The 144,179-nt window shown below is 37.1% G+C and overlaps 1 pseudogene; it reads left to right on the top strand.

Annotated features, from left to right (window-relative positions):
* The first annotated feature begins 100,921 nt into the window (after positions 1-100,921).
* Positions 100,922-102,438, top strand: LOC150068475 (S-phase kinase-associated protein 1-like; annotated as a pseudogene).
* The last annotated feature ends 41,741 nt before the right edge of the window (positions 102,439-144,179 follow it).

Raw genomic sequence — 144,179 nt, 5'->3', positions numbered from 1 at the left:
GAATAAAAATTATTCATTTATTGCTTCTTTGACTCTAACTTATTATTCAATAAGTTAGGTATGTAGCAAAACAAAGACCAGGACAATATAGTATTCCAAATCAGAAATGGCAAGAGAGATTTGCCAAGGATATAGAATACATTGAAAGAAGTTGGATGGGGCTGGGAGAGGGGAGGAGAATAAAGAGGTAACATTAATCAAAATGCATTGTCCTTACTATCTGACTTGTAGAATTGAAACCATTTTGTAAAACTATTTAAAGATAATAAAAGTTATTTACCCAATCATCCAGAAACAAGGACATACTAAATCCACTAGTACAACGATGTTCATTGCAGCACCATTTACCATAGCAAAGATATGGAACCAACCCAGTTGATGAATGGATCAATAAGATGTGGTATTTGTACACAATGGAATTCTATGCTGCTGTCAGAAAGAATGATATCCCCCCATTTGTAAGGAAAGACTTAGGAAAAAATCATATTAAGTGAAATAAGCCAGACTCAAAGGAACATAGGCTCAATGATTTCCCTCATTTGTCATAATCAGTAGAAAACTTGGGCTTTCCTAGCAGAGATTTACAATAGAGTAAAACCTCGATGGATAAGGCCATATGGTCTGACAATAAATGAAAGGACCTCCAGGATAGAGAAACAAAAGCCATATAACGAGTGATTGTTGTCCTTAATGTACTATGTTATCTCTCATCTCTTTTGCTATCCCTTGGTTATCTCATATTTTTATAGTATTTTACCTTATTATCTGATATATTGGATATATGCTTATTTGGTTATTTGAAATAGGATAGGGAAGGGGGAAAACAAGATGAGGGGCAGGGATGGGGAGAGGGAAATGGGGACCAAGACAGGAGAAAGGGTATCAATGTTTGTGAAGTAATGCACCCTCTATCTGGTGAATATAATGTAACCCTTCTATTAATTACAATAAATATATATGAAAAAAAGGAAACAAAAATATATCAACAAAATCCGTTCAAGTGGACATGAAGAAAAATACTCTCGTAAGAAGAACCTCCAATCACTTCCTTCAGAGTTCATTATGCATCTTTACAAATCACACTGAACTTTCTCCAGCAACTAAACAATGATAATTGACTGAAACCACATGTGAGCCTTGGCTCCACCCAGGGGCCCTGGAAGCAAAGACAAACCCTTGCATTTTAGATTTGCAGAAATTTGTGCCACAATTCTTCCCAGCGTGTAAAGTGTGTCAATAATCTCACAACTAGGTAAGCACATGTGGTCTTAAACTTAATCTTGAGACTAAGAGCTTTATCCTCTGATGCTTTGTGATATGGTAAACTTCCTGCCTTTTTTTTTAACGTTGCTACTTCTTTTAACCTTAATCTGTTAAAAATGTATCTGTTTTCAAAATGCTTTCCGAAATTTTATCTCCATGTGTCTTGACATCCCAGTGAGGTAGCCGGAAGCCTTGGATCTGTGATTTCTCTTTTACTCAGGTAAAAATACACTCAAAAGAAAAAAAAACACTGTAGATTTTTTTTCCCTATCCAAGAATTTACCTGACTGTTTTTCCCTTCACATCAATCAATTTTGAGATTACTATGTCCTTCTCCTTGGTAGCTTCTTGGCTCTTAATGTGGTATTCTTGATACCTCCAGCCTGACCAACAAATACATCACATGTCTTTCATATTATGTGCCCCTTTTTATCCAGAAAATGATTGACTTACAAGTGCTTTCCAAAATTCCCAATCATTTTTTTCTGGTCCTGGGCCTTGACCTCAGAGCCGGAGCACCGTCCTTGGGCTTTCTCAAGACTAGAGCTCTTCCACTTGAGCCACAGTACCACTTCCAGTTGTTTCTATATATGTGGAAATGAGGCATCAGAGCTGTGTCCTCGTGCTTGCCTAGCAAAGTAGTAGACCAAACTCCCAGCCCATCAAAATTCCCAATCATTTTAAATAGAGATAAACTGAATCCTTATTATAAGCCTTCCAATAAAGTCATAATGCCTGTATTAGTTCTTCATTTCACATTTTATTCTCTGAATGAATTTGAGTCAGAACAGACTCTGAGGTGGGAGAGAGAGAGAGAGAAGAGAGAGAGAGAGAGAGAGAGAGAGAGAGAGAGAGAGAGAGAGAGAGAGAGAGAGAGAGAGAGAGAGAGAGGAGAAGCAGACATAGAAACAGGCAGAGAGACATACAGAAATAATGGGGGGGAAAGAAGTAAAACATTACCTAAAGTAGTTCTCATACCAGAAGCTTGTGGCTCACACCTGTAATCCTAGTTACTCAGGAAGCTGAGACGTGAGGATTGTGGTTCAAAGCCAGCCCAGGCATGAAAGTCAGGGAGACTCTTATCTCCAGTTAACCACTAGAAAACCAGAAGTGGTGCTGTGGCTCAAAGCTCAAAATTGTAGAGTGCTAGCCTTATGCTGGGTGCTCAGGGACAGCACCCAGGTCGAGTTTAAACCTGATGACTCCTCTCTCTCTCTCTCTCTCTTTCTCTCTCTCTCTCTCTCTCTCTCACACACACACACACACACACACACACACACACACACAACCCCTAAACTTGTGTGCCCCCCTGCAAGAGAAACCACCTTAGGCAGGGAGATTATGCATTTAAAAGCATGTAAAACATTTATATTCATGTAATGAGGATAGAATTTTCTGGAGCTCTTCCAGGAAGAAGCATTGAGCTGGTCCAGTTCAACATCAAGGAACTGTTTGTACTCTGCACTGCTGCAGAGGAAGATATTGTCTCTGGGAAAGGATCATCAGCAGGTGCACCCCAACAGCGGCACCTCAAATCCTCAAATGCCCTGGAACTGGAAAGACGGAGGACTGGAATGAAGTCCTACCTTCTAGACAATGCGTGAGTGACACAGAGGCTACTGTGCTTGTGCTGCTCCCAAAATGCAATTCTCACTTTAAAAAAAAAGGAGGGGCCGGGTGTTTGGCCTAGTAGCCTAGTGGTAAAATGCTTGCCTAGCATACACAAAGACCAGGGTTTGATTCCTGGGTACCATATACATAGAGAAAAGCTGGAAGTGGTTCTGTGACTCAAATGGTAGAGCTCTAGCCTTGAGAAAGCCCAAGGACAGTGCTCAGACCCTGAGTTCAAGCCAGGACTGGCAAAAATAAGGAAAGATAAAGCAACTATTCCTTGAAGACTTGGGTGGGTGAGACTACCAACTAAAATGTACGTGAAGATCCCTGGATGAGAGTTGGGGTGGTTGATAGAAAAAAAAACACACTGAGTAGTTTGGGGACTGCAAAGATTCTAATTTCATACATGAAAAGCTATTAGTGGAAAATCATTTCTAGTAGTTAACGCAAAAATGACAGATCACAAAGGGCCCCTGGTGCTAGGAAATAACATCTCAGCAGGGGCCTGACAAAATTGGATGCATCCTTTATGAAGATTACTTGAACAGGAGAGTGTATGGTGGATGAGAGGGATTCGATAGACAAGTTATGAAGTTCTTGCAATAAAGAAGCTAAGAGTTAATGAGAACAGAATCTAGGGCAATTGCTGTAAGAATGACAAGACAAAGCCATGTATGAGAGATCTGCCAGACTTGGGCCCAGTGGTTATTGCAGCAACTTCAGATCCTTATAACCAAACTCCCTACATTACAAAGGAGAGAACATGAGTTTCTTATCTAAATATCTCTGAGTAATCTTTACTATTTAATCTAGCTATATTAGAGATCTCGCAGGTCTATTGCTGTGCTCTTCAGCTTCTAAGTTCAGCAATTGTCATGTCTCCATCACTTCAGGTACCTATTAAATAATGGACCCTTTATTGAAAAAAAGCTGAACATTTTTAAGTACTATGCACATTGCTGGGCTTTAAAGCCAGAAAATATTCCTTTGTTCCTCCACATAGCTTAGTATTATGTGAAATATAGAGAATATTTATATACATATAAAACAAAATTCATGTTCAGATAAAATAAAATCCACAGAAGGACAATCATAATAAGAATAATGGAAAAATTACTAGGGAGGTGGACACATAAGGTACAGCATATGGGAAGTGGCAATTTTAACTGTAGCACTGGGACTTGAACCCAGGATGTCACACTTGGTAGATAAGCACTTTGCCACCGAGCTATATCCCAGTCTGAAATCTCAGTTTTATCTGGGGTATTTAAGGACATCACACTAAAGATAATCCTCAAGTCTAACTCTAGACAAGAAAGGGAAGACTCTTGACTTGGGAGGCAGGAGCGTGTTGAAGAGGTGAAGATGGAGAAGAAGTGTGGAGGAGCAACGCCGACCAGGAAGCATTGTACACATGTTGACTCAGAACTCCTATTTAAGTCAAATGAATAAATAAAAGAACAGATGAGGAAAAGTTTAAATAAAACAGTCAGTACAAAGGCTCTAAGATAGAAGTGGGCCAAGCTCCTTCAGACTACTGTGGGGAGAAATGGTTGATGGGAAAATTGTTGTTTGATGTTGATAGGGAACCGTTAATGACATAAAGTTCCACTTTAATTTTGTTGAAGAAGAGATTGCACAGAGGGAGATTACACAGGAATGGTACAATCTGATTCCCATCCATGTCATGTGGAGGACATTGGACTGCAGGAAAATCCTTGGATGCTTTGTGAAGCTCCAGTAATAAGGACTCCCTTGCTCTAGATGTGAAGGGGATGCTCAGAAATGGTCAAGGTCTTAATCCCTGTTAAATAGGTAAAATTCCCATACTCATAGTTCTTCATGAAGAAAACTTCTGTAGGCCAGCTAGGTATAATGATGCACATGTCTGCTTTAAAGTGAATTGAAATTTAAAAACAAATGAAACTGGACTCCCCTGGGTTCAGTCTTCAAAACGTACAATTTGCCCCCTAGGTACAATCTAGGCCTGAATAAGCTTTACAGTTGGATGTAGACAATTACAATTATAGGCAGGAAAACCATCCAAAATTCTTCTTCCACTGTAATCTCTTCTATTTTCCTATTCATGCAATTCTGACATCTCCCAGCAAGGTCATACCATACCTTTAGATGTCTTTTGTCCATCTTTCTCCTCCAGTACAGGTGCAGTTAATTGAATTATGTAAAGAAGATGATCAGCTATCTGGCATCTAGAGGAATGGTGCCTGTTTGAAAATGCAAAGTCAACTTTTAATTTAAAATAAAGCTTGCCAATGGCATTGAAATGAGCAGCATGTTGTGATTAATGACATGCAGGCAGCATACTTAAAGAGACAAACAGTGCTGGACCATTTCTAAGTGAATCTGGGGAAAGATTCAAGGAAAAATGCATATTCATGAGGCTAATTTCCAAGTGTCTTATTTACATAGACGTATTCTTATAAAAGTAGAAATCGATTAGTATATAAATTTTCATTGACTTCAGTCAATTGCTGGTTGGAACCGCTAAGGAAGGCAGTCTAGTGTTAATAGAAAATGTACTCACTGGATACTCTGTGGAAAATGAACTGTTCATCTTGTGGGGGAGAGGGGATGGGAGGAAAAACATGGAGGAGAGCAAGGGAAGAGAGACCCGTTCAAGAAGTATTGCACTCAATACCTGACTCATGTAACTGTAGCCCCAGTATATTATCTCTACTGTAACAGTAACACATATAGAGTCTTACAACAAATTTACTAAGCATAGTTTGTATATAAAATACAGTTATTAGAATGGATATGCTTTATCATGTTCCTCCCATCTGACTGCAAGGATAAAACCTAGTTCCTAGCTGAGAGCTTTGAGTATTCAAGAGCTGGTAGATCTGGGGAAAAATAGCAACGTCTAGGAACCAGTGGTGAGTGTAATCAATTTTAGTTGTAATGTTAACTCTGTGAAACCCAACACTTGTAAGTAGGCTCTGTTATGGAGAAAGTTCTAGTAGACATATCTTAGTTGGGGATCCAGGCACTCTTTTAGATGCAGTGGTAGCCTATTTGCACTCTATCGGAAAAAATTCACGCATTTTCCTTTCTAGTCAGAAAAGTGTGGCTTCACAAATATAAGAAGAATCATCTTTTGTGATTTTTCTCTTGCTGTTCTGCCTTGGCTCCAGCTGTGGATAAAAACATAACTTATGTGCCAGAGTGAAGAAAAGCCAAAGCTTTGTAACCACTAGGCCAAATAGGAAATCTAAGACAGGGAGGACTTAGGACCTTGCAAACAAGGAAGCAGAAAACAAACATACAAACGTATTTATAAAAATCCTAGTCTTCGTTCCCAGTGAACTCTAGGAATTCTTGTGCATGTGTAGATCTAACACTATTCAACAATCTAAATAAGACTTGAACTCTGGGCCTGGGCGTTGTTCATGAGCTCTTCAGCTCAAGGCTGCCACCCTACCTCTTGGTTTTCTAGTGATTAATTGGAGATGCGAGTCACAGTCTTTAGTGCCCAGGCTATCTTGGAATCACAGTCTTCGATCTCAGCCTCCTGAGTAGCTAGGATTACAGGCATGGCACTGTGCCCGGCTTGGATAAAATCTTAATAGCTCTGCACAGATTTTTTCCTTGAAATAACATTAAATCCCAGCTATTGTTCCATCTCTCCCCAGCATCAAATATCAAATTAATGCTTTAATGTTTACTTGTTTAAATGGAAAATTTTCTCCTTATATTTGTAGCATAATGTAAGTTCAGTGACTGCAATAGCAAAGATTATTTGGCATGGTTTTTCTCAATAAATATAGTCTTTTGCATAATGTAACCTCTTAATTATTTGTTTTAATTAAGTATACTTTTTTAAGAATGCACTTACTGATAGACAAATTATGCATTTCTCTGTTTGATTCCAGTCTTAGTACATTTCCTGTTTTCCCCATGTTTTGAATAATGTCTAGCACAAGATAGTCTGTAGGTAATGTCTGAATATTTTTATTTTAATGCAGTATATGCAAGAGATTGCCTATAGGTTGTTGCTATATGCCAAACAATGAAAGGAGTATTTGGGGCAAATATTTCTCATATTCACTCATATGTCTCGTGTTTATTAGCCAATGAAGTATAATTGAAATGTAATGAAATCCACATAAATATATAGCTTCCTATGTTTTAACTCCCTGTAAACCATTTCACAATCAAGGCACATCATCCCCAAAGCATGTCTACATTGCTGTATCCTCTTCTTCTCCCCCTTTTTCTATGTAACCAGCCATCTGGAACTATGAATGAGTTCACATTTTCTGCAGTCTACATACATCTTACATATCTCATTTGTACTTAGGGTGAAATACAATCTCAAATTCCCAGGTAAGTTATGGATATTATCAATTTGCTTTTGAAATGTCCAGGTAAACTCACACATTCAAGCAGCAAGTATAAGGTAAGTTCATTTTTGCAACACCTTTGCCAAAATGGCTTTATTCAATTTATTGATTTTGTCTAAAAGGAAGAAGTAACTTGTGGCTATGTTTGCTTGTTTATATTTTATATTTACTATTTTATCTTTACTACTAAAATAATTTTTGTGAAAACATTTCTGTTCTTGTCCTTTGGTTAATTTTTCATGCCATTCATTTTTTAATCAATTGAAGCACATTTTGTTATTGTTTTATTGTAATGTATAGAGGAGTTGCATTTACATTTGCCAGATAGTAAGTGCATTACTTCTCACACATTGATACCCCTTCTCATGTTTTTGTCCCCATTTCCCTCCTCCACCCCCTCCCAATCATCTTGTTTTCCCCCTTCCCTTTCCTATTTCAAATAATCAAATAAGCATATATGCAATATACCAGGTAAAAAAGTCAGATACAGTAACAATATTAGATTAACCAAAGAGAAGAGAAATAACATAGTACAGTCACGCAAGGTAAAGCTCTTGTTTTCCTATCCTGGAGAGCCTTTCCACATTTTATTTTATACAATTGAACTGCTTTCTGTTCTCCCATTTGGGGCAAATAATCTAAAGTCTCAGGCACCATAGGGCCAAATATAGCATAATATTTGGAAAATGAAGGGAATGAAGATTGTACATGGCTCGAAATTACTTCATTGTTTTTCTTTCATTTTTATCTTTAGGCATTTAAATTTTATCTTTAAGTAATTCTACAGTGTATGCATGCACACATTTTGATCATTGTTAAGCTTTGCATCATCTACACCAAGCCCACTCTATAATTTTTTAATCAACATCAATTAGTTGTACAAGGCAGTTTTATTTTTTTTAATCACACATCTTTATATAAAATGCTTCTTGGTCATAATCACCCCCCTATCATTCTCCACTCTTCTCCCCACCTCACCCTACCCCCCCACGCTTCTCCTCCTCTTCTCAAACTATCTCATCAAGTTCCTTGTTCTATTGCACACATGGACATGATTGAAGTATTTTGACTCTCTCTCTTCCTCATTTTTCTGCCCCCCTTTACTAATTTCTAGACCTCAGACAAAACATGTCTCAATTCCTTTGTAAATGCCACACTGACCAGTTTCTTCTAACACAAGTATGAAAGTATGACATCAGATCAAATGCTTACAATAATTCTATATATAATAATAAGTATGATACTATATCACTGAGGCAACATATCTTTTATAAGTGGTTTCAGGGCAATTGACAAACATGGCAAATAAATTCTTAAATACATGGGGAAAAGTCACTTGACAACTTCATGATGTCAATGAAAATAAAACCAAAAACACCAAAAATTTAAAAGAAATATCCCAGAGTGCTGGTAAAATACCAATTTATATGCTTATAATCATGAAATAAAAGTTTTATCTAAGAGAAACTCAAAACACATAGGTCATATGTAAACCTCGTGCTTATGTAAATATAAATATTCCTATTTCCCAAAATAATTATTATCTTTAAATGGTGAAAAGCTGCATTATTTGGCTAGGTAAGCATATTCATTAATTCATATGCATACCCATATATGGCTTTTTACATTTTGGGGGTTCTACTTCTGTGTGAATACATTTAAATAGGTCTTACCAGCAATGCTGAAATAATATATTTATTTAGAAACAATATATTTATTCAGAATATATTTACTCTGAAAAGTAAATAGTGATTTATCTTCCAGTAAGAACAAATTATTGGAGCTTAAAAAAATCATATTTTAACCAGAGAAAGTTGATAATTCACCTATCTTCAAAAACACTTACAAAGCATTTTGTACTATGCAGGAGGAGCAGTTTTCTAAGGAATATATATATATATATATATATAAAACAAATTAAGAAGTGAGAAGGTTCAACTAATATTTAATCAAAGATGATGTATTAGCAAATATATGCAGTACATTGTAAATATTCCAAGAGTTAGCTTCAGATGTCCAATTTATTAAAATTTTTATCTTTGTATTCTTTCACAAGCAAAAAATAGAATCAATTTTAAATTAGAATATTACATTAAATTTTAATTTTCAAACTACCTAATACATTGAATTGTATTTCACTTAAAAATGACCAGTGTCTGAATCATCTGGTTGAGAATAACATGAATATTCCAAGTTATTCTAGTAACCATATATCTTCGAATATTATAAGTAATAGTTGAAGTGAACAAACTTGGTACATTTGGCCAGGAAAGTCTAGCTAATCAAAGTAATGTTACTTTTATCACTTCTTTAAAAACATTAACATCTTATTTGGTCTGCAGGGCTAAGAGGGACAAAAATGTTTAAATTAATATCATAATTAATGTGAAGATCTTTGGAGGTAGTTTAGTTATCATTGAGCCAGGCCTATACTCTGGAAATCACTGAAGTAATTACATTTGTCCGTGTTAAGTGAAGAAAGTAGGACATAGTGCTCTCAAAATTCCTTGAGAATTCCGGCCGGGAGTTTAGCCTAGTGGTGGAGTGCTTGCATAGCATGCATAAAGACCCGGGTTTGATTCCTCAGTACCACATACATAGAAAAAGCTGAAAGTGGTGAAGTGGCTCAAGTGGCAGGGTGCTAACCTTGATGGAGCCCAGTGCTGATGGCTCACACCTGAAATGCAATTCGAGCTAGCAGGGGATCTGAAGGTTATGGCTCACAGACAGCCTGGAAAAGAAAGTCTATGAGATTCTTATCTCCAATTAACCCCCTAAATGCTAGAAATGGAGCTGTGGCTCAAGTAGTAGAGCACTAGACTTGAAGCCCCAGGACAGATTTAAACAAAAAAAAAAGGAAAGAAAAGAAAAAGAAAGCCAACAGTTCTCAAAAGCCTTTTAAAATTGTAATTGTCTCATCCCTAACCAGGCAAAAATGATTCTTCTCATTAAGCAAATAATAGTTATTTCTTGAAAGTTTTTAAATATATATTTTTATATGTTTCCAAGTCCTGCCTGTGAGCTCTCCTTTGGGAATGAGACAGTTCTTGCCTTCTCTCAACTTTAATAATCTCTTCAGTAAGCCTCAAGAAATATCTACGTATGAACAACTACTGTGTGTAATTCAGACAAGGATTTCACTCAGGAGAAGTTGGTGAACAGATCTGTGGCACGCATACTGACCTGGCATCATTTAATGAAAAATCTTAAAATGATTGAGTTCATTCCTTATCATATAGATAACCAAAGGAGAAACCAGAAAAAGTAGGGAAAGCACAAGTTGTGAGAACACACAAGACACCACAGAATAACCATCAGTGACTTCAAATGCTGAAATTAACATTTCACTTTGGGTATTAAGAATGACACTTCGTTTTTATTGCTATTTTCTTTTTTTCCATATATTTTTATTGTAATTAATAGAAGGGTTACATTACATTCACCAGATCCAAGGTTTCTACTGATTATGGCAAATGAGGGAAACCATTGAGCCTATGCTTTTCAAGGGACTGAAAAATAATACAAATTTAAAGAAATTTAAACAATAAAGTATGAGTATTGAAGAAAAAAAGAATTCCATTGTATATAAATACCACATCTTGGTATTTGTACACAATGGAATTCTATGCAGCTGTCAGAAAGAATGACATCTCCCCATTTGTTAGGAAATGGAAAGACTTAGAAAAAATCATATTAAGTGAAGTAAGCCAGACTCAAAGGAACATAGGCTCAATGGTTGCCCTCATTTGTCATAATAAGTAGGGACCTTGGGCTCTCCTAGCAGAGACTTGCAATACAGCAAAACCTAGAAACATAATGCCATATAGTATGATGCCAAATGAAAGGACCTCTAGGATATAGAAACAAAAGCCATATAATGAGTGATTGTTGTCCTTAATGTACTGTTATCTCTCATCTCTTTTGCTGTCCCTTGGTTATCTCATATTGTTACAATATCTCACTTTGTTATCTGATATATTGGATATATTTGTATTTGGTTATTGGAAATTGGATAGGGAAGGGGGAAAACAAGATGAGCGGTAGGGGTGGGGGAAGGGAAATGGGGACCAAGACATGAGAAAGGGTATCAATGTATGTGAAGTAATGTACCTTCTATCTGGCAAATATAATGTAACCCTTCTATTAATTACAATAAAAAATATATGAAAAAAAAGAATGACACTTTGCAGGCCCACATTTTGGTGGGCCTGAGTTTGTTGAGTTCCTCAGTAGTTCTGGAAGGACCTCGCTATGAACCTGCATTCTGGAGGCCAAGATGACAAACCTGAATCCAGTTCCCAGCCAGCTGTCTTTCATATGAGGACTGCTCATATTAGATCAGTTGCATAGGATACTCCATGCTACATATGGATTGCCGACTGACATATTAAACTAATCTGGTGTAGTTGAACACTTATCCATCCATTTAGAAAAAAGGAAAGTCCTTTCCTCTCTTATCACTTGCAGTTACTTTCCATGGTAAAGTGTATGTGCAATTTAAAAAGGGAAGCAAGAAGAAAAGAAGGCACCTCCATGAATTGGAAAAGATGTTCATATGTAAGTGAACATTTCCAAAACCTTTATCTACGTCAGCAGTAGGCTTTCTACTTAACGATAGTTAACTCTAATTAACTCTAGATAATTTCTGGGGTTACATAATTTTCTTTGCTGTAAAGATGACCTTGCTATTCTTTATGGAATTGTTTAACCTCCATATAACTCACCAGAGGTGAGAATTGATGGAAAGGATTGAAAATTGGGTCTTCCATGCCTGGATGTGTTATTTTATTTTACAGTCTAGGAGTTAAATCAGTAAAGGAATTGACCTGAAGGGGGCCTTGTTTTACACTTGCACTTCCATTATAAAACCTTTGGGAGATTATTTAATGTTGCCTTTAAAATTTATGTAAGTAGAAAGCAGATAAAGGTTTTCTTTTAGAGTTTTTGGTTTATAATAGAAAAAATGGTTTGTACCATATTATTTTGAATTGGCCAATTAATATTTCTTTTGTATATGTTTTTATTTAGAAATACACACAAAATGATATTTAAAAGTATCCATGCAGTAAAGAATTGTGATGCATTTCAGTTTTACAAATGATTCTGATCATTTAGAGATGATATCCTGCTTTTATTTTCCAGAAAGTCATATTGAGTTACCTAAAAATATTATTATTGGTAGACTGGCTTACAGTAAAGCAAAGAAAGTCCATAGAAGAAAGAAATCCAACATCTAAAGTTATTATCCTAAATTGGGTAATTCTAAAAGTAGATATACTTAAATATAGAAATACAAACTTTGAAAGAAATTTAGACATAGTTCTTAACTCCTTTCAGCCTTCTTTCCACTATAGATAAGTTAATGTGCTGACAATAACTCTGCAAAAAACATAATTGTTATATCTACCTGCATATGTTTATTAGGAAATGGAAATGGACAGTTGATAGGTGAAAATAGTGCATTGGCTCTAGATATTACGTTCTGACTTTGAAAACTCTGTAGGAATGTATTGAACTTAACTCACATATCTAGTACAAAGAACGTTAGTATTAAATGAAGTGATTGACACAGAAAGTCTGATATATTGAAAATAAATCTATTATTTTGGCACTGTGTACCTTGTCAAGATGGATGTTTATGTTAATTAAAATTTTAAATAACTAAAAAAATGAGTAAAGTTCAAAAAGAGTGTGCAGTTGCTTTGCTTGATATTTAAGGCAAGACCTCAGAATATCATGACTGTTTCAGGATCTGTAACTTCCTCTTCTCAACTTCCAGCCCCCAGTACTACATTGCTTTCAGCCAGAAATAACCACTTTACTATCAGATTCCCATGGACCAACCGACTGTAGTATATCTGGTCACAAATGACAGAAAGGAATTCAGGCACATGTTCACTCTTCATCTGTAATCCAAGTTGTGTTGTTCTAATTTTATGACAACTAAACAAACTCACATAAAATTATATCATCATTTAATTTAGGATAAGAAATACCAAACAAAGCTTAAAGTGCCTTTTTAAAAGGGCATGCATTATAAATTGCTTTTATATATATATATATATATATATATATATATATATATATATATATATATATATATATACAGAGAGAGAGAGAGAGAGAGAGAGAGAGAGAGAGAGAGAGAGAGAGAGAGAGAGAGAGAGAGAGAGAGAGAGAGAGAGAGATTTTTTTCCCTGTTCCTAGGCCTTGAACTCTAGGCCTGGGTCATGACATGGAGCTTCTTTTGTTCAAGCTTTAGCACTCTTACCATTTGAGCCACAGCACCACTTCTGGCTTTTTCTGAGTAGTTTATTAGAGATAAGTTTCCTGCCTGGGTTGGTTTTGAACTGTGATCCTCAGACCTCAGCCTCCTGAGTAGCTAGGATTACAGACATGAGCCACTGGTACCCAGTTTTCTACAAAATTTCTGAAACTGAAATCTTAGCCTGTTCTCCCTGCATTGCAGAGACAGTAGCCAGGAACAGCTGAACCTATTTGAGTAGCTCTTGTAGTGAGCCTTCAAATTATAGCATATAAAAATGTTGACGTTCCCACTCCAGGGCAGCTCAATTCTCTTCCATCCTCAGAAAGAGAGGAAAAGTAGAGTCTTTCTAGGGTACTTAAGCTTAGAGCAGTGTGAAGAGAAATTGAGGAGAGAATGAAACAAAATAAAGAACAAAGCTTTTCTAGGCTTTTGAGTCAAGGGTCACCATGCCTGAAATTTCTATTTCATATATTGCTCTGGTTCGTAAGTGACCGGATTTTCAACCACTTCAAAGTATCTCCCAGCATTGCCTCTAGGCACATTATCCTAAAGGTAAGATGTAAGTAGCAAGGGAAGCTTATCCCTCCAATTTCTTTCCCATATGTCGCTCTAGTTTGTGAGCTACTTGATTTCAAGTCCATTTGTCATATCTCCTTCTCGGTGCTACCTCTTGGACCATTAGCCTAATGTCACCTTTAGGCACATGGCAAAGAAAATGGGAGCCCAATTCCAGTGATCCCACTGTTCTAATAACAGCACTGAGCCCCAGCTAAAAGGAAATCAAGCATGATTCTTTGCAAGCTGCATAGGTTTCTATTCATGCAATGAACAGGAACGAGAAGGAAATTTCATCATCTCTATTTTAAGCACAGAATGTGAAAGCTGTTATCTGACCAAGTTGTTTTCAGAGCTGCTGTAATTTGCCTCCCTCACGGGATAGTTGTGAAAATTAAAAAGCATATAAGGAAGCTTTGGGCAACTCTGAAATGCTTTATAAATAAGAGGCACTCTCGGTAGCAACAAAAGTATGCCACCAGTGAAAATGCACAAATGTCTCTCAAAGGCCTTACGTCATCTATGAAGTACATAATAAAATTCCCCTTAGATAGCCACCATATCTTTTTAATAAATTCGTAGAGTTGGGAGCCTTCAGATTTTAAACGCTTGGCTAGACATGATGTCACTATTGAAGGAAATCTGGGATACGTATCTGTCTTAGTTGGAATGAAAAGGAGACTAAGATGCCTGGGTGTGTATTAGAAGTTTTAAGAAATGCAGTTACACTTAGTTAAGTCAATCAATAAAGGAAAGAGCCATACTTCCTCCTTGGGGTAGCTTTTAACAAGATAACTGGGTGTGCTAATAATACTTTTTTTCAAATGATGGGAGAAAATGCCATCCACCCGCAATTGAAGGATGATTCCTTGAGTTCTATGGGGCTCTGTAAACCGAATGGAGGGAGTTGCTCCCCATTAGTATTTTCTAACCACTGTGGATAAATTGAGTGAGGACCTCCCCTACATGGCACAGTCCCTCCTTCTCCCTTCCAGATGATTTCCTTTTATCACAGGAGAAAGGAGGAAGACATTTGCAAAGAAGGGCTCTTAGTTTATGGAAATAAGCCTTTAAAACCTTGGGAAGTCTGATCTCTACACTGAAAAGGCAAATATTTAGAAGTCAATGACATAGTCTTGCTTTATATATCCAAGTTTTTTTTAATAAGACATTCATCATTATTAGCTTTAACTCTTTTCGCCTATGTTGTATGGACCTTGAAGCTGATCCCGATCTGAGTGGTTAGCTCAGTGTCTCAGGCCCCACAAAGGACACCTTTTTATATAGCTGAGGCTCTCATTCCCTCTAGTGTAAAATGTTGTCTTCATCTGCTTACAAAAGAATAATTTATATCCCATTCATGGTAGAGCTTTTGTTGCTGTGTCAAACAGAGGAACCTGAGGATTTATTTGGGGCCACAGGTTCTGATGTGGCAGTCTATGGATGGTTCCAGGGCTTTTTTGGCCCTTGACTCTGCAGAGGTAGATGGAGACATGTCATGTGGACAGGCCCTGTTCAGGTAAGCATTTGACTTCAAGGAAGACAAAGGGTGAGAGAGAATAGAGGAAGAGGCCCTGGTTGATATAGATCTTCAAAGTCAAGATCTCAGGAACTGAATATCCATACCTCACCCCACCTTCTCATGTCCCATTCATTCTCACAGCCTCTTGATGGATTATTCTACTGAGGAAGTTAAAATCCTCACTGTTGACTATCTAAGAACAGGCCCACAACATTTGGGCATTTTAATGGGGTCACTTTATATCTAAACAATAGACCTACAGACAACTACTTCCTAACACAATAACCCTGTCAGGAAACCGTCAAATTTTCCTTCCTAACCTCTTTCAACATGTCAGGGAACATCTCCCCTGAGTGAGCTAAAATGGAACAGAATGGCTCTGAATTATGTCCATGCATGGATTTCATGTACTCAGGCTTGATCTTGTCAGAGAAAAATATGCCAGAATTCAAACTTCTTTAAAACAGGTTTTAATTTTTATTTGTTTTGCTAGTTTAATAAAGAAAAACAATACATAAAGCCAGGCACTGGTAGCTCATGCCTATAATCCTAGATACTCAGGAGACTGAGATCTGAAGATCTCTGTACAACGTCATCTGGAGCAAGAAAGTCTGTGAGACACTTATTACCAATTGACCACCAGAAAACGTGAATGTGAAATGGCACTATGGCTCGAAGTGGTAGAGCACTAGTCTTGAGCAAAAGAGCTTAGGCACAGCACCCAGGCCCTGAGTGCAAGGCCTAGAACTAACAATAAAACAAAATAAAATGAAAACTTAAATTAAATGGTAAGAAAATGTAAGTCTTAACGATGTCAGATAACATGTTCAAGGTAGGAATGCTGACTTGAGTTTTACTGCTAGCAATGAAATATGGATGTAACATTAGTCACTTATTTACTCAGCAACTTGCTTTTCTAAAAACGAACACTCATCATTGAATACTTTCCAGGATGTCTCATGTACACATGCATACATCATTCCTTTCGCATTTATTACATTCCTGGTAGAAATAAGAAGCCAATGAGAAAGAAATTATCTTTGCTTTGATATCATGACTGGACTTTATACATAGTATATGCCATTCCAGTACACAAGGATGAGTCAATGCCTCAAGTTTATCTCAGAGGAATAAGGTATCCATTATATTTTCTGTAGGCTATGTGTATTTCTTTATACTCTTTCCAGATACTCTCCATTTCATCTCATGGTCACAATCAGATATAAGCAATGTGGTCACCCACCTATGAAGTAAGGTAGCTGCATTGTGACCAGTCTTCAAGAATCTCTTATGCTTTTCTCAGTGGAGACCTCACATTTTGTCCACACACTGGTGATCCCTTTTCTGAACTTCACTGTCATTGCACTGTCATCATGCACAGACAATGTATTCTCACACTCACACACCCAATGCAATGACAACACACAGGCACACACACACAAATTGTAAGAGAGCTTATTCAGACAGAAATGAGAACAATGTAGACATGAAATAGCAATGATTTCCCCAAACGCTTCACCTTTTACAAGTAATCATTCTGTGCTTAAGTACTTTGAAACAATATAATTTTTGACGTAGCCATTTTGATACAGTCATTTTAATGTAGTGAGAAAGAAATAATCTCACTCAAATATTACATTTAAATCTTGAATTTTGTTATGAAAAATGTCTCTTAGAGGCTGGGAGTTTGGCCTACTGGTAGAGTGCTTGCCTAGCAAAGCAAGAAGACCCGGGTTTGATTCCTCAAGCCAGAAATGGTACTGTGGCTCAAGTGGTAGAGCTCTAGCCTTGAGAAAGCCCAAGGACAGTGCTCAGGCCCTGAGCTCTAAGCCCTGGGACTGGCAAAAAAATGTCTTTTAAAGTCATCTCTATTCCAGACCTCGATTGCAAGTGCCTTCTAGTTTAGATATAACTTGTGAATGTCCATGAGTAGCAGTTGTCACCATGAAGCAACAAATCTAAGGCATTTGTTAAGATTGTGAAAATTGTCCCTCTGAGGGTGACAACAAGACTACCTCCAAAATATTCAGCTTAAAGAACCTTCACAATGCATATAGTTAGGACATTGGGGCCTCACAGTGAGAAATGTAATTTAAAACTGCATATTCTAGGCAAATTGGAATGACAGTACATTACAAGGATGATTTTCCCCTGAATCTATAGGAAATGTGAATCAGAATTTGTGCTAAGGTAGTGATGAATATAGGTAAGTACAGAGAATTAGTATTTGGTTATATTGACAATAACTATTACCTTACAATATATAAAAGAGGTGTAAATGTATCATCTTTTAATTTCGTCAGTTTCCCTAACCATATTCCGAAGAGGCACCATTCATTCTCTCCCTAACACTTCCCTACTTCACAAATTCTATATCATCCTCTACCTTCCCTGAATAGTGAGGTCAACTCAGAGACAAGGTGAAGTGGATACTAATGAGAAGGGAGCACTCCTTAGTTTCTTTATAAAAATCATGTCAAAAATAGCCCGTTTCAAAGTTGCACATCAAGGTGGCATGTCGAAATCTCTTGGCATCAAAATGTATTTGTCAAGAAATTACAGAGTTCAAAAGAATCCTATCAAAATGTCATATCCATACCTCACTCTTCACAGCCTACTCACAAAAGAAGAGCGGACTTCCTGAGATCAACTGCAAATTCATCCATTCAGTGGATCCGGAGTCCAGGGCAGACAGAGCACTGAAAGAATGAAGTACAAACCTCACAAACAATCCCTTGATCACTCTTTTACCAGATTTGTTCGAACATTCTTCCATAACTGACTGCAAGTGTGATCAAAATTTCTATTTTAGTGTTTCCAACAAGTAAGTTTAGTCGCTGGATAGCATGGATAAGGCTTTTTCCAACTGTCTTAAAATATGGCTTTTCCCCAACACAGCAATTCCATGCACATCAACCATTGAACTAAAGTGCTTAGTAAGGATGCAACATAATGCAATTTTCTGCTAAAGACCAAATCTCATTTTAAAAGAATCTTAATGGTCATAGGGATAATTTTATTTTTTCAGTTTATAGCTTGTAAGTAGTTCAATTGGAAGAAAGGGCAATGAAGACCCTCATTGGCCTCATGCTGCATGAGTCAAGAAATCTTTCTCATTTCTAATCTTGGTCTCTCACAACAGAAAACACTCCTGCTACTGAATTACAACTGGATTTTATTTTTGTTTTAAATTCCACTAGAATGCCTTATTATAGCTATTATGGGGTGGCAAGATATTGGACAGTGGAATAAGATACATCCTATGACTCTAGGAAGGGAATATATGATTTTCTGAGGTTGACATGGAGTAGCTGAATTCTTTGAATAAATTATAACATTAAAAGGTAAAGCAGGGAACAGTAGTTCATGCCTGTAAGCCCAGCTGCTCAGGAGGCTGAGATCTGAGGATCATGGTTCCAAGCCAGCCTGGACACAAAAGGACCTGACACTCTTCTCCAATTAACCTCTAGAAAACGAGAAGTGGGGCTTAGCCCCAGGGTAGGGCGGTAGCCTTGAAATGAAGAGCTCAGGAACAGAACCCAGGCTCAGAGTTCAAGCCCCATGTCCCCCCCCCACACACACAAAGCTAAAAAGGATTAATTAACATATACAGTCCTACAATGAGCATTCCATATACATCTCATCTTTTAAAATACTTATGCAATTTCCCATTCGCCTTTGAAAATTTTGCAGCAGAATTCCAGCATAAGTAGACACATCATCTTTACTTTTCAAGGACATCTAAGTTTCATCCTTATTCTCATCACTAAGTAGGACAGGGATGCTGGAATTGTTGTCATTCTGAAGGGCGTGATTTTATTTTATGTTTGCTATACTTTTTCTGAGTCCTTCCATTTTACTAGTTACTCATTTCTAATTTTAATTCTAGTCACCCTGCATAACAGTTTGTATTAATGGGATGAATTACATAATATTGTTATAAAGAGCTAATTTTATAATATTTGATCGAGCAATGTATAAACATTAAGAAACCTGTTAGTTATGATTCTGAATTGCATATTTCTTCTACAGAAGAGTTTGAGTATATGACAAAATCTAAAAGCAAATTATGTAGATAAATGGGGCTCAATATTTATTCCAGAACATATATATGCCCCCACCACACCGAAGCACCACTTGTGTAAATACATCAAAACACAAATATATAACCCATCCACAAAGTTGCACATACTTGTACTGGAATACATTTCAGGATAAGTGTTTCCATTTTCTTACAAATGGAACGATGTCATTCTTTCTGATAGCAGCATAGAATTCCATTGTGTATAAATACCATGTCTTGTTGATCCATTCATCAACTGAGGGGCATCTGGGTTGGTTCCATATCCTTGCTATAGTAAATAGTGCTGCAGTGAGCATCGTTGTGCTAGTAGCTTTAGTATGTCCTTCTTTGTGGATGATTGGGTAAATGCCAAGTAGCGGAATTACTGGGTCATAGAGGAGTGCTATGTTTAGTATTTTGAGGAACTGCCATAGTGCAATCATATTAAGTGAAGTAAGCCAGACTCAAAGGAACATAGGCTCAATGGTTTCCCTCACTTGTCATAATCAGTAGAAACCTTGGGCTCTCCGAGCAAAACCTACATACATAAGGCCATATAGTGTGACAATAAATGAAAGGATCTCCAGGATATAGACACAAAAGCCATATAATGAGTGATGTCTTTAATGTACTATGCTGTCTCTCACCTCTTTTGCTGTCCCTTGGTTATCTCATATAATTACAGTATTTCACCTTGTTATCTGATATATTGTATATATGCTTATTTGGTTATTTGAAATAGAATAGGGAAGGGATGAAAACAAGAGGAGGGGAGGGGAGGGAGGGAAATAGGGATCAAGATATGAGAGAGAATATCAATGTTTGTGAAGTAATGCACCTTCTATCTGGGAATATAATGTAATCCTTCTATTAATTACAATAAAACATATATGAATAAAAGAATACATTTCAGAATAATAATGATGATTAACACAGAGCTCATATTACACAAAGATAGGTTACTTACTTTGAGGAGAATTGGATCTGGATTTTTACAAAATTAAGCTTGTATTTACATTTATCATGTCAAGATTATTTTAATTATTTTTCTTTTTAAAAATTATTTCTCTGGGGCCCGGGAGTTTGGCCTAGTGGTTAAAGTGCTTGCCTAGCATGCATGAGGACCCTGGTTCAATTCCTCGGTACCACATACATAGAAAAAAGCCGGAAGTGGTGCTGAGGCTCAAGTGGTAGAGCTCTAGCCTTGAGAAAGTCCAAGGACAGTGCTCAGGCCCTGAGCTCAAGCCCAGGACTGGCAAAAAAAAAATTATTTCTCTGATCAAGTTACAGTTATTTATAATTAGAATTTTATTTAGCTCTTTCACATTGTACCCAGTCCACATTTCTCCTCATTTTATACCTGTAAAGCACAAAAATGTCAGAGGTTTTGGGATAATGACCTAAGTGGTCCCTGGTAGACACAGGAGTCTTGACTGGGCAACTTTAGTCCATTTTAGTTAAAAAATATACTCCTTCTTTAGTATTTACTCATTAAAATATAGACTTTAATTACCTTGTACAGTATGCAAAGCAACAAATTCTCCAAACTCAGCTCCGTTCAATTAATTAAGCCTTGGATTTAAAATATAGCTTTCAATTTCACTTTTACCTTGAGATATAGACAGGCGATTTTTGTTAATTTGTTTCTATTCTGTTTCACAGGTTATATCTTTAGTTGGTTTATAATTTCACCAATACTATCATTTTTAAAAACAATATTGCTGACTTTGTTACTGAGATTAAAATGTTCAGTATTAAAAGCTTACTTCAACCCAGGAACTGGTTGCTCATCCCTGTAATCCCAGCTGCTTGCGAGACTACATTTGGGAGGATTATGAATGAAGCCCAGGCCAGTGAGCAAAGTTCCCAGGACACCTATTCACAGAGAGCTGGCCATGGTGGTGTGAGCTTGTTATCCTTGCAAGCTGGGGAGCCCAACATATGAGGAACCATCCAGGCGTGGCATGGAGCAGCAAACCCAGAAATCAGTGCACAAACGCAGAGAGAGAGGCAGTCTGACTCTGGTCCCATGCATGAGAAGCTTACCGCGGTGTGACAGCTTATAGTCCATGCAAGTCTATCATCTTCAAGTGTACCAGATGATTCATTTTTTTTGGCTTTCTTTGTTTCATACATTTTACAAGTTCATATAGTAACTTTGATCAAATGGCTCCTGGTCATTGAAGTAGGAAAAATGTAAGTGCATAATATATATTATATACTATGTAGATTGCATTATATATTATATTATTAATATGTATACTATACTATATGATGTGTGATATTATATGTAATATTATATAACATAAACCATGTAAATATATTGATATTCATATATATAATATGAAACAGACACACTGCTTTACAGCATTATATGTGAGGTAATGCTAGAATCTCAGCCACCACTTCAGTTTCAAACTTCTCCTCTCCTACCCAGCATATTAACCCAGTTCAGCTCATCCTTATTATTTGTACATGTGCTTTTAGATCTATGCCTAGATGGTCATTTTACTAAAGATATTTTTATTTCCTTTCTAAAATGGCTTTTAGCTCCCTGATTTCTTTACTCAATATAATAACACGACAGATAACAAAAACTCCCATCATACAAACAAACAAACAAAAAGCCTCAAATAAAATGGCTATTTTTCCTGAGTAGATTTGTTTTATTCATGGAGGAAAAAATAATTTTAATATTAAACATTCAACTTGTTCACAGGATAATCAAATAAAAAGCCAAGATACAAGATTAAGTTCTGTTAAACTTTCTACCAACTTAAGAATTGAAGGGAAGCTTATTGATGAGCCCAAAGATACCACTTATTAACAATAAATGTAAAAAAGAAGAGTAAACTTCTTAAAACTAAAAGCTTAAAGCCCTCTTTTGTGAAATCTAAACAGAGGGGAAAGAATATCACTACTTATATCTCAGTTCAGAATTTTCTGCAATTTTTTTGTTTAGCATTTTTGTTAGCAAAGGAGAGTTGTACTAGGGAACTTCACTTTAGCATTCCGTTTGGGTGCAATGCAACTTGAACAGAATCACCCTTCTCGCCTTCTCTCTCCTCCTCATGTACATTACCTGATCACTCCCATCCAGTGTCCTTGGGATTTGCAAATGTGAAGCAGGGAAACAGTACAACAGAAACATAGGATTTGTACCTAAGGTACTGACACCCTTTTAAAACATTAATGTTTTTTATTGCTATTATAAAGGGGATGTACAGAGGTATTCCAATTCCATGGGTCAGGTAATAAGTGCATTTCCTTTGGTACAGTGTCTTCTGTCCCCTCACTGTCTCCCAGTCCCTCCCTCCATCTCCACCCATGGGTTGTGGAGGTGACTTTCATTATCATCCAGTGAGCCTCACTGCTGCACTTTTTCCATCCTCTTCCCCTGGCGTTCTGTGCCCTCCCCACACTCAGGAAGATATACACATGAATACACCATACATAGGGCAAAGAACATCTTTGTGACATCTTTATTAGTGAAGTGGTAATGTCACCTGGTGCTCTGATTTTATCTGCTTATTCTCTTCACATATCATATCCTGTAAAAAGATTATGTCAGCCTGAACACTAATTTGTAATCGAAACAGCTTTATTTCCCATTTCTCAGTGATAACAGTTATCTCTATAAAAATGCATATGTGTTAGAGTGAAGTAATTCTGAATTTTTCATTTTAACTTGTTGGCTCAATATTAACAGAGTTGACAGTGTTAAAAGATTCAGTGTCTGAACACTCTGACATGAATCAGAATGAGAATTTGTATAGTTAGTATGGGAAAAATTGCTTTTCATTAGCAAAATATTAATATATAAAATAGAGGTCACGGATACTTCCTAAGAAACAAACAGAATAACAATGCAGACCCTACAGAGACTGCATATTAGTACAACTACACGTAAGTGTACACTGGCTGTTTTCCCAAACATGATTCAGATTCCAGATGATGTGGTGCTGTCATTCTTGGTTGCCATGGCAATGATATGGCCTCCATCACCACAGTGTGAGAAAAACTTCATGCAAAGTAAATAAGACTTTACAGACAGGCTAGGCCAGATATGGGAAGAAGAGGTACGAATTTCGAGATGGGAGGCCAGGAGTTTGGCCCAGAGGTAGAATGCTTGCCTAGTAAGCACGAAGACCCTGGTTCAATTCCTTGGTACCACACACATAGACAACGCTGGAAGTAGTCTAGTGTTAGAGCTCTAGTCTTGAGAAAATAAAAACCTAAGGACAGTTCTCAAGGCCTGAGTTCAAGCCCCAGGACTGGCAAAAGAAAGAATTTTGAGATGGGTTTCATCATAGAAAATAATTAAGGATATGAGCATATCAATGTGAAATAGTTATGAAAAGGCTAGCAAATTAGGTTCATTCAATATGCTAAGATATTCCACAGAATCCCATCATGCATTTTTTCTCTCTTTCATAGTGGACTAGGTGAGTGTTGGCCTCTTGCTCTGTGGTTGAACGTCCATCCTGTGAGCTTCCTACCAATGAAAAATAACAATGCTTAAATTACAGCTTTTCTCATTCCAAAATAACTAAGCCTGGGCTTTGAACTAAGATACTTCAGTGACCAATTTCTCTTTTGATGAAGCAACTTTTACCTTTTGGATTCATATCAATGTCCTCACTAGAATTATCCCACTGTTCATTTTCATAAAAAAAAACTAACAGATTCCATAAAATACTTGACTTTAAAACATTCTTATGAGATCATTTCCCACATTCCTGTTTAGCAGGAACCATAGTTTTCTCTGATTTTTTTTCCCTCTAATGGAATGTGCAGAAGATAGTACAATAAAACAAAACCCTGATATCAGTAAGAGGCACAAGGACCAACCGAAAAAAAAATTCCCAATATCCAGAACTGACAAAACAATTTGAGTAAAATTAAACAGACACAGTGACTTAACAAGGAAACTGCAACAGTAATTATAGAACACAAATTTCTACATCTGCGTAGTCAACTCTATTGCCAGTGCATAAACAGATACCTATACAACTTCACTGATTGAATTAATGAGTCAATGAAGCTGAAGGGCAAATTCCCCTTAAAGTGGAGACCTGATGAGAAACCCTGCCAATCACAGCCTCAGCCCTTCAGTGTCAGCAGCAGCACATCATCCTCACAGCATACATCTAGGATAGGATGGAAATGAAATTTACCCCTCTTCCTTCTTCCTAATGTAACCATGAGAAAAACACCATAATATTGTCACCAGAAAAATCTTCAAAATCCTTTAGTAAATTAGCAACATCATCAACATCATCAAAAGCAAGTGTGAGAAGCAGTGATAGCCAAAAGGAGTTCAAGAAATGGAACAAATAAATGATTACATTTACTGTCCTCATCATTTTCCTGAACTGCGGGGGGGGGGGGGATGTGGAGGAAGGGCAGAGGTGTGTGTGGTGGTAATAACCCCAGACATTTCCTGAGTCATAACATTTCTGGATTGGTTGATAAGTTGATGTTTTCCAATTGGAACAGCAAGGTGTATAGACACCACACAGGAAAAGTGAAATGGTTCAAAAAGAAATGTACACATTACCTGACTTATGTAACTGTAATTTCTCTATACATCACCTTTGCAATACATTTTTAAAAGATACACAGGAAGTCCTTGTATTATCTGTCCAGCTTTCCTGTAAATCAAAAGTGCTCTTTTTAAAAGGTTTATTTCTTTTTTAAATTGAGTAGGATTTAGCTAAGCAATGATAGACTGACCAGGATGGTAGGTTCAGAAGACAATAGGCAAAAAGAATGCAAGGAGTGAGAAACATGCCCATTTAAAAAGTTCGGAGCTGGCTCATGTACTGTTTGGATCTAATAGCCACATATTAAGGATACCATGTGCCTTTGTTCCTTTGGTCTTGACTTGTCTCACTCAACATGATTCACTCTAGATTCATCTACTTCCCTGCAGATGCCATTATTTTATCTTGTCTGTTGGCTATGTAGTATTCCATTGTGTGTGTGTGTGTGTATATATATATATATATATATCATATTTTTTGTGTCCATTCATCTGCAGTAGGGCATCTATATTGTTTCCATCACCTGGATATTGTGAATAGTGCAGAGATAAACATAGGAATGGGCAATATAAACACAACCACATAGACATAAAAACATATGACTCTATAAACATAATGTTTTATTACATAGATTAATATATGTCTATGATATACAAACCCTTAGCCTAATTTTGATTGTGTTCTAAAAAATAAGTGCCAGTGATTGTATGTAGCGATTCTCATGTTGAATACTTGTTTGTTAAACACATCATTTGAAATATGATGTAAAAATCAATGTTAGAAGGAAGATGGCGCCGAGACAATAGGGACGCTGCTTAGCTTTCTCTGACAAAAAGAGAGAACCAGGGAGTCCCACGAGCCAACTTTCTAAAGAAATCCACGACAACAAACTCAAAAAGCAACGGAGAAGGACTCAAACCGGAAAAGAAATCCAGATAAAGCTCACATCCAACTTTCTCAAAGAATTCGGAACGCGAGGACCCCTCCCCCACCTCTCGCCCAGCCCAAAGCCGCGGAAAGCCGCACCAGACCAAGCTGCAAAAAGCGGCTTGAGCGGCACCGGCTCCACGCGGGGAAAGTGGGGGCGGGCACGGGCTCTAATCCACGAAAAGCGGCGGCAGTGGAGGGCGCCAGGCTGGGAGCCCAACGGCTGCAGAAACCAGCACAGAACCGGGCCAGCAAACGGCGGAAGCAGCGGAACCCAGACGCAGAACCAGACAGCAAGCAGCGGGACCCAGACGCAGAACACAGGCGGGGCGGAGACCCGAGGGGAGTGAAAGACTCCCCACCACCTAGGAACACCCGCAGACGGACGCACAGCGCGTCCCCAAACACAACGGGAAAGCGGAGCGGGTGCCAAGCAATAGAACTTAACTCAGACCCCAACACCCCGCCCCGAGAAAGACTGGCGGGAGCAGGGGGGCAAGGAATTTAGAATCCTGTCCCTCTCCTCAACAGCCCCCTCCCTCAGGCCATTGACTGGAGATTGACAGGCGGGCTACCCATAAGACCCAGCACCCCATCAAGGGAGGCGGGGCTGTCCCAACTCCCACCCGCCCAACAGGCTCAACCCCCAGCCCTCTGACTGGAGACTGACAAGCGGGCGGACCCTAAGACTCAGCACCCCACCAGGGGAGGCGGAGCTGTCCCAGCTCCCACCCGCCCACCAGGCTCCTCACCCAGGCCACTGGATCTGGAGAGTGGAGGGCTTTGAGACCCTGCCTTACAAAAGCTGGTAGGGGGTGCGGGTAAATAGGAGCCAGCATCTGCCCCCCCTCAATTCTCGAGCGGGGCATCCTCCAGCTGGAAACCCTGAGCAAGACACCACCGAGGGCCGCCCCCACAGTCACAGACTCTGACAAAGCAGTGGAAACACAGCAGGGATCTGAAGGCCGCCCAGCAGCCAAGCTCCCCTTCTGAGAACCAAAAAGGCGAGCGGCCCTTGGAGCCCATGCCCCCAGCTGGGCCCTGCTCCTGGGAACAGAGGGGCCTCCTGCTGGTCCTGCTGAGAGGTCCTGAAACTCTCAATCCCCAGACCCTTGGCTTGGGGCCGCCCCTGGAAGCAGCACAGGAAAACGTCCACCAACCGCGCTCAGACAGAAGCTCGCAGATCCATCCCATGGTCCACAGTGAGGCCACTGGTTGGGCTAAGAGCTAGTCGCGCAGCAACACATAAGTTTTATTCTAATACTTTCCAAATACTCTACCTACTTACCCCCTGACCTCTCTCATTGTATTTTTCTATCTCTGGACCTCTGCTCCTCTTTCAACCCTTATACTGCATGGATCTACACTTGATGGCTGTTGAGCAACATTGTATATCTAGGTGTTTAATTATCCTCTAGGCTCAGAGGGACTTAAAGACAATAGAGATTGGATTGAGAGGCTTATTGTTTTGAATATAAATTGCATATCAGTGAAAAATTAGACTAGTCGGTAACTGCACGAAAAGTAAGAGTGATAACACCAATCAAAACTCGTGAACATCTAGAGTCTGCCAGCTACAGAGGTCTAGGTTGGTTATATCTGAAAAACTATAATCGTGTTTGGTATTAATCTTGCTCCCATTTTCAAATGGGCAGAACAAGAAACTCAAGAAAAATGTCAAATCAAGAAACAACACCTCCCACCTCCCCCACCCAATGTAAACAGCCAATGGAACAGTCACTGGCAAGCCTAGAGGACAGTCTTCCAAGTACTGTACAAATGCAATTGATAAACATCATTAATGAAAAATGTGAAAATATAAAGAAAGAGATAAGGGAGGAAGCCATAGCTGAACAAGAGGAAACCATAAACAAGATGATAAGTGAAAAAGAAGGAGCCATAAAGGAAGCCATAATAAAGGCTGTTCAAAGAAAGATGGATGAATTCATAGAATCCACAAATAAAAAGGTGACCGCACTCCAGCAAATGTTCAAAGAAAATAAAGCTACTGAGCTAACCACTCAAATGGAAATCAAGAAGCTAAAGAAATCCATACATGATCTAAAAGAAGAGATGCAAGGCATCAAAAATGAGCAATTAGTAGCAAGGGAGATGAAAAATAAAGTAGATAGCTTTGATAATAGGTTAGACAATGCAGAGGAGAGAATTTCCGGGGCTGAAGATAATTTAGTTATTATAGAGAAAGAACAGAAAATGAGTCAATCCAAATCTAGGAAAAATGAGAGAGCGCTTCAGGAGGTCCAAGATACAATTAGGAAGCCTAATTTAAGGCTAATTGGTATTGAGGAGGGTCTGGAGAAAGAGGTCAATGGTATTGGAAATATACTTCAGGGAATCATCTCAGAGAATTTCCCAAATATCCAGAAGGGCAGACCCATCCAGATACAAGAAGCTTTTAGAACCCCAAACAGACCTGACCAGAAAAGAACATCTCACCGCCACATCGTAATCCGAACTGGATCAGTAGAAACCAAAAAAAGGATCCTAAAGGCAGCCAGGGAAAAGGGTTCAGTAACCTATAAAGGAAAACCAATCAGAATCACCCCAGATTACTCAGCAGAGACCATGCAAGCAAGAAGTGACTGGAAGCATATATGTCATGCCCTTAAGTCAAACAACTACCAACCAAGAATACTGTACCCAGCTAAGCTCTCATTCATAACTGAGGGAACAATAAAAACATTCCATTCCAGGGAAAAGCTGCAACAATATATCGCAACAAAACCAACACTACAGAGAATTCTGCAAGATGTTCTATACATAGAAAACCAAAATAAAGGCAATATAGGGAAAGAAATGGCACCTAAACAGCATACCACCTAAGGACCACAAGAACTGTCAAGACACAGGCCCAAATAAAAGCTTTTAAAAATGGTAGGACCTAATAAATATCTCTCAATCCTAACTCTCAATATCAATGGACTCAACTCTCCAATTAAACTGCATAGGCTGTCTAGTTGGATCAAAAAGCAAGAGCCATCGTTCTGCTGTCTTCAAGAGACACATCTTACCCAAAAAAACAAGCATCTTTTGAAAGTGAGAGGTTGGAATAACCTCTATCAAGCTAACGGCCCCCATAAACAGGCTGGAGTTGCCATCCTCATATCAGATAAAATAGACTTCAAACCAAAATTAGTAAGAAAAGACAAAGAAGGTTACTACATACTACTAAAGGGATCTTTCCTCCAGGAAGACATAACGATCCTAAATATTTACACACCCAATCCCGGAGCTCCAAACTTCATCAAGCAAACTTTACTTACACTGAAACCATGCATAGATCGAAATACAGTGATTGTCGGTGACTTTAACACACCACTCTCACCTATGGACAGATCAACAAGGCAAAAACTCAACAGAGAAACCTTAGAACTGAACAGCTATATAGACCAACTAGATCAAACAGACATCTGCAGAATATTCCACCCAGCAACAACACAATATACGTTTTTCCAAAATAGATCACATCTTAGGCCATAAAACAAACCTGGACAGATTCAGAAACACAGAAATTATTCCATGCACACTCTCAGACCACAAAGGCATCAAACTTGAACTGAACACACACCTCCACCAACGAAAACCCTGTAACTCATGGAGACTGAACAACACATTGTTGAACCACCAATGGGTCATTGAAGAGATCAGAACAGAAATCCAACAGTTTATGAAATTTAACAGTAAGGAGCACACAAAATACCAACTCCTTTGGGACACAGCAAAGGCAGTACTCAGAGGAAAATTTATAGCGCTGAGTGCCTACAACAACAAGTTGGAAAAATTGCAAACCAACAAGTTAATGTCCCACCTTAAGCTCCTGGAAAAAGAGCAACAAACCAACCCTAATCCCAGTAGAAGAAAGCGAATAATTAAAATCAAAGCAGAATTAAATGATTTGGAATCCAAAAAAACTATAGAAAGAATCAACAAAACAAGGAGTTGGTTCTTTGAAAGAATTAACAAAATTGACAAGCCCTTAGCAAATCTTACCAAAAAAAGAAGAGAGCATATCGAAATAAACAAAATTGCAGATGAAAATGGTAATATCACGACAGAAATTACCAAGATCCAGAATATCATGAGGGAATACTTCTCAAACCTTTATGCCAACAAATTTGAGAACCCAGATGAAATGGATGAATTCCTAGCCAATATTAACATACCCACACTGAACCAAGAAAAACTAAGCCAACTCAACAGGCCTATTTCAAGCTCTGAAATAGAAATGGCAATTAGAGAACTTCCACCTAAGAAAAGCCCAGGGCCAGATGGATTCACAGCTGAATTCTATAAGGTCTTCAAAGCAGAGCTCACACCAATACTCCTCAAGCTCTTCAACGAAATTGAAAATGAAGGTTCCTTACCAAACTCATTCTATGAAGCCAGTATAACCCTCATCCCCAAACCAGACAGAGATTCATCAAAGAAAGAGAACTATAGACCCATATCTTTGATGAACATCGATGCAAAACTTCTCAACAAAATACTGGCCAACCGTCTACAACAACTCATCCAAAAAATTATACACTATGATCAAACTGGATTCATCACAGGGAGGCAAAGCTGGTTCAACACATCAACAGGAGCAAAGACAAAGACGCAGAAAAGGCATTTGACAAGATCCAACACCCCTTCATGTTAAAAGCTCTGGAGAAACTAGGAATCCATGGAATATTCCTTAATGTAATAAAGGCTGTGTATGAGAAACCTACTGCTAGTATTACACTTAATGGTGAAAATCTAAAGCCATTCCCTCTAAAATCAGGAACGAGACAAGGATGCCCACTCTCTCCACTACTCTTTAACATAGTACTAGAATTCCTAGCCAGTGCAATAAGGCAAGAAGCAAGCATAAAGGGGATCCAAGTAGGGAAAGAGGAAATAAAACTATCCCTCTTTGCAGATGACATGATTCTGTATTTAAAGAATCCTATAGACTCTACTCCCAAGCTCCTTGAGCTGATCCAAAGCTTTGGAAGAGTAGCAGGCTATAAAATCAACCCTCAAAAATCAACTGCCTTCCTTTATGCCAACAGTGAGAGGAACGAGGCAATAATCAGGAAAGAAACTCCTTTCACAATACCCTCAAAGAAAATAAAGTACCTAGGAATTAGCTTAACTAAGAATGTAAAGGACCTTTTTGACGAAAACTTCAAAACCCTAAAAAAGGAAATTAAAGCAGAACTAAGGAAATGGAAAAACCTCCCATGCTCCTGGATTGGAAGAATCAACATTGTGAAAATGACAATCTTGCCAAGAGCTATCTACAAATTCAATGCAATACCCATCAACATCCCAATGTCATTCTTTAAAGAAATAGAAGAGGCAATCCAAAATTTCATATGGAATAATAAAAGACCCTGTATAGCAAAAACACTTCTTAGCAGAAAGAACAGCGCTGGAGGAATTTCAATTCCAAACTTTAGACTCTATTACAGAGCTATAATCCTCAAAACAGCTTGGTACTGGCACAGGAACAGGCCTGAAGACCAATGGAATAGAACTGAGGACCCAGATATTAAACCACAGACCTATGGCCACCTAATCTTTGACAAGGGAGCCAAAAAAATAGAATGGAAGAAAGACAGCCTCTTCAACAAGTTGTGCTGGCAGAACTGGTTAAGCACCTGCAGAAAACTAAAGCTGGATCCTTCTTTGTCACCTTGCACTAGAATTAACTCCAAATGGATCAAAGACCTGGAGGTAAAAGCTGACACACTGAAAACTCTACAGGAAGGAATAGGAGATACACTAGGCCTCCTTGGCACAGGTCGAAACTTTCTTAATAAGGACCAAGAATCACAACAAATCAGAGAAAGGCTGGATAAGTGGGACTGCATTAAATTGCAGAGCTTTTGTATGGCAAAGGACATAGCTAGTAAACTAATCAGGAAGCCTACAGAGTGGGAGAAGATCTTCACCAACCAAACAACGGACAAAGGCCTCATATCTAAAATATATCAACAACTCAAAAAATTGAATCACTCCAAAACTAACCTCCAAAGTAACAACCATCCCATTAAAAAATGGGCCAAAGACTTAAAGAGAGTCTTCTCTGAAGAAGAAACAAAAATGGCCTATAGACACATGAAGAAATGCTCAACATCTCTGGTCATAAAAGAAATGCAAATCAAAACAACTCTAAGATTCCACCTCACTCCAATTAGAATGGCCAGGATCAGGAAAACGAATGACAACAGATGCTGGAGGGGATGTGGCCAGGAGGGATCACTACTACACTGTTGGTGGGAGTGCAAACTCGTCCAACCACTATGGAAAGCAGTGTGGCAGTGCCTCAAAAGGCTAAACATAGAACTCCCCTATGACCCAGCAATTCCACTACTTGGCATTTACCCAACCATCCAGAAACAAGGACATACTAAACCCACTAGCACAACAATGTTCATTGCAGCACTATTCACCATAGCAAAGATATGGAACCAACCTAGATGTCCCTCAGTTGATGAGTGGATCAACAAGTTGTGGTATTTGTACACAATGGAATTCTATGCTGCTGTCAGAAAGAATGACATCGCCCCATTTGTTAGGAAATGGAAAGACTTAGAAAAAATCATATTAAGTGAAGTAAGCCAGACTCAAAGGAACTTAGGCTCAATGGTTTCCCTCATTCGTCATAATCAGTAGAAACCTTGGGCTCTACTAGCAGAGATTTGCAATAGAGCAAAATCTTGATACATAAGGCCATATAATGTGAAGCTAATTAAAAGGACCTCCAGGATAGTGAAACAAAAGCCATATAATGAATGATTGTTGTCCTTAATGTACTATGTTGTCTCTCATCTCCTTTGCTGTCCCTTGTTATCTCATATTGGTATAGTATCTCACTTTGTTATCTAATATATTGAATTTATTTGTATTTGGATATTTGAAATTTGATAGGGAAGGGGGGAAAACCAAGATGGGTGGGGGGGTGTTGGGGGGGAGGGAAATGGGTACCAAGACATGTGAAAGGGTATCAATGTATGTGAATTAACGCACCTTCTATCTGGCAAATATCATGTAACCCTTTTACTAATTACAATAAAAAATAAAAAATAAAAAAAAATAAAAAAATCAATGTTAATAAATTCTTTAATAAAAAAAGTAAAAAAAAGTTCAGAGCTTACAGGATGAGGAGCAAGGAGTAACACGAGATATAGCTTCTGCCTGTGTTAGCTGGGAGCTGAGCTAGCAACAACAGGTTCTTAATTAATCAGTAACAACTCACAGAACAACACAAGACACATACACTCTGACCTGAGGAAGAGATAGATAACAAACCATACCATGCAGCCGTGATTTCTCCATAGAAACAGCACCAAGGATGCTGTTTAAACTAATACATAGCCATATTTCTTCCTTTCTTAGCTAACATGAAAGGCTCTTACTTCTTTTATTTATTGTAGAGATAAAGTGTAGAAGGGTTACAGTTACATTCATCAGGTAGTAGGCACATTACTTCTTGAATCATGATACCCCTTCTCATATTTTTTTAATTTTTTTAAATTTTTTATTATCAGGGTAGTGTATAGAGGGGTTACAGTTACATTCCCTAGATAGGAGGTGCATTACTTCTGACACATTGACACCCTTTCTCATGATTTTGTCCCCATTTCCCTTCCCCTTCACCTTCCCAATCATCTTATTTTTCCTCCTTCCCTTTCCTATTTCAAATAAACAAACAAACATATATGCAATATGCCAGGTAAAAAAGTCAGATACAGTAAAAATATGAGATTAACAAAAGGGCAACAAAAGAGAAGAGAAATAACATTGTACATTAAGAACAACAATTACATAAAATAAAGCTCTTGTTTCTACATCCTAGAGATTCTTCCTTTCCCTCCCCAAACCCTTGCCAATCATCTTGGTTTTCCCCCTTCCTTTTCCTATTTCAAATAAACATATATACAATATACCAGATAACAAAATCAGATACAGTAACCACATGAGATTAACCATAAGAGGAATAAAAAAGAAATAACTTCACATAGTACATTAAGAACAACAATCACAAAGATAAATCTTTTGTTTCCATATCCTAGAGTTCATTTTGTTTAGCCTCATCCTATATGGCCTTATGTATCTATGTTTTTCCCTATTGTAAACCTATGCTAGGAGATTCCAAGGTTTATACTAATTATGACAAATGAGGGAAACCATTGAGCCTGTGTTCCTTTGAGTCTGGCTGACTTCACTTAATATGATTTTTCCAAGTCTCAATTTCCTTACAAATGGGGCGATGTCATTCTTTTTGATGGAAGCATTGAATTCTATTTTGTGTAAGTACCACATCTTCTTGACCCAATCATCTACTGAGGGGCATCCGGGTTGATTCCATATCTTAGCTATTGTAATGCTGCAATGAACATCATTGTGCTAATAGCTTTAATATGGCCTTGCTTGTGGTCATTTGGGTAAATGCCAAGGAGTGGGATTGCTTGGTCCTCTTAGGGGAGTTCTATGTTTGCTCATTTGAGGAACCACTACACTGATTTCCAGAGTGGTTGAATGAGTTTACACTCCCACCAACAATTTAGTAGTGATCCCTGCTGCCTACGTCCACACCAGCATCTATTGTTATTGGATTTCTTGATAGTGACCATTCTAACTGGAGTGAAGTGGAATCTCAAAGGTGTTTCGATTTACATTTCTTGTATGACCAGAGATGTCATGTGTCTATAGGCGATTTTTATTTCCTTTTCAGAGAAGTCTCTCTTTAAGTCTTTAGACCACCTTTTAATGGGATGGTTGTTTCTTTGAGGATTTGTTTTTGAGAGATTTTATTTTTTTAACTGCAGGTACATTTTAGTTATGATGCCCTTGTCTGTTGTATGGCTAATGAAGATCTTCTCCCACTCTGTGGGCTTTCTATTTAACTTGCTAGCTATGTCCTTTGCCACACAGAAGCTCTGCAGTTAAATGTAGTCCTGTTTTTCCAAACTCTTTAATTCGTTGTGTTTCTGGGCCTTTGTAAGAAAGTTTCAACCTGTGCCAATGAATCTTAGTGTATAGCCTATTCCTTCCTATAAAGTTTTCAGGGTATTTGCTTTTACCTCAAGGTCTTTGATCCATTTGGAATTAATTCTGGTACATGATGACACAGGTGTTTAACCAATTCTGCCAGATTTAGTTTACCTTCTAGATGAAAAGTAAATTTATCAAGATACCACTCATATTTAGCTTACAATCCAAGAGCAAGCTGCCTGGTTTGAAAATCTGCCCTAATATTAATCTTTCTCATACATGCTTTGCTCCCTTTATTTTTAGCCTAGTGGTAGAGTGCTTGCCTAGCATGTAAGAAGACCCGGGTTGGATTTCTCGGTACCACATACATAGAAAAAAGCTCAAGTGGTAGAGCTTTAGCCTTCAGAAAGTCCAAGCACAGTGCTCAGGCCCTGAGCTAAAGCCCAGGACTGGCAAAAAAAGAATTTATTAACATTGAGTTTTACATCATATTTCAAATGTCATGTTTGGAGTTGTCAAAAAACCAGTACGTGAGTAAAGTATGTCTTGGTGAAGGTCACCTCTTCTGTGGTTACTGACACATGTCATTCTTCTCCATGGTGGACAATTTTCCAACTTTTTCCACTCCATAGATATTTCTTTTTAAAAATATTATTTTTGTATCTTTTTAAAATTGTATTTTATTGTGAGGGTGATGTATAGAGGGGCTACAATTACTTCTTGAAAATTGTTACACCCTCTCATCTTTTCCTTCTATTTTCTCTCCCCAGTGCCCTCCCAAGATGTAAAGTTCATTTCCAACATATTGTCTTGTGAATATCATTGATTCACCCTTTGTCCTTTGTCTCATCATCTTCTTAATATGAGTTTTGACCAGACAAGAGAAATGGACAAGACTAGGATTATAATAATAGCCGTGTTAAGCAGCTTTGACTTTACCCTATAAATAATAAAAACTCTTACTTGAGAATATTGTTCATAACGTAATGGGGATTATATTGCATATATTTGATGCATTGTCTTATAAAATAACAGTACTGCCACTTGAGTAACTGAATTTGAAGAACAGCAAAGAATAAAAGTAAAAGTGGGGAAGAGCTGAAAAATGCTTATCAGATTAAAAATCTGCAGCCTACCATGGGACTCAACATTCAATCTAGGAAATTGATGATTGGTTAACCACATTATTATCTCACAATTGATTTTCCCCATTTGGGCACCCACACTGCAGATCTGTATGGAAATGGCACTATGAGGGTAGAATGAATAAAAGGCACTTGAAGTTAATAATATAATGGATAAAAACACAAAGATTTCCACTTCTACATTTAAAATCCTGCCATGGTAGAAGAATAATAGAGATCTAGTAATATTGCAATTAAAATTCAAAGAATTCCCAGGATTCATTTTACAGCAAATATTCATTCACTTAATGTAAAGTGTTTCTTGAGTACAAAAAAAAAAGCCTAACTCTGAAGGGTTTCTTCTAAAGGCTCACCATTGAAGGCTTGATTAGCTACAAAGAAGGGGCTAAAGTATTCATCAGAGGAAGACTTCATGGATGCAGTTACACCAAATTCACTACTTTCATGGTTTTTCCCAGGTGCTTTGGTACAGTGATAGAAATTGACTAATACATTCACTATTTCCATGATTAATGCCATTTCTTACAATAAGAATGTTTTGAACATATAGCAAACAGGCTGAGAAGAATTGAAAACAGGTTCATTTCTTGAGCAGACTATTAGAAATAGCAAGGTGAATATTACATGATTCGTATGCATGAAGAGGAAGGTGGCTATGTACATATCCATATCCGCTGTCAACCAAGCTGCTAGAAGATAGACAGAGGATAGAATCTGCTCTTTATTTTTAGTTAATAAAGGAATGAAAGTGTGGTGGAAAAGATATATGAAAACCTAAATTTGTTATGAATTTGATAGTTTTCTATTGTTGATGAGCTTGCACTTAACACATATCTCCAGATACCACTAGTAACCCAAGAAACTTTGCATGTTTTCAGAATGTGCTTTATCTTTGCTAAGACTGTAGATTCACAGAAAATTGGGTAAAAATCTTTGAATACTCTATATTTAGAAGTTGACTTAAATTAAGCTTTAACAGACATTATGAAAAGACTGGGAAGTATTCTGGAAGACATGTTAAAGAAACCCCAGGTTCTATGAATCTCATATTTTACAATTCTCTCTAGAAAATAATATTGATGGAAAGTGATGTTTCTTTTGATAAGGGAAGGCTCCTAGCAGAGACAAAGAGAAGAGTGGATCCCTTAGAGAAATGAGAGAAATTCAAAGAAACTCACAGTGAAATGCAATGTCATGCATGGCTCAGCATGGCTCAGATGGCTCAGAGATGGATAACTGCGAAGATGACTTCTTAATTGGGCCTCATTTGAGAAATATTGTAGTGAATTTTGAGTATGAATAATAATAATGGAATTGCTGTAAATTGGGCTTTGGTAGAATAAAAAAAACTGGAAGGAAAAGCAAACATCATTTGCTAATAAGGCATTCTCTAAAATGAAGGCTTGTTATTATCAGAACAAAATCTTTGACTCAACCCTTGGTGGTCAATGAAATCAAAGCTCTGTTGGAAAGTAACTCAAAACACCGGGAAACTTATTCTTGCTGAGAGGAGGGAGACAGAAGGTTGGTAGTTTGAAAGTTGTGGTGAAATATATCATTGTGGGAACTCATGTCTGGGTTGGAAACATATAATTGAAGAGAATATATTTAGCCTTGCCTGGCTAATAAACAGTGAATGGGAAAGAGCAGGAAGGAGCTTCAATGACCCTTTGGATCCCGTTACTATTCTGTCTCGGAAGCGACAGGAGAAAGGTGACTAAATGACAAGGTTGGCAGGACAAATTTTAACGAAACGTACCTTTGAGAAACTGATTTATCACACATGTGAGTCGAGTGGCCAGTGTCATTTGGTGACTTTTCCCTTCTCCTGTTGTCAGTACTCTGCTGCCCAGGGGTCTGCAAAGTTAGCAAGGAGAAGAGGAAGGAAGGTGGCCATGCATGTTTGAGCTGGGCAGCCACCTTTCCTGTCTTCCAGTTGTTCCAGACAACTTGCTTAGCCCCCAGAGGTCCCTTATCCCTGCCTCCCACTCCCCACTTGAATGCAACTTTTGCCACCACACACATGCCACTTCTCAGTGTATGTGTGTGTGTGTGTGTGTGTGTGTGTGTGTTTTAATCAAATGCATTTTGTTGTTATTATAAAGGTTATGTGCAGCAGGGTTACAGTTACATAAGTCTGGTAATGTCTACAATTCTTCTGGACAATGTCACCCCTTACCTTGCTCTCTCCCAATGTGTCCCTGCCAAACCAGCCCACAAGTTGTATATCTAGGGTCTAGTGAGTACCACTGCTGCATTAGTTCAGCTTTTGTCCCTCCATGTAGTATTCTTTTTTGTTTTTGGAATATACAGAACACAGTGAAAGTGTTCCAATAAAACTTTATTTACAAATCAACAGTATTCTTATAAGCATGAGTTGATATTCCAAGATGCAAATAGCCTCTTGGTGTGTTTAACAATATGCATAATATTGAATTCAGACTTCCATTTAATTTCTATATTTAATATTGCATTATGCACATGTACAACCTTATCCCTAACTATGTGATGTCGAATGTTAGATATTATTAGGTGAAAATTATTATTGAAGACTTCATATTTGCAGTTTAAAACTTTAGCACTCAAAACAGTTAAGTGTGTATAATGATTTGAAGGAGTTTTCCAAGACTTAGGTTGAAAATAACTGCCATTTGCAGTTCTGAAATTGGGAGTCAGGGCCCATGTATTTGTTTGGCTTTCTTGTTCCTGGCTGATACTTTAACATCTGAGCATTTCCTTATTCTGGGCTATTTTTTTCCTGAGTATTTGGAGTTGACGTCTCTCAAACTGACTTCTAGTCATGACCCTTTGGATCTTAGGCTCCTAAGTAGCTAGGATTACAGGCATTTGGTTTGAAGTAGCATTTTTTATGGTAGTTGCACTGCTGTTATTTGTATTTTATGAAGGTGCCTGGGTTATCTTTTAATACTTACAGACTCTTTTTACCGAATTTAACCTACGAATCATGTAGTCATCATTTAAAAATAAATGATTATGTTAGACAATAATAGCATTGAAGTGTATTTGTTTGTAGTGAGTACTAGAGAAAATTTGCTAGTTATAACAGATTTTCTTATTTTTTCTCACCCAATAGGATATTCCTGTCACAACTTCCTTACTTCATGATGAGGCTTTCCTCAGCAGTTGATTCCTGTTGGAAAACAGAGAAGCTAATGCACCCAGTGGTCCCCTGAGCAGGTGTTAAATTTATGTGAGTCATAAGGTAAAAGGTGACCAAAAACACTAGTCCGACATCCTTTGGCATTATAAAATAACAGAAGGCCTACCATCAAAACTACTTTTAGTACAAAATGTTATCTCAAACTTTTAATTTGACCCACAACTTGACCAGAATTTCAAGCAGTCATTTAAACTAAATCTCCCACTTCTTTCTATGTCACTGAACTTAAAATGATCAACTCTACTCTTCTGCAATTGTTTAAAGAAAGACTCAAGACAAGTGAGAGAGGGAAGAAAGGACAAAGAGAAAGAAGGAAGGAAGGGAAGGAATAAAGGAGAGCAATGAAGGAAAGAAGAGAGAAAGGAAAGAGAGGGAGGAAGGGAGGAAAGAAAGAAGAAAGGGAGAAAAGGATGGTGAGAAGAAAGAGAAAAAAGAAAGGAGGAGGAAGGAAAAGAGTTTAAAAGGGGAAGGAGGGAGGAAATGAAGCCCTTGGTCTAGTTTATTCTGTACTTCATATAAATGAGTGGACAAAGTAAATGATGATAAAAGAAATTCATAGCAATTATTTTAAAGAGCTAAAATAATTAATAGATAAAAATAAGACAAGCATTTGAGAAAATGAATAGTTGCCTTTCTTTCTATCTTGACATAAAAATTTCAAAAAGTCTTTCTTATATGAAATGTAATTTTTGGCCCAAGTACTTTCCCTAATGTCTTTAACAAGGCCTACATCAGAGCTGCAGATGAGTGGATCAGCCATTTATAAGACTTACTGTGCAGAAAAATTCCCATAACTTTTAATATACTCTCAATCACTCAGAGACTTCAATTTTTTACTTACAGTCTCTTTTTTTTCTCTAGATATATGTATATATATATTATTTTCTTCCATTTGATTTTATCAAGTATAGTCTATGCTTTTCTTTGTAGCTTTGTCTCCTCTTTTTTTTTCTTTGCCAATCCTGGGGATTGCACTCAGGGCTTGAGCACTGTCCTTGGGATTTTCCACTTGAGCCACAGCACCATTTCCAGCTTTTTTTCTGTATGTGGTACTGAGGGATTGAACCTGGTTACTTTGTGCATGCTAAGCAAGCACTCTACCACTAAGCCAGACTCCCAGTCCCTGTCTCCTCTTCTTTACTCAAGATCCAAAGAAATTTTGCTAGACTACTTCTACTTACGCTGATAGATTTCAGATCACTTTTCATCACTCTCTTGACTCTGTTGCTTTTATTTTTAGATTTTATCAGCATGTACCAAATGTCTCCTGAAAGTCTCTGCAACCATGAAAGACCACTGCGATTAACTTCTGTCCATTTTATTGGCCAGTATCTCTGAACCATGAATGCTGAGAAGGCAAAGAACGTCATGTGACCAGGGATGAAGTGGCATATCTATACACCACTCCACGCCACAGTGGTCAGCAACAGTGGAGACTGGGAAAGGCATGGAACAGGTTCTTCTCTGGTGCTGTCAAAGACGTTTTGGTCTCCAGACTTGGAGATGCACTATTGTGATTCTAACTAATGCATAGTTTGGTGAGTTTTTTTCCTGTTAAAACAGAATAGAGGGCAACACGGTAATTTTGTAGAGCTTCTAACTGCTGTCACATATAGTCCATGATATTGACAATTCACAAAACTATCTGCACAATATGCCTGATGATTCTACAGAAGTAAGGATGTTTTCATAAATTATTTTACAATGCCTCAAAAGCAATCATACTGTTTTGTGTCATAGATGGAAAATAGTAAGCATAATACCATTTAAAATAAAATATGCTAAAACAGAAACTTGGATTTCATTCTAAATAAATGTCTCCATGCAGAGTAACAAATACTTACTTAGAAGTAAGTGAAAGTTTTGTTTCATAAGCTATCTATTTTAGAACATTAATTTTTCTCTTAGGTACACAGTCTATTCTTCCAGAAATCTTTTCCATTTTGGGAGATATTTGAAAAGAGGATGTCTTGCTTCACATAGAACTCAGAACAAGTAGTAAAACTGAGTAGACAAGAGAAGAAACAGCCAAAATATCCATTTTCTCCTTTTCTCTTTCTAGTTTTCTTCGGGGTTGAATGATCTGTTGTTTCTGCTATTCTCTGCTTTCCTACTTTATTTTTGCCAAGTATAGTTACCAGCTGATTCAGCCATTTGTGCTCAGTCCATCATGGTCAGTGAAGGAATTGCCATCTCAGCTGGTATCTGATAACCTTACAACCCTGAGTGCCACACCTTGGCACTCAGTGAAAGAAAAAGAAAAAGAAAAAAATGTCCAGAGAGAAACCAATGTGCATAGTCTAACTTAGACACTGATTTCTAACCTTTACTTTCTATTTAATTTTCAAGGTGATGTCCAGAGGGATTACAGTTACATATGTAAGGTAATGAGTATATTCCTTGCTGAACATTTTTACCCTCTCCCATGTTTTTCTCCCACTCCCCCCCCATAACCCCGCCATGAAGTTGAAAATTCATTTCCAACATTATGTCTTGCAAGTATTGCTGTTGCATTATTTCACCCTTTGTCCTTTATCTCACCGATTTGTTCTTCCCCTTCCCTTTCCCAAATCATATGAATGTGTATAGAAGACACAGATTACCTAAACCAAATACAATGACAACAAGGAATAAACCAAAGAGGGGCCAAAAGAAAAATAGAAATAACTTACAAATTATAAACTCCAGTTTACATAAAATGTAAGGGCTTCCTAATATTTAAAAGGGACAGACATTTAAGAAGTATAAAAATATGAAAGAAAAATTCAGTTTTTCTATCACAAAATCTAGATATTTTATGTAAAAAATAAACTCTATAGGCTTTCAATTGTCATTGCTTTACTGAAAGTTTATATGAAGACAAATTCTATTCAATTTTTTGAATTTTGTATTCAGTTGTGCATTTAGTTGAATTATTGCTATCTGGCTAATGATTCATAACTGCTGAAATTCATCACTCTAGCTGCAAAACCTAGTTACAAAATTAATAAAAGCTGAAATGAGAAAACCTAGAGATCACGCTGATCAGCAACTGACTAGTAAAAAGGCACATTACCCTATTATCTATTAGCTATCTGTAAAACTAGAGTAGAATACATGTTTTAATGGCTGATATTACCACCAAAAACAAATTTGTGTGTGAATAAGATTTCAAAAATTGTAAAGCAATACAAAGGCTAAAATCCATCCATGTCACACTTCCTTGGTACAACCCAGGTTACAGCTCATAGACAGTTGTGTGGTGGAGACAGCCTCGTTTGCCACCTTTTCATTGACCAGTGCCTCTTGGTATGGCTGTCTTCTGTCTCAAGCTTTGTCAACTAAATCAGCTAACTTTCTATTAACCTCATATGTTGAAAAGTTGATTATGAATAATCAGAAAATGTTACAGAAAGACAACTGATGAAATCCTGGGGCCTAAATCTCAAAAAAGAATAAGTCAGAATGATCTGGATCAAACCCTAGTAGTAGAGACTTTGTCAAGTTCAAAAGATTTCCAGGACAGAACGTGACATGCCTCAGTCATTTCTCCCAAGTATCAAATTCACAGAGATCCACATTTCCTCCAGAGAAGTGAGACTGCCTTACTTCAGTTAATGTGTCAAACACTGTCAGCATCACAGAATGAAAATACAACTCCTAAGGCCTCTCCTCGTTATTAGTGGCAGGTTCTAGAAGACATAACAACATGAGATGGACTCATATTCCAACACAGGCTTGTTAAACTTGAGTTCCAGCGCTATCAGCCTGCTCTACGAATGGCTCATTTCCAGTGACCAGTATTAATTGTTCTATTTCGAGTTTGATTCAAAATGGGGAATTTTCCTACATAATGCATTTATATAAATATTTCTCTCCCCTGATTCTACATATTCTGTCATCCGTGCACATCACTTAGTTACTTCATTACGTATATTTCCCTATCATAGTATGCATGTGACTTTTTCAACCCAAGTTCAAATAATAAGCCATTGACTAAGAAATGATTACGAACCCAAACTCAGATTCCTGACATTGGCTTGGTTTGACCTAAGTGTTGTAACTAAACGCAAAAAACACAATCAGCTCTCTCCCTAACAGTGCTGCTGGAGTAGTCTTCACAAATATGGTTAAGGAATGCGAGGATAGATTTACCATAAAGAGAAAAGGACGTGGGTAGTCAGACAAGCAGAATGATGATAAACTAATTTAATCCACCAAATTTACAGATATTTTCACCTGTGTATCTCACATGCACTTTCCTAAATTTAGTGTACCCAACACTGAACTCTTATTGGCAGCCAGCCTTCTAGTCTTTTCTACTTCCCCTGAGGCAATGGTCTTTATCTTGAGGCTCCAGAATTATAATTAATTGTAACTAATAGACTAAAATAAGTCTATTTTGTGTCACTGGGCTTATTTAGTCCATTTTCATTTCCAGTCAAGGCCTTTTTATATCAACAGTATCTCACAATTCTGCGTAAGCCCTCATTTTCTTATTCCACAAGAAGTAAAATCTCTTCTACAATTGATGCCAGAAAAAGTATATTCACCAAAGATTGGTCTATAACTCAAAAACCTTCAAATGAAGAAGCTTACTGAGACTAAGAGTCTTAAGCCAATGTTAAAACTATACATCTAAATGTGCCTCTGTCTCATTTCCTTATCTAATCCAGAACACCCTTTTCTAAGTGTAATAATTGTGCCCTAATATTTTAGTGATGCATGGATGATATTGTCTAGGTAAATAAGATTGTTTTTTGCTCATCATGTCTGTTCACCACATAATGAGACTGTCATGGGGAATGACAAACTTTACTCAGTTAAAGACTTTTTATTAAGGTAAATTTCTTTGTCTTCTCCCTTCACAAACGAAAGAGTCTATCCATCATATCAGTAGCCTCTGAAAGTTTTCTACAGATTATATCCAACACAGATGTGTTTTTAATGGATAGTCTTCATTCTTTCTTTCCCCCTTCATTAAACAAAGAGAGAAAGAAAAGAGACATATCAAGGACGTAAGGGAAGGATTATAAACTCCCTCAGTAAAAAAAAAAAAAAAGTCATCCATCTTCTTCTCAAGTATCAAAATACTTCACAGAGTGAGTAAAGTTTAAAAAGGATTCTTACGATACCAAAACACTTTACTTATTATAGAGCCAGGGCCCCTACACAGATTGAACCCTGCTTTTGTCCACTCATCTAAGAAATCCACATATGCAATAAAGAAACAGGATCCTCCAATTGTCCCTCCCTAGAAAACCTTTGCTAGATGTGTAAGCAATTTTACCAAAAAAAAAAAAAAGAAGAAGCCAAATAACACCACTTTCTTCCTTAAAATCCTATGCTCCTCTGATTGCTGAGGGCACAGGAGAGTGAAGTGATGGAGAGCTTGTAATGGTAAGTGTTCTCAGAAGACAGGAGGAGGAGATGACTAAGACTGTGTGGGAGCCAAAACAAAAACCCCAAAGCAGCCGCAAATCCAAGTGTCAAGCTAGGGCCTGCCTGATGCAGTTGGTACCTGGGAGCCTAAAATTCAGTTCACAAATGCAAAGCAGTCGATAATGACATGAAAACAGTGTAACGATTCTAATCAAATATGTCAGCACCTTCTATTGTCTCAATGTGATAGTACAGTGTATGTTCTAGAATATTCCAGACTGGAGTAGGGGAATGAGATTCAAAGGTTCTCCCCTCTTCCTTACCCACAGGACAGATACTTTTATTGCTTCAGCTTCTGATAAGAGTTGAATAAACAAGAATGACCTAGAGCTTATTTAGAATTTATATTTTTCATGTATAAACGTACTGATTATCTCACATATCATTTAATATATGCAAATACTAGAAGGAATTTCATAAGAACCCATTTTTCTGACCATGTATCATATCATTGCCATTAAGGACTTTTATTACCTCATTTCTGGCTTCCTCAAAAAACACATTTTTTGAATTAGAAATACAAGCACATATACAGAAAATGAAAGGTTTCATAGATATTTCAATGTTAGAAAAATGGTTGTAGCTTCAAATTAAGGGGAAATGTGACACTTCACTCTTTTTAAAGAGAACTAAAAGTAATGCAAATAAGCTTAAGCCATAGGTTCATTCAGTTCTTAAATTTCCAGAATTCCCAAAAGACAAATAGCTGCTTTCATCCTGGACTATTTTTGTCTTTAAATGCTGTGTAAATTACATGAAATTGTAGATTGCATGGTTTGTTTGTTTTTTTTCCTAGTGAGGACTGAGAAAATAGTACTGGTTTGGCTACAAAAAGTTTTCTTCAACTGCTTTTTTATAAGCAGGAAAGTATATTCTACTTTGGGCAGATACTGACTCATGCTGAGGAGACACATGAAGAGTAAAAATAAAACCCCATGTCGAATAGAATCGATATTTGTTTTGGTATATTAAATCTTAAAGACGTTTTACTTTGAAACACACAGAATTTGAAAGAGTATATGATGACTCTTCTTGGGTCACACTGTACCTCTATAATATATTCTGATCAGCTTTGAATTCACATTGCTGCTGTGCAAAAGTGTGGGAAAAGAAAATAGTGGAACAATATGTCAGGAGACAGGTGTGAGGATCACAGGTCAAAGCCAACATGGACAGACTTATTAAACAGCAAAAAAAGATGGAAGTGTGGTTCAAATGGTAGAGCAACCAGCATGAGTGGAAAAGTAAAACAGTCTAATAGAGCCAAGAGGGTATGTCTAGGATTAGTGCTATTTTTGTATGCACTAATCCAATTTTTACACTTTATAAAAATAAGAGTTTTATATATATTAACATGGTTAAAAAAAACTTTCCCAATGCAATATTGCTTTCAGTAAATTCTTCCCATTTTCTTCATGTTAACAAAAACTTGGCATAACAAAACTTAATGAAGTCACTTTGTTACATTTTAATCCCACAAATTTTTGTTCACAAAGAAAATTAAAGTGTTTCTGAGGAAATAAAGCTTTCCTACAAGCCTAGAAATTAGTGTTTGTTTTGTGCTTATGAGCTGAAAGTCATACAGAATAGCTAAATGTATGTGAGACAGCAGGCCACATAGAAAACCCAGGCCGACCTACGTATAATCACAGCTACCTTGTTGTGATTCAAATCTTTATTTTTGGAAAACAACCACCTACACCAAAGGAATAAAATAACAACCATCCAGCAAGGAAGTGAATAACTGCTGGCATCCAAGAGAAAAAGAGGGGCATGCAGAAGAAAAGAGAAAGGAATTTTACCAGGAAGAAAGTGAAAACTAAGCAGACATAGTGTACCTATATGGGGGAGTTCTTGGAAATAGCAATAAGCTGTGATCATATTTTCTAGCTAGAGATTCCTTATTACACAGCCATGCCACTCCTGGGTATCTACCCTAACCCTCATGAGCCAGAATATGGTAAAGATATTTGCCTATCCATTTTCATTGCTGCACTGTTGACAAGAAAAAAGTCATGGAAACAGCCCGGATGCCCTAGAGTAGATGAGTGGATCCAAAAAATGTGGAACCTATACACAATGGAATTTTACACAGCCATTAGAAGGAGTATTATGTCATTTGCAGAGAAATGCATGGACCTAGATCAAATCTTGCTACATGAAGCCAAGCTCAGAGAGAAAAAATGGCACATATTTTTTTTCATATGTAGACTCTAAATCTAAAATACAAATTTATGCTGGACTCTAGGCATTCATATACAGTGAGATGAAAAGGGTGTATTCTTAGAAGAGGAACACAAAAGCACTATGTCTATATGCCTCTGATAATATAAAATATATTTATTGAAATGAATTCTAAGAAATAGAAACAGGGTATTATTGTTGTTATTTTTTATTACTTTTCTTTTTGTCTTGTTTAATCATTTATCTGTCTCTGGAAGGTAAGGGGGAAACAGAAATGGATGGAGAGAAAGTGAACAAATGCAGCAGTGGTTACCCATGAGACACTATGTTGAAAATGAACTTTTCTACTGGTGGGTAGGGATGGGAAGGGAAAAACGGGGAGAGAATGAGGGATAAAGTGATATAGTCCAAACGAAATGTACTCATTACCTGACTTGTGCAAATGCAACATCACCCAACATCACCCTTATAAAAAGAATAAAAAATAAAAAACAAATAAAGAATTGAATGAAGACTGAGAGAACTCTAATGAGACACCTAGGGAGAAGAGTAACTATTGTGTATCCATTATTAGACGATGTATGTTGAGGTGTATTGCTTTGGGACAAAGTTGAGAAAATGGGAAGACAGATTGACCATGATTTTTATTGTCTATTGAAATGTTGCTATTTTACTTTAGATGTAGGACTTACACAGAAGGCAGACATATTTTATGTAAATATTCATTTAGTTAGAGATTAGATAACATGTGTTGATTTTCTGCTTGAGTTCGGGGGCCAGACTTGGTTTGCTGATGTTGTAAGAACTCCAGTGAGATACTTGCCAACCAGAAGCCCTGCCCAGGATGGCAGTTTTGTTTCCAGGATTGGCACTGGAATATTTGTAGGCAAGGAGACAATAAAAACATGGCTCATTTTTATCTGGCTTTTCCACATTACCATTTGCGTAAGTCAACTTTGTGAAGTAATCAGTTTCTTGTCATACATTTTAAAGAAAATTGGATATTATCTTATCCCTAAGTTAAGGGGTTTCTTTCAGCTTTTAAGAAGTTGTTCTCTAAGCAGGTAGATTTAAACCGCTTTTCTCAAATCTGTACTGGACCTCCTTTCAAGGGGGGTAAGAGACTGTCTTATTCTGTTCAGCTGTGAGACCCTATGAGTTGAGAAAAATCTATGGTTCTCCAACATAGGCCCAGTAATAACCATTAATTATTAGGCATTGAGACAAGGATGACAAGAAACATACCCACTTCCATAGTTACATAGAAAAAATGGGTGTCAATCAAACAGTGTTCTCACACAGCCTTTATAGAATATATTATCATCAGAAGGCATGTTCTTGAAGCAGAAGTCAAAGGAAGTGTTCATAGAGTTAGGGAGCTTTTCATGACCTTTTAGAGAGCCATCAGAACCTTTACCCCAGTGACCTTTGGACTTTTAGATTAAGATTCACTAACCTCATGCTTGAGTATTTGTTCTCTATCTGGGAAGTGGATTTAATGTTTTTATTATCCCTGTTTTCCTCACACAAACCATTTTTTACTGGTCAACCACTGAGTGTGGAATGCCTGTCTACTCTCCTTATGGTCAGTACAGCAGTATTTGAAACTAATTCTCAGATGCACACATGTACACATACACACACTCGCACTTTCTTTGGATGTACTAGATTTTTAACTCAAAGCCTTACTCTTGCTGGGTTAACTCTAGCATCTAAAAACACCTCCAGCTCTCTCTTTTGCTGGTTAATTTGGAGTTTAGAGTCTAGCCAACTTCATAGGACTCATGGGGTAGAGGAGGGAAACAGAAGATGGAAAAATAACGCTACAACCTAGAAGTTCTTTTGTGAGTTTATTTTCAATATAATAAATAATATCTGAAAACTCTTATGAAGAAATTCTTACATAATCATATCTTAGCTACTTTAATAATGCTTTACTTGATCATTACCATTCACTAAAAGTTCCAGTTTCTAAGATGGAACATTTATTGTTTTCCCAAAGAATAATTAGATATCTAATTTGTTTTGTATACAGTCTGTGGAATAAGAAGTAAGAGGTAAATCTAAAAGTCTTGGTTGAAAACTGATTAATGAGTTTTATATTAGATAACACTCAAGAGTGGCTCAGGAGTTTGACTAGTGGTAACGTGCTTGCCTAGCATGCACAAAGACCCAAGTTCAATTCCTCAGTACCACATACTTAGAAAAAGCTGGAAGTGGTGCTATGACTCAACTGGTAGAGCTGTAGTCTTGAGACAGCCCGAGGACAGGGCTTAGGCCCTGTATTCAAGCCCCAGGACTGATAAAAAGAAAAGATATCATTCAATATATATTTGTAACCAATGGAGATTAATGATTTGGGGAAAGGGTTGTTATCAAATCATACTTGAAAAAGATTAACCAGGCACTTAGTAAAATATATTCTTCAAATAAAAAATAACCCTAGGCATAAAACTGAGGAAGTTATTGTTCCAATTCAGGACATATGTGGAGTAATTTCTGGAGTAGAGAAATGAATACGATGAAAAAAGTAGTACAGAAGTTAGACAGAATTTGGTGATGGATTTGATGAAAGAGTGAAGGCAAAAATGACTACTGCATAATTTCATGGTTTATAAATATTAATGACATAAATATTTAGTGACATTTCCAACAGAAATTTGGAACTTATTAAAGAAAACCATTTTCAAAAAGGATGGTTATTTTTGTTTTAGGCACAACACCAAGCATCTGTATGAAAATGAGAAAAAAATCAGGAAATGCTTTGGTGTTTTTCCTTGCTAAAAATGTACTTTTGCTCTTGGTATGTTTTTATGTAGGACTGGAATGTAGTTTTGATATTATGCCATAGATACTGGCAACATTCTTGCAGTTATTTTATATTCATTCTCTAAATATTTAGTCAAATCTCTTCATCATCTTTATGACATACTAAATGAAATTACCAACTAAAAAAGCTGATCCCTTAACATAAATAACTGCTTTAGTAATAAATGGGCTTACACTAACTAGGAAAAACAATCTGCTAGAATGATGGCACAGGAAGGAAACTGAAAGTTTCTATCTCTCACACAACTCCCTTACAGGGTGTGCCTCAATGTACAATCCATGTATCAACATACCATTTTGACAAACTACATTTGCCTAGACTATACACTGGCTGGCTGTTGGTGTTGGTCTTGTAGTTAATGATCCACAGTTACACTGTTTTGTAATGATGTTAAAATTGTCAAAACTCTAGTTTCATGGTTGTCTTTTCTCCATATATATATATATATATGATATTCTATTGCTTTTAGCATTTTGTAGCTTTTTATTGTTAATTTGAAAAATGTAGTTTTAGAAATCCTGACAATTCTCAAATGAAATGTAATCTTTCTTCTTGGGATTGATAGTTCTAATTCTAAAGGAGAAAAATAAAATTGTGGGGAAATTTATAAAAGCAGTACTTTCTTGGGTAAAACTTTTGTTGTTCTAAGGAAACTATTACATCTAAAAGAAAAGGAGAAAGGCAGCAGGTAATCTCTCAGACACTTCAAATGACTTGCAAATTAGGATATTGTTATGATTGCTTTAATATAATGTTATATTTGTCCAGCCCCTGGAGCAGACATTTACTAAAGAACGGGAGAGCAGGTATCATCATCATCAATTAAAATGCCCTTCTCAGCGGGGAAAAGAAATCAAAGCCTTTCCTTTGCTTAATAATTAACTTCTACTTTAATTCTGCTGATGCTATTTATTTATACAAAGATTCAAAAACAGAAGACAGCAGTGGTATTTTAATACTGTTCATTAAAGTCAATATTACTCAAAATGGATTGAAGAGAGATCTCGAGCATCACTAAGTAATAGTTTTCACTCAAGTACTGTCTAATGAGAATTAAATGATTGAATGGGTAGAAAACCTTTTAAATTTGAAGATGCAATCATATGAAGATATTGGCTGCATTTATAGGTTTGTGCTTAATGGGAACAAGTGAGATTGGTTTTATAGATAGTTATCAATTCATCTGTCTCCATTTTGGATTACATTTGAGAATGCACAAACCATAACTCAGTGGTATACACTGCCAAAAAAATAAATTGAAGTCTCATGGTTTAGGCATGTTTTCAATTGCAAGTTATTTCAAAAGAAAAATATAGGGGGGCGGGTTCCTTGTTATGAATGACTCATGAAATAATTCAGCAATAATCATAATATGAACAAGATAATTTGGCCCATTTCCTGTTTAGACTATCTGTTCTTGAGTCTAATTTCAAGCATTAGCTTGATAATTTCCTTAAAATATTTTTGATCTGAATAAAGCCTGAGCTTGAGATGAAGTTCATCTTGCTGCCCATTTGGGAATGAGAACACTCCCCCTTCCCCAATCTCCATCTCCCCTCAGGCCTGGAACTTGATCTTCATTTTTGGATGAGCATCTCTTGATCTTCGGATCTGCCCTTGCTGGCTGCCTCATAGAACTGGGGGCACCCTCACCCAGGAATCTCCTCCTCTGAACACGTACCCACTCTCCCTCCACTCAAACACCACCACAGTCTCAGCACCGCATGTCTCTCTGCCACAGAGAGCTGAGTGCTCTGGGATTCTAACTCTGTCTCTTATGGTCTCCTTCTTCAGAACTTCTCTTGTACAGGCAGCTTTGGCATGCTGGTCATCACTGCATCTGCAGGTGTCTACTGTGTGTCTGATAAATGAACAGATAAATATTGATCCACTCATTCACAGAGGGAATTGAGAGATACTATGGCTGGGAGAAAAGAGGTAATTTTCCTCAAAAGGAGACTCTAGGAAGGAAAAAAATATCAATAGATAGATAGATAGATAGATAGATAGATAGATAGGTAGATCTCTTCTCGAGTTTAGCTCAGAGCCTGAGAATAATACTCTCCATTCTTCTTGTTTACAATGACATACTATTTCCTAGACTTTGAACTATGTTATTTCTAAATAAACCATGTTTATTTCTCCTCTTAAAATTGAGAATTTTTGCAAAGTGTAAATTTCAGATTGTTCCTATTTTCCCATCAAACACACACACACGCACATGCCCGATCACACACACACATGCAGACACACAATTTATCAGTCATAAATATTCATGGATAAATGAATCAGAATAGTGCAGGTTACTCATACATGAACTACAAATGAAATAAATATTTAAAAATATAAATATACAATATATTTATATTATATATTATTATCTATAAGACAGATATATTTTATAAACAGCTTGCTGAGCATATGTGAAATACTACATTAATTTTAAAAACATGTTCATTAAACTATTAACATTTATAATTAGTGGACTTGGAATCCTTTCTGAATGAATCTTCAAATAATTTTCAAATTTATCTGAAATTATCAATGTCAGACAATGTCAAAGGTATTTTTCTTCACTTAGTATGAAGCATAAGCTTTGGGCTCAAACTAGATATTCCTTAAGGTTGAGCTATAAACAACCAGAGTTATGGTTTTGTATGCTATATTTATTTGCTGACTGACAAAGGCAAAGTCATACTACAGAAGAATTATATTTTTATAGAAGTAATTCTATCAAACATTTATTTTGGTGCTACTTCAATATGCTATTTTTCTAAACCTTGATTAAAATCCTTTCAAAGCTACAGGGACTCTCTCAGAGACATATTCCAGATATAGTGATCATAAAAAATAATGCATTTCTGGAAATACATAGTTTATTGTATAGACATGAATGAAGATAAAAATTATCCTGATAGTTTTTTTTCCTAACTATGTGTGTTTATGACAGAAAATGGTATGGAAATTGGCAAGTTTCTAACCATTAAATAAGAACACCAGTTGATGATGTATTTGTGTATTTTAGGCATCTCATTCAAGCAGGTAGAAATTATGCTAGTCACTACAGGGGCTAGAAAGAGGAGTTAAGGAGGAATCTTTGTTTCTCTATTTGGAATCATGACAAGCTTCTGTAAGTTGACAGTGGAAGATGTACTTGTAAGCCCAAAAGTGGTAGAAGTGTAATTTTATATGAGGCATACTTCATCAAAATGAACACAGTTGTGTAACTGGCTTTGCTGCATCTTGATTTGTAACCTTTTGGATAAGTGCCCCAAAATGGTTATCACTGGATAATAGCATGGTTCCATATTTAGTTTACTGAGGAATCTCCAAACTGCTTTGCACAGTGGTTGTGGCAGTTGACGTTCTAACACAGGTGCGCCCACATCTGTTGTTTATTGGGCTCTTGATGGTGGCCATTCTAACAGTGTTGTTTCGATTCACAATTTTCATAAAACTGGAAAAAGTCAGGATCATGACTTTCAGCAGTGACAATGGAAAAAAAAGATGATTTTTCTGTCTCTAAGATGTCTGATCCCTTGAATACATGCACTGAGAGGGAATTGCATATTATTGTATTTTATTCCTGATGTAAGGTGTTGGAGCCTAATCCTATGTTATGGACTCATGATATATTTATTTCATTTTGTTCCCCACATTGAGAAAACAGATGTTGTAAAGTCTTTCTTCACTTTATGCTTTGTATCTTAAAAGTATTCAATATTAGCTAGGTGTGGTGGATCACACTTCTAATCCTAGCTACCCAGGAGGCTGAGATCTGAGGATCATGGTTCAAAGCCAGCCTGGGCACTAAAGAAGATGAGACTTTTATCTTCAATTAGCCACTAGAAAATGGGAAGTTGGGTTGTGGCTGTAGGGGTAGAGAGCTGAAGAGCTCAGGGACAGAGCCTAGGCCCAGAGTTCAAGCCCCATGACAGACAAAAAAAGTATTCATTATAAAGTATAATGCTACTATTATGTGTACGTGCACATTAATATATAATTTAAAGAAATGATGGCAGATGAATTCACTTTTAAAAGGTAAGAATGACATGTTGATATAAAAATTAAGAGCATCAAATGTACTATTTAAATATGCCAACTCTATTGCAAAGTGTTTAATCCCCCCAAAATTAGTTCTATTAATTGAGGTGTACTCTGAAGTACATCTATAATATTTCCTTCTTATTAACTGCTTGAGAAAATGACTTTGTTTCCATTTTATAAGTAGAAGGAAGAGAATTACTGGAAAGTAAGAAAGACTATGGAAAAATTCTGTCCTTCAAGGAAGGACTACAGTGAGAATGAAATGAGAACAGGCCAAAATCTGCCAAAGAAAAAGAGAAGTCAATATAAGAGGAAAAATACCTAAAAACTTTTAAATGATTTCGATGTCTGTGTCTTATAACTTGCAGGTTCTTACAAACCTGTACTATGGACACACAAAAGCGAAGAAGGCCAGTGGCTTAAAAAGTGGAACACCATCGTCTTTTCTCCACCAAGCTGTCCTGCTGAAATTCCCAGCCAGCACTGCCTACCAGCTTCCACTGGAGGGTGGAGGGTGGGAAGAAAGGAGATTCATTGTCCTGCTTCTGCTTCTGATTCTTACAGTGACCGCCAGAAGCAACTAGTGGAGGGTCTCTGGAGCCAACTGAAACAGCAGCAACCCCAGGCAACAGGCTACCACCACAGAGGCTGAAGTCCCAGCAATGGTGGCAGCCCACTCCACATGATCAATGACACTGTGGGCCCAGGCTTACTGCCTTCTGTTAGAAGCAACACTGTGAAAGCCCAGTGACAAGTGAGCCAACTCCAGCTTTGGGTAGCACATCCTGTAGATTCTCATCACTCCACTTGATGATTCATTCCCTATTTTAGATGCCTGGAATTACAAATACTCTTAATTTCCTCAGACTTCCTAATTCAATGTGTTTGCTTCTACTGTTAGAAGTTTTTTAAATTATTGTTCTGTTCTTTGGGACCTGGAAATAACTACGAATTATATCACAAGAGCTGCAATTGCCAAAGCTTCTTGGTTTTAACCCAAGATTCCAACAGTGTAAGCAAATATAAATATTGAAGCACACTTTTGTATTATGTGTGATCTGTCCACAATTTCATTTCCCTATAGTTTTCCAAGTTTGAAAAACAAATTAGTAAGAGTGACAACTTACATTCTTAGAAAATATTGTCGTTTGATCTAAAATTTAGAAATGAGATATGGGTCCAAGCTGCTCCCACTGAAAGGGGCCTTGAAAGGCTGGAAGAGAGCACAGTGCACAAACACTCTACCTAATTATCCATCTAAAGGACCCCGAGACGCCTTACAAAGTTCCTTAAAGTGTTGCTTAAAAGGACCTTTTAGGCCATTTGCCAGAATCTCTTGACACCCATTGGTAAGAGAAAATGGAAAGAAGGAAGGGAGGAAGGAAGAAAGAAAGGAAGGAGTGGGGAGGGAGAAAGGAAGAGGTGGGGAGGGAGGGAGAGAGAGAGAGAGAGAGAGAGAGAGAGAGAGAGAGAGAGAGAGAGAGAGAGAGAGAGAGAGAGAGAGAGAGAGAGAGAGAGAGAGAGGAGAAGGGAAGGGAAGGGAAGGGAAGGGAAGGGAAGGGAAGGGAAGGGAAGGGAAGGGAAGGGAAGGGAAGGGAAGGGAAGGGAAGGGAAGGGAAGGGAGAAAGAAGGAAGGAAGGAAGGAAGGAAGGAAGGAAGGAAGGAAGGAAGGAAGGAAGGAAGGAAGGAAAGGAAGGAAGGAAGGAAGGAAGGAAGGAAGAAAGGAAGGAAGGAAGGAAAGAAAGAAAGAAAAGAAGAGAGAGATTGGGAGGGAGGGAGGGAGAAAGAAAGAAAGAGGAAGGAAGAAAGGAAGGGAAGAAAGAGGGTGAGCGAGGAAGAAAGAAAGATGAAAGAAAAGAAAGAAGGAAGGGAGGGAGGGAGAGAGAGAAGGAAGGAAGATCAACACTGATACTGAGTTTAATTGCTGGAGACCCAAGACACTATTAGGGGATCAATAAAATTTGAGGCTTGCGGAATTTTGACAGTGAATGGAATTGTAGTTTGAGTCTTTCAATCTACTGGGACTTTCCAAATGCAATCTAGGCAATTTTCCAAATCTTGAAAGCAAAATTAGAATTCACAAGGTAGCATGAACCCTGAGAATTTCACCCCCTCACTACTAAAATGGTCAACCCAAGCAGTAACAGATTCAAAAGGAATGTAGTTGGGTGGGTAAAGGGTACCTGAAATACTGGAAAGTACCTTAGAGATAGATATACTTGCCTGTTCTGTTATGGAGCCTGGAACCAGACCCTAAGGTGCAGAACAGTTTGTCATTGATATGGATAATGTAGTAGAGAATGAATTGGCACAGGCCATGGAAGCAAGCTCAATTCATCAGTAAAAATGTGTTCATGTAAGCCCTGGCTGTACCTAGAACGAGACCACATGGCTGTTCCCATGGACTGCTTACCTCATTATTGGCCTTAAACAAGAACACACTGTACATAGAGTGCTCTGAATGGCCACCTTAATACTGTTTGACACAAATGATAAGTCTGTTTCACCAAAAGCACTCTTGGGAAATATTTCATTTCCATTACTAGCCTGTTTTCCCCTCTCTCTGTGTGTGTATTTTTCCTCTAGCTGTATTTAATTTCTGTGAATAAACTCATTGTGGTCACTGTGAAGACAATCCTGTAACATTAACAAATGGAAATGGTATCAAAAGGCATATGTCTTGTTAGCCTTATTCCCTCAAATGACTCTGGGGTCTGCGATAGAACTTGGAGTATTATTGTGATTAAATGAAAAACTACTCAGAGGAAAGAAACAATTTTGAAATGTCGCTCAAGCCATCCCTGTTGGTTTCAATTGCCCAGAAATTCAGTTGTTTGCCACTGAAGCATATGGTCGGTGCATCCCTCAGTAACACGTCATAAGTATGTGAAGATGTTAACTTGTTAAATAACACATAACACTCTTCTCCAATAAACACTGTGCAATGAAAGACCATTACATATACAATGTAGCATTTAGAAACAACATACTGCCTTAATTACAACCAATTTTAGATATTTATTCACAGTTTTAATGCAAGCAAATGGCACACAATATAGCACTTCCATAATAAATTGTTGGCTGTATTATATTAAAAATTAAAACAATTTTTCAGATATATTAAGGCAGAATCCTTAAAGAATCACATGAAAATAAGTGGTTAGAAACTAAATTTAAGTATGTAACTAAGCTTACGTATATGTTTACAAGTTGAACTTCTCAGAAAAGCATTATGAAACATTCTAAAAACTTTTTCTAGCTCTTCTTCTTTTTCTCTCTCTCCATTAACGCATGCATGCACACCCTCACATAATACATGCATACATATATATCTGCATGCACACAACATACATACTGGCATGCAGACATACATAAAGTGGTTTATTCCTATCGGCATCCATGCACAACTAGCCTATTCCTGCTGAGATTTTCTTTTTGTGCAAATGAAAACATAACCTTTAGATCCATAAAAATTATGAAATATCTCAGGAAAGAGAATCACTAAGTAGAGTGCTGAATGTGGTTTTCCAAGGCTTTTGGAGATAAAAAGGCAGGAAATGTGAGTTCAAGGCCAGTCTGAGCTATAAAGTAAGGCCACCTTTTTTTTTTTGTCACTTGCAGGGCTAGAACTCAGGGCCTGGGTGCTGTCCCTGAGATTTTTTAGTCAAAGATATTGCTCCACCACTTTCAGCCACAGATCCATCTTAACTTTCTTGTGATTAATTGCAGATAAGAATCTCATGAACTTTCCCACATAGGCTGACTTTGAATCATGATCCTCAGATCTCAGCTTCCTGAGTAGCTAGGATTGTAGTTGTAAGCCACCAGCACCCAGCATGAATCCTGGTCTTTAAAAAACAAAAATAAAAAACCAAGGCTATGGGCATGCTTCAGTGGTACAGTACTTCCTATGATGATCAAGACTGTGGATTCAATATCTGGAAGGTCTTAAAATAAAATAAAATCACAAATGCATGCATATATGTCACATGTATAATATGTATGTGTATATATATATGTTCAAGTATGAAATCTCAATAACTTCTAGTAGCTTTCTAGTATAATAGTCTTAAATTTTCACAGCCTATGAAAAAAGTATCTTTATTTTACAGTTGATATGATTGAAACGAACAAAAATACATCCAATTAAGTAATTTGCTTGAGATAGATAGAAAAGACAATGTGTGAGCTCTTGTCTGTATTATTAAAACCAGTCAAGACCAACCATGCCCAGGCGAATGAGACATTTATTCGCCACTGGATTTTTCTCTTTAGCCCTGATTCTTTCTGGACTCCATTCATTTTAAAACCTTTCTGTTTGTTCACTTTTCCCTTCTTCTGCATTTTCTAGGAGGTAAAAACATTTGGAACTCCCCCACATAGAAAACAAACTTAATTGTTTGGGTTTTGTCAGACTCTGTGGCTCTACCTTATTTTGCCTTCTATGATGGTGATGAAATTAGAAACCCCTAGGGGAAAAAAATGACTAGGTTTAACAAAAATGATTTGTATAATTAAACTTTATTTGAGCACAAAAAAAAAAGATGATGGGAGGAGTTGGGGGAGGGAAATAGGGACAAAAACATGAGAAGGGGTAGCAATGTCTGTTAAGTAATATACTTTCTATCTGGCGAATATAATGTAATCCTTCTATTAATTACAATAAAAACTATATTCAAAAAATAACATGGGGCTGTATGTAAAAATGTAAAATAAAATAAAACATTTTTAAAGTATATAACATATATTATCTGTAATAATATAAGAATTATATAAAATACATAATGTCAATATTGTAATAATACATAACCCTATAATCCTTAATATAATAATATATAATCCTATAATCCTTAATATACCCTTCTTTTTGATTGGATAAAATTATTATTTCTATTTTGTAGAGAAATCTAATGCAACATTATGTACAAATATTTTCTTTATTCCATACAACTTACTAAATCTTAAAGTGAATCTATTTTTGTATAGCATACATATATTACATACTATATTCACATTATGATTTGATGAAGGGCCCTGTGTATTTAGCAGATGGATAGTCTAGTCAGGTAGCTCTTCTTTGCCAAGAAGAAACAAATATATTTTCAAATTAAATGAAGAAACTTGAAATTTACATGAACACAACGACTCATTTGCTTTTAAAAAATACTTTCTACACATGAAATTCCTACCCATGATGGTTCTTAAGAGTTTACTTGAGAAAGGTTTGTTTTTTTTTAAAGAATTTTAACATGGAAATAGTCCCGTGGTCAACAGTATTGATGAACATTCATGAGATTATCACTTGAAAACTAAGGTGTCTTGTAAATACAAATGACAGAAGAGATTTCAAATGATCTTAACTAAAAAGGGTTTCTAGGCCTAAATGGAAAGAAGATGGAATCCATTATCTAATTTGACTTACTATGTGGAAAGTAGAAAAGCTATAATACGTATCTTTAGCTTGCTATTCCTCAGTGGTTTGTAAAAGGACAAATGGTGATACTAATTCACTATGTGCAACACTGATGCTCTGAGTGTGATCTAGATGGGACAAGAAGGTTAATTGAGAGGACAAAGAACATTTCCTGGGGCCCATCCCTTCTTGAAAGTTCAGTCAGACCAGACTCCGGATCCCATAAGAAACCCTCCCTTCCATGCTATAAGGCTGGGAGGTGAAGTCATTTACTTTTATAGCTAAAAAGGAGTAAATTGAAAAGAATCAGTAGAAAAGAGGAGCAAAACATTTCAGGACAAATGGAGTAAAACATGTTAAGTGACAGACATTTTTCAAAGTGCACCTAGATAGAGAGAGAGAGAAAGAAAGAAAGAAAGAAAGAAAGAAAGAAAGAAAGAAAGAAAGAAAGAAAGAAAGAGAGAGAGAGAGAGAAAGAGAGAGAGAGAGAGAAAGAAAGAAAGAAAGAAAGAAAGAAAGAAAGAAAGAAAGAAAGAAAGAAAGAAAGAAAGAAAGAGAAAGAAAGAAAGAAAAAAAGAATCTGTCCAGACATGCACTACTGGCCACCTGGTTTTAAAGAATAAATAAAGACCAAGGTTCAAATCCTGGCTCATAACTCACCAATTAGTAGGCTATGGAAATTCATTTATTATACTTTTCATATTCCTAAATGCAGTGATAATACTTCAGATCTTTGATGGGGTCTGTATTGTATGTGAGATCAGAAAACATGATTCCCAGCACATAACCATAAAACACATATTAATATTATTAACAACAGCAGGAGGAAATAAATGTAAGGAGTAAAGACCTACAGAGTCATGAGAGTAAAGGTGATGGAGTTACTAGACTCTTCACCTCATTTGTGTTTGACATAACAAGAACTCTGTAAATCAGGAAGCACTTCTTCTCTACATACTCAATCTGATGGTAGGTTCTCTTTGGACTTCCTGTTCCAGAATTTTGAGAAGTAAACTCCTGTCATACCACTTAGTTAATGGTACTATATTATGGCGTCCTGAATGGCTGAAGACAAGTACCAGATGAGAAATTCCACTAGCATATCAGGAATCACTTTCCTGTGAATAGAAATGAGATTGTTTTCTAAGACACAGCTATCACATTCTCCAGTTAATGTACCAAGATACAGGCATTAATCTTTTAATAAATCTGTAACATATGATGGATGGCTGCTTAGCTCACACCCTGATGGGGGTCATACCACCCCAATTAGAGCCAGGTTTAGCTTCCATCCTTGTCATGAACCTCAATGCTTTCTCTTTTCTATTGTCACATAACTCTACATATAAACCGTATCAAACACCAAGGTGCTCTATTTCTTTCACTCATTTATGCATTGCTCTTTTGTGATCAGCGTTCTAACTCATTTCTTTGAATAAACTTAGATTCTCTTTGTTGACATTAATGAATCCTTGCATATTTGCATATATGCATGTATTTATACATTTATTCATGTCTTTGCTTCAGTGATAACAATGAAATGTTAACTCAGCTGTGATTTGATTGCAGACTTTTCCCTCATTTGTCCTCATGTGACACACATAAATTGACAAAGCCATAATTCTTTTTCTCTTTTTTCTTTGTTTTAAATTGTAATATTTTATTTTAGGAGCTGGCACAATCTCTATTATTATTGGTTAACAATATTTCAGGATATTATTTTATATTGCCTTGTAAATAAATATTGCCTAAAATTTAATGCATGTTTTCAGTTGGCTTTCTTCAGACTATTTGCTGAATTCTGACTGTATTTTATGTCAATCTGACATGTTTATATAATCAGAAAGTCAGCCTGAAGGTCTTTTGTAGGTAAAAATCATACTTCATAAAAAGGTTTGATACTCTTTAATTTGTTCTAATAAAATACAAATATTTCCTCTAGAGCTAGTAGCCCGCTGATACCTTGCAAACATGCTCTACTAAGGTAGCTGTGATCAAATACATTATTTGTGTCCATTTTTATTTTTTGTTATTTGCTTATATTTATTTAGGAGAAATTTCTTCTGTTGGTTTGATTGATTTACCAAATTTATATTTGTAAAAGTCACACTCCTGTTCCTGGTTACTAATGTGCTTTCAAAATGATTAAAAGACTCCTGTATATTCATATTTCTGAATAGTCTGAGAGCTGAGAGAACTTTTAAATAGATTGAAAATTATAAATAGTTTAATGAATTGGAAAAGTTATATATGTCAACATTTTCATATCTCAGTGAATTTCAAGGGCATTTTAAAAGTTGAAGAATTTTAGATGGAGAAAAGCACGGAGAAACATATTGGCAAATGATTCTTATAAATTCATGAGTATCATTTCAACTATTTTGTTCACATTTGCCAAATTGTGATTGAAATAATAGGAAAAATTTTTATACCCTGCGACACATCATTTTCATATTAGAATTCTTCACAGGTACAGAAAACCAATACTGTCCACTAGCTAAGATTCTAAAAAATTGACCATCAAAATTCAGATGTTGTATTTATTGCAAAATATATTATGTGAATTGTAGAGATCTCAGGTCTTAAAAGACTTTGTAAATTCTATTTTTTCACTAGTCTGTTAGCATTATAAAGCTGCAAAAAAAGATTCTGAGAGCTACAGTGTGAATTCATGAAAATTACTTACCATAAACTAAACAAAACATCAGATAACTTTATATAAGATGAAAGCTCTCACAAGCAGGTGCACCAAAATTCCTTCATAAATGTCAAAACCCACACCCCTTAAACTCACTTGAATTAATTTTGAATAATTTTCTCCAAATACATTTAGAATTTCAACTTACAGTGATCTTCGAAATGCCAAGCAAACATTCTTTATTATACCTTCTAGCTCATTAGATGCAAAGAACTTACTGAAGAAAAATTTCCTTTCAAGTCTTCCAGGGATTTTCAGTATTAATATTTAATAAGATGTGATTACTAATTGTTTCTATTTTTCTTTCAATCATTTTTGACTATCTCATTTTCTGTTTATGAAAAAAGCTGTTAATATCTACTTCAAATTTATTGCCTTCTCATTGCTAAATTTACCCTGCCCTCTTAATACGATGCAGAATAAATTAGCTCTCTTTGATTTCCATTACAATCATGACTATCGTGTAGACTTTATCATTGTATCTGTCAGTTGCTTTCTTTTTGCCTAGATAAATGATGACAATATGTCCATTTTTAGTGTATTCTGAATAAAGGGCAACCTGGTACTTTTTACTTAGTCTGCTCTACATTAGTCTTTGAAATCAGCCTTTTAAAAGCCGAGGTGAATAAACTTAACTGCTGTCCATTCAAAATGAAAATACTCAGACAAAGAATTTGTGCTCCTTTTTTTCTATTCTGCTAGAGGTATTGAAGGAGATTGATCACAGTTAGATAAAAGTTGTTACATTATTTTTCTATTCTTAGGCAAAAAAGAATTTTTGAAATTGTACAATGTAGATTTTTTTCCACTGGACAATTGAAGCCCAAACACATCTCTCATTGCATCAAAGGTTACTTGTAGAATAAATACAGAGAATTCTGGCTTAATTCACCAGAAATACATACATACATGTATGTATGTATGCATGTATATATATATATACATATATATATATATCACCAGGAATATACTGCACCTTTTATTTTTAGATGCTTAACCTAAACTGACAAATATATTTAAAATGAACAGATTTGCATTTAAAAACATTAACTCTTAATTCTTAAAAAAATAAGTAAAATCTTAGAAAAGTAGACCCCAAATTTTTAATGTCCTATGGATATCCTTTATTATATTGTTATCCTACCATAAATACTTCTCATTATAGATATACCAAAATCTATCAATTCTACTAAAATACAAAAAAGCATTGCTATGACTTTCTTTTTTCAAGAGTGATAACTGACTGAGTACATACTCAAGTTGGATAAATGCAAACTGATACAAATGACATTAGCTCAGTTTCATACTTGACTAGTGTTTCTATATCTTTACTTTCAAAACTTGATTTTATTTTGTAAGAATGACTGGTAAACAATTTATATAACCTGAATTAATAGCGACAAATAACCAAATACAAATGATCAACAAATATATTTTCAATGTCCAACCAAGAGAATTAAAAATAATAAATAAGGCAATAATCAGAGTGATTTAATTTATTAAATTAATTAATTATTCTAAGTATATTCTTCCTAAATTCTCAAGCTAGTACTTGAGAATGTACATTGGTAGAAAACAGTATTTATCAAAGTCCTTACAATATGCCATTCTATTATTGAGAATTCTTTTCTGTTCTAGAGCTCAGGAAAGGACTGACACCAGTTTTGTAAGAGTTGAGTTCTAGCTCAGCTATGCATCTCCACACCAACCTTTGGGAATTAATCCCCTCATTATAATTTCAGTATTTTTCCACTTGGACATAAAGTTCAAAAAACCAAATCATAAATTTACTAACTACACTGTATTCTATTTATAAAACCAAAAACTATGTAGCAATTAAATCTGATACTTATTGACAGTGAAAGATTTTCATGGTTAAAAAATTAGAAATTTGAGGGGCTGGGAGTCTGGCCTAGTGGTAGAGTGCTTGCCTAGCGTGCACGAAGACCTGGGTTCGATTCCTCGGTATCAGGTACATAGAAAAAAAAAAAGCTGGAAGTGGTGGTAGCACTCTACCCTGGAGAAAGTCCGAGGACAGTGCTCAAGCCCTGAGCTTAAGCCCAGGACTGGCAAAAAAAATTTGAAACAGCACAAAAAGATTTAATATGGTAAGTCTAATTGCTATTATGTGAAACACCATTTACAAATTTGATTCTCGGCTGATATCCAGGAACTTAGATTTCCAGGATGTCCACCACTTCATGAAATACTTATGATTTAAACAGCATACATATAATACTTTATATTTGATACCTCCTTGTTATTTGGCCATGGAGAGAATTTTGGCTTGTGTTTGGCAGAGAAAACCTGCTCATCAAACACCAATAAAAATCCATCCCCTGATTTTTTATGAACTTTATTGCTTGAGAACATTTCACATGAGCTGTGATATCTCATTGTGCAGGGACTGAAGTGTCCCCTTCCTGCAAGTGGGTAACCCAGTGAACTAAGAGCACTTGAATGCTTATACATGATGATTTCTCTCATAATAGAATGTGTTGTGGTTATTTTGCTGATTCTTCTCTTCATGGTCTCCTTGGCAGAAAACATCATTTGAGTCTGTCTCAGATCCACTGGGCTTGGCTGCCGAACCTTGGAGTAAGCCCACCACAGGGATATATATTTTCTGACTTAAAAATATATATATATGTTCGTATACATATATATACATGAGATCAAATAAGGAAAACAATGTATTGAGAATCTGCATAGTGAATCATAATTTTTTCTTAACCTTTGACATCAGTATTGCTGTTATGGTTACTTTTGTAATTGGAAAACTACAATTTATTGAAATCACTTAGTTATTTCTCCCTTGCACCTGGAAATTAAAATGAGAACCCAAGAACAAATGCAATGTTTAATAAAAGGACCAGTATTACTTGGGGTAGTAAAGCAGACTGAATAAAAATAACATGTAAAATGAGTAAATTTATATTGCTTATTGTCACAAACATCCAGAATTCTAATTCCTTTCTAAACATTTTGTTGTTAGTTATACAAAGTAGTCCTTGACTTTTAAACAACAAAATTAAGTAAATTCAGCCCGAAATTCAATCTGTGCTTTAAAAAATGCAACTCTTTCTAATTTGGGGAGCGGAAGAGGAAACACAGAAACAGTGGAACCAAAGGTGAACTAATTCAGCAGTGATACTCACTAGACACTAGGTAGGAAATGAACCATACAGTTTCAGGGGGAAGGAGGCTGTGGAGGAATAAATTGGGAGAAAATGAAGGAGAGATGCAGTTGTTCAGAAAGAAATGTACTCAATACCTGACTTATGTAACTGTAACCTCCCTGCGCATCACCTTTGGAATAAAAAGTAAAAATTCAATGCATGGCTAACATTTTAACATTTTTATAACTTTAGATTTATCATAGCACAAATTTCCTCAATAACAATGATTTGTGTTTGGGTCTGAGAATTGTTGATTTGTTCATTTGCTGTTTGCTTATCTTCACGTAGTTATGTGACAATTAAGGAAAAACCCTAAGCAAAAATGAACAAGTAACATACAAGTAAATAAATATTGGATATTGGTTAATTGGATCCTAGTAAAAATAAAACTTGGAGGAAATTATTATTATTATTATTATTATTATTATTATTATTATTATTTTGCCAGTCCTGGGTCTTGAATTCTGGGCCTGGGCACTGTCGTTGGGCTTTCACAAGGCTAGAGTTCTACCACTTGAGCCACAGTACCATTTCTGGCTTTTTTTTCTATGTATGTGATACCAAGGAATCAAACTTGGGTCTTAATGCATGCTAGGCAAGACTTCTCCACTAGGCCAAACACCTGGCCCAAGGAAATTATTTTTGATAGTATATATATGAGTAAGTGAGTAAGTTTAAGAGACTGGGCTGGGGCTTTAGCTCAGTGGTAAAGCACATGTTTAAAACAATGAATAAATTCAATAGCCAACACTGCAAAAAAGAAATTAACTAAAAGAATTACATTTATTTATAAGCAAATTCTTCATTAACATGTGTATCAGGTTTTAGATCACTTAACCTAAGAATAAAACTTTGTGGGTTTTTTTCCCAAATAGTAGAGTTTAAATTTTTGTTTCTAAGTAAGAATCTAAATTTTGAGGTAAAACATGCTGTACTGGGTGTGATGTGCTGGAGTGAGGGAGAGGGAGAACTAAAGATAACCATGAACAAAAGTGTGTGTGGTTTAAGTAGATTCTTTCAATATATGGAAATGTCACAGGGAATCTCCTTTATGGAACTTATAAGCTCATGAAAAACAAGAGTAGTTTATGAGATTTAATTCACTTAATTGTGTTCCTCTAAAATGTACATACATCTTTTAATTTTATGTGGCAGAAATAAGTCAACTCATAAATTTAGATGCTGGTTTAATTCAATTTGGCTCTTATACATAAAGGAAAATATGTCATAGTACCTACCTAAAGAAAGGAAAAAGGAATGACTTTTTTAATTGAAAAATTAATTTGATAATTTTCATTAATACTAATATATTTCTTGATAAAATAATTTGTGTTGTTTGACCTACCATAAAGATGAAGCTTGTTGTTGTTGTTGTTGTTGTTGTTGTTGTTGTTGTTGTTTTGCCTATTATAAAGATGAAGCTTTAAAAAGAAATTTATTCCAGGGGCCAAGAGTTTGGCCTAGTGGTAGAGTGCGTGCCTAGCATTCATGAAGACCATGTTTGATTCCTTGGTTCCACATACATAGAAAAATAAGCCAGAAGTGGTGCTGAAGCCCAAATGGTAGAGCTCTAGCCTTGAGAAAGTCCAAGGACAATTTGTCATAATCAGTAGAAACCTTGGGCCCTCCTAACAGAAATTTATAACAGAACAAAACCTAGAAACATAAGGCCAGATAATATGCTGCTAAATGAAAGGACCTCCAGGATATAGAAACAAAAGCCATATAATAAGTGATTGTTATCCTTAATATACTATGTTATCTCCCATCTCTTTTGCTGTCCCTTGGTTATCTCATATTTTCACAGTATTTTACCTTGTTGTCTGATATATTGTATATATGCTTGATTGGTTATTTGAAATTGGATAGGGAAGGAGGGAAAACAACAGGAGTAGTGGAGGCGGGGAGGGAAATGGGGACCATGACATGAGAAAGGGTATCAATGTATGTAAAGTAATGCACCTTCTATCTGGTGAATATAATGTAACCCTTCTATTAATTACAATAAAAAATATATGGGAAAAAATAGAAAGCCCAAGGACAATGCTTAGGCCCTGAGCTCAAGCCCAGGACTGGCAAAATACAAAGAAATGTGTTCCAATATGGCATGTATGTTTACTAATGGATGAAATCAAAACCATATCTCTCCTTTATCTAACACGGTGGGGATCTTTCTTTAGCCAAGAGCCATTTGGATAATTACAACACATTTATGGGCTACACAAAATTATCAGTACAGGCAGAGAGCCACAGACAACATATATAATACATGTCCATTTTGTCATATACCGAATTATTTGAAGGTATGCAAGCATATAGCTGACAACAGTTACAAATATATTAATATATACATAAAAATAAGTTCATGTATATGTTGCAAATAAGTTCACGCACATACATATATATATATGTGTGTGTATGTATAGATATGAAAAGTTGGAGCTTTTCAAATGTATGCCAAGAAACAGATCATGATATCAACAGTCACTATTTCTGGTTATATATATACATATATATATGCCATAGCACTTAATATAGAAATACATTATATATACACATGTTACCTTTCATTGTACTTTTTAATGTTCATATGGTAAGATCTAATTCTTATCCAGTGCTAAGCAAGAAATTAGTACTATTTTGTTGGTTATTTGAGTTTGTCAGGGTTTCTATGTTGTTTTTGATGGGCACATTGAGGTGAAAACTATGAAGGATATTTTCTTTCAATGTAGAAAGCTGGCATTGAAGTTTCTTACTCCTCCTCACTAAGTAGGAATTTTCTTGGCTGCTCTATTGTTTAAGGTCTCCGGTGAAATCATACATTCTTCATGTTCAGCTGTTTATTCAGTTTGGCTGGCACACTGGGAACAATTTAGATTGCTTGAAGAATGTGCCCAAAATAATGAGAATGATTGACGGCAGAATAAGATTAAAAACCCCATAAACATAAACGAAAGGTGAAATGTATTTTTATAGCTTTAGGCTTTTCTTCCTTAAAAAAATCTTTTAACTTTCATACAGTGATTTCTTATTTTCTTTTTAATTAGCTGAAGTCTTACTTGACATGGGTTAGGTTACCATAATAAAACAGAATAAACACAAGCCAGATTTCTAAAAAGCATGTATGACTTCCAAACTGTTTTTCAGTGATTCTGTTCTCATATTATTTTATCAAATGCTTTCAAAAGAAAAATTTTAGATTTTCTAGCTGACTTATTCTTCTCCGGCATCCCTTACATTTTTACTGATAATGAGGAATTTCAGAATTTTTGCTTTCAGAATTGTAATATCATGATACCTGCTGTTTAAGAAGAATCTAGAAGTATTAACTCACTTCTGTACTCACTGCACCTCAGAAAAGTGAGAATGAACCAGAGTGAAGCACAGAAAGAAGGAATATTGCAGCGTTCACATCAAACACAGAACAATACAAGAACTGGAGGCATAGAAGGAAAGCTAGAATTGAATTCTATATAATCCGAGGGTATATGTCCCTTTCCTGGTCTTACGTTCTAAGAAAACATTTCCTTTAGAAGTGATAATAATACACATCATATTGACAATAAGATTTCCTGAACCCATTCAATAAATCAGCCTCTTTTCTATGCACTGCTTTGTTTGTTTTTCAGTATCACAGGAATATTTTCTCTTTGTGAGTTCAACTTCCTCACCTGTTGATCTATTGATCTACCATTCTTTCTGTCTGTCTGTCCTTCTATTTATCCAGGGCTAATCTGTCATCTCTCCAGTGCTTTCCATTCAAGTAGAGTGTAAAAAACTTCAAAGACTGTTACTCCTATGTTAGTTATTGTGTGGACATCGGAATTATAGCTTACTGAATCTCTCAGAGAACTGGGACCATAAAATATATAACAATTTGAATTTCTAGATGTAGCAGAAGACTCTGGAGAGAAATTGAACAATAATCAAAGGCAACACGTGAGAGGGGTAGAGGAAATGTGTCGATTGGAACTTGACCAAGCGTGGGTTACTGTGTCCGTGGTCTAGATTACTCTAAAACCCAGGCATAAAGATGCTGAAATATGTTTGTAGACGCTGATCCCTGGGCTCACATTGCAGGTCCATAAGAAGTAGGATCAGCAAGAAGAAAGGCCGGAATGAGGCTGCCTTAATTGTTACCAAGGGAGGAAATGAAGCAGACAGAATGTGTTCTGTGCTGGCCCACTGGGTCTCTTCCTTGTGTGGCGGGCAGGAAACTCTTCACTCCCACTGACAGCTTTCACTAAGCTGCTTTTCCAGTCTTGTTAGACTTTTCCAATTCTGTTCATGACCTGGATTTGCATTATTTAGTTAAGGCTTTTTCATAGGCCATCTTCTCTAACTAGGAGGTTCTGGTTCACTTCATAATAGTTTTCTTTTTTGCTAATTATTCAAGCAAATCACAAATTTGGGTGCAAATTTTCTTTTAAACTCCATTGCTTCTTTTCCATTAACATCACAATTTAATCAGAGTCTTGGCTACTTCATCCATTATACCAATTCATACACTGTTCATAATTACTCCTGTTGACTATAAGCTTCTCTGGACTATAAGCTTCTCACAAACAGGAGCCCCTTCTTTCTTGCAAAATTGCATGTTCACAGACGTAGCACAGGAAAACTGTTTAGCAATTACCACTGATGAATAAAAGCCAACCTATTACTTCAACAAAAATTGCAGGTCCATGCTTTATTGAAACATATTTCTGCGCATGCTCAGCCATCATTATCACTGTGCCTCAATTTCTGTGTAAGTTTAAGAGATGTTTGAGCTCCGTGGTCAACTTGCTTGCACCTAGTAGGTTTAGGAGATAAGGAAGCTATAGCTCCCCATGTCTGGATGAGACTAGTCTCCATAATGTATTGAGGCCACCGACTCGAGTGTATAATCTATTGATGAGTTCAGATTGTCAGTGGGCTAGGGTATTGGTGGAAATTTGGAAGGATGGCCTTAGTCAGAGAAAGTGGGTCACTCTGAGTGAGTCTATAAAGGACATAACTTGGCCCTGGGATCTTCCTAATGTTTCCTGATTTTTCTGCTTTGTTCCAGGTTCAGAGAAATGCAGCTAGCTAACCATGAGCTGAAACTTTTGAAATTATAAGCCAAAATAAATCGCTACATCATTTAAGATGCTTGTGTCAGCAATTTTGTCACAGCAATGAAAGTCTGGCAGATTATTATATCTTGTAATGAAAATAAACTTCAAAAACTTTTGTTGTAAGGGTGATGTGCAAAGGGGTTCCAGTTACATAAGTCATTCAGGTACTGAGCATATTTTTTGGACGTGTCACCCCTTCCTTTCTTTCCTCCCAGTTTTTTCCCTCCCAACCCTGTTCCTTCCAAGTTGTATAGTGAATTTCAACATAGTATCTACTAAGTATTATTGCTGAAATAGTTCATCTCTTGCCCCCCCATTTCTGTGGGTTTTTTTTTTTACTTTTTTTCTGGGGGGATGTTGCCTGCTTTTTCCCTTCTGTCATGCTTTTTTTTTTAATTTCTGTACCTTTTGTCTTCTAAGTTTTTCTGATCTGGAGAGGGGGAAGGGAAGCATAGAAAATAAGCTTTTATTATAGTTTATAAACTACACAAATAAATAGACCAATGGTAAGTCCTTTCACAGTCCTCAACTCCTACAAGTTTCAAATAATTAATAGAGAAAAGCTGCAACTCTCTTTTTCTTAGACTCAGACGTTGACTCACAGATCTGTAGCTCTTTCTTACTCAAATGACTTATGCCCAACAAATTCAATCTGTGTGTTCCTCTTACACTTTTCTATTTAATATTTTAATATCTTCTTCATCTTACATAAGCTGTAATTTCCTCTTAGAACTTTCCTCTTACTGGTCAAATTCAATTTTGTTTATTTGTACAATACTGAGGTTTGAATGCAAGGCTTCATGATTACAAGACAGTCTTTCTATCACTTGAGCCATACCTCCAGCCCTTCTATGTTTTGTTTTGTTTCTGTTTCTTTCTTTATTTATTTTTATTTTTTTCATATATATTTTTATTGTAATTAATAGAAGGGTTACATGATATTTGCCAGATAGATGGTGCATTAATTCCCATACATTAAAGGTTGTTTGGTTTGATTTGATTTTAGCTAGGGTGTGGATGTGAGGCTGGAGCAGGCCTAGTAATCTTACCTCTACATCTGAAGCAGTTGAGATTGTTGCCATTAGCTGTAGTTAGCTAGTGGCTAGGTTCCCTTTTCAGCTCCTGGAGGAGCCCGTGTATCCGTCTCTCTCTTTGCACTGATCTGGCTTGTCCCAAGCTATGTGCTCAGCTCAGATTTAACTTTTGCCTTAAATACTCTGTTGATTTCCGAGCCATCAAAATAATAACTCTACACTTGGTAGACAGGACCTGAGGTCAAGCAATCAAATGAGGGTTACCTTAATTGCCCCTCATTATTTGGGAATCATTTTCTTTTGAGGGGGACTGCTTTTCTCCATTTGCAGGGTCACCGTGAGTATTAATGTAGGACAGGATGAAACATGTGGTTTGTGTATCTCATATTACTTTGTCTGCATGTGGATGCATCTCCTCATTTTCTTTCTAATAAGAATGCATTTTAATCTCAGGGGGACTACAGACACCTTCAGAAAATAGATACCATATAAAACTAAGATGTCTTCCAATTTATAATTTTCTAAGGAAAGAATCACTATTTTCTCACTTTTAAAATACCACACAAATGCTTAAATTATATGAATAATGTGGCAGAGGTAAAACAAAAAAAGGAACTTGCATTCCAGATATTAAATCATCTAACATTTAATTTTTGAAATGCAGTATATTTGTTATATAAGGATATTTCCGTATATTAAGCAATATCTCCACTGTCCTATGCTCGCATCCTCCTCTTCTATTCTGCACTTTTTCAGATAGTGTGTCTTTAATGTTTTTGCAACAGCATTTCTTCAGTATTTTTTGGAACAAGATTAATAGGTATTACTATGTTTCAAATGCTTTTTGTTTGGAGTGTTTAAGTCACTGTTTTGAATTCCTGGTCAAGGAGCCTACACAAGAAGGTCTTAGGAATGCTTTGGCTTTTCTTCCTCCTAGAAACCATAGCAGTGACCTTATTTTCTTTTTTTTTTCTTACCTGGAGACAAAGCAGCCATCAGAAGGGCAGAAATAAAATGGCAGCATGTAAAGGAAGCTGTATTATGAACTCAGAAGGAGCCCAGTCCTTCAATGACTGGTTATATAGTGGCATCAGTGCCCCCAGCCATTCCATTCTTCTCATTAATACAGATAAATAAGTGTTCATTTGCAAGAGATGTATTAAGTGGCATTCTATAGTAAGTGGTAAGTACAAACTCATAGCATTTTTTATAAGGGTGGATGATCTAATATTATATAGAGTAGTCTATAATCATGAAAGAAAAAAATCAGTCATAATCTAACACCACTGGGCTGGATATAAGAACTGACCCCTTAAAAGGGTGTGCTTTTTTAAATATATGAGTGAATAAAAGAATAAAGTAGCTGATCTCTAGTAAATGTCTGAACTTCATTAATCACTGTTCCAACATGATTCAATATGCTGCATGCTTAAACTTTGACTAGATATGGCCTTTTGAGCAAGTTCAGAGTTCCTTACCTCATTAAATTCACTGTAGTAATGGTGGTGTTGCATCTGTAACAATAAACCTTCAACTACGATCTTAAAAATACAAACCAGAAAGAGCAAGAGCAAACTAGAAATAAAGCAAAACCCCATCCCCCGAATCTCTGTATTATTATTCCTTACTGTAAAAATAATACTGTATTGTATTATTCCTTAACTGGGAAATACAAAGAGCTTCTAAAATGCATTCCTAAATGTATAAAGCAACACTTCCTTGTCAAATCAGCCATGTTGCCTAGTTTTTCTTTTGATTTTCCTCGATTTTCATTAGCATACATTAAGAGGACACAGAGGGTTTCTAGTAGCAATTCTGTAGATTTATAATGAGTACTAGAAACAAGTTCATCTCCCTTCTACTTCTTCTGCTCCTCCCTCCCTCCCCTTTCCTTTTGATTTTTTTTTTTGATGGGGGAAGAAGGAAAAGAATGAGGGAGAACAAGACAGGAAGAGGGAGAAAGAAGAAGAGGGGAGTCCTCCCCTTCTTGATGGTAGGTCTCTGATCCTCACACCTAAGATATAAGCTCCATCATTGCATAGACATATATATAAATGCATATGCATATATAAAGATGTGCATATATACATATATAAACATGTAAAACAGTTTTGAAAATGAGACAATGGTTGACTAAACTAAGTGAAAGAAGGGATAATCATGACAAACACACAGAGCCCACATAAATATTCCATATACTGTACACTATCTCATCAAGTACTAAAGAGTTTTTGAGAAAGAGTCCATTATTCTGGCTTTGGGAATATAGCAACCCATACGCAGTTCAATCTAGATTCTCACAAAATTATTTGGTTTTGCAGTGTAAACACACAACTAATTCTTTAGAAGAATGACAATGTTTCGTTATTTCTAGCCTAAAAATGCCTACGAGCAAAGAACCTCTAAAATAATTGTTTGTTGCTATGTTATTTGTGAATTAGCAAATCTATCGTTCTAGTTAGAACACACTACCTTTATAATGACTTTCAGTCTTATTGCACCTTCAGAGAGTCTCCCCATTCAATTTACCTGAAGGTGTTTGTAGAAGCAGTGATCAGAAATAAGTTAATATGATAGATGTCAAGCAAAGAGCCTTCCACTCCTATCTTTGTCTATTAATTTACCTAGATACAAGAATGTGATTAAAAATTCAAACAAGAATTAAGGAGGATTACACAATGAAAAATACATCTTCCACCTGACCACATTCCTGTAGAACTGAGCTACTACTACCAACAGTGTCAAATAGTGATAGGATTGCTTTTTTTACAAGTTGATTAATTTTTTAAATGTTAGTTGAAAATGTGCGTTGATAACATTTACATATATGTTGAAAATAGAAATGCATATTTAGGAATTGCCTTTCATCTCCTAATAAGTCATCTAATATACTAAAACAATATTGTTTTGAGTTTTCTAATGAAATGAGATCATGCAAATTAGACTAGACCAGTATTTTTAATGTTATAATTTAGGTTTTTTTCATTGTGAAGTTATTTTTTTAATTAACATTGATTTTTACATCATTGTTGGGGTCCTTCTCGGATGTCTAGGAGGGGGGTAAGGTGGCTGCAGAGCCCACAAATTATCTCCAGAACACAGACTCCGAAGACCAGACTCTTGGTGCAGATCTAACTTTATTTTACAAAACGTGCTCGCTAAATACAGATCAAGCAGTGCCCGCCAGGTCATCAACTAGGGACATCCCTGAATGAGACTGTCAGCCAATGGTGTCCTGAGACACGCCCCACTTGCTCCTGGTGGGAGGGGCCAGGCACCCTCTGGGTCCTGACTGCTTGCTTCACTGAGTGTGTAAGCTGAAGCACAGGTGGCAAGCAGTGGGGTTCCTATAGCTACCCCACACATCATATTTCAAATGACGACAAACAAGTATTCAATCACTGGTGCTTAGATTTTAGAATATAATTAAAATTAGGCTGAGGATTTGTATGTCATAGATACATATTAATCTATGTAATAACACATTATGTCTATAGAGTCATAAATTTTTATGTCTATGTAGTTCACTATACATAAATACATGCTTACCTATACATATAAATCTTATACATACCAAAGAAGACTGGGCATATTTCTATACCAGTTGAGATATTTTCCAGCTTTATATTACCATAAGAAGAGCATCCCTACTGTACTACAATTTTTCCACCACGAGGGACTGAATCTTCTGGAACTAGAAGCAAATTCAACCTTTCCTCCATTAAGTTGCATCTGTGAGGTATGGAAGGCTAATTTACAGTACTGTTCAGTCTCCAACTGCAGCCCTCATTTCCACCTGAATCCTGAGCAGAGTCATTATATTTGTGTTGCTCTGAACAAATACCTGGCAGGAAAAAAAGTAACTTAAGAGGAGAAAACTATATTTTCACTTAGGGTTTTGGAGGGAGCAGAACATGGCTGCCACTGGCTTCTCAGAGAGGATCTTGGAGGCTGCTTAAATTTATCATTCCACTTCTATGTGCTGCAGCCACACACCTGAGAACAGATGGAGAAAGGCAGAACAATATGCTAAATATGATCAGCCAAGTAAACATTCAAAGTTGTATAGAATTCTACTCTAGGTCTTGGTCCCTAACTGCTGTTCTCATACTGCCATACATTCCTGGCTTGTTCTTTCTTTCTTTTGGCTTTTTGCTGCCTGCCTGCCTTCCTGCCTTCTTCCTTCCATCTCTCCCTCCCTCTCTACCTCTCTCTTTTCTTCCTTTTTTCCTTCCTTCCTTTTTCCTTCCTCCTTTTCTCTCTTTTATTCAGTTCTTTTTTTTATTTTACTGTCGGATAATGTATAGACGGGTTACAGTTGCATTTATCAGGTAGTAGGTGCATTACTTCTTGCACACTGATACCCCTTCTCATGTTTTTGTCCCCATTCACTCATTCTTTCTTTGTCTTTCCTTTTTCCTTCCTTCCTTCCTTTCTTCCTTCCTTCCTTCCTTCCCTTCTTTTGGCTTCCATTTTACATTTGGTTCATGGTTATAATTTTTCAGCTTTGTATTACTCACACTTTTGTTATACAATGCTAAATGAAAAGAAAATGGAAGGAGAAATTACAATCATTTATGGTATATCCATAGACATTTTTTTCCCTTCAAGAAGATTCCTCTCCTGCACACCCTAACCACTAAGTCTGCAAACACTATAATCCTCCGGAGGATATATTTGTTTTAATAAAGGAATCTCTATTAATAAGATGTAGTGACTTGGTTTTTGTTTGTTTGTTTGTTTGTTTCTTGAGATAGTGTCTTGCTATTTATCTCAGGCTGGCCTGAACTTTGGCCTCCTAGATGTTTGGATTAGAGTCTTGTGCCATCACTCCTGGTTTACAGTGAGTGCTTCATTCATGAATTTAGGTTTTACTTTTATGGGAATTTTGGCATCTTGTCCATGTCATACTTAAAGTATATGCCACATGTTTTCATGTGGCAGCCTAAAGCTTTTTCTCTTTTCTGGGTGAAAGAGATGCTCAAGGAAAGGAGCAGACCAGGGGCTCTGGTGGCTGCTCATCATCTATATTGGCTTCCTCAGAGCTCTAAGAGAGTCTATAAGCTATCTAGCATTCATCCAGTCATTTCTGTCATTTGGGATGGAGAATTCTAGCTTACAAAAGAGGCATGAAATGCTGGTGACCTCACTTCATTACAGCAAAGGGAGATGGGAGCAATATAAGCAAAGCATGCTTTTGCTCCTACAACTAAACAATGGTCACTGGGCCTGAAATCACCCACTTCAGCAGTGAAGGAGCCATAATGTGCCAACAGAATTTTGTTGTTATTATTGTCCATCCTGGGGCTTGAACTCCGGGCCTGGGCATTGTCCCTGAGCTCTCCAGTTAAAGGCTATCACTCTACCACTTCTGGTAGTTAATTGGAGGCAAACAACTCACGTACTTTAGTGCCTGGGCTGGCTTAGAATCGTGATCCTCAGATTTCAGCTTCCTGAGTAGCTAGGATATTACAGGCATGAGCCACAAGCACCCGCATCAACAGCATTTTTTAAGAGCAGAAGACATCTAACAGGAAAAGTATGGATAACTCACACTATTGCATTTCCTAAAGAAATCAAAAAATAATTAAATGGAGAAATAATCCATTGTCAAATAAAGAAGAGTGAATTAAATTCCTCTATTCATATGTAATCAATTACAAAATGAGTTGAAAAGAGAGATAAAAAGATTATAAGATGTTGGGAGCCAGAGTGGAATCAAACTGTACCTTGATTTGCATCAGACAATTGCTTTATTGTCTTATTGTTTTCTGGCCTTATTCTGTTTAAATGACCTGAGATTTACCATATGAATGTAACACCTGGAAGTTCCCTGGTTTCAAGAAGGGATATAAGCCTTGAGTTGAAAATAAACGGGGCTGCAGTCTTTACCTGGGCTGCAGACCTCCCAGACCCCATGTGTTTGTTTCTCTTCTATTTTTTTCCAGTACCTGCCCCCTATTTCAGGAACCCCAATTTGCTGCCGGTAGGCCCCGGCAAGTGGTGCCCGAACAGGGACCCTGAAAATCTGGGACGAAGGTGGAGGACCCCGCTGTGGTGAGTGACGTGTCGTAGGACTATTAGGAAAGGATTTTAAGAGAGTGAGAGAGCGGGAGGTTGTATTGTCCAGAGTAAAAATTATGGGTCAAGTTAATGGCCGCAGGCTACATGTACCGGTCCTAAGAGGCATACTTGAAGCCCATGGAACGCGGGTGGGACAAGGGCAGCTTGAGAGCTTCCTACAGTTTGTCGAGGAGGCATGCCTGTGGTTTCCAGAGGAGGGATCCCTAAATTTAGAAACCTGGCTGAGGATAGGGAAAGGAATTCAAAATTATTATAGTGTATATGGCCCTGAAAAGACCCCAGGAGAGGCTATTACTTTATGGAATTTAGTAAATGAATGTTTAGATCTTCGACATGAGAATGTTGAACTTAATCTTGAATTAAAGAACCCTTCTGAGAAACCTAAGGCTGAGCCGCAGCCTGAGAGAATCTAAGTGAGATTTTGAGAAGGGAACAGCCAGCAGATATTGAGTATAAGAGTTCAAGTTTGGATAACAGGAAGGAAAGATGTGATGAGGACCGGCTGGCTACGGTGGAGAAGAAGTTAGAAGAAATCCTCCATCTACTATCTAACACGGGGGTAGTGCAGAGATCCCCCCCAGAAGTAGGAAATAGATATGAACTCCCGGCCACAATCTCGGGCGAATCTAATCCTTACCCCCTAGTCCCACTGCCTCCTACTGCAGCCTTGCAGCCCCAACCCTCTTCTCAACATTTATGCATGTCTAAAAGTCCTAGCAACAAGTGCCTCCTAACAGGCACTACAACCAGGCACAGTGCATTGCAACTAAACCTAGCTCAGGGTGCTAAAAGACATGTAATATCGATCCCAGCAGGACAAAAAAATAGCACAGCTAGTGCTTGTGCCTTTACCTCCTGGGGAGACTGCCAATTCCTCTGCCCCACGTGGACAGAGAGGATTTAGATCCTCTGATATCTATTGGGTACAAAGCATAAAACAAGAGAGGCCTGAGATGACTATATTTATACAAGAAAAGCCCTTTAAAGGAATATTAGACACCGGAGCAGATGTGTCTGTGATATCTAAAAAACATTGGCCAGCCCAATGGCCCCTAACAACCTCTATGACTTCCCTACAGGGGGTTGGGCATGCAACTGACCCACAGCAGGGCAGTGCGATCCTTGCTTGGAGAGATGAGGCAGGGCACTCTGGTCTTTTTCAGCCATTTGTCCTGGATCATCTGCCAATTAATTTATGAGGTTGTGATAGCATGGAAAAAATGGGAGTGTCTATGTTTAGTCCTACTGCTGAAGTTACTAAGCAGCTGCTTGATCAAGGCCTCCTCCCTTCTGGGGGACTAGGCCGAGCCGCACAGGGAGGGCCAGAGCCACTCCAACCCCAGTCTCGCCTACCAAGACAAGGATTAGGGTATTGTGGATCGAGCTAATAGATTACTAAAACATCAAATTTTTAAGATAAAGAAAGGGGAATTGTATCCTGCTACCCCTGTGAATATACTTAATCATGCTTTATTTGTTTTAAATTTGTTGAATTTGGACTTAAATAATTTATCCGCTGCTCAGCAATTCTGGGAAAAAGGAGAGCAGCGTGCTTTTGCCTTAGTAAAGTGGAAGGATCCCCTCACTGGTGCTTGGCATGGACCCGATCCTGTTCTAACCTGGGGTCGATGGCATGTATGTGTTTTTTCACAAGGAGAAAATGACGCCCGCTGGCTGCCTGATCGCTGCGTTCAGATTGTGGAGAGTGACAGTGGCCATCCAAGCATAGACTCACTAGGCCTACACCCCCAACCCTCCAGTGGTGCATCCTGTGACATGGGAAGGACCTCAGTTATTTGTGCAGGTCAATGGGACTGCTCCTGATCCACTTGTTCAATACATTCATATGAGCTGTGTTTCTCCTCCTTTTGCTATTATGTAGGGACCTTTTAACATATCAATTGACTCTACACAATTTAATGTAACATGTGACAATTGTTCTTTTACAAATGGTACAATATTGAGATAAAGGATTGTTCTTGTTAGTTTGTCTTTACCATCCCTTTCCTTAACAGCCTTTTTTGTAAAAGATGCCCAGGTGAAAAGCAAAGGCCTCCGGAGGTAAGTAGAAATGGGCCGACCCCCTGTATGTCTGTGTTTTGTTTTGTTTTGTTTTGTTGTTTTTTTTTTTGTTTTTTTTTGTTTTTAAAAAGGTGCACTGTGGACCTAAAACAGAGGCCTGGGTGGTCAAGGGATGCCTTGACACCCCCTTTTGAGTTTCTTGTCACTAACAGGGCATGCCATTAGAAGTTATTTAAAAGTCTCCGCTTTTCTGTCTTGTTCATGTTACATATTTTTCCTTGTCCAGCTTTGTCTTTAAAATTGGTACCAGTGGGGCCGGGAATTTGGCCTAGTGGTTAAAGTGCTTGCCTAGCATGCATGAAGACCCGGGTTCGATTCCTCGGTACCACATACATACAAAAAAGCCGGAAGTGGTGCTGAGGCTCAAGTGGTAGAGCTCTAGCCTTGAGAAAGTCCAAGGACAGTGCTCAGGCCCTGAGCTCAAACCCAGGACTGGCAAAAAAAATAAATAAATAAAATAAAATAAAATTGGTACCAGTTCTAAATATGGATCCTTATGGTTTTTCTGTGTGTACTCAAGCACATATCCTTGTTATTTATTTGAACATTTCTGGGCCTAGCATGGCCGCTCCACGTGTCTGCAGTTGTAACAAGCCCTGGAAAAATGAATTCCAGATAAGTTGCCTTGCAAAAAGTTTTGTTTTGAACCTGGTTCTCACCTGCAAGAGTAAAATTGACAAAGCTTTCTTGACACAAACGTCGGTAAAACAAACGGCCGATATTAATTTTACACACTTTAAGACCTTTGAGTATGAATGTGTGTGAATGAGTGAGTGAACATGTTCAAGGTTAAATTGTCAGCATGCTGTATAAAACAATGGATAAATTTATATTTAAACACAAAGGCAATTGGGTAAATCTAAGCTTAAAACTTCAAGAAAAGTATTAGGTTTGAATGTTTTACAATGTCTCAAAGGATTATTACATTGTGTTAAAGAGAAATTGGTAAAAAGTATTTTTCTAAAGAGCCTGCAATCTGCATTTTAAAAATCTGGTATTGCAATGCATACAGCTGTTTACATTGTAAACATTGTATCCTGTTTAGCCCAGAGGTATTAGGGAATTTGGGATTTATTACCTTTAGTTAAAGTTTGGAGACATGTATTAGAGATTTAAATGTAAAATTGTTCATTAATGTCAGAAACTTTGCCTATCTGTCTTTTCTTGCAGACTGACACTGGAAATCTGATGATAAAATGTGGATAAAAAAAAAAGGGTAGGAAACTAAGTCCAGACTTAGACTTTTGGTGCACTGATGTTTGTAATTCTTGTATTAGGGAAAAACTGTTATTTGAGTTTAAACTGTTGCTGGAGTTCTAGGCAGTAATAATCTAAACTGCAGAATAAAACAAAAAGCCTCTTCTAATAGGCAAAGGGAGGGCCTTGGGCCCTAGGGAGCCTGGAGGCAAAGGGAGTTCCTTGAGCCTTAAAGGTTTTTCAAATGCAAATAAAGACTAAAGTGTTAAGAGTTTAAGTTAAAAAGTGTAAAAGTTTTAAAGAAAATTAGAAATGGTTTCTGAACAAAATTTAAAAGTAGAGTTGTCCTAAAGTTTTGTTTCAAAAAAAGAAACAAGGAAAATTAGGACTACCAAAATGGTCGCCTAATTGCTATTTCAGCTTACTCTTGTAAGTTACTTTATAGCAATCTTCAGTAGGCCCATGGAGAAGGACAGCAGATCTTCATTCAGATGTAAGTTTGGCCCTCACCAAGTTCCATGCTTAGAGATTATTTCTGAGTTGACCAGCTTGTTGCTTCTAATTGGAGTAAAGTGACCTTTTGTAGGACTCATTGATCTGAAAGCCGCAGTTTTGAGCCTGCCAGGGCAAAGCAAAGTCCCTGTGAGACTGTGGTGTCTAATCTGCCAGCTGGGACAGAGTTGCTTTGGAGCTCGAAGTGGCAGAGTGCTAGCTCTGAGCTGAAAAGCTAGGGGGCAGCACTCAAGCACCAAGCTCGGGACTCACAGTGGCAGGGTGCTAGCCTTGAGCTGGAGAGCTGAGAGACAGCGCCCAGACCCTGAGTTCAATTCCAGCAACCAACAAAGTGAAATGTCAATGGGATGTTTATCCCGGTGTGAAGAGACACTATTGGGGCGAAAGTAATAAAGCATCCAGAAAGCCTCTACTTGAATGGCAGAGAGGTTGTCAGATCCTAGAGTCACCTGTGCTTGGCCATTCAAATTAATCAGAGCCGGGAGGTCATAGAGTAGTTTGTAGGCATGCCTTACTAATGCCCATGCCTTTCATAACTGGGTAGGAACTTGTCAATTTTCTGTGATAGTGGGTAGTTTAAAGTCCTAATTGAGCGAATTCTTTATTTGACACCACCCACAAATTCAGGAAAGTTTGTGCATCTGGGGCTTGTGTCTCTATTAATCTGTTTAGATCTGACAACTGAAGCATTGTTAAGGTTGCAGAGATTTAGTTCCCCAGATGAAAAATGCCTTTGCAAGTGGGTGCTAAGTAAGCTACACTATTGTAGCCAAAGATGGTTTGTGCAGTTGTTAAATGTTAAATATGACCTCTAGTTTGGAGCAAATTATTGTTCCTGATATCTAATCCTTGCAACCCCTTGATAAAACAGGCTAGGCTTCTTAAGGTCCCTGGTCAAGCACAGAGACAATGCCCCTGACTCAGCTTGAAGAAGTCACAGAAGCTGAATCTCTGCCCATCAATCCCCTTTAGATGAAGGGACCAGAGTCATTTTTGGAAAGTGAGACAGGATAAATTAGAGGAATTGGAAAGAGAAGAAATTACACTTGTGTTTCTTTTAAAATAAAAACGGGGGATATGTTGGGAGCCAGAGTGGAATCAAACTGTACCTTGATTTGCATCAGACAATTGCTTTATTGTCTTATTGTTTTCTGGCCTTATTCTGTTTAAATGACCTGAGTTTTACCATATGAATGTAACATCTGGAGTTCCCTGGTTTCAAGAAGGAATATAAGCCTTGAGTTGAAAATAAATGGGGCTGTAGTCTTTACCTGGGCTGCAGACCTCCTGGGTCCCATGTGTTTGTCTCTCTTCTATTTTTTCCAGTCCCTGCCTCCTATTTCAGGAACCCCAATTTGCTGCCGGTAGGCCCCAGCAATAAGAACCTCATAAAGTCAACGTTTTGAAGGAAAGAGCCTTAAATGGCAATTTTACAGGTGTCATTTTTAGATTATAACCCATAAAAATAAAAACAAAGCCATTTTGAAACTTTAATACCCAAGAACATGTTATATTTCTAAATAGTTCCCAAATGGAAGCAAGCAAACCCTTGAAATTTCCAACTGTCCACAATACAATTAAAAGCTGCCTAGTTAAGAATAAACCCCTGTTATATAGATAATTCTTAAAGAAAGTCTATAGGCACGAATGCTGTAATTATCACACAAGAGGTAATAGATATAGAAAACAAAATAGCAAAGAAGTAAGAGAAAAAAGGGAGGGAGAAGGAAGGAAGGAAGGAAAGAAGGATGGGAAGAGAGCAAGGGGGCAAGAGGATATGAGGAGTTTGAAAACTAAGTTGTTCAAGGCGAGGGATGGTGTGCTTGCTTGATTTAGCAAAATGCGAAGGAATGTGTGTGAGACAGAGGCAAGTTACAATGTCCAATATGGGACACTGACCCAGTGTTACTGGATAATGTGCAAGGCAGGGTAATATAAAAGTAGTCAGGAATGGAGAAATACTTGGAGGGTGGAAGCTGCAGAAGTTGAGACTGACTGGAAGCTGTAGACAAGGGATATAGAGGCAATTAGAAATAGTTCTATTTCCAGGCCTCATATAGCTGGAGTCAGGCATAATAGGGAGAACGTTAGTGGCCACCGATATGTTTTAGAATTGCAAATACCTGGACAGTACACAAAACCAAAAGTAAGTAAAGATGATGCCAGTATAGAAATGACTTACTTCATAATGCAACTATCAGAGTCATGTTCAAGAATTCTATAACAAGCCAAAAGTCCAACTCCTTCTACTTGTTCCCACTGTCCCAGCAGCTTCTGGTCTAGGAAAGCAATTTCCTGTTCAGTCAGTGTAGCCATCTCCTGATTCAAGGAAATAAGGAACAAGAAAATATGCCTCCTCCCTGTAAATATATTTTCCAAAGGCTGTATAATTCAGTTTTCCTCCAGTCCTTCTAGGTTTCATAGATACTTGATACTTCTTACCGCAAATAGACACTGGAAAAGTTACTATGTATTTGAGGCAAACAAATTAAAAATGAAGTAAGTTTTATGTGGAAGAAACTAAGATTGAATTCTGGTGCATAACTATATAGTTTGTATCCTGAAATGTGACTGTTAGAAACTTAGCCACAATATTGTCACTGCATGCGAATAAGTGGAGAGTTCACATGTTCACATATCATTCTTGTAACATGTCTTATTGAATCTGTTTCATGACACTTCCAAGTAAGCACACAGTGACAGATCACTTTTTAGCATATCCTTACATCCTATCTGTTATCAATAACTTCATGAAAGCCTTTGATTACCTCTTGTGGGCTAATGGAAACTTGAGTAACAAAATGAATGAAAGGGGAATAAGATCTGAGGAGGTAAGAAAATCATGTGGAAATAAACAGACAGCAAATCAATATAAAAGAATATTTGAGAGCCAAGGATACCATGACAAAGAATGGAGAAGATAAACCAAGTGCAACACTTAAACAAAAATTAATGAAATTTCCCTGAAAGGAAAAAAATCTGAGAGATGTATGGAGTAAGTCAGAAAATGTGAGAATCATCCCCAAAGCCCACCTGATATAATTAAAGTACGGTTTTAATTGCACCTAATCCTTTCTAATCACAAATGGCATTAGCTGAATTATGTGCTCTAAAATTCTAAGTCTAGAAACATCCCTGGAGATGAGGAAGCTATGTTTTAAAACCTCATGGCTAAATATCCTGCTAGTCACTTTGGTATATTGATTTATCACCCAGATGATTCAATCAAATAATTTCAGTCAACTCAAAAACATGCAAAAATTTTCCTACGTCGATTGAAATATACTCAGAAGTTCAGGACTGGCAAGTGAAGTGGAAGAAACATACTAAGATTAGCTCCTTTACTCCTGGTTTCCAGGCTGTGCTCTTGATTATGAATATATTTTCAATCTGCAAATATAAAACTCAGAGAATGCTGCTGGAGGAGCCCTTACCTCCTGTGTGGTTAAGGGGTTATGTGCTATAATCGACATTTACTTTAAAGATAGCTATACCAGTTTAATTATGTTTTCCTCAATAAGACTGAGTGACATACAACACACAAACGTATTACAGAGAAATGTTATGTATCTGAGGGTTATTTTTTTCAACATCTAAGAACTGAAATACAGGAACAGCCCTTTCTTTCCACACAATAATTACATTTCCTTACTTTGAAGCGAAATTACAAATAAGCCTGGAAACAGCATTTAATTAAAATAAGGGATTGTCTGCAACAACAACCCCAAATAAAAAAGAAAAAAAGCAATTTGACCCACATTTTAGGAAATGCATGCAGAAATAAGCTTCAGCAATGAAATTTCTGGACTGAATATTATATACAAGTAGTCTATAACACAAATATTGTCTTATACACCTACACATATACCAACCAGGCAAGAAAAATAAAGAATTGTTGTCAAGTACTTTGATCAATATTTTAACTTGGTAGTGTCTTTAAATCATTGGGACAACTTTTCAAGTGTAGGCTCCACGATATATTTTATATATAGCATCAGAATGATGAAATTTTAAGAAACAATAACCACAATAAAATGGTTTGTCTATCAGCAAGATATGTTTTTGATATATCTGATCTGAAGCTACTACCCAAATTCTGAACCTAGAGTTTCAAATTCAGAGTACCATTTTCTTCTTCCTAAGTCTACGGACATGTTCCCTATTTCCTAAACAAATGAATGCAAGAATACTGCCTACTATAAACTTTTGAAGCAAGAATTGCTATCTTTTCATTGCAATCTTTTTGGTGGCAATTGAATTTGAATTCAGGACCTCACACTTGCTAAGGCAGTTGCTCGGTAACTTGAGCTATACTTCCCGTCTCTACTTACATTGACTATTTTTGAGATAGGGTCCAGCTCTGTGCCTAAGTGACACCCTAGACTTCAATTCTATGTGTATTTGCCTACCTTCTCCAGTCAGAGGGTCACCACATGCACCAGGCCCAGCCATGAGTTAATTGGAGATGCACTGTTTTATGATCTTTCTGACATTTATCCATAGTTCGCTTCACCCTTCCCAAGTAGGTAGTACTTCAGTCTTGAGCCACCACATCTAACTACTCCCTTTTATTTTCTTTCATTTTTCCCTTCTTGTTTATGCTACCAATTTGTCAATGGCATGCTGCAGAGACTCGTTTCTTAATTATTGCTGATTTGGGGAACATTTACTTAAATAAATTAAACAAACCATATCCCAATGATTTGACTACATTATGATATCACCATATTGAGTCACTGGTTGTGTTTCTTCTTCTGTATTATCACACCAGAATTATGACCTAAAGAAACACTGGTACATGTATTTTCTCAACTCCACACTCTGTGACCACATAATTTGTTTAAAATTAGTCACTGAGTGATGACAGTTGCCATGGAAATTGTCAAATACTACAAATTGGAGATGGAGTTACTGTTTACTTGGTGTTCTAAACTTAAACCAACTTGTTTTCAATTAATGTTAACTTAAAAATAAGTATGTAGGGCTGGGAGTTTAGCCTACTGGTATGAATGATTGCTCAGCATGCACGAAGACCCAGATTTGATTCCTCGGTACCACATACATAGAAAAAAAAAGCCACAAATGGTGCTGTGGCTCAAGTGGTAGAGCTTTACCCTTGAGAAAGCCATGGACAGTGCTCAGACCCTGAGTTCAATGCCCAGGACTGGCAAAAAAAAGTATCTCTAGCTATGACCTCTGATGAACATAAGAATATGAAGAAATACACTTTGAATATCTAAAAATATTATCTGACTCAGAAAAATGATGCTTACATGAGCAAACTAATAAAATGCCAATGCATATTTATATGGCTTTATTTTCTAACATTGTAATTGAAAACATCAAGCAATATATGTTAAAACTGTACTCATTTGACCTACAAAATATACTTGCATTATAGATATATAGTTCAGCAAAAAAATCTATAAAATCTCTCTAAATTAATTGGTTATGTTGAATTACAGCAAAGAATAATGCAAATGTTTTAGTTGTAAGTTGGGAACCACATATTTTATATCAGTAAAATTTATAACTATATGTACTTAAATATATATATGCAATTTACATTCTCATCAAAATCAATGAAGGTTACATTTAAGCCTAACAATGCTAGTACATAATTCTTTAATAGCTGAATTTGATGAAATAATGTGTAAGATTATTAATTAAAAGCCTACCCAAATTCCCAGTTCAAATTTTGTTCCTGGTTCTCTTTCATTGTTTCTCTCCATCTCTTTTAGTTAACCACACAACTGTTATTGCTTTTTGTGCTTTTTAGTCTAAACTGTCCCCTAAACCCATACATCATAGCTGATTCTTCAAGGTTGTTGTCTGTGCTGATTTAATCAATTAGAAATCAAGGGATTCAGAAAGAATGTCTTTATTTAGAACATTCTAGACTGCTTTCCTTGTCACTTCCAGAAATAGCTCAATACAATTGAACAAAGTCTTTTTTTCTCCCTGCCATAATTCCTTCTTAGGATATAAGTACTCAGAACTCCATAGGACCTTTTCTCTGTGCTTCTTGCTTTACCTCTTCATCAAGACCTATCCAAACTTGATGAATAATAGGAAGGGGAGGGAAAAAGAAGGAAGGGAAGAGATAAACAACACAGAGTCATTGGAAATATACAATTTTATGTACCAGTCACCAGGGCTTTACAAAAGGCTTCTACTCTTTCTCCTCCTCTACTTAAACTTTCCCTCCTACTTATAAACAACCCTTTGGGACAAACTTAAATGTACAATAATGTATGAGAAATAGGTTTTAATATACTGAAGTGATCATGTATTTTCTCACAGGTAATCCAAACATACAAATATAAACTTATTCCTTTGCATTTTCTTATGTCCCCTGGTTAAATTCTCCATGTATTAATTTTACACACTGCCTTTGGTCAAAGAATAATGATAGAGTTCTTGAAGCAGATGACAAATTAAACACCAAATTAAAGTGGTATGTTTTGATGTCTAATTTCGAAAGAGACACCCCCCAACATTTTACCATAGAACAATTTTAGGCTAATATAAGATGCTCATTGTTTAGAAAATGGGGGAGAACATGTGACTGTTTAAAATAATATTTCAAACCAAACTTCCAAATATTATTAGGTATCACCAAGGGAACATCACAATATTCTGAAATGTTCTTCTGACTGCAAGACATCAGAAATCAGCATGATAGTCCCTAAGATCTGAGGAGGGGAAGTCATTTCACATTCACTTGTTAGCCCACTCCCTATCTGACAGTGTAGAATCTCAACATGACTGTTATTTTTTTATTTAACAGAATTTCACAGAGTGAGAGAGTCCCCAAAGCATGTGATAGTCATAACAGGGCAAAACCTCAGGGTAGAGAACTGTATCCTAGAAATACGTTGAACCTCAATTAAGACCAACCAAGTAGATAGTTGATCAGTGAGCAGAAAAGATCCTTTTTCCTTCCACCAGGCTCCATCCTTACAAGCTTTGTTTCCACTAGAAAATAAACAGTGGAATGTCTTTATCTGTATGTATCATACACCTGTTACTTTTAAAAGCATCTTTTCCTTTACACAAGTTTGACATCCCTTTCGACTGGTTCTTATTTTAACCTTTTTTGCTTCATCTCTGCCTGTGGCCTGGGAATTTGTAGGGGAATCACCATAGCACATCAACTCCTCATATCCCTGAGAACTCTGATTTTCAATTAGCAAATCAGAATTGACAAGTCAACATTAAGGCCCAGAGAAGAGAGATGAGATGTATGGGAGACCAGGGAAGCCAGAATCCACTGAGCAGCAGTGTGACAAATCACACTGTGATTTGTCATAGAAGCTGAGGCTTAGTAAATCCCTTGAAGTGACCACTGAATTTGATGAGCTGAGCACAAGACTTCCTGCCTCCTAAGTACACAAGACAGAACATGCTGCTAAAATTGAAATGTGTGCATAGCATGGGGCATGGTCCAAGAACTAATTGAAAGGTGGGAAGATTTCTGTACATTAATGTGCCTCAGTTGACATTTTGGGAAAAATTCCTTTAACTTTTTTGTCAATTTACCATTGGATTTTTTTATTGTAATGTATTGAGGGGTCACATACAGAAAGTACATCACTTCTCACACATTCACACCCCCATTTGATCTTATTTTTTAATCGTTGCCATTCATGCTTATAGGTGTAACTTTTATAAATATGCATATAGATAACATGTTATTCAAACACGTATGTCCTTTAGCTTTATTGAGAGATAAATCTAAAAAAAATGTTTCACATTTTGAAACAGCTATTGAATTCAAGGATAGTATAATTAAGGCGATTGTGAACAGTCAACACCTGGGTTCTTTGTGAAATACAAATATGCTTACATTGGAGAGTCAATAGTATCCATTCCACTGACCAGCCCATTCAGTGCAGAGCACTGAGACACACATTAGAAGTGTGTCAAGAAGGCAAAATGAAGATGTGGGGTGTGACTCTCTTGAACAAGTCATATTATTTATCACACTAACTTTTATAGTTATCAGAACTTTATGCTCAGTGGGATGTATTTCTTTTTCATTTAATCAAGAGCTGGTTCATGGTTTTGCTTAATTTGATTTAGAAAATAGAAACCCCTCAACAGAAAACAAAGAAATAATAAGCAAAGTGTTGTTCAATGAGATGGTATGAATACAGAAGCTATTGGTTAGACTACTTTCCTGTCATTTAGGGACTTAGTTCTATGAAAATCTGATTTGGCTAAAATGAAAAATAGCATTCTCTACAGACAGAAGCATGTGTGATCAATAGCCCAATCGATAGCCAAACATCCTGGTTAACTTAACGAATCATAAAACTCTGAGCAAAAATAATCCATTTTTGTGCCTGTGTTGATTTGAAATCCACTCTGTTACTTCCAAAATCTCTGCTTTAGCAACAGACAGTAAAGCCCCACCCTAACCACGACCCCAGAGAGCAGGCTACATAATAACATGTTTATGTCCATTGAGACTAGCGCTGATGGAAGGCAACTGACAGATACAGCATTTTCAATCTTTTTTGGAAAGTCTTCATACTAACTAACAAAAAGAGATGGGTCCTCTTCTCTTCTGATTGTAGGCCAAATATAAATGCACTTAAGACTTGTTCTGAAGCTGTAGCTGATAGGGAAAGAGAATATTTGCCTAGTTTGCACAAGGCTCTGGGTTTGATTCTGTGTGTGTGTGTGTGTGTGTGTGTGTGTGTGTGTGTGTGTGTGTGAGAGAGAGAGAGAGAGAGAGAGAGAGAGAGAGAGAGAGAGAGAGAGAGAGAGAGAGAGAGAGAGAGAGGGAATTGCTTTGGAGTTTCTTCCTATAATTATATTGAAATATATGTAAATATTAGAATAGGGTTCCTATTTAATTTCAGACAGGATCTTCAGATCTTCTGAGTGTGTTTTTTTATCATTCCAAATCAATTCTTAGCCTTCGCTCTTCACTTTAAGGCACAATTCATTATTCTACTTACCTTTGGTTAATCTCACCCTTCCATTTCAGTGTGCCTTGCAGAAAATGTAAATCATTCTGACAGAAGAGCTCTTTACTCAGGTTAAGAACCCCTGAACCAGCATAAGAAAATCATAAACGATGTATTTTTTTTTTTTGCCAGTCCTGGGCTTGAGCTCAGGGCTTGAGCACTGACCTTGGACTTTCTCAAGGCCAGAGCTCTACCACTTGAGCCTCAGCACCACTTCCATCTTTTTTTCTAAGTATGTGGAATCGAACCTGGGTCTTTGTGCATGCTAAGCAAGCACTCTACAACTAGGCCAAACTCTCAGCTGATAAACAATGTATTTTGAGGACAAAGTTGCTTCTTCCTACAGACACCTCTCTTTTCACCTGATCACTGTTTCTTTTTTTTTTTTTTTTTTTTTTTTTGCCAGTCCTGGGCTTGAGCTCAGGGCCTGAGCACTGTCCTTGGACTTTCTCAAGGCTTGAGCTCTACCACTTGAGCCTCAGCACCACTTCCGGCTTTTTTTTCTACGTATGTGGTACCGAGGAATCGAACCCGGGTCTTCATGCATGCTAGGCAAGCACTTTAACCACTAGGCCAAACTCCCGGCCCCTGATCACTGTTTCTTAAAATGCACTTTATCTTTCTGCACGTATATCATGTGGCCTGGTTAAAAATAAATAAATAAAAAAGACAATGAATGAGATGGCCACAGGGAATAGAAATGTATTTCTTAAACTTATTTGTCTTCAAGCAATATATTATTCCTTGTACTTTAAGAGCAAATCAGAGAGAAGTAAGGTGATGGAATGTAAATTTCTTCTTGGTTTCACACTTACTAACCATGTCCTGGTTTTTTTGGTGTTTTTTTTTTCCTGGTCCTGGGCTTGAGCTCAGGGCCTGAGCACTGACCTTGGGCTTTCTCAAGACTAGAGCTCTACCCCTTGAGCTACAGCACCACTTCTGGCTTTTTCCCATGTATGTGGTACAGAGGAATCAAACCCAGGTCTTTGTGAGTGCTAGGCAAGCACTCTATCACTAGGCCAAACTCCCAACCCTCCATGTTCTGTTTTATGTTAAGGTCAGTGATCGAAGGCTTTATGTAGTCCTCTTGTCTCTGCTGAGAAAGTAGTTGGCCACAAATTTCTCCTTAATTTTTGGTGGGGACACAATGTGTGCATAAATGTGATTTTATTTTTACAGAAATAGGTCCTCAGAGTTAGTGAATCACTTTTAAAATAAGGGCAAGACTTCAAACCACCATCCTTTAAGCTGGAAAAAGCATGGCTTCTCCTGGCTCCGTTAACCTCTGCTCCTCAGTTCAGCAGGGATATGGAAGAGTCTACCTGCCAGTCTTGCCATGTCTCTGACACTAACACCTCCTTAGAGTGTAAATGGATGCTAACTACTTACACATGAGCAAAGGGATGATGGATGGAGTAAGAGGCCAGACAGACGGTGCTTATAAGTACTTTTCATCCACAGTAGCTGAAAAAATAACTTTCTGTCTTTCATCCTACCTTTCTGCACAATTTGACTTCATTCATCTTTATCTCTTCAATACAACTCTTCAGGTCCAGTAATTTCTTTCCAGGTACCCAAAAGTTTTGGGAAAAAAATATCACATATAGCCACTGTACTCTCTCTGCTGTCTCCCAGGGTTTGAAGACATTTCTCCGTAGCATTGACTAATGCAACAGTTCTTGTTGTGGATGAACTGTACTGGCCTATTCTGCAGCTGGCTGCTGGACCTGCTCTGTACATTCTAGAGAAGCTTTTCTATCCCAAAGATCTCACTATTTGCAAACAGAACTTCTGCTGCCAGAGCTGGTTTCTCTCAGTTATTAACTTAGGTATTAATTGAGATACTTCATAACCTAAGTAATTGCAAATAAGAATCCTCCCTCTTTTATTTCTCACTAAGGTTATTGAACCACTCTTGTTCCTTCAGGCATCAGCCAGTTCGTAAAGACAGTGAACAAGGCATCTGAGAATGCATCTCTGCTCGAAACAAAGACCCTGGATTCCAGCCCTCAATGAGCTCCTCTGCTGGTCTCTCATCCTTCAAGTCACTGTCCTCTGTTTCAAGTCATTCCAGAGACAAGAAGAGCTAGGCCCTCCATTTTGAGAGCTGTGTGAAATTACTCAAGCCAGTGCATCTCATGTCTATGTGCTCTTCCTACGAAGACCACCAGTAATACTCTTCCTGTATTGACCTCTCTCTCTCTCTATCTCCCTCTCTCTACCACCTACTAGCAGGATTTCATGGTTTAATATGTGCCCTCCACCCTGTCCCAGGTGGTGTGGTATAGAGAATTATGCACACCTTAAATTTAGTCCTTTCTAAGTCATTTCTTTGTCTAGATAAGCTTGATTAAAACAAATCTCAGGTCTCATAAAACACTAGTCAAAACTGTGCAGTTATCTCAATTCTCAATGGGTAAATATCAATGAAATGGTTTTCTAAGTTAGGTTATCACTAATTCAACCACTCTGGTAAAATAATTTCGGGTAAAGTAATTTAACTTATTAACTTAGTGAGAGTCTGTAATATCGATTAAAAAAGGTCCTACCAATAACCATAAATACATGTATTTTGGTTTAAATGCCTCTGTACTTGGTTAACATTTTTTTTTTTGCCAGTCCTGGGCTTGAGCTCAGGGCCTGAGCACTGTCCTTGAACTTTCTCAAGGCACCATTTCCGGCTTTTTTCTATGTATGTGGCACCAAGGAATCAAACCCAGGTCTTCATGCATGCTAGGCAACCACACTACCACTAGGCCAAACTCCCGGCCCTTGGTTAACATTTTTAACTTTACCATTATGCTTACTTTTGTTTTTTGTAACCTGTAAAATGCATTAGCTAATTCTATCACTCAACACGTATGAGTTGAAAGCTATATCATGTGTCAGGTAATATAACACAACTTCAAGATACACATAGTGGCCTTGAAGTGACCTGGCATCTATGGAGAAAATTAAGATTCATAAGAACTTATTACAATGTCGATGAGAACGTAAATGAGTGCAACTGATACACACATACACACACACACACACACACACACACAATACAATGGAGTTTTAATCATTTGTCATATGAATAATTCTATGCCATTTGTAGGGAAATTGATAGATCTAGATAAAATTATGTTATGTGAAGTAAGTCAGGTACCTTCAGGGACCATGAAGAAAAGAAGGAACCTGATGATGATTTACTAGCTTGAAACACAATATTAAGGAACAGGAAAACTTGGTGTGGTAATGGAGAGGCATCTGGCAACTCTAATGATGCCATTAGTGTGATAAAGAAAACAGAACAACTTTGATGTTGAAAGCTACGAATTCTATATCTTCATGTCAGAAAATATATTCTCTAAGACAAAAACAATACTTTTTACAAAAATCTATGATACAGGCAAAGTAAGAAAGTAAGGCTAAAAGAAATCATTTTAGCAAACACAAGATAAGTTATAATCCAAGTTCATTTTTAGACAAAAGATTGTATTCTTCCCAATATTTATCAGCACAAGATAAAACACACACAGTGTCATCATTTTAAAACATATTCAGATTAGATTGTTTCACACTTCAAACTTTTAGATTGCCCTGATTTACATTTATAGCTCCTCAAGTTTCAGTATACAGATTACTGAGTCATGGTACAAATTCCAACACTAGCAACTCCTACTGCTCACATACATTTTTAGAAAACAAGATACAAAAACAAGTTTCACTCTGTAGAACACCCTATTAAAATAGTGTGAGTTTCTGAATGCTGATCTCATAGATTCCATATAGATTTTAATATATCTGAATACCTACTTTAGAATAATGTGAGAATTGTTATATGTCTCATGTCATAACACAAAACAAAATGAGTAAAGAGTGTTGCTTACTATTTGCTATGCTTTTACCCCAAGAATAAAAAATGTGTATGCTAACTACAATATCACAGCTAAAATCATAACTCCTTTAGTACATCACTAAATATTAGAAATAAATGATTTTTTCAACATTATATAGGTTTTAGTGATGAATATCATCAATTATTTATAGTGCATACTGAGGGTAGTTTTTACCAAAAACAGAAAAAGAAAAGAAAAAAAATCTCATGGAAAGCAATCATAATTTTTTCTGAAAACAAAATTCCACTGAGGAAAATAATGTACCACTGTGACTGCTGTGTCTGTTTGGTAGGAGACTGAACGAATAACAGAACAATGGCCTGCCCCATGCCAGGAAGGCTGAGAATTGCACTTCAGTAATAAAACAATCTAAGAAATCCATAGATACATTTTGTATTTGGTTTTCCTCTACAGATTTAGCAATCCATGTATTGTTCTTCCTACAAAATACATAGCATTCCATGGAAGACTTTTAAATGTAGAACATAAGCAACTATGAACATCTGCTGCAATGGAAAATGGTGCCCAGATTACTTTTCTTTTCTTGTGCCTTGAACTCAGGGACTGGATACTTTCCCTAAGCTATTTTGCTCAAAGCTAACTTTCTATCATTTTAGCCACAGTTCCAATTCAGAATTCAGAGGTGGTTAATTGGAGATGAGAGTCTCATGTACTTGCTTTCCTGCCCAGACTGGCTTACCAAGCTCTTCAGAGCTCAGCCTCCTAAGTAGCTAGGATTACAGGTGTGAGTCAATTATGTCCAGCTGATGTCAGAATTTTGTAGCAAATTAACATCTAATTGTTGCAAATTTATCAGCTCTAATCTATACGCATCCAAAAATCTTTTATTCATTACCTCTAAGTAGTTGTACAACGGGGTTTCCATTCAGCCTCTAAGTTTGTGAGTACAGTACACCTTAATGAGTGCCACCAATTTCATCCTTCTCCCCCGTCTCTCCATACCCAATGTAGGAAAACTTTTCTTTCTTTTTTGTGTGACTTGATCATTTGTCAAATTAAAATAATGATCACTATACATCACATCCCCTCAGAAAAAGTACTTGAAAATTTAGTTTGGTAACCTTCCCTTCCATTTTATTAATAAAAATATTACTACAAAAATAGTTCTAAAAGGTAAAGGTATCCTTCACAAACACTCAAGGAAATACGGGCCCTACTTGCCATTTATATTCCAGATATCCAACAATAGTACCAGATTTCACGTGGGCTTCAGAACTGTGATGGTGAAGTAATACTTTGTGTGCAAATGATTTTTGAAGATCAGTCTTCTGTCTCGTGGATTAGAAATTGTCATATTTCAGTCAGTTTGAGTCTGGCATATGTTAAAGAATTCCCTGTCGTGCTTTTATCGCAACAAACAGCTAACTATTCAAAGCTCAGAGGAATGGAACTAACAGCATGTTTATAGAGTTCCATCAAAACAGAGAGAACACAAATTAGTTAATTCATCAGTTTCATTTGTCTGGGTAATTGACTCTGCTTTTAAAATACATCATGAGACTTTGAAAGGAGAAATAGAATGCTTTGTGGGGAGGTGTGCATGCAGATTGAATTACTTCATTGTTGATGCTAACGTTGACAAATTAGACATAATTTTGTTCTAAAACTTTGGTCTTCCCCAAACCTGAGCCACTTTCCTCTTGCTAGTTATTCAGATTTAGTAAGAATAAAAGAGAGAGATTTGGCTATTTAATTTCTTTCTTCATATATTTTTGTTATAATTAGTAGAAGGGTTGGTTACATTATATTCTCCAGATAGAAGGTGCAATACTTCACAAATATTGATACCCTTTCTCATGTCTTGGTCCCCATTTCCCTCCCCCCACCCCACCCTTCATCTTGTTTTCCTGCCTTCCTTATCCTATTTCAAATAACCAAATAAGCATATATACAATATGTCAGATAACAATGTGAAATACTGTAACAATATGAGATAACCAAGGGACAGCAAAAGAGATGAGAGATAACATGGGACATTAAGGACAACAGCCACTCATTATATGGCTTTTGTTTCTACATCCTGGAGGTCCTTTCTTATAGCATCATACTATATGGCCTTATGTATCTAGGTTTTGCTCTATTGTAAATCTCTGCTAGGAGAGTCCAAGGTTTCTACTGATTATGACAAATGAGGGAAACTATTGAGCCTATGTTCCTTTGAGTCTGGCTTACTTCACTTAATATGATTTTTTTCTGTCTTTCCATTTCCCTACAAATGGGGCGATGTCATTTTTTCTGACAGCAGCATAAAATTCCATTGTGGATATATATCACATCTTGTTGATCTATTCATCAACTGAGGGGCATCTGGGTTGGTTCCATATCTTTGCTATGGTAAATAGTGCTGCAATGAACATCGTTGTGCTAGTGGATTTAGTATGTCCTTGTTTCTGGACGATTAGATAAATGTCAGTGAGTGGAATTGCTTGGTCATAGGGGAGCACTATATTTAGTCTTTTGAGGAACTGCCATACTGCTTTCCATAGTGGTTGAACGAGTTTGCACTCCCACCAACAGTGTAGTAGTGATCCCTCCTGTCCATATCCCTGCCAAAATCTGTTGTTATTAGTTTTCTTGATCATGGCCATTCTAACTGGAATGAGGTGGAATCTTAGAGTTGTTTTGATTTGCATTTCTTTTATGACCAGAGATGTTGAGCATTTCTTCATGTGTCTACAGGCCATTCTTATTTCTTCTTCAAAGAAGACTCTCTTTAAGTCTTTGGCCCATCTTTTAATGGGATGGTTGTTTCTTTAGAGATTAGTTTTGGAGTGATTCAATTTTTTGAGCTGTTTATATATTTTAGATATGAGGCCTTTGTCCGTTGGATGGTTAGTGAAGATCTTCTCCCACTCTATAGGCTTTCTAGTTAATTTGCTAGCTATGTCCTTTGCCATATAGAAGTTCTGCAGTTTAATGCAGTCCCAGTTATCCAGACTTTCTTTGACTTGTTCTATTTCTGGGTCCTTATTGAGCAAGTTTCACGTGTGCCAAGGAGACCTAGTATATTTCCTATTCCTTCTTGTAAAGTTTTCAGTTTATCTGTTTTTAACTCCAGGTCTTTGATCCATTTGGAGTTAATCCTGGTGCAGGGTGACAAAGTAGGATCCAACTTTAGTTTTCTGCAGGTGCTTAACCAGTTCTGCCTGCACCTCTTGTTGAAGAGGCTGTGTTTCTTCCATTCTATTTTTTTAGCCATTTAATTTCTATGCTCACATCTGTAAAATTTGTTGGCTTAACAAAGGAATATACAGTTAGATTATAAATAGCTATCTCTGATTCTCTGTTTATATCTTCAGTCAATACATATTATTTTATTCATCAGGGTTTCATTAAATTGCTGGAAGCCAATGGCTGCTCAAAAGGCTGAAATATGAGGATCACAGTTGGAAGCCAGCCCCAGCAGAAAAATCTATAAGACTTTTATCTCCAATTAACCATCAAAAGCTGGAAGTGGAACTGTGCTAAAATGATAGAGATCTAGCCTTGAGTAAAAACGCTCAGGGACAGCACTCAGATCCTGAGTTCAAGTCCCAGGACACACACACACACACACACACACACACACACACACACACACACACACCTCTTATTGAACTTGTGCAGGAGATGTCTCCCATTATATTTGGTACACATTGAAGTAAAAATAATTTGTAAATGCCCTTTAAAGACAAAACAAGAAAAATCCTTGTATTAAACAATACGGGATTCTTTCTCACAGAAAGAATTTCCCAGTCCGAAATTATAGATCTCTACTTGATTCATGTTAAATCTTAAGTTTAACCTGGCCAAAAAATCCTTAGTAAAAATAGGGATATATTTATGCCACATTCCATTATCATTGTGTAATATTCACACATTGCATGAATGAATTAACCTCTCATAACAAGTGAAGAAAACCTCCCTCGGATCAAATGAACAGAAGTGAAGGAATTCACTTCTGAGCTTCAAACAATGGCTTAAAAACATCTTTTCTGAATGCCCCTTTATGTGACCTTGCCTGTCCCCCTTCTGAGTGAGTCTATTTCCTGTCTCATTGTGTGGGATGAGACCTTTTGTGGATCACTCCAATGAAGTTAAAATAGTGCTGGGCCACAGATGAGTCTGGGTGTGGAAATGCCTGTGGGTTTTTCTCTACTGTTAAAAATGCCATTTCTCAGATCAACCCTAGAAAGATGTAGCCAGGTTACACTGAGAGAACCCTTTAGACAAATGGAGAAGGTTTCCATCTCCAAACTGCCTTGCTGAAAGTAGGAATGAAGCTGTATTGGGTGTTCAGGCTCCATCTCCATCTTGTGACCTCTAACTGAGGGATGGACAGCTTTTGGAACAGTAAACAACACACTGGACTTGTACCTAATGTTATCAATTACTCTGGATTTTATTGTAAGTGCTGTGTTTCCAATTAGCTTGTGATAGAAAGGTAAATTATAGAGACTTCATGGACATAAAATCTTCTTGTACTCTTTTTAAACCTACTGAAAAGTAACCTAAAGTTCACTTTGTTTTTGTACAGAACATCTTATATTCTCAATTTACAAATAATAGATTGAAGGAACTGAGGGAAATGCAAAGCTTTGGGTTCAGCTGCCAGAATAAGGAAGGAAGGACAAAAGGAAGGAAAGAAGGAAGGAATGAAGGAACAAAGGAAGAAACGAAGGAAGAAACGAAGGGAGGGAAGGATAGAAAAAGACAGGAAGGAGAGGAAAGGGGGGAAGGGCAAGATAGGGGAGAGAAAATGCAGTAAGAGTATGTTGTAAATAATAAAAACAATGTAGGCATTTATTTGTACATTTAGTCTCAGTTTTCTGGGATGTGTTGAGAAGAAACATAGGAAATGCTCTCAAAATGCTTGAAGAGATGTGAAATCTGAGTAATTATCCCCTAAACACATAATAAAAGAGATTCCACCCCAAAATGATCTGTTGTAGAGACAGCAAATTTCTGTATTTTTAAGTTAAATCCATTTATATTTTCCAGGGCATATGATGAAAATAGAAAAAAAAATGCCTGAAGCATTGCCTGTGGATAAAGAAAGATTCCTGCCAATTCCCATAAATCTCAAATAAGTGGAAATCCAAACTATGAGGCTAAACACATTTTGTACAGGTCAGCATTATTTAGGGAGGATAACACTATCTGTCTCTACATTCTTGGAATTCAATCTATTTAAATAGCTCATGAGGACATTATTAGTATTTTGAAGTTATAACTAAGGAATATTAAGTAATAAAAGCTAAAAGTGAAACAAGAGGCAATAAAATTATGGACAGAATTTGCATATTCAGTTGTAAAAATGATTCTGTGTTTTCTTATACCATAGAACACTAAAACAATTTCATATTAATTCATGAATATTATTTACAATATTTCTACTCAGTGCTAAAACCTATATAGTAGGAAAAGAAAGTGACGACGGAAGGAAAATACAGGGAGAGAAGATGTCAGGCAGGCTAATATAGAGAGAAGGAAGGAGGGAGGGAAGGAGGAAAGGAGAGCCAGATTAGGAATTTTCAGGAGAAGTAAATAAATGTAATTTTAAAAATGTGTAATTTTTAAAATGAGTCTCTAAAATCAGACTTAAGTGCACAATCTATCAACAGACTTTTCAAAAACTCATCTCAAGAATTCTCAGACTCCTTCTAATGCTGTATCTCATGTATTATCCTCAACCCATGAATAATTAGGACTTTTACTGTCATCCCCTTAGAGAAAGCACATGTATTACTTCACTATTTCTATTAGGTCTGGCCTTTAACCTATGAAAATGTGTGGCATTTATTTTCCCTTTTACCCTCTCTGGGCATTTCATCATTTTTGCCCAACATAGGGTTTCCCTTACCTCTAAATAAACAGAACAGGGGCTTACCTTTCAATCTTGTGTAATACAAACCATGAAGTTACATATTACATACCTAAGTCAACCCTCTTTGACATTAGCTGGGTATCATTAGCTTGTGAAGTTCTTTTGATTTGTTTTTCAGCTACAGAGTTTTCCATTTTTTATATATTTGGTTAAACAAAATGCCTATTTTGTCAACAACAGATCCAAGAAAAGGCCAACAGATCACGAGAGGGGGGGAGGGAACGGAGGGGAAGGAAAGTAAGACCAAAGTTTAGACTGCCCCCGCTGGGCCTTCACTACAGGAAGCCCTTGGATAGCAATACCCATCCCTGTTCCCAGCATCACAACTGGAAAGTTGAAGTCTTTGCACATCTCAGTGGGTCATGCACTCCCCATGCATTGGGCACCTCTAAAGTGCCATGTGCTCCTGACATTGTAGAAGAAGAAAGGACATTAGTAGGGTCCATTCAATGAATCAGCCCAAATTTAATTCCATACATCTTTCTTTTCTGCTCTAGTTCTTTATAGCTCCAGAAAAGAGATCTAGAGAAGAGCAAACAGATTCATTCAGAAGGTGAACAGGCTCTTCATGCTGTCTCTCCCTGTCTCCAGTGATCACTGAAGGGCACATATGTGTTCTGATAGCAGGGCTGTAATTAAAAATCAACACATACTTTATGTGGATGAATATGTAACAAACCAAGGGAGCCGTAGGTGTCTGTTTCTCTCTGAAAGGTAACCCTGGCCCATCGAGTTTGGAAAGTCTTTCTGAGTCCTCAAACTTAATTCCATGTTGATGACTTGTAAATCAATATCTTCTTCCAGGTCTTTCTTCTAAGACCAAGGGCCTATTGCAGGCCCACTTTCAGGCCTGGTAGTGGCCTCTAATTCAGACTTTGTAAAGCTGTATTTTTATAAAAATAATTTTGGAGTGGCCTTGTCTTCTTCTTTCTCTTCTCCTTGCACGGATGGCGCCCCGCTCCCGGCAGACTCGTGTCCGCTGTCTTTTCGAGACCAAACACCATGCCTTCAATTAAGTTACAGAGTTCTGATGGAGAAATATTTGAAGTTGATGTAGAAATTGATGACCCAGTTCCTCTTCCAAATGTTAATGCAGCAATATTAAAAAAGGTCATTCAGTGGTGCTCATCTTCCTTCTGAGGAAGATGAGAACAAAGAGAAGCGTACAGATGATATTCCTGTTTGGGACCAAGAATTCCTGAAAGTTGACCAAGGAACACTTTTCGAACTTATTCTGGCTGCAAACTACTTACACATCAAAGGTTTGCTTGGTGTCACATGCAAGACTGTTGTCAATATGATGAAGGGGAAAACTCCTGCGGAGATTCGCAAAACTTTCTTTTTTTTTTATTGTAATTAGTAAAAGGGTTACATGATATTTGCCAGATAGAAGGTGCATTAATTCACATACATTGATACCCTTTCACATGTCTTGGTACCCGTTTCCCTCCCCCCCACACTCCCCACTCGTCTTGGTTTTCCCCCTTCCCTATCAAATTTCAAATATCCAAATACAAATAAATTCAATATATCAGATAACAAAGTGAGATACTATACCAATATGAGATAACCAAGGGACAGCAAAGGAGATGAGAGACAACATAGTACATTAAGGACAACAATCATTCATTATATGGCTTTTGTTTCAATATCCTGGAGGTCCTTTCAATTAGCTTCACATTATATGTCCTTATGTATCAAGATTTTGCTCTATTGCAAATCTCTGCTAGTAGAGCTCAAGGTTTCTACTGATTATGACGAATGAGGGAAACCATTGAGCCTAAGTTCCTTTGAGTCTGGCTTACTTCACTTAATATGATTTTTTCTAAGTCTTTCCATTTCCTAACAAATGGGGCGATGTCATTCTTTCTGACAGCAGCATAGAATTGCATTGTGTACAAATACCACAACTTGTTGATCCACTCATCAACTGAGGGACATCTAGGTTGGTTCCATATCTTTGCTATGGTGAATAGTGCTGCTATGAACATTGTTGTGCTAGTGGGTTTAGTATGTCCTTGTTTCTGGGTGGTTGGGTAAATGCCAAGTAGTGGAATTGCTGGGTCATAGGGGAGTTCTATGTTTAGCCTTTTGAGGCACTGCCACACTGCTTTCCATAGTGGTTGAATGAGTTTGCACTCCCACCAACAGTGTAGTAGTGATCCCTCCTGGCCACATCCCCTCCAGCATCTGTTGTCATTCGTTTTCCTGATCCTGGCCATTCTAGCTGGAGTGAGGTGGAATCTTAGAGTTGTTTTGATTTGCATTACTTTTATGACCAGAGATGTTGAGCATTTCTTCATGTGTCTATAGGCCATTTTTGTTTCTTCTTCAGAGAAGACTCTCTTTAAGTCTTTGGCCCATTTTTTAATGGGATGGTTGTTACTTGCAACTTTCAACATTAAGAATGACTTTACCGAAGAGGAAGAAGCTCAGGTACACAAAGAAAACCAGTGGTGTGAAGAGAAATGAAATGTGCCTGACACTGTAACACTATAAGGATTGTCCTCATTGCATGTATAGTTTGAATACACATCCCAAACTTACAGTTGAGTTTCTTCTAGTCCCAGCGAAAGCTTCTTTTTTTCTTTACTCTGAATAAAACAATTGTGGGTTATCTGGAAACTATCATTTTAGGATTTCTCTTTCTGTAGAGCAGTTTCTGCCTAGCTTATTATCTAGTTAACTTTAGTTAAGCTTTTAGAACTCGGCCTTGTAAATAAGTTGCAACAAGGCTCCTGGTAGAATTAACAAAATACATCTTTATTCACAAATTGGAAACTGGAAAAAGGCTACTTGAAGTTAGTGTTCTTAATGGGGTTTTTATGATATTGTCTAGAGTCTAGCCAGGACCACTGATACATATGAAGCATGGTTCTTAACTGTGTCTGAGACTTTTTTTTCTCCCCCAATTTTTAATCTTCTCAACTTTGAATATGTTGCCTAGAGATTCAGTTACTACCAAGTTTTTTGCGGGGGGAGGGGTTGTTTTTTGTTTTGTTTTTTTCTGTTGTTTTGGAGAAATGTAACTAGACAGCTGGTTAGCTTTTCAATTAAAAACAATTCATGAGCTATGCCATCTTTTTATGATCAGGATTTCCTTATGGTGAAAACAGTTTATATTAGTTGCATGTAAAAAAGCAGTTAAACTTTTGCCATTGAGTAGGTGGCTAAATTTTTTAAAATCCTAAGTACAATTATTTCAATAACCAGTTACAGGAAAACAAATTATTTTTTACAGTTTTTTTGTTTTATTGTTATTTTCCACATACCCATGAAGAACATTCAGCTTGAGAAAGTTGAGAAAGTTAAGCTTGAGAAAGTTCTACTATTTTGCCTACAACATCAGTACAGCCGGGTTTTGTAACCATCCAGGAGAGACCTCTTTATTCTGTCTAAGTATCCCAGGTAAATAACCTCACCAGAAGAATCTCTTCTATATCTTCCTTCTTTCTCTTCACTTGTACTCAGCCACCTCATCTGCACAAAGGACTGCTTGCTGGTCTTCAAAAGCAACAGGATTTTATTCCATTTTTACTGAACTAAAACAAACAATGGTGTATAGTCTGATTTCTTTTTTGTATTTAATTTTATTTTGTTGTAAGGGTTATAGAGAGAGGGATTACAGTTACATAAATTAATGAGTACATTTCTTGAGCCCCTCCATGGTGTTTTATTCTACCACGTTCTCTTCCTTCACTTCTTCCCCCCCACCCCAGTTGTAAAGTTTATTTCCAACCTAGTGTCCTGTGAGTATCGCCACTGTTGCATTGGTTGGCCCTTTGTCCTTTGACTCATCATTTGTTATTTCCCTTCCCTTCCCCAAATCAGATAAATGTAGATATAAAACACAGGATACCACTACCAAAACCAGTGACTACAGGAGAAATTAGGTATTTTGGTGCTCATTCCTCTGCCATTTGGCCTGTCCCTGCCCCCATCCCCCTCCAATTGACTCCAGCAGACTAGTCTAATCCTTGTAGTTGCAGCAACAGCTGGGCTTTCGTGGCTCTACTCCAACCAGTGAAGGAATAGGGACAAGGCCAGGTGCTACTGTCCACGACAGCCACACTGGGATCACTGTGGACCCTTGGCCCCATGGGGCTTGTGCATGTACCTTCATTTTTTTAACATAGATAACTGGATTCAATGTCCATGTTTTAATTGGCCCTCTTCTCTCTGCTGTCCTATCCTCTGCTGCTCTTCTCTCTCTTTCTTCCCTCTCAGCCAGGACACCATCCCATTCAGAGGAGTCAGACTGGCTTCATGCCCTTCTCTCTCTCTCTCTAGCTATTAGTTGGGGTTATTCTTTCTTTGAACAATGGAGGTTGGGAAGGAGACTGTGGGGTGTTTTTCCCTCTCCTACTCTTGCTCCTTCCCCACTGGGGTTTTTGAGGAACTCCATGTCCCCTTCTAGGGAAACTTCTCTATTTACCTCAAATGGGTGGGAGGTACAGTGCTATATCCCTGTCTGCTTTGTTTCCTGATGAGCACACAACCAGGCATTGATGCCACACAGGCAAATAAGCCTTGGCGCCTTTGCTTGGGGCTGTTGTATTTTTTTCTCTTGTCTTCACCTTTGTCTCCCCCAGTCCTTCTGCCTTCTTTCTGTTGACCTCCTCTTCTCTTTTTTTTACCATTCTCCAATGATCCTTCCAGGTTTTCTTAGTATATTTATGTTTTGTAAAAGGATTTTGTTCCACCGAGTTTTGCATCTTCTCTGAATCTAACTGGCTTTGATTTTCCTCTCCAAAACCAGGTTTTGGTTCTCAACAACTCTCCCCATCATGTCCAGTCACTGTCTTGGTCTTGGTAACATCAATGTCAAATATACAAATGGTTCTTGCTAACCATCACCAGGTATATCTGATGTTCAGATGAGTTCCAATAAAAAATATTCTGAAAAAGATAGTGAAATGGTTGAAGCAGAAGCCTTTGTGATGATGTTGGCTACGGACAATTGAATTCTTTGACTAGATCGATGACTGAGCATTTTTTGGTAAGTTGGGAGTCAGGAACTCAGGTGAGGCTGTTAAGAAGATGATGTTAAATCACTCTATAGAAGGTACCAATTATCATCGTCAGGATATTTTAAAATAATTTGCTCCAAAACTGGAGTCATTAAAAGAAATAACCACATCTTGAGTTCCTAATTACGAGCATACTTTCTAAACGTCTTGTCAAGGCTAAAATAGTCCATTACAATTAAATAGTGATTCCATTTATCGACATTTTACTTTGAAACTCCAGAAGGTTCTTCATTACCTCCTCACAGTCTCTCATGGTTGAAGTTTGGAGAACACATATTTGTTCTTCTGTTTAAAAGTTATCATCCTACTCTTCACTTTAGTGTTGTTCCAGCTTTACCCTGAAACATTCTGCCAACATTGTCTTTTCAATTCTTTCTGTCCTTCATGACTGAATTCAAATGCTACCTCCTTCAGAAAGCTCTCCTGGATTGGAACAGGACCTCCAATCTCCTGGATTGGAACATGGCTCAGTTTCACCTTTCGGCTTCCATTGTAATTCACATCAGTCATTACCATCACTGTGTTCAAAGAATGCTCCAGTACCACTGGGCTTTCTCAGGAACTTTAGAACCTTTCAGAATTTGTGATTAATAAGATAATTCCTTGAAAGTATATATATATATATATACATAAAATTATGTATGTTGAGAATTTATTGTGCCAACAATTCAAGATCAGTGGAAGATATATTAAATTCACATATAATGGTTTATTAACAAAATAACAGCTAGGCTAGACACTGTTGTCCCAGGCATATAATCCTAGATACTTAGGAGGCTGAGATCTGCAGATCATGCTTCAAAGTCAGCTTGGGCACAAAGGTTGATAAGACCTTTTCCTCCAGTTAACTACCAAAAAGTCGAAGGGGTAGCTGTGGCTCAAGTGGTAGAGCACCAAGCTAGCTTAATGAGTATGAGTTCCTGAGTTCAAGAAAGAAGGAAGAAAAAAGAGAAGGAAAAAAGAAGGAAGAGGAAAAAGAGGAGGAAAAAGAGATGTCGAGCAGGAAGAGGAGGAGGAACAAGAAGAATTAATTTAATATTTTAGTGTTCCATTTACATTTTTATGTGATTCAAAAATAGTAGAATGGCATTTTATAGAAAACCAAAGATTAAATGACATAGAGAACAACTTTAATGTTTTTGTCTTTTAAAAATACAGAATGCTACTATTAATTAACTTTGTTCCCAGCATAGTAGTATTTGATGTCATGATTTTCATTCTTAATATTGATATTTTAGATTTCAATTTTATATATTTTAAAATATTTTAAGTTTGACAAGATAATTCCACCATCTTGGTAACTAATCATCTCTGAGCCTACACAATTATTTACGTTGTGCTGTGAATGGACTGTTTCTTTGTTAAAGTGCAAGCAATCACTGTGACAGTACCAAGTTACAGTTTTAGATTTTTTGAGTTGTTGGTTGCTTTTGTTCCTTCTTAAAAAAGGTGTCACTCATATTGATGTATGATTGGTACTTCCCAAAGAACAAGGAAGAAAATTTGCACTTGTCATGAAGTCATTTATAATGACATTAGAAGAGAAAAGATTGAAATATTTATAAATTTCTTTTGAGGTTCTTGCTATGCAAATGTGCTGGATGGGATATTTTTAAATTCTTTAAAGTCATATTTATTTGAAAACAATTTTACAATCCCAAATGATTAGAACTGGAGTGGTAGGGGCCAGGTGATAATTCAAATAATTTGTGAAGTGATTATGACAGGTTATTTATTATATATGTACTTTGAAAATATTTAGAATGAGCTTATCCAGCCAGTTAAAATTGTGTCATTCATGAACTAAAGATTAAGGCAGCAGGATCAGGTAAGAATAAAGTGTGATTTTTATCAAATGTCACACAAGTCAAATATTGATAAGACATTTTAACTACTGGTCAGGCTTATCATTTTTGTCCTATTTTTAGGTGTGAACTATGCCTTGCATATATATTGTATGTATGAAACAGATAAGACTTCTTTGAACATGTATTCTTTGCAAAATAACCTTTTCAAGATCTTTCAGTCATAAGTAAATGTTAACATGTTTGTGTGTTTGATATTATCTGACAGTCTGGACATTTAAACGTTTTATAACACAACAGGACTTATTCTCACATGAAATATAGTTTTTCAGTTCTCTCAGTAGATATGATAGGAACTAAATATATTTCTTCAAGCACAGAGGGAGATAAAGTCATTGGGGATATCCAACTTTAAATCTATAATGTTCCCGTACTAATCCTGTTCCATTGCTAAGTATAAACTTAAAACTCTTTAAATGAAATGTAACTCCTTATAGAAAAATTTTCTCCATCTTTCTCCAAAAGATGAGACAAGCTTGGGATAACAATTTAGATGATATTATAAAATAAAAAACTTAGTCTGGGAGTTTGGCCTTGTGGTAGAGTGGTTGTCTGGCATTCACGAAGACCCAGGTTCGACTCCTCATAACCACATACATAGAAAAAAAGCCAAAATTGGTACTGTGGTTCAAATGGTAGAGCTTTAGCCTTGAGGAAATCTATGTATGTATGTATGTATGTATGTATGTATGTATGTATGTATCTCTCTCTCTCTCTCTCTCTCTCTCTCTCTATATATATATATATATATATCCCTATGTGTTTAAACGTACTAGAAAAAAAGTTATATTGAGTGCAGTAAGTCAGGCCCAGAGAAACAAAGGATCCATATTTTCCCTTATCTATGCAAGCTAGATAAAGCTTATAAACTTGTAAATAAATACAAGGGGTGGCATGCAAGTATATTCAAATGTATTAATTGAAATACTTCAGATTCAAGTGAGAACTCAGTTTAATTCCTTAGAAAAAGAAAGTTAAAGTTCAGCCAAAGGAAATGCTAGATATGGGTGCTGAAATGTAGAAAAGGGGTAAGTGATCGAAGAGGACAGAACGGGGAGAATGCAGTCAAGAATCCAAGGTGTTTCCTACAAAATTCAGAAAAGCAGGGAAGGGGTAGGTTGGAAGGAATAGATGAGAATGTTGAAAGTGGCGACATTTACCAAGATATATTGTATTTATAAACGTTTTTGTTCAATGGCAACTCCTTTGTACAACTAAGTACAGACAATAACAAGATTAATAAAAAGCACTATCAAAAGTTTGTATGAAGTGAGTACTCATTGCTAAGTAACGAGGCACACCAGTGACTCCCAGAGACCCCAGCATGCTTTCTGAAACAATGATGGATGGCTGAGCCTTGCTGGCTGCCTACTCCACAGCCCTCTGCAGGAATTAAAGGCTTTGCAGGGACAGAGATGGGTTCAATATATTCACGTGAAGTATTCCTGTCCCAGAGCAAATTACAACCATGTACCCAATTATCTATATCAAGTTAACAACAATACTCTAGTGGTGGCATTATTCAAGGTGAAGAGAACTGGAAAGAGGAAAAAAGTAGAAAGTGGAGCAGAAGTGAATCAGACACTGCTTAGCTTCATACATTTGCAAAACTTAGGTCAAATGTACTTTTAGGGGCTGGGAGTTTTGCCTAGTGGTAGAGTGCTTGCCTAGCATGCACGAAGACCCGGTTCGATTCCTCGGTACCACATACGTACAAAAAAGCCGGAATGGTGCTGAGGCTCAATTGGTAGAGCTCTGGCCTTGAGAAAGTCCAAGGACAGTGCTCAGGCCCTGAGCTCAAGCCCAGGACTGGCAAAAAAAATGTACTTTTATAGACAAAGTTAGCTGAGCAGGAAAAGCAGAGATTCTAAACTGGCCACATTTTTTCCAGTCCTGGGCTTAAGCTTAGGGCCTGAAAACTGTCCTCAAGGCTAGAACTCTACCACTTGGGCCTCAGCACCACTTCTGGCTTTTTCTATGTATGTGATACCGAGGAATTGAACCCTGGTCTTCATGCATGCTAGGCAAGCACTCTACCACTAGGCCAAAGTCCCTGCCCCTAAGCTGGCCACTTCTGTGGAAAACATGAGAGAAACATGGGAGAGAAACAAAGTATATAAGGAGGCTATAGAAATTTTCACAGAAAAATTATACCAATATGTCACATACAGGCTAACTCTCACAATAATTTAAAATATTCCAGAAAGTATAAATACAAAAAGGAAAACACATCTCTGAGTTTTATGTACAAACAAATAAATGAATTCATACATATGAAAAATGCATATGAGCATATAAACATCAATAACTAATCTTACACAGTGCATCTATGCTATAATGCTACACAAAATGTTAGCTCATAAAGTCTGTCTGCATACCATGAAAATGAGCAGTTTTTATGACTAGAACAGAGAAGATTTATTATGGAAAACTTACTAACAGTAATCATCACATGAAAAAATACATATGAACTGGGAATGCAATTATTTCTTAGAGTAATGGCAAGAAAATGAACTGGAAACAAATAATATTAACTAAAATACAGAATATTATTATTTTCATGGAGATATAAAACTTGACATTTAACTTCCAAAACCTCTTTCTCTGTCTCTCTCTCTGCACCTCTCTGTCTCTCTTTTCTTATGTCTTTTCCTGCTTCCTCTTCTCTCTCCATCTCGGTCTCTCTGTGTTCCCTTCTCCCTTCCTTCCTTGAACTAGCTCCCTCTCTCCCAGTGCCTCCTTACAAGTGTACAAATTAAATGCCAAATTACCCATGTAAACATCCAAGATTAGTGTAATGTTTAACTGAGAAACATTAACTTTATTTTTTTTATTGTCAGGGTAATGGATAGAGGGGTTGCAGTTACATTTGTCAGGTAGTGGATGCATTACTTCTCACACATTGATACCACTTTTTGGTCCAGTTTCCCTTGATCTTGACTTCCTCCATTCCCTTCCCTATTTCAAATAAACAAATAAACATATATACAATATACCAGGTGGGAAAGAAGACCAGAAAAGCCTCACTACAATATTAAATACCTTTCTAGAAATATCCATCGATGCAAAGTGAGACAGAAATATGCAATAAAAAAATTGAAAAGGTGACATAGATATATCACCAGTTGAAGAATAAATATTTGAAAATACCCTGGCATCAAATTGAGATAATTCAGAGTGATTGTATAATGCAACCTTAACATGATATTTTATACCTAGAAGAAATAAAATGCACCATTTAAAGCACAGTACTGCTCCAAATAATAATTTCTTAAAAGCTTGTGGAATATATCCATAAAGAATGTGCAGCATAATTTTAAAGCTTTATGAAACCACAAAAGATTACACAAATGTCTTTTGTTAGAGTTGGGTCTTTGGGATTTATAAATGAAAGGGTTTTCAAAGTAAAAATCCATCATGTACAGATATGTACGGCCATCAACACCCATAGCTACAAAGTCAGGGATTTTTAAAGAATAGCAGCAGTTCAGCTCCATCCATTCCTCAAGTGACTCCCAAAAGGACTCCAAAAATTTTAACCAAGAGTTTAATGTTTCTAACAATTTTGTCCTTTTATATATATTTTTATTGTAATTTAATAGAAGGGTTACAGTATATTCACCAGATAGAAGGTGCATTACTTCACATACATTGATAACCTTTCTCATGTCTTGGTCCCCATTTCCTTCCCCCATCCCCTCCCCTCGTCTTGTATTCCCTCTTTCCTATTCTATTTCAAATAAACAAATAAACATACATACAATATACCAAATAACAAGGTAAGATACTTGTAACAATATGAGATAACCAAGGGACAACAAAAGAGATAAGAAATAACATTAATTTTGTCCTTTATTAGTTTTCAGAACACTTAAAAATTTTCAAACCTGCATTTTGCAATCACACAGCCCCTATAACCACACAAAGAATATTTTAACCAGCTGTCTTCTGCAGGGTATATGCTGTGAAGTATAAAGAAGAATTATGACAAAGGTGTCTGACCTCGAAGAACTCAATTTAGTTAACATTAAATATTTAGAAAACAATATGAGATTTTATATACATATGTCTATATATATATGAGACCTAAGTAATGAATAAGTTCATAACATTATGCAAGGGTGAAGACTTGGAAAAAAAATAAAAACATGGTATTTGTCGAAAATAAAAGTACACACAAACCAAGCCAGGTACCAGTGGCACAAGGACCAGTGGCTCACACCGGTAATCCCAGCTACTTAGAAACCTGAGCTCTGAGGAACCTGGTTCAAAGACAGCCCAGGCACAAAAGTCCACTGGAGTCTTTATCTCCAATTAGCCACCAGAAAACTGTAAGTGGCACCTTGGATCAAAGTAGTAGATTGCTAGGCTTGAGCAAAAGAGGTCAAGGACAGCATCTAGGCCCAGAGTTCAAGCACCATGACAAACCAAATATAAAAAAATAAAACAAAGTTATTTAATGTATTAATTTCAACTAAGCAATTGGATTCAATAGGTAAGTCATTAATTCTAACTAAGCTAGTGATAAGCTATTCAGGCAAAGAACTCCTATCTGGTGTCCCTTCATCTCTAATGAACAGAATGAGTAGACCTTGTTCAATTATATTGCCAATATCTACACACACACACACACACACACACACACACACACACACACACACACAGAAAGAGAGAGAGAGAGAGAGAGAGAGAGAGAGAGAGAGAGAGAGAGAGAGAGAGAGAGAGTAAACACTCACTGTATGGATAACCTTAAGGACATCAAGCTATATTAAATAAGTTAATCACAGATGATGTATCTTGAACAATTTCATTTATATGATATACCAAGAAAGGTATACAGAGAGAAGAAAGTAATTAATAAAAAAAATGCTGAGGATTATGGGAAACAAAGACATGCAAGTTGTCATTTAATAGGTACGGAATTTCTTTTTTTTAATGTTTTATTTTTTCATATATTTTTATTGTAATTAATAGAAGGGTTACATTATATTCGCCAGATAGAAGGTGCATCACTTCACATACATTGATACCCTTTCTCATGTAGATATGGAATTTCTGTTTGGCCAGATAAAAGATAGTTCGGCTCAAGGATTGGATGACCATGTGTGTTTTCTTATTGCCACAGAATCAAATATATAAACATATTTAAAGTAATAAAGATATATTTTTAAAATGTAATGAATTGGCCAAAGCCTTTAATAATAGTATCTACTTAGTGTCCATGGATAAAATGAAACTATTTCCTTGTTCCCACTCCTACACCAACCCATCTAGCTGCTACCTGTCTCACTATCAATCGACCAAGTTTGGGATACAAGAATCCTGTTTTCTTCAGCCACAGAGTGTATGTTTCCTCAGCTCATGTTTTCTAAAAATAGACGATTCAAGAAATGACTGTTACGTCATAATCAGAATACACAAAGTTATTTTGCAATTTGAGTTTCTAGATTAGACTCTGAGAATATCAACCATTGCCTAGAGTTGACTGGGCTTTTTGTGAACCTATTTCATAGCTGTAGCTTTGGAATTTGAAATCCTGGTGTCTGTAGTTTCCTTTACTGCTTGCTGTCTTACCCTACAGGCTTCTGAGGAAAAAGAAATTTTCAACAGCCTCCAGGAATCTGAAATCAAGACTATGTAAAATTTTGATATGTGAGAACCCAAGGGGGAAAAATGTGCATCTCTGTATATGAAATAGTGTTGGATATTTGAAATTTTGTGAGATTACATTTTGCAATACAGTAACCGCTCCAATTGTTACCTCGCAATTCAATTCATCCAGAAATTATGAGTGCAGAGAAAAGTGAATTAATTTAAGTTAGGTAAAATGGACCTCCCTAGCTTCCTCCATAGGGGGAGATCTGCCATTTATTTTCAGCATAAGGCTTTCATCTAGGCAAATTTCTTTTAAAGTTTCCTGATTTCGGTGTGCCAGCCGTAGAAAATAGAACAGTAAGGACACTAACTTGGACTGCTGAGTGTACCTTCATAGATTCTTAAGGACAGCTTCCTGAAGACAATAAGAATGGAATCATCTGAGAGTGAGAGATAGCTGAAGGTGGGTGGGAAGTCCTCCTTGTCTTTTGGGTGGTCATTAGATGCTGAGAATCAGCAGGGGAAGGATGCTAGGGAGGAAGACAGGTCTCAACCCAAGGCCAGCAGCGTGGAAATCATTCACCAGATGGGCAGCTGGGTCTCAGCCAGCAATCAGAAAGTGCAGAGGAAATGGAAACTACAAAACAATGGGAAATAATTGCTTAAGGAAGAAATTCACTGAGGTTCATTTGAGAGGGCCTGTTATCAACATAAATGGGAAGTAAGAAAGGACTCCAGCATGAAGTGGAAAAGCTGCAGAAGTTGGTCATTCTGTAGAAAGAAGTTACCCAATGTTTCTTAAGTGGAAACAAACTTCTTAATGTTCCTTGGATATCACATGACTCCTGGAGCAAGAAGACATCCATACAGTGGGATCATAAAGTCTCTTTCCAGTGTTTTAAGAAAGCTTGATATTGGTTTCCATTTGTGATTGTACCAGTTTCCATTCCATTCAACCCTACATGAGGCAAGAAGGTTACTTGTTTCCTAAGTCATCCTCAATGTTTAATGTTTGTTTGGGGCTGCTTGTTTTTGGAGGTTGAATCTAGATGTTTTGTGCCTTGGTATACCTGAAGCAGCCATTCTTTTTTTCATATATTTTTATTATAATTCATAGAAGGGTTACATTATACTCACCAGATAGAAGATACATTACTTCACATACATTGATACCCTTTCTCATGTCATGGTCCCCATTTCCCTTCCCCCTTGCACCCCCCCTCATATTGTTTCCCCCCTTCCCTATCCAATTTCAAATAACCAATCAAGCATATATACAATATACCAGATAACAAGGTGAAATACTGTAAAAATATGAGATAACCAAGGGAGAGCAAAAGAGACGAGAGATAGCATAGTACATTCAGGACAACAATCACTCATGATAAGACTTTTATTTCTATGTCCTAGAAGTCCTTTCATTTAGCATCATACTATATGATCTTATGTATCAAGGTTTTGTTGTATTGCAAATCTCTGCTAGGAGAGCCCAAGGTTTCTAATGATTATGACAAATGAGGGAAACTATTGAGCCTATGTTCCTTTGAGTATTGCTTACTTCACTTAATATGATTTTTTTCTAAGTCTTTTCATTTCCTTACAAATGGGGCGATGTCGTTTTTTCTTACAGGAGTATAGAATTCCAATGTGTATAAATATCACATCTTGTTGATCCACTCATCAACTGAGGGGCATCTGGGTTGGTTCCATATCTTTGCTATGGTAAATAGTCCTGCAATGAACATCATTGTGCTAGTGGATTTAGTATGTTCTTGTTTCTGGACGATTGGGTAAATGCCAAGTCGTGGAATTGCTGGGTCATAGGGGAGTTCTATTTTTATTCTTTTGAGGAATCTGAAGCAGCCATTCTTGAGATCTCAGTTTTCTAAGTACTTACAATCACAAACCTGTGACATTGGTACCTGAATCCTAAAAAGAAAAAGAAAAAATTAAAAAAAAAAAAGAGAAAAAGTACATTGGATTAGATTTTACGCATGAGCTGGGATGAGTTCATTATTTTTGCCCTTGATTCTGTCTCTGTAATTTCTTGCATTTGCTGAATTACATATGCTGAAATATCCTTGCATCCATGGATGAAGTCAACTTGATCGATGTATATACTTGTTTTGATGTGCTATTGAGTTTGGCATGCAAATATTAAAATAAATATTTCATTTAAGACATACTAGTCATTCTGTGTACTCTGATAAAACATGCTGTGTGCCCATGAATAAGTTTTAATTCTCCAAATATTGCAAAACAGGGAATAAATTAAAGTTAGAAGAATACTTAACCTGCATTTTCTGAATTCTCAAATTCTACCCGGTAGGAATATCTTTCATTTCAGTGAAAAATGGGACTCATCTTCATCAGAAATTCTAGATGATAGTAGTGGCTAAAATTAATTCAGTCCATCCTTTTATTATCTCTTTCAATAACAACAATAATAATAATGTAAATTATTATATTTGAAGTAGTTTTTCTACTCAGGCTTACACTCTTGATCATAGCAGAAACCATATCTCTCTTACTTGAACTTTCAGATTCCTTTTAAGATATACTGAGGAAAGTCTTTTCTTTGTGATGGAAAATGAGCAGAAAAAGGGTGAATGAGAGCAAAAATTATTTAAGTACAAAGAATTGAAAAGAATATTTTTTATATTATTAAAATGCCATTATTCTAACCATAAGAGTATTTTGGTATGGATTTACTCATATTACAGAGTTACATTCAAGGAATATTCTTCTCTGAAACAACTTCTACAGTTTTCTATCTTCAACTTCTCATTTTATGTTTATCTTCTTTACATATCAACAACTTTTTGTTGTTGCTGTTGATTCTGGAGCTTGAAGTCAGGTCCTAGTAGCTGTCCCTGAGCTCTTTCACTCCAGGCTGGCACCCTAACACTTTGAGCCACAGTACCACTTCTGGTTCTTTGGTGGTTAGATATGAGTATCATGGGCTCTCCCATCCAGACTGGCTTCCAACGACCATCCTCAGATCTCAGTCCCTTCAGTGGCTAGGATTACAGGTGCGAGCCACTGACACTAGTCTTTAGCTTTTCAATGACTTCTGTTTAAAAAAAAATAGGATATGTGCATTTTTAAAGAATTCGCAACTAGGCGGTGATGTGGCGAGAAGGGTTCTCTACTACACTGTTGGTAGGAGTGTAAACTCTTTCAACTATTCTGTAAAGCAGTATGGTGATTCCTCAAAAGACTAAACATAGAACTCCCCTATGACCCAGCTATCCCACTGCTTGGCATTTACCCAAATGTCCAGAAATAAGGGCACACTAAAACTACTAGAACAACAATGTTCATTATGGTAAACAATGTTCATTATTTACCATAACTAAGATATGAGACCAACCCTGATGCCCCTCAGGAGATGAAGGGATCAAAATGTGGTACTTATACACAATGGAATTCTATGCTGCCATCAGAAAGAATGACATTGCCCCATTCATTAAAAAATGGAAAGACTTGGAAAAATCATATTAATTGAAGTAAGCCAGACCCGAAGGAACAGAGGTTCCATGGCTTCTCTCATTTATAATAATTAGTACACATCTAGGTCTCTCCCAGAAGAGGATCACAATAGCTTAAAAGTTATGTACATGTGGTCACACAGGATAAGACTAAACAAAATGAACTCTAGGATATGGAAACAAGAAGTTTATCTTTGTGATTTTTGTTCTCAATGTACTATGTGCAGTTATGTCTTTTTTCTTTTTTCCCCTTACTGTTAATCTAATGTGCTTACTGTATCAGACTATGTTACCTGATGTAATATATATATATATATATATATATATATATGAAGAGGGCGAAAGACAATATGATTGGAAGGGGTGGGGAAAGGGAAAGGGGGACAAAAACATGGGAAGTGGTATCAATGTTCGAGAAGTAATGCACGCACTACCTGATGAATGTAACTGTAACCCCTCTATACATTACCCTGATAATAAAATAAAAAATGAATTTGCAGAAAAATTTATTATACTTCTAAAAGAAATAAGAAGAAAAATGTTGAAAATTAGAATATTGGCATTTTAATAAAAATAAAGCCAGTAGAATAATTTCAAGACACACTAGAAATAAGTAAGAAAGCTTTATAGAAATCATAGATCACTAGACCTAATTCCTATTCCTAATATTATGGTCAATATTCAAAATTATAACTCCATTCATTTTTTAAATATGCAATTACTTTCTAGACAAATAATTTGTCTTATTTTTCTATAATTGTCTTTTAATTGCTTCCAACAATACTTTTCCTCTAATGAGCCACATGCCATCCAATTATGTTAAAAGGAGACATATAGTCAAAATTGAGGGCCCTAAGACAATACCCCAATTTTGGAAGAACAAACTACTCAGTTATTTCCATTTGTACATATATTACAATGTGTGGATTTCCTCTTCTTCTGCAGATTACCTTGTTTTTATGTAAGTTTCTTCTTAGGGCTGGAAAGTAAGAGTACCTCCCCAGTCAGGGCAAAAACCTGAGTTTGGTTGTCATCATCATAACCAGGAAAAAATAAATAAAAATAGATTCTTAATCAGAAACTGAAGCAATCAATGATGATAATTCATACATGCTTAAATCTAAACTCTGACATAGCATGTTTACTAAAATATTAATATAAGGAACATAGAAGTTGGATTTGCTTTTATTTTAAATGTACAAGCTCCAGTCTCCTGATTTTCTAGAGAAAATATCACACTTCTGAGGTCATGGGAGCAGTGTATCTGTAAAGCATACAGAAGGACAGCCAGAGGCCACAGTTCATTGGTGCAAGGAAGAGGAGAAATGAAAACAAGAACCAGGCAAAATCATTCCTGAAACTAGAAAAAAACAAATACTTCATTTAGTATATAATAATATTCAAACTGATCTTGTTGTTATATATTCATGCATAAAATGTGTTTTTATCCAATTTGCCAATTTATCACTCTTCCTAACCCCTCCCTCATTTTTTCAAACATATTTATCTCTCCCAAACTGTCCTTTTATAATCATAGTATTTTTTCAGGGCTAGATACAGTGTATGTGAGAATATATATTGTATTTTTGTTTTGGAGTCTGGCTTTTTCTATTCAAAATGATAATCTCTACCTCTATCCATGTTCCTGAAAATAATGTAATATCCGTTCTCTAGGCTTGATCTCCTGACTTTTTGAATGGGCATTTCTTATAATATCCAAAACAATTCTGCTTTGCTCTTGCTTCTGTTCTCACAATGCAGCTCTGAATTCAATTTCAGGCACTACAAAACAAAGAATAAATATTTTTCTAGACATACGGTACTCACTTAAGAAAATAATGAATTGCTGGTTTCCATTACAGCATAGCTCTTAGTATACATTTTATAGACATACACTGAGGTATTTTAAAAATAAAATATCTCAGTGTTGAAATCGTTGGGCATTTGGAAAGTTTGAACATTAGCACATGTTACTTAGCTACCATGGAACTAGACCAAACACGGTTTTATATTCTCCAATGACATAAAAAGGATTTAGTTGAATAGAAAAGAGAAGAGAAAACAAAAAAATGTTCCCAAAGATTGGGAAGTTTTCTTTTATTTCATTACACCAAATTGCTTTGATAATGGGAGAGAATTCTACATAACATTTGGCCACAGCATCCAACAATGGGTTTGGGAATGTTGCCTCAGTGGTAGGGTTCTCACATAGTATAAAGGAGGGCCTAAGTTCAATATCAATAAAGAAGAAGATAAGCTATACAATGGTCACAGTGCTATGCTTCTATCCAGACACACACATATGAATTCTGAAATTTTTTCCTACAAGACTTCTTCCACTCCTATTTCCCACTAAACTTTGTGTTTTTCAGCAGGCTCATGACTGCTTTTTTTTCTTCAGTTCTGGGGCTTAAGCTCAATGCCTCATGCTTACTCAATGTTCTTGCTCTTGAGGGGCACTCTGCTTGATTTTAATTATTCTACCTAATCAGAGTTCAAATCGTCAAGATTTTTTTTTGCCAGAATTGTCTTCAAACATCAATCTTCAATTTCCAAGCGTCCTGAGTAGCTAGATTATAAAGAATAAGCAATTCAGAGTGGTCTTGGTCTTGACTGTTTTTGAGATAAGAATCTAGAACCTCAAACTATGGTAATCAGAAAAAAATGAATTAGAAAGAGAGGTCCAAGATTAGCAAACATGGAGAAAGCCTTTACACAGATATTATCAAAATCTCACATTCCACATTTTGTTACTGTCACAGAATCTTACCTTTGGTCACAGTGATCTGCCTTGATTGCTACTAAAGTAGTAGTAGTATACTCAAATTGGCTTGAATTTTCATTTAAAAATGTCACCAGGGCAGAAAAAGGAAAATGGCATCCCAGTATTATTATGAAAAGAGTTTCAGCCATTACAGAAACACCCAATGTCTACAAAACACACTTTGATAAATATGAGTCTAGAAAATCCTTATATAACTTAGATATAAATAAATCTATGTATGAGCTTCTGGAGTCTATGACTGATTATTTTGCAGATAATGACTTTTTTGTCAGTCTTGGGCCTTGAGATCAGGGCCTGAGCATTGTCCTTGGGTTATTTTTCTCAAGGCAGAGCTCAACCACTTGAGCCTCAGCAATATTTCTGCCTTTTTTCAATGTATGTGGTACCGAGAAATCGAATCCAGGTCTTCGTTCATGCTAGGCAACCACTCTACCACTAAGCCAAACTCCTGGCCAACAGGTAATGATTTTTAAAATGTACAGTAAAGATTAGAGGAATGTCATTTTCTTTTACGAGAAATCAGACTAAAGTCATCGCTATTTGCCTAAATACTCTCTAGTTTCATATTATACAATTGAATATAACTCTATAAATGTGATAGTAAATAATTAATTTATCAGCTTGTATTATTCTCTATACAAAGTAACAAAATTGCCAAAGGTAATTTCAGGAATGTCAGAAACAATTTGTTATAAGAGAAGAAAATTTTCCATGTTTTAGAAGCTGGTGCCCAGTCAGCCATTACAAACTTGTAGAGTAGATAGCTGCTGGTGGCTTACCTATTTAGGAAGCTGAAATTTGGAGAATTATAACTCAAAGCTAGTCCAGACAGAAACGCCAGCAAGATTTCAATTCCAATTCCCAATCTAAAAGCTGTTTTGTAGGTATAGTTCAAGTGGGAGAGTACCAGCCAACCAGCAAAGCAATCAGACTAAGTAAGTGCAAGGCCCTGAGTTCAGACCACAGTATGCCCTAAACAAATATTTCATGATTATGTGGAAAGATCTACTTATTCTTGCAACTAAAATTAATATGCACAAAAAAGAGAGAGAGTGATAATACCAGTCTAAAATTGTGAACTTCTAATGTCTGGCCAGCTAAAGAGCTCTAGGTTGGTTATATCTTAAAAATTATAATCTTTTGGCAAATCAAGGAATAGCATTTCTCACCCAATATAAACAGGCAATGGAGCAGCCATTGGCAAAACTAGAGGAGAGTCCTCTAAATGCTACACAAATGCAATTGATAAACATGATTAATGAAAAGTTTGAAAACATACAGAAAGAGATATGTGAGAAAGCCATATCTAAACGAGATGAAACCATAAAGAAAGATATATATGAATGTGAGGAAGCCATAAAGAATGCCATAATGAAGGACTTTTACATGAACGTGTGGAAGCTAGACAAAGAAAAATGGATGAATTCATAGAATCCAAAAACAAAAAACTGACCGAACTCCAACAAATGTCCAATGAGAGTAAGCTGCTGAGCAAACCAATCAAATGTAAATCAAGGTGTTAAAGAAGTCCATACACAATCTAAAACAAGAGATGCAAGGAAACAAAAATGAGCAATTAGAAGCAAGGGAGATGAAGAATAAAGTAGAAAGTTTTGATATCAGGCTAGACAATGCAGAAGAGAGAATCTCTGGGGTTGAAGATAATCTAGTTGTTATAGAGAAACACAGAAATTGAGTCAAACCAAATTTAGGGAATATGAGAGAACACTTCAGGAGTTCCAAGATACAATTAGGAAGCCTAATTTAAGGCTAATTGGTATTGAGGAGGGCCTGGAGAAAGGCGTCAATCTTATTGGAAATATACTTCAGGGAATCATCTCAGAGAACTTCCCAAATATCCAGAAGGGCAGGCCCATCCAGATACAAGAAGCTTTAAAACCCCAAACAGACCTGACCAAAAAAGGACATCCCATCGCCACATTATATTCTATACAGGATCAATAGAGACCAAAGAAAGGATCCTAAAAGCAGCCAGGGAAAAGAGAACAATCACCTACAAAAGAAAACCAATCAGAAAAATCACAGATTTTTCAGCAGAGACCATGCAAGCAAGAAGAGACTGGAAGAACATATGTCATGAGCTTAAGATAAATAACTACCAACCAAGAATACTGTATCCAGCTAAGCTCTCATTCATTACTGAGGGAACAATAAAAACATTCCATTCCAAGGAAAAATTGCAACATTACTTAGCAACAAAATCAGTATTACAGATAATTCTCAATGATGTTCTACACTTTGAAAACCAACACAAACATGGTACTGACAAAGAAATGGCTCCTAAAAATCATAACAGCTAAGTACTGCAAAAACTGTCAAGCCACAGGACCTAATGAAAGCTTGCAAAAATGGCAGCAACTAGTAAACACTTTTCAATCCTAACTCCCAATATCAATAGACTTAACTCTCCAATTAAATGGCATAGACTGTCTAGTTGGATCAAAAAGCAAGATTCATCATTCTGTTGTCTTCAACTTGCCCCCAAAAACAAACATTTTTTTTTTGAAAGTGAGAGGTTGAAATAAAGTTTATCAGGCTAACACTCCACATAAACAGGCTGAAGTTGCCATCCTTACAACAGATAAAATAGACTTCAAACTAAAATTAGTGAGAAAAGACAAAGAAGATTATTACATACTAATAAACGGATCTCCTCACCAGGAGGACATAACCATCCTAAATATCTATACTCTTAATCCAGGAGCACCGAAATTCATCAAGCAAACTTTACTTTTACTAAAACCACACATAGATCGAAACACACTGATTGTTGGTGACTTTAACATACCACTCTCACCTATGGACAGATCAACCAGACAAAAACTAAACAGAGAAGTTTCACATTTGAACAACTATATAAACCAAATAGATCTAACAGACATCTACAGATTATTCCACAAAGCAACATCACAATTTATGTTTTTTTTCAGCATCACATGGAACATTTTCCAAAATAGACCACATTTTAGGGCATAAAACAAACCTGGGCAGATTCAGAAACAATGAAATTATTCCCTGCAATCTCTCAGGCCACAAGCACATCAAATTGGAACTGAACATCAATTTCCACCAACAAAAACCTTGTAACTCATAAAGATTGAACAACACATTGTTGAATCACCAATGGGTCATCAGAACAGAAATTCAACATTTTATTTAATTTAACAAAAAGGAGCACACAAAATAATAGCTCCTTTGGGACACAGCAAAGGCAGTATTCAGAGGAAAATTTATACCTCTGAGTGCCTACATTAACAAATTGGAAAAATTGCAAACCAGCAATTTAATGTCGCACCTTAAGCTCTTGGAAAAAGAGCAACAAAACAACCCTAATCCCAGTAGAAGGAAGAAAATTATTAAAATTGAAGCAGAATTAAATGAATTGGAGTCCAAAAAAAACTATAGGAAGAATCAACAAAACAGGGAGTTGGTTCTTTGAAAAAATTAACAAAATTGACAAACCCTTAGGAAATCTTACCAAAAAAAGAAGGGAACACACCCAAATAAACAAAATCACAGATGAGAAGGGCAATATCATGACAGAAATTACCAAGATCCAGAGCATCATGAGGGAATACTTTTCAAACCTTTATGTCAACAAATTTGAGAATCTAGAAGAAATGGCTGAATTTCTAGCCTATATTAACATAAGCACACTGAACCAGGAAGACTTAATCCAAATATACAGACCTATTTCAAGCACTGAAATAGAAATGGCAATAAGAGACCTTCCATCCAAGAAAAGCCCAGGGCCAGATGGATTCACAGCTGAATTCTATAAGGTCTTCAAAGCAGAGCTCACACCAATACTTCTCAAGCTCTTCAACAAAATTGAAAATGAAGGCTCTTTCCCAAACTCATTCTACAAAGCCAGTATAACCCTCATCCCAAACTCAGACAGAGATTCATCCAAGAAAGAGAACTATAGACCCATTTTTGATGAATTTTGATGCAAAACTTCTACAAAATATTTGCCAACCATCTTTAGAAACTCATCAAAAAATTATACACCATGATCAAACAGGAATCATCATAGGGATAAAATGCTGGTTCCACATACACAAGTCAATTATTATAATTCAGCATGACAGGGAGCAAGGACAAGAATAACATGATTGTCTCAATAAATGCAGAAAGGCATTTGGCAAGATCCAACCCCTCTTTATGTTAAAAGCTCTGGAGAAACTAGGAATCCATGAAACATTCCTCAGTATAAGAAAGGCTGTATATGACAAACCCAGAGCTAGCATTATATTTAATGGTGAAAAGCTAAAGCCATTCCCTCTAAAATCAGGAACGAGACAGGAAGCCCACTCTCTCCACTCCTCTTCAACTTAACATAGTATTAGAATTCCTAGCCAGAGCAATAAGACAAGAACCAAGCATAAAGGGGATCCAAATAGGGAAAAGGAAGTGAAACTTTCCCTCTTTGCAGATGACATGATTCTGTATTTATAGAACCTATAGACTCCACTCCCAAGCTGCTTAAGCTGATTCAAAACTTTGGCAAGGTAGCAGGGTATAAAATTAACCCTCAAAAACAACTGCCTTTCTATATGCCAACAACGAGAGGCAACAATCAGAAAGCAACTCCTTTGCAATAGCCTCAAAGAAAATAAAGTACCTAGGACTTAATTTAACTAAGAATGTAAAGGACCTTTTCGATGAAAACTTTAAACCATGAAAAACGAAATTAAAGCAGAACTGAGGAAATGAAAAAACTTCCCATGCTCCTAAATTGGAAGAATTAACATTGTGAAAATGGCAATTTTGCCAAGGGCTATCTACAAATTCAACGCAATACACATCAATATCCCAATGTCATTCTTTAATGAAATAGAAAAGGCAATACAAAATTTCATATAGAATAATAAAAGACCCTGTATAGCAAAATCAATTCTTAGCATAAAGAAGAGAGCAGGATCAAGATGAGCAGGGAGAAATGGGAACCATGTCATGAGAAAGGGTACAAATGTTTATGAAGTTATGCACCTTATATCTGAATTTAATGTAACCCATCTATTTATCACAATAAAAATATTTTTTAAAAAAGGACAGTGTGGGAGGAATTTCAATACCAAACTTTAGACACTATTACAGAGCTATAGTGACCAAAACAGCTTGGTACTGGCACAAGAACTGGCTTGAAGAACAATGGAATAGAACTGAGGACCCAGATATTAACCCACAGACCTATGACCACCTAATCTTTGATAAGGGAGCAAAAAAAAATAGAATGGAAGAAAGACAGCCTCTTCAACAGCTGGTGCTGGCCAAACTGGGTAAGCACCTGTAGAAAACTCACGTTGGATCCTTCTTTGTCACCCTGCACCAATATAAACTCCAAATGGATCAAAGATCTCAAGGTAGAAGCAGGTACAGTGAAAACTTTACAAGAAGGAATAGGAGATACACTGGGTCTCCTTGGCACTGGTTGAAACTTTCTTAATAAGGACCAAGAAACACAAAAAATCAGAGAAAGGCTGGATAAGTGGTATTGCATGAAACTACAGAGCTTCTGTATGGCAAAGGACCTAGCTACAAATTAACTGGAAAGCCTGTAGAATGGGAAAAGATCTTCACTAGCCATGCAACAGACTAAGGCCTTATATCTAAAATATATCAACAGGTCAAAAAATTGAATCATTCCAAAACTAATCTCCAAAGAAACAACCATCCCATTAAAAGATGAGACGAAGATTTAAAAAGAATCTTCTCTGAAGAAGAAATAAGAATGGCCTGTAGACACATGAAAAAATGCTCGACATCTCTGACCATAAAAGAAATGCAAATCAAAACAACTCTAAGATTCCACCTCACTCCAGTTAGATTGGCCATGTTCAAGAAATCTAATAACAACAGGTGCTGGCAAGGACGTGCTGAGGAGGGATCACTACTACACTGTTGGTGGGAGTGTAAACTCATTCAATCACCATGGATAGCAGTATGGCAGTTCCTCAAAAGACTAAACATAGAGCTCCCCTATGACCCAGCAATTCCACTACCTGACATTTATCTAATCGTCCAGAAACAAGGATATACTAAATCCACTAGCACAAAGATGTTCACTGCAGCACTATTTACCCAAGCAAAGATATGGAACCAACCCAGATGTCCCTCAGTTGATATGTAGATGAACAAGATGTGGTATTTATACACAATGGAATTCTATGCTGCTGTCAGAAAGAACAACCTGGCCCCAGGTGTAAGAAAATGGAAAGACTTAGAAAAAATCATATTAATTAAGTAAGCCAGACTCAAAGGAACATAGGCTCAATGGTTTCCCTCATTTGTCATAATCAGTAGAAACCTTGGGCTCTCCTAGCAGAGATTTACAATAGAGGAGAATCGATACATAAGGTTATATAAGATGACGCTAAATAAAAGACCTCCAGGATATAAAAACAAAAGCCACGTAATGACTGATTGGTGTCCTTAATGTACTATAGTATCTGTCATCTTTTTTGTTGTCTCTTGGTTACCTCATATTTTTACAGTGTTTAGCCTTGTTATCTGATATATTGTATATATGTGTATTTGGTTATTTGAAATAGGATAGGGAAGGGGGAAATCCAGATGAGGGGCTGGGATGGGGGATAGAAATTAGGACCAAAACATGAGAAAGGGTATCAATGTTTGTGAAGTAATGTACCTTCTACCTGGTGAATATAATATAACCCTTCTATTAATTACAAAAAAAGAATATCTGGATAGAATTAATCATCATGATGTTTTCAGTGCCTCTATGATAGGTGTTATATTGTTTGCATGTTGCAGTCTTCCCCAAGTTATGTATTTTGCAATGTAACAGCATAAAATTAAACTGAGTTATTCCAAGTCATTTTAATCACGTATTCTGAACATTTCAAAAGAGTAAGGTGACTTCCAGAGCCCCACAGTCACTAAGAAGCTACTGCTACTCATCCCACTGGGAATACATCCCAGAGAATGCCAAAACTCCCTTTTCTATTTCTTGACTTCTAAGTTTCACTTAAGGAATGAATACTTAATATACCAAATCAGACTAGGTTGACTAAAACTAAAACGGCAAGTACAGATAAAAGCATTAAGCTTGCCAATTTATTTTAGAATCTGTCTCTAAAAATACTTCAAGAGGGCCAGGAGTTTGGCCTAGTGGTAGAGTGCTTGCCTAGCATGCATGAAGACCCAGGTTTGATTCCTCAGTACCACATACATAGAAAAAAGCCAGAAGTGGTGCTGAGGCTCAAGTGGTAGAGCTCTAGCCTTGAGAAAGTCCAAGGACAGTGCTTAGGCCCTGAGCTCAAGCCTAGGGCCGGCAAAAAAAAAAAAGTTAAAATTTTGGGCCTGGAGTTTGGCCTAGTGGTAGAGTGCTTGCCTAGCCCGCATGAAGACCCAAGTTCGATTCCTCGGTACCACATACATAGAAAAAAGCTGGAAATGGTGCTAAGGCTCAAGTGGCAGAGCTTTAGCCTTGAGAAAGTCCTAGGACAGTGCTTAGGCCCTGAGCTCAAGCCCAGGACTGGCACAAAAAAATATTTCAAGACCAGGGAATATATAAGAATCAAAGTAGTGTAGCTTATTTTATCTTTAAGCGAATGTAGAATTCTTGTGGTCTCTACTGGCTCTTGGCAGCATTGTGGCCACACTGATAGTTGATGGAGCTTCATTTGCTCTATCATCTCTCCTATAATGTCTCCCACTGAAGAATACTAGTCTTGGAACCATCAGGCTTCCTCAAGCACCTGCTTCTTCTATTCCCAAATATATGACATTGAAGAAAATTCATTGACGGAAATAATGTTTTATTGACACTTAAACACATATGTATGTTGTATTTAGTCTACAGCTGCTTTCCGCCTTCAGGGCAGCCTTTAATTGTTGCAAGAAAAGGCCACGCAGCTCCCAGAGCCTAACTCATCAACTCCAAAAGTGATTGGTATTAAATCACAGTATTTTTTTAAAAACAAATTATAAGTTATTTATTTTTGTAATTATTAGATTAAGTGACTAAAACCTGGAAAATGACAGCTAATAGAGGATAACATTTCTCAAAAATATTTCTAGCAGTATCAGCAGTAACAATATTCGTCTGTGAAATGTTAATTTCAATGTCTTTAACTAATAGTATCAAGGGGTTTCAGCCCCTCAGTGTGTGAGTTCAATGCTCCTTTTTATCATTTTCCCCCTGCCTCCAATACTCACTTGTCCCTTCAAATTTCCTACTTTCGTTTTTACATGTACACACTAAATATTATGTCTGCCTTCTTCCTCCTTTTTCCTCTCTTCATTGATCTACCCTGCTCTCATTGACCTTGTACACACACAACACTTAAAGCTCCAGTCTCCTAGTATTTATTTTGTTAGACAGGAATTTAGCACTTCATTGAAATTTTCCCCTACATACAGTGTACTTTAGTCAATATATCCATGTACATGTGTTTATGAGGCTGTGTATGTATTTATAAATGTGTGTATTTATAAATTCAGTCTAACTTACACAGTGAGGGATGAAACTTATGTCCTTTTTCTCTGTGGGCCTAACTTACTTCACTTAAGGTCTATCCATTTCCTTGTGATGATTTTATTCTTCGTGATGGGTGAGTAAAATGTTGTGTGCACTGTGGAAAGCAGTATGGTGATTCCTCTAAAACATAGACACAGAACCATCATATGATCCACCTCTAAAAGCACTGGGCATGTGAGTCACTAAAGCCACTTGCACAACTATGTTCAATTCTACTCTCCAGACCCAAGGAAACAGAAACATCCCAGGTATCAATCAATGGATGAAAAGATTTTTTTAAAAGTGTTAAGCTTTCCATATTGTAGCATAGTACATTTATAAAGCAGGACCCATGGGTTCTCCAGATCTTACCACCTTTATACAGAAGTCAGGGCCGATAAATCAGTACTTCTGGCAGACCCAGCAGCTTGTTACCAATGCAGCCTATCAAAATCCACACTGAACCAATTAAAACAGAGCTTCCATTTTAAAAAGTCTTTATGTGTGCACATTCCATCTTAGAAGCTCTTTTTCACAACATAGAAGCAAGTTCCCTCAACAAGAAACCCAGCAGAGATGTAAGGGACCAGATGTTCTCCAGCAGTTCCAGAAACTGGGCACTGAAAGAAAGGACTATGACAAGCAAACCTTGATTTCTTCTTAATCTTAACTAAGGTCTCTGTTTGTGTAGAAATGCCGGTAAACATACATTGCTGGAAAAGCCATTTCTAAATTTGCAGCATTAAACGCAGAAAGAAATGGTATCTTCCCCACCCAGGATTCCAAAAGGAGAATTCTGGTAAGTAGGTATTTACCCAAACATTCCTCACAAAACAGTTGCAATTATTCAGGCATAAAATTTCAAATTTTACTGGGATTTAAAAAGTAGCTTTTCGAGTATGGCAGTTCCTCAAAAGACTAAATATAGAACTCCCCTATGACCCAGCAATTCCACTACTTGGCATTTACCCAATCATCCAGAAACAAGGACAGACTAAATCCACTAGCACAATGTTGTTTATTGCAGCACTATGTACCATAGCAAAGATATGGAGCCAACCCAGATGCCCCTCAATTTGATGAGTGGATTAACAAGATGTGGTATTTATACACAGTGGAATTCTATGCTGCTGTCAGAAAGAATGACATTGCCCCATTTGTAAGGAAATGGAAAGACTTAGAAAAAAAATCATATTAAGCGAAGTAAGCTAGACTCAAAGGAACTTAGGCTCAATGGTTTCCCTCATTTGTCATAATCAGTAGAAACCTTGGTCTCTCCTAGCAGAGATTTACAATAGAACAAAACCTAGATACATAAGGCCATATAGGATGACACTAAATGTAAGGCCCTCCAGGATATAGAAACAAAAGCCATGTAATGAGTGATTGTTGTCCTGAATGTACTGTTATCTCTCATCTCTTTTGCTGTCCCTTGTTTATCTCATATTGTTACAATATTTCACCTTGTTATCTGATATATTTTATATATGCTTAATGGATTATTTGAAATAGGAGAGGAAAGGGGGGAAATCAAGATGAGCAGGGGGAAGGGGGAGGGAAATGGGGACCATGACATAAGAAAGGGTATCAATATTTGTGAAGTACTGTACCTTCTATGTGGTGAGTATATTGTAACCCTTCTATTAATTACAATAAAAATATATGAAGAAAAAATAAAAAAATAAAAAGTAGCTTTTCAATATAATAAAATACAAATATATTCAATATTTTGGTATAAATCAAGGCAAGAAAGGATAAAATTGCTTCTATTCTACCTTCCCCAAACTGGCAATGGCTGTTTTCTAGAATTGTATATAACTGCTTAAATTCCTAAGGATTTTTTTCATATAGAAGTGTTTTTTATTGCTCAAAGAAATTAGAAATTTTCTTCTCTCAAATTCAGTCTATCTTTGAAGACTTTTGTGTGTGATTTCATGTATCCATCTTATTGGAAATACAGATGTAAAGGGACAATTAATTTCATAAATTAGTTACATAAAAAAGGAAAAAATCTGTTTCTAAATTAACATATTTTCTTAATTATTTTAATTATTAGCTTCCAATTTAATTATAGTTAAGCTAGACATCAGCGAAGTAAAGCTAATACCAATTAGCATATGCAAAACTGGCACTGTGGATAAAAACTACTTTCTTGATAGTAAATGAGTTGAGGTCACTTATTTTTAATATTACTTTTGCCTGTGATTGAATCCATGTAATTAATATGCCCAAGTAAGGTGGGATGTTTCTTTTCTAAGGAGGTATATAAACTTTTGTAACTGAGCTAGAATGCAAGTCAATTAATGGTCAGCTAATATTTCTTTGCTTCAGTGTTGTATATATCAATGTATTATATACATTAGAAGAAAAATCCCCATCTAAAATCATATGCATACTCCCCATCAAAAGATGGGGAGAGTAAGATAGTGCTACTGCTTTTTAATTACCTGTGTGTTTATATGACTGTCGTGTGTGTGTGTGTGTGTGTGTGTGTGTGTGTGTGTGTGTGTGTGCGCGTGTGTGTCTGCTGGAGGACTTGTGACAAATTACAGTAATATTCCCTCCTAATGCAGAGAGCTTCCCATAAGTACTTGCCATGATTAAAGTGGTTATCCAGGAATGAATAGTCACTGAGAAATCAACATTTACATCCCACCCATTATACTTGGCATGGGATTTCTTAGTTATAGAGTCCAAAATAAACCTTTCCTTTGGAAAGGAAAAGCACATCTATATGTAGCTTTCATTGTTTACTGAGAAGGTACATGAATTTATAGAGTGTGGATGACATGATTAAGTCTAAATTTAATCAAATTGTTTGTTGGAGGAGGAAAACTACAGGATATGAGGAAAGAAAAGGGGATTGGGGACTCAGCTGCTGATGTGGAGAACCCAGGGCTTCAGAAAGGGAAAGGAAGAAGCCCACTAGCTGTTCTGTTGCACACCAAACAGGATGAGTTCTGAGGAAGTGGGTCCACATCTGCCCTGAGCCTTTGCCTTTTAGATTTATACCTTTGTTCTTCATTTTAGCTGAACAAGAATCCACGTGTCCCATTACTCTTCATATTTTTATCCTAGGGGACTCTGAATTGCCTTTATTGCCTTTTCCTAAACATTTATCCAATCCAGCTGAAAACGAGTTTAGCTGGCTTCTATATACGAAACTAAAAACGTTCTATTTCAGAAAAAAAAGATAAGCCTGAATTTTGTGGAACAATTTTCCAAATTTATTTTGCTTTCTTGTTTGGCAGTACTGGAGTCTGAACTCAGGGTCTTCCATTTGCTAGCAGGTGCTCTACTGGCTGAGCCATTTCCTTTTGCTTTAGTTATTTTTCAAGGGCCAGAGTAGGATTGTGGTGCTCCTATTAACAACCTCCTAAATACCTGAAATGACAGATATGTACCACAGCACCAGACTTGCTGGTTGAAATGAGGGCCTTGCTAACTTTCACCCAAGTAGGTCTGCACCTGCAAATCCCTCAAACTCATCTTACTGAATAGCTGGGATTACAGACATATACCACTACACTCAGCCTAATATTTGAAAGTCAGTCTCACTGGAACTTGAATCTAGGCCAACTAGGTATTTGAATATTCTATTTGTATTACTAATGAGTTTTCAAAAGTCTATAAATTCATGATCCAATCTTCCCTATACATTTTATAACTCTTTTGCATTGCTTGAAGTCTAACAATTCCTTAAACTTGGAAAGGAAAAAAAATCACTGGTGCAAAATATCAAGAGATTGAGATCAAGGAGGAGTTACTTGTAATAGTCTAGAAGAGGGCATAATAAATAGACTTCAGGGAAAATTGCTAAGAAATTCATTAAATTTAAATGTTTTTTGAAGCTACTTTTAGTTTAATAAAAGTTTAAATATATACTGGTGTTGGGGGAAAGATACTCTTTCCACCCCTTAGGTTTGTAGTTATGAAAACCAAATGCTGTCCTTGATCAAGTGTTTCAGGAAACCACTTTCCCAAGGCCATCTCCTGGGAAAAACTGTTGAAATCATCCTATCATCCTGCTTTCGTGAGATTATACATTTATGAACTTTGAAAGTCAGACCTCCGAAAACAATGAAGCTGAGAAGCCCCACTGGGGTGATCCCAATCAACTATCTTACCTAACTGCAATTTCACATTAAAACACTGGGTTGTCGAACGTCCATAAAAGAAATGGTGATGTGAGCCGGGCGCAGTGGCTCATGCCTGTGATCCTAGCTACTCAGGAGGCTGAGATCTGAGGATCAAGGTTCAAAGCCATCCAGGGCACAGAAGGACCTGAGACTCTTATCTACAATTAACCTCTAGAAAATGGAAAGTGGGGCTTGGATCAAGGGTAGGATGTTTGGTAGCCTTGACCTGAAGAGCTCAGGGACAGTGCCCAGGCCCAGAGTTCAAGCCTTATGACCAACCACTATGGAAAGCAGTATGGCAATTCCTCAAAAGACTAAACATAGAGCTCCCCTATGACCCAGAAATTCCACTACTTGGCATTTACCCAATTGTCCAGAAACAAGGTCAGACTAAATCCACTAGCACAACGATGTTCATTGCAGCACTATTTACCATAGCAAAGATATGGAGCCAACCCAGATGTCCCTCAATTGATGAGTGGATCAACAAGATGTGGTATTTGTACACAATGGAATTCTATGCAGCTGTCAGAAAGAATGACATCGTCCCATTTGTTAGGAAATGGAAAGACTTAGAAAAAATCATATTAAGTGAAGTAAGCCAGACTCAAAGGAAGATAGGCTCATTTGTCATAATCAGTAGAAACCTTGGGCTCTCCTAGCAGAGATTTGCAGTAGAACAAAACCTAGATACATAAGGCCATATAGTATGACTCTAAATGAAATGACCTCTAGGATATAGAAACAAAAGCCATATAATGAGTGATTGTTGTCCTTAACTTACTATGTTATCTCTCATCTCTTTTGCTATACCTTGATTATCTCATATTGTTATAGTATCTTACTTTGTTATCTGATATATTGGATATATTTGTATTTGGTTATTTGAAATTGGAGAGGGAAGGGGGGAAAACAAGATGAGGGGTGGGGGTGGGGGGAGGAAAATGGGGACCAAGACATGAGAAAGGGTATCAATGTACGTGAATTAATGTACCTTCTGTCTGGCAAATATAATGTAACCCTTCTATTAATTACAATAAAATATATGGGAAAAAAGAAAAGAAAAGAAATGGTGATGTGGACCATTGACTATTAACTGTCTTTCCAGAGTTCCATCAGCTAAAGTCATCTCTTCCCTCCATATTATCTCCTCAGTTTTCCCAGTCACTGTCCTGGTTTTAACCCTTCCCTTCCATCTAGATTGCTGATCTGGAAAGTATTGTATCAATCTGGTGTTAAAAAATATTGGTTAGCTAAGTGCTGGTGGCTCATGCCTATAATCCTAGCTGCTCAGGAGGCTCAGATCTGAGAATCACAATTCAAAGCCAGCCTAAGTAGGAAAGTCCCTGAGACACTTATCTCCAATTAACCAGCAGAAAACTGGAAGTGGAGATGTGATTCAAAGTGATAGAATGCTAGCCATGAACAAAAGAGCTCGAAGACAGAACCTAGGCCCTGAGTTCAAGCCTCATGACTGACAAACTTTTTTTTCACCATTCCTGGGCTTGAGTCCAGGGCCTGAGCACTGTCCTTGAGTTTTCTCAAGGCTAGAACTCTACCACTTGAACCATAATACCACTTCTAGCTTTTTCTATGTATGTGATACTGAGGAATGGAACCCCAGTCTTTGTGCATGTTAGGCAAGCACTCTACCACTAGGCCAAACTCCAGGCCCACTGACAAACTTCTTAACTGAACAATGAAAGTTGATTCCAGAATACCACATACATATCTCAAAATGCAATATAGGCATACTCCTTCTCTATTTTCACTTTTGATGAACATGACTTTGTTACTGCCACAATTTAAGGAACATTCTAATTCTCACTTAAACTCTAACAAGCCTGCAGTTTTTCTTCTCCTACTCCACAATTACCACATGGATTCAAGTTCCTTCCACCAAAAGAAAGAAGGAAGAGAAGAAGGAAGGAAGGAAGGAAGGAAGGAAGGAAGGAAGGAAGGAAGGACAGAAGGAAGGAAGGAAAGAAGGAAGGAAGGAAGGATGGATGGAGGGAAGAAGTGCAGGAGGGAGAGAGGGAGGACTGGGAAAGGCATCTACTTAGTTCTCCTAGATGAGGGCATTTGGGATAAGAGCAAAGGATGATACAATAGCTGGCCTGCCCAATGTCCATCACAACTGCACCCTAAAACCTATGCAAAGTATAGTAGCAAACAAATAGCCAGGGTCCTTCAATATAGATGCTTTGATTAAATGCTTCAATCAAGAAGGACACTATTATCTGAAATCTGTGTATGAAATTGTCTTCATTTAGGGCCGGGAGTTTGGCCTAGTGGTTAAAGTGCTTGCCTAGCATGCATGAAGACCCGGGTTCGATTCCTTGGTACCACGTACATAGAAAAAAGCCGGAAGTGGTGCTGAGGCTCAAGTGGTAGAGCTCTAGCCTTGAAAAAATCCAAGAACAGTGCTCAGGCCCTGAGCTCAAGCCCAGGACTGGCAAAAAAAAAAAGAAATTGTCTTCATTTAAACAAAAAACCTCTCATCAAATATGAAAAATATTAGCATTTTTCATTTAGTAAGAAGTAATTGGCTGGACATGGTAGTGCAGGGCTGTAATCTCACCCACTTAAGAAGTAGTTCAAGGACAGCCATGGAAATGTATGCACAAGATCCTATTTCAACAAGTAAATTGAGTTTGGTGACAATCACCTGTCACCAAAGCAACATGGTGGGCATAAACAGAAAGATTATCTCAGTTAGAGATGAGGTCTAGATTAAAACACAATACCCTCTATGAAAAACTAGCTAAGAAAAGGAGGACTGGGTATATGATGCTAGGGTAGAATGCCTGTATAGCAAGAAAATGATTTCAAATCTCAGTGCTACCAAGTAAAAAATAAAAGAAGGGAGTGGAAATACAATATTTCAAAGTCATCTTCTATTTACCCTGGTACTAAGTATCTCTGAGAGCAACTTACAAGCAGGAAGTTAGATTTAGTATAGAATATTACTTCAATATGCAAACAGAGGCCACATTTTTCAAAAAAGTAAATTACAACAAGCTTAATGGTTTTCCTTACAGTGTTCTAGTACTAGTGTGGAGGTGGTATTGGTGATTGATAGTTAATATAAGGAAATTAGTGACTGATGACATTAAATTCTTCAGTATAACATAGTTAAGGTTTCTCTATCTAGAACACTATTATATTTCAAACCATTTTTCCAGAAGATTTCTCTGGCTGAAATTGAATGATAAATTGTGTTTCCCCAAAAGATTATAATTAGAATATTTTAATTTAATTCCTACACTACAATTGAGTTCACATTCCTATAGGATTAAGCTGCCACAAAACTCTAAAGATATTCAGGTAAATAAAATTACGGCACAAACATGAAATGAATTATGACCTGTTTGATCTTATTTGGCTAAAATGAGTTCTATGGTAGAAGTTTCAATAGCATCTAGAAATGTATTTTTTAAGCTTGCATTTCATGAAGTACAAATTGATAAATTTGTTAATAGTAATATCATTTTTAGACACTGAAGAACAATAAGGATTACAGAAACACCTTGGAACTGGTTTCAGAGGACTATAGGCATAGGAAGATTTATCCACATCAGCTTGTGCACAAACACGGGGCATGCTTATGAATCGCTGCCATCCCAGGCTCATGAGAAGCCAAGAATGAGAGGATTTTCTCTCCACATCAGTTCAGTTAGGTGGGAAAATTCATGAAATTCCATCTCAGTGGAAAGAAGCTGAGCATCGTGAAATACTCCTGTCAGCCAAACGGTGACAGGTAGCCTGAAATAGGGGGATTATACATCCAGGAACATTGCCCAAACAAGAAGTGAGATCCTACCTCAAGAATACATGATGCAAAGAGAAGCTCAGTTATACTGTGGGTGCCAACCAGCAAGAGACACTAAGTTGAAACCCAAATGCTACCATAGAAAAATAGAGAAGGAAAATGTGTCCTTTCACAAACAGGAACTAGTGATTTCTGAAGCAGGATACTAATTTGTATCTCAATGGAACCAAAAGTTGTTAATTTTTCATATTGAAAATCAATTGAAAATATTCTGCTGAAATTTACAAAATGTACAGAGCATGAAGAAAAACACTTCGATGTAAGCTGATCAAAGGAAGACAATTCATATACTGGCATATCTTAATCCATCTGTGTTCAACTCTCTCTGACAATAACTCTCAAAGGCTCAAGAAGAATGCAATGAAGTGTTTCTGGTCTTGCCTTCTCTGACAACGTAGAGGTCAGATGAAAGGCTAAAGACCCATGATGGCTCCCATGAGTCCTTAACTATTAGATAGGTGCTGTCTAGCATAGAAGTAATCTTATTATTGCTTTGGCAGCTGGCTTCTAAAGTTACAGTCCTCCAGTATTAAAATGCGATAAAACTCTTAGGATTGTAGATTTGTTGGGAAACCTGATGAAACTATAAGCACTTTCCTGAGCACAGAGCTATATTACATGTACATGCATTCATAAATACTTATACACACACATACATAAATACAGAATTTTAAGTTACTTACTTCAGCAAACATGGTCCTCAAATGTCATTAAGTTACAAAATGATCAAATTCCACTCATTGATTGTGACAACACAAATTTTAGTCATTATTCAAAAGGATATGAACAGAATAATTACACACACACAATCTCACATTGTGTGGGGCACCTCAATGAAGAATAACAGAGGGATTGCTCACAGAAAAAGTTTACAGAGAAGATTATGAAGCATAGATGTAAGACTCATTTCACTTTCCTGAATGGAGGCAAGGGAAACTTCACAGAAAAACTAGATGTAGATTGAGAAAAATGACAAAAACATTTAGCCGGGTAAATGACCAAGAAGATATAGAATAACAAAGGCCCAGATATCAAAAGAAGGGCAATTAATTCTAGTGATGTTTCAGGGCTGGATGCCAGCTGGAACTGGGCACATGTAGTCTGAAGTGGAGTCAGGTCACAGAAGCACTTACCAGCTTAGGTGAAAATTTACCAGAATCCCATGGCTAATGACATGCTTCTATGAGATACAAATTACTGTGTAAGATGTTCTGTATAGAAAAAAAAAAAACCTTCCTGTCAGAGGTGTGATAAATAGCACTACAACTAGGAGAGGGGAAGGAGTCCGTGGCCCTAAAGAAGATAGACAGAAAATGGATCAAAGGCATGCTGGCAGTCTTCAGCATGTAATACTATGAATAACAAAAATGTTACAGGACCAGGAAATATTTACCCAAATACATCAGTAGCGCTTGGTGCAAATCAACACAATTAGTGAGCTTGCCTAAGGCCACGTAATTAGTAGCAAGGATGTATCAAGAATTGTGTTTCCTGATTTTACCTGCTTTTAATCTCTATTACACCATTCCACTTCTTGCTGTTGATTATTTCAAATAGAGACTTCAAATCAGGGAGTGAATTTTTGCCTATTAATGTTAATGACCCGCTCACCCTGCCCCAAACATTCTATTTTTCCTTTAAATAAGCAAATTTGGCCTACACATGTTGTTTTAACAACAAAACAATGTTGTAATTAAACCCAATCGCCACTTCCCTCTCTTACAAATAAATGCCATTTTACTGATGTCAGAATTCAGTTTAGAACCTCTAGTAACCAAAATGAGATGAACTGGCACTCTGCAAGTATATGGGAAACAGCAATTAAAATTTCACTAATGAAATTATTTATTTAAAAAATAAATATTCCTGTGAATATAATCTGCACAGGTTATACCTTTAACAAAAGACAAGTGTTATTATTCACTGTATCTCCTTAGGACAACAGATCATCTATGACATGTGCATGTTGTGTTCAACAGAGATCATCAAGTTTTGTTTGCATGTGACATCTATTTTGCTCTGATAACTGAAGGATAGGACAAGGAAATTTTATTGTTTGGGCTTGAGAAATCAAACCTAGAAAACATAAAGCCCCCATGTTATTTCATTTATTTATTTTTTGTCGATCATGAGACTTGAACTCTGGGCCTAGCTCTTCAGCTCAAGGCTACCACCCTACCCCTTGAGCCATAGCACCACTTCCAGTTTTCTGGTGGCTAACTGGAAATAAGAGTCTCACCAACTTTAGTGCCGGCTTTGAAATGAGGTCCTCAGATCTCAGCCTCCTTAGTAGCTAGGATTACAGGTGTGAGCCACCATGCACTGCCCACCTTTCATTCATTCTTTATCTCTAGAACACCCAAATTCTATCTTGTTCTGTTTACTAAATCAGAATCATTGTTTTGCTCAGTGATAAATTGGCATGTGTATTCTTGGTATGTGAAAACAAGTGAATCACTTAAGTAAACTAAATAAATGAGGTCTATGCATATTTTAAAATTTAAGTGGAAACTTGCTATTTTCAAAAGGCATGTTATAAAGAAAATAGAAGGCAAGGTAAAGGCAGACCATGAGAATGAGCACAGCAAGGAAACCACTTAAGATATTTTAAATGATATGGGAGGCAAAACACTAAGATAATTCTTCAACTTTGTACTTGTCTTCCAATATCTTCCCAGAAGGTCTTGGAAAAAATCTAGTCAAGCAAACAAAAATGGTCAATGGAGTTTGCTAAGTGACAGAATACGATTTGCTTTTTCAGTGGTACTGAATTGATGGTATGGAAATAAAACTGAAGAAGACAAGAGTCTTCTTGGTGATTTCTACTCTTATTCAGAAGGATGTAATTATAGTGCCATGCTGTTTTTAAACGTTTCGTATTTGAGTCTTAGAAATAATCTTTTGTGAGCAGTAGATCTGTCTGTAAAAGAATAAGGATGCCACCAGAGCCTGGCATCTGGTGGCATCTACTACCCAGGAGGCTGAGTTATGAGGGTCCTATATCAAAGCCAGCCAAGGCAGGAAAGTCTATGAGACTCTTATCTCCAATTAACTGACAAAAATATCCAGAAGTGGAGCTTTCACTCAAGTGTCAGAGCGCTAGTCTTGAGCAAAAACTACCTCAGGGATAGCACCTAGGACCTAAATCCAAGCCCAGACACTGTGCTGTTTGTGTTTCACCATGACTGATGCTCAGAAGCAATCTCTGATGCATCTCTCAGAGGCCTCCATGTTTGTCTCCCATCTAGCTACGCACTAGAGGGGAGGGAGTGGCCTACCTTCCCAGTATTACCTACTGTGGATGGATGACAGTACCTGGGATCTTTGTGGAGACATATTCTCTTTCATCAAATGTTTATACCCCCAGAGAGACTCCCTAAATATAAACATCAACCATGCAAGATATATCCTCTTTAATTAACTTCTGCTCTATGTTTGTACATATTCATCACCTGGGCAAGGAAAAGGACAGGAACCCTGAGGTGGCAAAGAGCCAGCAGGGCACAGGGGTCAGAGCCAGCAGAGAACACTTGTGCTGGACACTTTGCCATTGGAAACCATCAGAAGAGAGAGGTTCTAAAAGCAGAAATTTTAGCAGGGGGGTAGCCAGGACATGATTAGTACAAGTTTAGCCTTGGGTCAGATTTTGTTCAAGCTGAATATTTTCATGAATAATAATAATAATAATAATACTTGGCAGTACTGTAGTTTGAACTGAGGGCCCTGTACTAGCTAGGCACTTGTTCTAGCACTTTAGTTCTTGGTTTTGTGGTTTGTTTGTGAGATGAGCTCTGTGGAGCTTTCCTGTGCTGGGCTGATCTTCAACCATGATCTCTGCCAGGATTTTCCAGAAAGATTCTCATCTCAGGCTCCTGTCTATTACTTGACATTGTGATTTTAAAAAATGAATCAGGTCTTAGAAAATAGCATTAGTCTTATTTTCTGTCACTAACACTGCTGATTCTAGGATACAAATTTTAACTGGGAAGAATGGACTACATTTTCTTAATTAGTCAGGAAATATGACCAAAACATTGTCAAGACCGCCTTCCAATTTGAGCTTGTAAATCTCATGAAATGCACCATGAGGTATCTTTAGAACAAAGAGGTTTCAAACATGAAGAAGTAAAAATGAGAACAGCCATGAATATTAAAATGTATGGGGCAGAGAGTATGGCTTAGTAGTAGAGTGCTTGCCTACCATGTATGAAGCCTTGGGTTCGATTCCTCAGTACCACATACACAAGAAAAGCCAGAAGTGATGCTTGAGACTACCCAAGGACAGTTCCCAGGCCCTGAGTTCAAGCCCCAGGACTACCAAAGAAAGAAAGAAAAGGGAGGAAGGAAGGAAGGAAGGAAGGAAGGAAGGAAGGAAGGAAGGAAGGAAGGAAGGAAGGAAGGAAGGAAGGGAGAAATCCTAGTTACTCAGAAGACTGAGATCTGAGGAGCCCAGGTACTAAAGTCTGTGAACTCTTATCTCCAATTAAACATCAGAAAACCACAAGTGGCACTGTGGCTCAAGTGGTAAATCAGTAGCCTTGAGCTGAAGAGCTCAAGAACAGAGCCCAGGCCTAAAGATCAATCCCCATAACTGGCAGAAAGAAAGAAAGAAAGAAAGAAAGAAAGAAAGAAAGAAAGAAAGAGAGAGAGAGAGAGAGAGAGAGAAAGAAAGAAAGAAAGAAAGAAAGAAAGAAAGAAAGAAAGAAAGAAAGAAAGAAAGAAAGGCTGGTCTAGGGTCCAAGGTAAGTTCAAGGTGTTGTTAATCTTATTATTTTTGATAATAATATTGATATTTTGCAGTGCTAAAGTTTAAACTCAGGACCCTGTACTTGCTAGGCAGTCATTCCACCATTTCAGTTATTGGTTTTGCAGATTATTTTTGAGATGGGATTTATTGAACATTGGATTTTGCACTGGCCTCCAACCATGATCCTTCTGTGCTCAGCCTCCTGAGTCACTAGGATTTTTTTTGTTGTTGTTGCCAGTCCTGGGCTTGGGCTCAGGGCTTGAGCACTGTCCTTGGATTTCTCAAGGCTAGCACTCTACCACTTGAGCCTCAGCACCACTTCCGGCTTTTTGCTATGTATGTGGGGTACCGAGGAATCAAACCCAGGTCTTCGTTCATGCTAGGCAAGCACTCTACCACTAGGCCAACCTCCCGGCCCCAAGAGTCACTAGGATTTTAAGTGTGAGCCACCAGCACAAAGAAAAATCTTTAAATTAATTTTTCATAATTTTGTAATCTATTTTGTATCATATATGATCTTTTAAGGCAAGTGTGTGTGTGTGTGTGTGTGTGTGTGTATGTGTTATTGAAGACTGAACCTAGGACCTCACACTTGCTAGGTAGCTGCCAGCTACCACTTGAGCCACTTCCCAGCCCTCTTTTTTGTTTGGCTTTGTCTGGGCTCATCTGAACATACCCCTGCCACTGGGTACTGAGGAAGTGAGATTACAGGTATGCATGCCTATACACACAATGAAGTCAACTGAGGAAAATTAGTGTGACCAACTCACCTTTATTATAACCACAGAAACTTCTACTCTGTCACCCATATGAGTTTCATGCTCATACACACCATTATAATCTTACTTTATCTTAGATTTTATTTTTAAAACATATTTTATTGCTAATATATCACTTGAAGCTCAGGTCAAAGGAAAGAAACTGTATAACTACATATATGTGTGTGTGTGTGTGTGTGTGTGTGCGTGTGTGTGCGTGTATGTGTGTGTGAACATTCGGGAAGTTTTAAGATATTATAAACTAGAACTGGTTTGCTTCATTTTGTAAAACTTCTTTATACATTCAATTTAATGTATGTAGGAGTAAATTATTCAGGAAGTTGATAAAGATTCATTACTTAACAACAGGGAAGTGTAAGGAGCAGCTAGCAGCAGCTGTGTAGATTTAGTGCTCATTTTCTCCCCATCTAGGGCATAATGGATTTCCAGCAATTTGTGTAATCTAACGTTATCGGTGTTGATTGTAGATAATACAGCAAGATATTATGCTGCTTAAGAGGGCTGTAATGAAACAACTACACGATGAGGAAGGAGACAGACCCAATCTGGAAAGAAAGTTTTCTGTAGAACTCAGAATTGAAGAGAGAATAAGGTCTGGGAAACAAGTTCTGGAGTAAGGGTTGTCAAATAAATGGATGAGAGTCAATGAAATATTTTCCAAAAGAAATCTGCCACGTTCACCTCCACACATGGCAAATTTGGAAGTAACCAGGTGCCGTGCATTCTAACTTGATAGCTGGTGTGAATTTTGATGCAGAACTCACTACATTGTTGCGGAAGGTGGAAAATGTGGTGAGAATGTTTGTGTACAAGAGTAAGATTTCCACACTACCAAAGAACAGGGAATAACTAGTATGTAAGATAAAAATCTCACATAACAGCCCTATGCAGTGGCTCACACCTATCACTAGCTTCTCAGAAGACTGAGATCTGAGGACCACAGTTCAAAGCCAGCCCAGGCACTAAATTCCAATTAACCACCAGAAAACCAGAAGTGGCACTGTGACTCAAGGGGTAGGGTGATCACCCTGAGCTGAAGAGCCCAGGGACAGTGTCCAGGCCCACAGCTGCCAAAAAAACAAAAAAAAAGCAACTCTCATAACATTTCAATTATATTCCAACCTACAAGAGAGCACACATTCACATTTAAAACAATGAAACAGAAGGCAAGTTCCCCCATCTATAATGAATGAGATTTATGACTTAAAATATGACCCTAATTTATTATCATGCTAATCTACATTTGGACCAACAAATGTAAACAATTCAAAGTAAATCAACAACATCTTTAATGGGACTGTCATCCCCCTGCTTCAAAAACAACTGCTAAATATGTTAACTGCTATGTCTCACAACTTGATGAGGTAGATACTATTTTTATCATGATGTATTTGCAAATAAAGACATTACTGATCAAAGAAATTGATTCACTGAACTATTAATAAGTGGCAGAGGTGAGAATTGAACCCAGGAAGACTGGCTCCACAATATTGTCATTTATCAGTAAGACTTTTTATTTCGTTTATTAGACTAGCATTCACTTAGTTCCCATAATTTCAAAGCATTCACATCAAGGCTACAGAGAAATAAATCCTACAGAATTCTTGCTTTCAAAATATTCTTAACAACTAAAGGGCAATAATACCTTGCCATGGATTCTGTAATTAATCTGGTCCACATCACATCTACTCAGTTCTGATTATGAAATCTGCAAGGCACAGTGTTAAGACACTTGCTTCTGTGGCTGCTACCTGAGCCACCAAAATCCTGACCTTGGTACATTGTTACAAGATGCAAAATCACCGTGCCACAGGAAAAGAAAATGCATCTTTCATATTCCTCAGTCAATTCTTTTGGACTTCTGCTGTTCCTTTTGTGTTGTTTTTATTTTTCTAAGCCTCTACAAATTCATGGAGCATCATAATGTGGTGAAAATAAAATTCATGGCTGAGAGATAAACTAAACTTTGGGAAGGATCTTCTTGGCAGAAGCGAGGACTATGCAGGGAGTTTTTGCCCTACTTAAGTACATTTGACAGCATGGAAGACAACTAGAAATATTAGAATTCTCACTGGAATAAATATAGATCTAGGCAGTCGCCAATCCCTGGCTGCTGACAGAAGATATGAGAGCTCTGAATCAGAGACAAAGGACTTTATTAAACACAGCAAAAGCAATAGCAGGCACACTGAACATTTCTGAGGGTTCTCTGTACCTCAAGGTCCCTGGAGTGACATTTTATGCCCAGAGGGAGGGCTGAACACACACAGAGTTGCCTTCATGCTGCTGAAGAACTCCAGATATATAAACTTCCATTTGGACAGTGAGCAGTAAGCACATCTATTCTTTGCCCAAAGAGTCTGAGCATCTTTTAGGGCTGTGTGACTCATTCTTACCAACTATCATCTCTTTTTGTGAGAATGACTGGCTACATAAACAATGCAAAACAGTGAGCCAGGCTGGAAAAAAAATGGTCAGGATGTAAGGGTTTACACAAGAAGAAGCATAGAAACCCACAGCAGATGGTCACCTGGCAATCCCAGAGCACTTTCTATACAAAGAAATGGGGCTTTGTGGGCATGTGCCAGCACCTGCTGTTCTTTAGATGTGGCTTATCTTCCTGGGGTCTTGTGCAGGGGATGACTTCTGTGTGTGGCAATGTGAAGGTGGCAGATCCAGCAAGAGATTGAGCCTCACAGGAAGTCTTTAGGTCGTTAGACTGCCCTCAGAAAGGATTAAGGTAGTTCTAGGAACTCAAGTGCCTCTGCCTGGATCCCACCATATGCTACTGATACGATGCACACAGCATATGATGCCAGGAGCCTGGCCAGAGCAAAGCTGATGCCATACTGTGCTCTGGAACCTCAAAACTATAAGCAAGCTAAATCTCTTTCCCTTACCAGTGACCCAGTTCCGCACAGTTTCCTGTGGCAAGGGAAAACATTTGTTAAGTACATAAAATTGTGGTGCAAGCAAAATTTGAATCTCAAGTCATAGAAATACTTCAATCACTTATTTATGATTTGAGAATTACTTAAATCTTGTGTAATTTTTTATTCAGTGCCTCTAAAAGGTTTCTTTTTGTTTTACCAATTTTAGGAAATTCTTAAGCAGTAATTATTTGGTCCTATGTTGGACCTACTGTAATTCAAATAAATATTCTTGAAAAGACCCCCTGCAGGTCATCTACAGAACAGAGAATGTTTTGCAGGCAGAGGTAAGACAGGGTTAGTAGGCGCTGTGATCATGCTGTAAAAAATAACAGGCTAATGTTTCTTTTATTGCTGGCTCTCTCTGCTTCTCCATGACCTGAAGAAAGTCAATTAACTTCTCTGTGCCTGTACACAGAGGATAACACTATTTGGTCACACACCTCTGAATGGTGTTGTAGGGAAAAACAAGATAATGCTTAGAAAGCATTTGCAGAGAGTTCAAAAGAAGCAG

This window comes from Megascapheus bottae, chromosome 1 (genome assembly GCF_031878675.1).
Source record: "Megascapheus bottae isolate mThoBot1 chromosome 1, mThoBot2.hap1, whole genome shotgun sequence".
NCBI lineage: Eukaryota > Metazoa > Chordata > Mammalia > Rodentia > Geomyidae > Megascapheus > Megascapheus bottae.
Note: the sequence above shows the minus strand (reverse complement) of the source record. Positions and strands in the feature narration are given on the sequence as shown.